At 39.5% G+C, this 135,487-nt stretch overlaps 22 protein-coding genes across 81 annotated transcripts in view; 7 read left to right on the top strand and 15 right to left on the bottom strand.

The window, feature by feature from the left end:
* The window catches only part of LOC135651943 (uncharacterized), a 26,539-nt gene extending 7,743 nt beyond the window's left edge, over window positions 1-18,796 (top strand). For 2 of the 10 annotated variants that reach the window (XM_065172592.1, XM_065172597.1), the window contains 20 exons: window positions 1-88; window positions 181-247; window positions 2,352-2,757; window positions 5,666-5,813; window positions 5,898-6,058; window positions 8,053-8,152; window positions 10,197-10,271; window positions 10,418-10,552; window positions 11,784-11,876; window positions 12,906-13,088; window positions 13,188-13,292; window positions 14,180-14,338; window positions 14,789-14,833; window positions 14,927-15,148; window positions 15,679-15,756; window positions 17,435-17,541; window positions 17,615-17,671; window positions 17,747-17,831; window positions 17,968-18,202; window positions 18,291-18,796. The exon at window positions 1-88 is cut by the window's left edge and continues 131 nt beyond it. In XM_065172592.1, the coding sequence (XP_065028664.1) occupies window positions 1-88; window positions 181-247; window positions 2,352-2,757; window positions 5,666-5,813; window positions 5,898-6,058; window positions 8,053-8,152; window positions 10,197-10,271; window positions 10,418-10,552; window positions 11,784-11,876; window positions 12,906-13,088; window positions 13,188-13,292; window positions 14,180-14,338; window positions 14,789-14,833; window positions 14,927-15,148; window positions 15,679-15,756; window positions 17,435-17,541; window positions 17,615-17,671; window positions 17,747-17,831; window positions 17,968-18,132 (2,479 nt within the window). In that variant the 3' untranslated portion in view covers window positions 18,133-18,202; window positions 18,291-18,796. Of the gene's footprint in view, window positions 89-180; window positions 248-2,351; window positions 2,758-5,665; window positions 5,814-5,897; window positions 6,059-8,052; window positions 8,153-10,196; window positions 10,272-10,417; window positions 10,553-11,783; window positions 11,877-12,905; window positions 13,089-13,187; window positions 13,293-14,179; window positions 14,339-14,788; window positions 14,834-14,926; window positions 15,149-15,598; window positions 16,448-17,434; window positions 17,542-17,614; window positions 17,672-17,746; window positions 17,832-17,967; window positions 18,203-18,290 lie in introns of those variants that run through there. The other 8 variants (XM_065172593.1, XM_065172595.1, XM_065172594.1 and 5 more) reach the window with 8 other exon arrangements.
* Window positions 18,797-19,646: 850 nt separating this feature from the next.
* Window positions 19,647-22,605, bottom strand: LOC135651944 (mitochondrial succinate-fumarate transporter 1-like). The gene is made up of 2 exons (XM_065172602.1): window positions 22,083-22,605; window positions 19,647-20,589 (listed from the first exon to the last, which is right to left on the bottom strand). The coding sequence occupies exons 1-2, from the start codon at window positions 22,512-22,514 to the stop codon at window positions 20,053-20,055; spliced, it is 969 nt and encodes a 322-aa protein (XP_065028674.1). The 5' UTR covers window positions 22,515-22,605; the 3' UTR covers window positions 19,647-20,052.
* A 671-nt stretch (window positions 22,606-23,276) lies between these two features.
* LOC135651143 (protein trichome birefringence-like 28) lies at window positions 23,277-27,237 on the bottom strand. Its single transcript, XM_065170987.1, has 6 exons — window positions 27,117-27,237; window positions 24,896-25,873; window positions 24,613-24,784; window positions 24,336-24,535; window positions 24,108-24,251; window positions 23,277-23,759 (listed from the first exon to the last, which is right to left on the bottom strand). Exons 2-6 carry the CDS (start codon window positions 25,486-25,488, stop codon window positions 23,408-23,410), a joined length of 1,461 nt encoding a protein of 486 aa, XP_065027059.1. The 5' UTR covers window positions 25,489-25,873; window positions 27,117-27,237; the 3' UTR covers window positions 23,277-23,407.
* Window positions 27,136-32,312, bottom strand: LOC103969021 (protein PMR5). 25 transcript variants are annotated; one of them, XR_010501766.1, is made up of 7 exons: window positions 31,806-32,296; window positions 31,560-31,731; window positions 31,300-31,478; window positions 31,069-31,204; window positions 29,784-30,111; window positions 28,778-28,840; window positions 28,254-28,676 (listed from the first exon to the last, which is right to left on the bottom strand). XR_010501766.1 is itself a non-coding variant. In XM_065170990.1 (6 exons), exons 1-5 carry the CDS (start codon window positions 32,126-32,128, stop codon window positions 29,787-29,789), a joined length of 1,158 nt encoding a protein of 385 aa, XP_065027062.1. In that variant the 5' UTR covers window positions 32,129-32,279; the 3' UTR covers window positions 27,136-27,274; window positions 29,754-29,786. The 25 variants fall into 25 exon arrangements, 14 of the variants coding, with proteins under 14 accessions (XP_065027062.1, XP_065027064.1, XP_009380694.2 ...); XR_010501767.1 differs by having other exon boundaries at window positions 28,254-28,630; XR_010501768.1 differs by having other exon boundaries at window positions 28,254-28,617.
* A 1,173-nt stretch (window positions 32,313-33,485) lies between these two features.
* Window positions 33,486-40,599, bottom strand: LOC135651142 (glutamate--cysteine ligase A, chloroplastic-like). 4 transcript variants are annotated; one of them, XM_065170984.1, is made up of 17 exons: window positions 40,528-40,599; window positions 40,017-40,368; window positions 38,747-38,942; window positions 38,413-38,520; window positions 37,745-37,837; window positions 36,702-36,785; window positions 36,447-36,515; window positions 36,301-36,371; window positions 36,147-36,215; window positions 35,899-35,992; window positions 35,664-35,753; window positions 35,493-35,573; window positions 35,250-35,342; window positions 34,920-35,000; window positions 34,760-34,829; window positions 33,922-34,011; window positions 33,486-33,826 (listed from the first exon to the last, which is right to left on the bottom strand). In XM_065170984.1, exons 2-16 carry the CDS (start codon window positions 40,346-40,348, stop codon window positions 33,923-33,925), a joined length of 1,620 nt encoding a protein of 539 aa, XP_065027056.1. In that variant the 5' UTR covers window positions 40,349-40,368; window positions 40,528-40,599; the 3' UTR covers window positions 33,486-33,826; window position 33,922. The 4 variants fall into 4 exon arrangements, with proteins under 4 accessions (XP_065027056.1, XP_065027055.1, XP_065027057.1 ...); XM_065170983.1 differs by having other exon boundaries at window positions 33,486-34,011; XM_065170985.1 differs by having other exon boundaries at window positions 33,486-34,011; window positions 38,747-38,897.
* Window positions 40,600-45,050: 4,451 nt separating this feature from the next.
* Window positions 45,051-49,073, top strand: LOC103969019 (metal tolerance protein 1). Of its 3 annotated transcripts, none has more exons than XM_009382415.3 (2): window positions 45,051-45,204; window positions 47,602-49,073. In XM_009382415.3, exon 2 carries the CDS (start codon window positions 47,602-47,604, stop codon window positions 48,817-48,819), a length of 1,218 nt encoding a protein of 405 aa, XP_009380690.2. In that variant the 5' UTR covers window positions 45,051-45,204; the 3' UTR covers window positions 48,820-49,073. The 3 variants fall into 3 exon arrangements, with proteins under 3 accessions (XP_009380690.2, XP_065026572.1, XP_065026573.1); XM_065170500.1 differs by lacking the exon at window positions 45,051-45,204 and adding an exon at window positions 45,251-45,755; XM_065170501.1 differs by lacking the exon at window positions 45,051-45,204 and adding an exon at window positions 46,522-47,228.
* Window positions 49,074-50,916: 1,843 nt separating this feature from the next.
* LOC135651873 (zinc finger CCCH domain-containing protein 33-like) lies at window positions 50,917-53,097 on the bottom strand. The gene has a single exon (XM_065172437.1). It carries the CDS (start codon window positions 52,954-52,956, stop codon window positions 51,172-51,174), a length of 1,785 nt encoding a protein of 594 aa, XP_065028509.1. The 5' UTR covers window positions 52,957-53,097; the 3' UTR covers window positions 50,917-51,171.
* Window positions 53,098-55,301: 2,204 nt separating this feature from the next.
* On the bottom strand, window positions 55,302-57,983 carry LOC135651287 (trihelix transcription factor GT-3b-like). Of its 2 annotated transcripts, XR_010501822.1 has the most exons (3): window positions 57,640-57,983; window positions 56,953-57,523; window positions 55,302-55,866 (listed from the first exon to the last, which is right to left on the bottom strand). XR_010501822.1 is itself a non-coding variant. In XM_065171285.1 (2 exons), the coding sequence occupies exons 1-2, from the start codon at window positions 57,883-57,885 to the stop codon at window positions 57,029-57,031; spliced, it is 741 nt and encodes a 246-aa protein (XP_065027357.1). In that variant the 5' UTR covers window positions 57,886-57,983; the 3' UTR covers window positions 56,621-57,028. The 2 variants fall into 2 exon arrangements, 1 of the variants encoding a protein (XP_065027357.1); XM_065171285.1 differs by lacking the exon at window positions 55,302-55,866 and having other exon boundaries at window positions 56,621-57,523.
* An 805-nt stretch (window positions 57,984-58,788) lies between these two features.
* Window positions 58,789-65,897, bottom strand: LOC135651728 (PHD finger protein ALFIN-LIKE 2-like). The gene is made up of 5 exons (XM_065172107.1): window positions 65,622-65,897; window positions 65,476-65,508; window positions 65,167-65,389; window positions 59,299-59,419; window positions 58,789-59,232 (listed from the first exon to the last, which is right to left on the bottom strand). Exons 1-5 carry the CDS (start codon window positions 65,719-65,721, stop codon window positions 58,981-58,983), a joined length of 729 nt encoding a protein of 242 aa, XP_065028179.1. The 5' UTR covers window positions 65,722-65,897; the 3' UTR covers window positions 58,789-58,980.
* Window positions 65,898-66,417: 520 nt separating this feature from the next.
* On the bottom strand, window positions 66,418-67,372 carry LOC135651729 (rhodanese-like domain-containing protein 10). The gene is made up of 2 exons (XM_065172108.1): window positions 66,882-67,372; window positions 66,418-66,805 (listed from the first exon to the last, which is right to left on the bottom strand). The coding sequence occupies exons 1-2, from the start codon at window positions 67,319-67,321 to the stop codon at window positions 66,604-66,606; spliced, it is 642 nt and encodes a 213-aa protein (XP_065028180.1). The 5' UTR covers window positions 67,322-67,372; the 3' UTR covers window positions 66,418-66,603.
* Window positions 67,373-67,722: 350 nt separating this feature from the next.
* Window positions 67,723-74,822, bottom strand: LOC103969014 (phosphoinositide phospholipase C 2). 5 transcript variants are annotated; one of them, XM_065172106.1, is made up of 11 exons: window positions 74,374-74,822; window positions 73,932-74,211; window positions 72,527-72,723; window positions 71,596-71,731; window positions 71,304-71,519; window positions 70,371-70,457; window positions 70,072-70,286; window positions 69,759-69,876; window positions 68,612-68,761; window positions 68,437-68,523; window positions 67,723-68,136 (listed from the first exon to the last, which is right to left on the bottom strand). In XM_065172106.1, exons 1-11 carry the CDS (start codon window positions 74,385-74,387, stop codon window positions 67,837-67,839), a joined length of 1,800 nt encoding a protein of 599 aa, XP_065028178.1. In that variant the 5' UTR covers window positions 74,388-74,822; the 3' UTR covers window positions 67,723-67,836. The 5 variants fall into 5 exon arrangements, with proteins under 5 accessions (XP_065028178.1, XP_018674378.2, XP_018674380.2 ...); XM_018818833.2 differs by lacking the exon at window positions 74,374-74,822 and having other exon boundaries at window positions 73,932-74,317; XM_018818835.2 differs by lacking the exons at window positions 73,932-74,211; window positions 74,374-74,822 and adding an exon at window positions 73,105-73,375.
* A 3,643-nt stretch (window positions 74,823-78,465) lies between these two features.
* LOC135651727 (lipid phosphate phosphatase gamma-like) lies at window positions 78,466-79,528 on the top strand. The gene is made up of 2 exons (XM_065172105.1): window positions 78,466-79,119; window positions 79,198-79,528. Exons 1-2 carry the CDS (start codon window positions 78,517-78,519, stop codon window positions 79,402-79,404), a joined length of 810 nt encoding a protein of 269 aa, XP_065028177.1. The 5' UTR covers window positions 78,466-78,516; the 3' UTR covers window positions 79,405-79,528.
* A 424-nt stretch (window positions 79,529-79,952) lies between these two features.
* On the bottom strand, window positions 79,953-87,150 carry LOC135651726 (phosphoinositide phospholipase C 2-like). Of its 4 annotated transcripts, none has more exons than XM_065172103.1 (10): window positions 86,805-87,150; window positions 84,988-85,184; window positions 84,059-84,194; window positions 83,761-83,982; window positions 82,696-82,782; window positions 82,397-82,611; window positions 82,084-82,201; window positions 80,937-81,086; window positions 80,762-80,848; window positions 79,953-80,461 (listed from the first exon to the last, which is right to left on the bottom strand). In XM_065172103.1, the coding sequence occupies exons 1-10, from the start codon at window positions 87,096-87,098 to the stop codon at window positions 80,162-80,164; spliced, it is 1,806 nt and encodes a 601-aa protein (XP_065028175.1). In that variant the 5' UTR covers window positions 87,099-87,150; the 3' UTR covers window positions 79,953-80,161. The 4 variants fall into 4 exon arrangements, with proteins under 4 accessions (XP_065028175.1, XP_065028172.1, XP_065028174.1 ...); XM_065172100.1 differs by having other exon boundaries at window positions 82,696-82,776; window positions 86,805-87,142; XM_065172102.1 differs by lacking the exon at window positions 86,805-87,150 and adding an exon at window positions 85,413-85,864.
* Window positions 87,151-88,414: 1,264 nt separating this feature from the next.
* On the bottom strand, window positions 88,415-94,606 carry LOC135651875 (phosphoinositide phospholipase C 2-like). The gene is made up of 9 exons (XM_065172439.1): window positions 94,136-94,606; window positions 92,274-92,470; window positions 90,780-90,915; window positions 90,456-90,695; window positions 90,104-90,342; window positions 89,763-89,880; window positions 89,237-89,389; window positions 89,041-89,127; window positions 88,415-88,832 (listed from the first exon to the last, which is right to left on the bottom strand). Exons 1-9 carry the CDS (start codon window positions 94,451-94,453, stop codon window positions 88,539-88,541), a joined length of 1,782 nt encoding a protein of 593 aa, XP_065028511.1. The 5' UTR covers window positions 94,454-94,606; the 3' UTR covers window positions 88,415-88,538.
* Window positions 94,607-95,801: 1,195 nt separating this feature from the next.
* LOC135651346 (lipid phosphate phosphatase gamma-like) lies at window positions 95,802-102,815 on the top strand. Of its 6 annotated transcripts, none has more exons than XR_010501841.1 (4): window positions 95,807-96,460; window positions 96,539-96,755; window positions 99,938-100,070; window positions 100,872-101,225. XR_010501841.1 is itself a non-coding variant. In XM_065171396.1 (3 exons), the coding sequence occupies exons 1-3, from the start codon at window positions 95,990-95,992 to the stop codon at window positions 99,959-99,961; spliced, it is 624 nt and encodes a 207-aa protein (XP_065027468.1). In that variant the 5' UTR covers window positions 95,802-95,989; the 3' UTR covers window positions 99,962-100,243. The 6 variants fall into 6 exon arrangements, 4 of the variants coding, with proteins under 4 accessions (XP_065027468.1, XP_065027467.1, XP_065027466.1 ...); XR_010501840.1 differs by having other exon boundaries at window positions 100,773-101,225; XM_065171396.1 differs by lacking the exon at window positions 100,872-101,225 and having other exon boundaries at window positions 95,802-96,460; window positions 96,627-96,755; window positions 99,938-100,243.
* Window positions 102,816-103,287: 472 nt separating this feature from the next.
* LOC135651345 (elongation factor 1-alpha-like) lies at window positions 103,288-106,599 on the bottom strand. Of its 3 annotated transcripts, none has more exons than XM_065171390.1 (3): window positions 106,458-106,599; window positions 104,620-105,086; window positions 103,288-104,339 (listed from the first exon to the last, which is right to left on the bottom strand). In XM_065171390.1, the coding sequence occupies exons 1-3, from the start codon at window positions 106,558-106,560 to the stop codon at window positions 103,458-103,460; spliced, it is 1,452 nt and encodes a 483-aa protein (XP_065027462.1). In that variant the 5' UTR covers window positions 106,561-106,599; the 3' UTR covers window positions 103,288-103,457. The 3 variants fall into 3 exon arrangements, with proteins under 3 accessions (XP_065027462.1, XP_065027464.1, XP_065027463.1); XM_065171392.1 differs by having other exon boundaries at window positions 104,620-105,114; window positions 106,458-106,553; XM_065171391.1 differs by having other exon boundaries at window positions 104,620-105,103; window positions 106,458-106,544.
* A 2,312-nt stretch (window positions 106,600-108,911) lies between these two features.
* Window positions 108,912-110,120, top strand: LOC135651040 (LOB domain-containing protein 1-like). Its single transcript, XM_065170823.1, has 2 exons — window positions 108,912-109,476; window positions 109,555-110,120. Exons 1-2 carry the CDS (start codon window positions 109,066-109,068, stop codon window positions 109,906-109,908), a joined length of 765 nt encoding a protein of 254 aa, XP_065026895.1. The 5' UTR covers window positions 108,912-109,065; the 3' UTR covers window positions 109,909-110,120.
* A 2,133-nt stretch (window positions 110,121-112,253) lies between these two features.
* LOC135650701 (tetraspanin-3-like) lies at window positions 112,254-114,923 on the bottom strand. The gene is made up of 2 exons (XM_065170247.1): window positions 114,207-114,923; window positions 112,254-112,791 (listed from the first exon to the last, which is right to left on the bottom strand). Exons 1-2 carry the CDS (start codon window positions 114,879-114,881, stop codon window positions 112,447-112,449), a joined length of 1,020 nt encoding a protein of 339 aa, XP_065026319.1. The 5' UTR covers window positions 114,882-114,923; the 3' UTR covers window positions 112,254-112,446.
* Window positions 114,924-118,503: 3,580 nt separating this feature from the next.
* LOC135651226 (salt stress-induced hydrophobic peptide ESI3-like) lies at window positions 118,504-119,223 on the top strand. Its single transcript, XM_065171153.1, has 2 exons — window positions 118,504-118,903; window positions 118,988-119,223. Exons 1-2 carry the CDS (start codon window positions 118,823-118,825, stop codon window positions 119,069-119,071), a joined length of 165 nt encoding a protein of 54 aa, XP_065027225.1. The 5' UTR covers window positions 118,504-118,822; the 3' UTR covers window positions 119,072-119,223.
* Window positions 119,224-119,420: 197 nt separating this feature from the next.
* LOC135651225 (uncharacterized) lies at window positions 119,421-123,231 on the bottom strand. 2 transcript variants are annotated; one of them, XM_065171151.1, is made up of 8 exons: window positions 122,937-123,231; window positions 122,038-122,199; window positions 121,692-121,952; window positions 121,525-121,559; window positions 121,354-121,440; window positions 121,080-121,221; window positions 120,394-120,980; window positions 119,421-120,306 (listed from the first exon to the last, which is right to left on the bottom strand). In XM_065171151.1, exons 1-8 carry the CDS (start codon window positions 123,025-123,027, stop codon window positions 119,722-119,724), a joined length of 1,950 nt encoding a protein of 649 aa, XP_065027223.1. In that variant the 5' UTR covers window positions 123,028-123,231; the 3' UTR covers window positions 119,421-119,721. The 2 variants fall into 2 exon arrangements, with proteins under 2 accessions (XP_065027223.1, XP_065027222.1); XM_065171150.1 differs by having other exon boundaries at window positions 121,354-121,443; window positions 122,937-123,230.
* A 333-nt stretch (window positions 123,232-123,564) lies between these two features.
* Window positions 123,565-130,616, top strand: LOC135651751 (mitochondrial hydrolase YKR070W-like). 5 transcript variants are annotated; one of them, XR_010501924.1, is made up of 13 exons: window positions 123,565-123,778; window positions 123,881-123,984; window positions 125,351-125,386; window positions 125,881-125,954; window positions 126,821-126,861; window positions 127,081-127,155; window positions 127,283-127,484; window positions 128,225-128,320; window positions 128,458-128,525; window positions 128,604-128,802; window positions 129,082-129,229; window positions 129,833-129,916; window positions 130,325-130,379. XR_010501924.1 is itself a non-coding variant. In XM_065172150.1 (12 exons), the coding sequence occupies exons 1-12, from the start codon at window positions 123,663-123,665 to the stop codon at window positions 130,379-130,381; spliced, it is 1,152 nt and encodes a 383-aa protein (XP_065028222.1). In that variant the 5' UTR covers window positions 123,568-123,662; the 3' UTR covers window positions 130,382-130,616. The 5 variants fall into 5 exon arrangements, 4 of the variants coding, with proteins under 4 accessions (XP_065028224.1, XP_065028226.1, XP_065028222.1 ...); XM_065172150.1 differs by lacking the exon at window positions 129,082-129,229 and having other exon boundaries at window positions 123,568-123,778; window positions 130,325-130,616; XM_065172151.1 differs by lacking the exon at window positions 129,082-129,229 and having other exon boundaries at window positions 123,569-123,778; window positions 127,084-127,155; window positions 130,325-130,616.
* A 146-nt stretch (window positions 130,617-130,762) lies between these two features.
* LOC135651752 (protein MODIFIER OF SNC1 11-like) lies at window positions 130,763-135,274 on the bottom strand. 2 transcript variants are annotated; one of them, XM_065172155.1, is made up of 5 exons: window positions 135,067-135,274; window positions 132,950-133,454; window positions 131,290-131,370; window positions 131,070-131,198; window positions 130,763-130,970 (listed from the first exon to the last, which is right to left on the bottom strand). In XM_065172155.1, exons 2-5 carry the CDS (start codon window positions 133,270-133,272, stop codon window positions 130,904-130,906), a joined length of 600 nt encoding a protein of 199 aa, XP_065028227.1. In that variant the 5' UTR covers window positions 133,273-133,454; window positions 135,067-135,274; the 3' UTR covers window positions 130,763-130,903. The 2 variants fall into 2 exon arrangements, with proteins under 2 accessions (XP_065028227.1, XP_065028228.1); XM_065172156.1 differs by lacking the exon at window positions 135,067-135,274 and adding an exon at window positions 134,332-135,057.
* Between the last annotated feature and the right edge of the window lie 213 nt (window positions 135,275-135,487).

Raw genomic sequence — 135,487 nt, 5'->3', positions numbered from 1 at the left:
TTTGGTTTGTGAAAGATGGTTTCTGTGTCTGAAGATCATTCGCCAACTGATTATTTCTGGGTATCCTAGTGATACAACAACTGCACAGGTTAACATGCCTCATTTTAAAATATTTTTAGTATGCCATTCTCTTGTTTCGTTCATGATCAAAAGATTTCTGACCTTTTATTCAAATTTAAGGAGGTCCCGCTGGTGAAGGAAGTTTGTCCAGTGCTCTTGAATGCCATTCAATCATTTCTTCCCTATTGTAAGATGCTCCTCTCATTATTGATAGTTATTTTTAATCATGTTTTTTTTATATCTCTTGGATTCTTTTAGCTGTAATATTAGTTTTTGAACGTTTGGCCCTTCTATTCAATCATAGTAACCTTAACTTTGAGCATTTGTCATCATCTTTTAGATTTTCATTTCCTCCCTCACTTTTTTAAAGGTATATTTTTGAAGTTGCTCTCATAATTATTCAGACTACTGGGGTTTCTCTATTGACATAAAGTTTAGGAACTTATTTGTTGTATTTTCATTTTTAGTTTGCTGGTTTAAACATTTTTCTGTTTGGAAGTGTAAATGCTTCCTTAGTGGGTTAGATTCTTGTTGACTGTTCACTATATTAACTTGCTGGTTTAAACAATTTTCAATTTTGTAAACTTCAAATTCTTCCTTGTTGGGTTGGATTTTTGTTGAATTTCAAATTTGCTGGTTTAAAGTTTAAACAATTTTTTTTATTTGGAAATCGTAAATTCTTCCTTGTTGAGTTAGTTTATAGAGTATAGAGTATAGACAATCATCATACTTGAATCTTTTTGTTCAATCACCTTTTATAAAAGAGAGTATGCTTTTGTTAGTATATACACATATTGTAAGATGAATAAATTTTTTGATTAATCCTATTCAGCCACCTCTATCTAAATGCATACTTTTTTCATGGTCTTCTACATCAAGTCAATTTATTGTAGGCTTTAACATCATTGGTTTGGCCTTGAACGTGCATGTATTTGGTCCATTACGGTGTATCGGCATATGATATCTCGTAATGTACCATGGTACTATTCTGTTTTTATTTTGGGGGGGGGGGGGGGGTGGGGAGAGAGAGAGTGCAGGAGATGTACGGTAGATGAGGCACACGGGCAGGGGTGCATGGTTGTCATGTCACCTGTGGGTGGCACATAGGATAGGAGACACTAATGAGGAGTCGCACTACCAAATGCATTGGTCATGGGCATTTAAAAAAAAAAAAAAGGAAAACATCCTTAAATGAAAGCAAGGGATAGGACCGACCACATCCCATGTAAACCTGGATCGGTATTTGGACGGAATTGATTTCCTTGCACAAGAGAGAGAGACAGAGGACAAGGGAAAGAAGTGGCCACGTGTAAAATCTTCTTTAACTCCATCATTTGTAATTTTTATAACTCAAACTTGGAAAAACTTGTGTTCTCTTAAATTGGCTGGCTCATCATTTTTATCAGATTGCTAGTAGTTGGACACTTGAACTCTGAATTTTGTTTGTAGATTTTTTTTGTGTAAAACTATAGAAGTTCATTTGACATTGATTAGCTCACATGACCTAATTATACTTCCAGTCATGGTTCGAAATACTGCTCAGAACCAGTCTGTGGACGAGAACTTTTCATCTGGTCTGGTCCGTTTTGTAGGTTGCCGCCCAGTAATTTGGTTCAAATTTAGGGTTTAGAGCATGATTTGTAATACTGTACCATACCGCTCGGTATGGGCGGTACATACTGGTCTGATAGAGGACCGATACTGGCAGTGCATCAGTACACTCTAGCGTACCATGTTTTGGTTCGCTCGGCTCGGTACGTATCGTACCGACAACTGATCGGTACACCGGTTCGGTATGGTATTCAGAACCTTGGTTTAGAGTTTGTAACACCACCCTCTCTCTGCCACCTGTCATTGCCCAAGTTAACCTGGTACACTTTTTCTTCCTCCTTTCTTCTTCTTCCAGTTACAGTGTGTTGGTAACCGAAATTTTGAACTATGCTTCTTGTAGATCTTTTAAAATCCTTTTCTTCTGTTATGCAACTTAAGAGAGCATAAACAATAGGCCATGACTTGTGCCAAAGCTAATATCACTCAGCATGATGTAAATGAAGCTCAAGCCTAGTTTCTGATTTAGGTGCAACTGTTGAATAGCTTTGGATATTTTTTCCGAGGCAAAGAGCACTACAGTTTTTTTTCAGTTACTTGTATCAGTAGGCCCAAGATGTTTTTCTTTCTTGGATAAGAGTGTTTTTATTAAGCAATTGGTGTTTATAGAACGTGTACCTGAATTACTTAATGGAAGTTGGATACCTTTTATTCTTTATTGCTAATTATATTGCATAATGCAGACTCTTTATTCCAGGAACGACAAGTTAGATTATGGGACTTCACAAAACGAACATGTACAAAATTAATGAAAGCATTAGTTGCAGTGCAATCCAAGCATCCATATTCATTTGGTGACCAAGCCATCCTTCCAGCTATAGTTGATTTTAGCTTGAATAAGATAACAAATGCAGAACCCACAGTTTCATTTTTTGAGCAGTTTCTGATTCAGTGCATGGTTTTGGTTAAGTCTGTATTAGAGTGTAAAGAATACAGGCCGAGCCTCACTGGTCGTGTGATCAATGAAAGTGAGGGCTCCTTGAGTTTGGAGCAAAGGAAGAAAAACATTTCCACAGCTGTTGCTGGCATACTTAAAACCATTTTGCCAAGTGACCATGTCATACTGCTGTGTAATATATTGATAAGAAGGTACTGGGATTTATGGTCTTTATTTTTACCTATATCAAGTTTATGCAGTAAATGATTTACACTATCTATGTTTTTCTTTCATCATCTTTTCACTGATACTTACATGAGTTTCTTTTATCTATTTAATTTAGGCATGACTTCAGCTCAAATGTTTTGTTTTCATCTGTTCATGAGTTAAGACTATTCTTAATTATTTAGTCATTCATTTTGATATTGTTGGTTTATCCAACCTCTTCTTTATAAAAGACATCATATTTTTAATGTTTCTTGGCCTCAGGCTGGAAGATATTTGATTGATGTTCATTTATTGGAACGAGTCAGACGTCTTCTGGATGTCAATCATCAACTCTTTTGATGAGTTTCATCAGAACCTCACAGATGATATTGCATTTTTGAACAATTGTTATGTAATGTTTCCTCCTTGGTTGTAGCTTAACTTGCAACTGTTAGGAAGAAAATTAATTTTGCCAGTTGTATTTATATTTCTGGTTCAAGGTTTCTTTTTTCTCATAAGTTCGTTTACTTCAGTGCCCATAAATTGTGTCTGCACTCCAGAGCATTTTGTGATGAGACCAAGTTTGTCTTTGAAGTTGAAAGTTCCTTCTTGATCTATCTCTCAAATTACAAATATCGAATGAGGTCTGGACTTATGAGTTTGGCCCTTGTTGTGAACATATTTTTTCTCTGCTAATAGGTTATTGAAGTTTGATGAAAGTTGTGCTTTGTGACATTCAACAATCTATAAGATAGGCCCAGGGCTAGGATGCAATGATATGCAGAAGTGCTGATTCTAGTCTTATCTTCAAAGTCGGTCGTTGTGTGATGTGCTGGAAACAGCTCGACCATGTCTGAGTTTGAAATGGAAGAAGGTTGACCCAATTTGAGGTGCCAAGGAGGTGACTTCTTGACGTGATGTCGAGATGCTCCTGAGGTGCCTGCAAGAGAAGATTATGTCTGGTGTTCTTGACTCTGTTCTCTGATGTTTAAGTTAGTGTGGAGTCTGAAGTGGAGTGGTTCAGGGCTTTGAGGAGTGAGGAGAGAGAAAAAGATATGCTATTTGTAGTTAAGGCTCCATAACCCCAAGTGGTTAGGGAAATATTCAGAGAATGTTTTCTGTTAGAATGGTCACAGATGTGGTAGATTAAGCCTAACAATCGATGAGGTGGCAGATTCAGCATAATAAATTTTGTTGTTTTATGCAACGTTGTGGCCCATGTTGGGTCCATGTGTCAAGTTTGGGGAGGAAGATTTTGTCCTTACCTATTATGGTGGTCTAGCAGGCTAGTATAGTATGTACGTGCGGATTGAAAGATGGGCATGCATGGCAGTCTCCAAGAAAAAGAATACAATAGAAAAGAGGAAGAACTATGAACAATGGGATAGGAGGGGGGATTTAGCTAAAAGCAATGAAAATATCTTATGACACTCAACTCAGAGTAGAATTAAAATAAATTCCAGCAATAAGTGTTTAGATGCCAATCTTTTTTAATAAAATCACAATATAATTTATCCTTAAATTGAGCCATGCAGACTAAGAAGTAACTAAGATGTTCAAGAAAGTTAATTTGGGACAAAGTCATACCAAAGATGTAATACACTATCATTAATTTGAATTAAACATTTTGGGCAAGTAGTATAATCTCAAGAAATTAATGGGTTAGTTATTCCATTGAGTTGAATCATGATAAATGGTATTAGTGCTAATCTACTATTAGGTTCAAGGAAGAAAGGGATAATATGGACGGGCTAGAGGGTACATCATAGCGTGGAGTCACTGTAGTGTTCAGCCTCACTTGCATCAAGCTAGGGTCTAATTATAGGTCATGCTATTTCTTGGTGAAGATGTTAAGTCTTTAAGTAAGAAAAATAGTAACACCTTGTTTAGTACCATGTTGGAAGTGTGCTAAGACTTAAATTGACTTATAAAAACTGTGCTTAAGTCTGTTATCCTATCGGGTTGGGTTGTTAGAACATAAAATAAATATCAAAATTTTTCTTTATTCGTTATCGTGTTCGAGTTCAATACTTTTCATGGATAGGACTAAGGGATCTAGAGCTCAGCTTATCTCAAGGTTTAAGAATTCATTAACACTGTGAGACAACCTGTACTAGTGACAGAACAGGTTTGTAAGTGTTTTTTATTATCTCTCAGTAGATATCATAGATGGGTTTTGGGGCTGTAGACGGACTTTTGTGGCTAATTCATATCGGTTGTGGCTACTGAAACTACAGCCATGGGGTTGGGGCAGAAATGTTAGATGGGAAGAGAGACAAAATAAAACTCTTTCTTCGGAGATTCCTTCACTGATTGATCTCTATATTCATGTTCCCAGGAAAGAGTATGTGATAACCAGCAAAGGAAAAGAAAAAGAAAAATTATTTGAGACACACTCTAAAGGTGTCATTTCCTGTAGCACTTGTTTATTTTAGCTTACTCCAAAAAGCCTCATGCCCTGTCGGTCCTTGTATTTAGGAGAATAGTTGGGGAAGAATGTATTCTTACTTATTGATAGCTGTCATATGCCTGAATTCTTGGTGGCAGATATATTAATAGTACAAGATTTTTTGTTGGTCAAAATGTCTGTGTAAAACTAATGATAAGTGTATTGTAGCTGTTTGTAGAGTAGAAGATAGAAGAAAATAGCTTCAAATTAGCAAGTAATCTTGGAAATAGATCTGTTAATTAATGCCATTTCTTTTTTTAATGTTGGATATAGATCTGTTAATTAATACCATCTCTCTCGAACACAGAAAGAAAAGAAGCAAGGGCCACAAAAATATTTTTCTTTATTTAATGCAATTTCTTTGTGACCTCACTGATGCATGCTTGAGCACCTGAATGGTGCCCGATCTTTTAGTTTGCTTTCTATGGTGCTTTCTTGAGGTGTCATTTGTTGATTTTTTCTAGGTACTTCATTTTCTCGGCAAAAGATATGGATGAATGGTATCAGAATCCTGAACAATTTCACCATGATCAAGATATGGTTCAGTGGACAGATAAACTTAGGCCATGTGCTGAAGCATTATATATTGTCCTCTTTGAGAACTATAAACAAGTCAGTTTACTTCTCATCCTGTTTATCGTAGACATATCTGTAAATGATGACTAATCTTTAATAACCTTTGATTTGTGTTCTCAGATCCTGAGTCCTGTAGTTATTTCCATTCTTCGTGACGCGATGAGTAGCTCCCCACCATTAGAAACCGAAATATCTTCTGCAATGCTTCTAAAAGATGCTGCTTATAGTGCTGCTGGGCATGTTTATTATGAGCTCTCTAGTTACCTCGACTTCAGTGATTGGTAATGTTCACATCTGGTACATAAATATTCATATTGTTTATCTGTTTTACTAGTCCAACCAGATATTTTGCAGAGAACATATACATTTCCATGTTTATGAGTTTATTACACTTTATTTTTTGACCAATGTTTGCTAGAGTAGTTTCTGTATATGTGGGATTAGACCTTTCAATTAACCTAAAGCTACCTACTTGTTCTTTTCACCTTTCTTTCCAGTTTGAAATTGTTCGCTCTCCTTTACATAGCTAGGCATTTTTTTAAACAAATGATAAGTGGTGAAGAGTGGATCTGATCCTAGGACCTTGGAATGAATGACAAAGTCTTTATGTAGATGGCACCGCTGTAGCTTAGCTTCTATGTAATATATTACTAGTTCTTAAATTTGTTGCTATATTAAATAATCCATATTATTCTTGAAGTCAAAGTTGCTTCTCCATCTACTATTACCTTTGGTTTTAAATTTTAACAATTCAAGGATAATTGTTGTGCCATTACTTGGTGATTATTCTCAGCTGATGCAGGAAATACTCCTTTAGGATTGGTTGTGATTTGTTAACCGATAGAAATTTGCTTTGAAGTCTGATTTTGATTTGTAAGCTATTGAAATCTGTTGATTACCTGTGAACACAGCATATATTAGCCATTTCATGTGAAGCAGCAAGAAAGGAATAGGCAAGTGTAGCCTAAGAGAGGGAAGAGACTAGAGAGAATAAAGCATGAAGAAGAGGAGAAAATGAAGAAAGAGAACCTGAGAAATAGTACCAGGAACCACATTCATTTTACATTCTGTTGCTTTCCTTTCCTTGAACCCTTTATTGAAGGGATTTCACTAATTCCATACCTTGTTATATTAGAGAACTTAAAAGTGAAAACAATATTTACTAGTTGGCTGGATTACTTATTAAAATAATGCATACTTCTGTTTGATGAGTGATGAAACCACTGAGAAGTTTTCAATATAGCAAGGGGTGAGTATTAGGTTTCTAATATACTGTAGGCCCCTAATATGGCCATGCATATATTGTTTTAATTTTAAACTCAATTAGTATTCAGTAAGTTAATTAAGTTCATTTGAACAACCTGGACCTGATAATATATAGACTCAAGAAAGAAACTGTGGCGCTGACTAAACTCCAATTACAAATTTCTGTCAATGACAAATTGCTTTGGAGAAGCTTCAATTTTAGGTGCATCACATGTTCTGCAGAATAATGTTTGCAATTTCATGCCTGCTCACTATTGCTGTTATCATATCATCTCCATGACTTATTCATCATCATATCCTCTATTGTATGATCTTTGCGAACCTGAGGCGTTCCTCAGTCCTACCATTGGTGACTGGATAAAACTTTCTCAAGATTCTGTTCAATGTCCGTGTGTGCTTTTACATCATGTTGTTAGTCCATCTGTCACAAAATTATTCTTTGTGCATGGAACCTTCTCTTATTATTATTTTTTATGTGTTAACATTCACAGGGTGATTCTTTGCTAATATAGGTTGCTGAATAATTTTTTGCTAACAATGCAAATCTCAAGAACTTTGTTTTCTTGTGGTGCATGCTTGTTCTCAGTGTGCTATATCTACAAATAAGCATAACCAAATTTTACTCATGGTGCAGTTGTTGTTGCAACTTTTCAAAGTTATTGCTGCAATATTTATGTACCATTTTCTTGTCATAGTGCATTATGCTTCCATTTATGGGAAGAGGTGTTCTTTTCCTTTTATCTACCTTGGCCTTGTTGTCCATGTTGTTAGCTGGAAATACCATGCTGACGGTGGCACATGCAAGCTATTGATTATGTTGCTGCATTAATGTTCGTCTCAAATACTTTCAAAATAGTGAGAAGATAACTTCCACCTCCCGCAAAATTAGTATACTTTACAGATTTCTTTGACATCAATATTTCATTGTTCTGCTATCTATAAGGTTACATTCAAACTATATGATGTTTTGCATGGCTTATTATGTTTGTCCTGCATGCTTTATGTACAGGTTTCAAGGATCTCTGGCTATTGAACTTTCCAACAACCATCCAAATATGCGCATTCTTCATCGAAAAATTGCATTCATTCTTGGACAGTGGGCTTCTGAGGTTAAAAGTTATTTCTTATTATTTCTTTTGTAGGATTTTTTTAATTGTTGTACATTAGGTTTGAAATAATATCTCGTCACGGCATCATATGGATCATGTTATCTTTAGTGCTGTGTGTGATTACATTGCGATGCATGACTAGAATTTTTGTTGGAATCTCCTTAGCATGATTAGTTTCTTACTTTCTTAGACTCTTATCTTTATTGATGCTTGTGTCACTGAGAGCAAGGAATGCATTTCTTTAGCTGCATTGTATGTGTTTTGAAATGCAGGCAATCCTACACATGTGAGCTGCTGGGAAGAAAAGGGAGAACAAATAAGAGAGGGGGAAACCATGAATATGGCCTCCGGCTAGCACTAGTGACCTCTACTATCATGCCCTTTTCTTCTCAATGACATATGGGAAGACCGAGGCTTGTACGGTTCCTGACACTTTAAATTGAGGGAAAATTAACTCGTATAAAGGAAGTTTGACTTCATTTAGAATTGGATAGGCATAAGCTAAAAGATTGATCTCTCCATAATATTCAAATCACTATGCCTGATACGTGGTAGTTCAAGGAAACCTTGTTCGAGAGTATATAATTTTGTGCAGTCATTTTAGTTTGTCTTGCGATATAATGCAACACTTGATTTGGTTTTCTGAAACTGTATTTTACTTTTTTAGTGTTAATAGTTCTTGTTGAGTCTTAAGATATTCAACAATTAACATACTATGATTGAATTTATGTTACTTTGGGACTGCAAGTTATTAGGGCATATGTATTGTGAACAGGTACACAGCTGTTTTTGGTTATATACTTAACTTTCTATTTCTTGTTGTTTTAATATGGTCTAATGCACTTCTTTGTTTGAGAGCATTGCAATATTGCTTATTGCCTACTGAGCAAGCTTCTAGATTTTTCTTAACATGTCAAAATGCATTTATATTTTTAGCTGGGTCGAAGTTCCTTGGTGAAAAATACTTTGTCCCAATTTTGCTATAAATAAGTTCAAATGTACCATGTTGGCATCCTTGAGTTCACCCACCAGGACATGTCTGCAGGCTGAGTGTGATATACTGAGTGTTAAGGGATGCCAATTTTGTACATCCTCATTGAGTGACTAGCTTGCACCTCTGGAATTATCTGTATAGACTCAATGGAACTACTTGCTCAATAGCATAGATGAAACACACTGTTGATCATGTGTCTTTAACATGCCAATGTAATCCATAATCAACTTTCAATGCAAGACTAGTTAGGGTATCACAATCTCTCATTTAGACTTGGTTTCCTTGTCAAAGCTTAACATAGGCTACGGACATTCTCTAGTATGTGACATATGGGATGCACTGATGGCTCGCTGCTATGACGCGCCTCTTGCAACATTTCCTACTGGGCCAGCTTATTCCATTCTGTGATACTAGGTCCACCTTAAGCCATAATCATGATACATTCTGGACCTATTAATTTTATAACTTGAATAAAACGGGGCTTTAATGTCACTAGTATGTCCAGTAAGGCTTTACAGCAATCCAGTCATCACGAATCAGTGCATGGGAATGTGGAGTGTACAAAATGACTCCTATACTGAAATGTAAATATCATGCATGGGACAAATGAAACATAGGATTTAGAAAATATTTGTTGCAAATTAGCGCATGCAAAATTTAGATATTTCTTGGACCCCAGCTACAAGGAACACAAAATTACTGTTGCAAATCTTTGTTATTGAAAAATTCTTGAATATTGTGAGAAGTTGGGATGCAATATGGGTCTTGGAGGAGACTATAATATGGAGAGAGAATACAAGGTGTAATACTATTGAAAGTGTGATTAATTAAATTGTTTATTATGAGTGTGAATCCAGATGTTCAGGTTATATCTCAAGATATTTATTGCAATATGGCTTCTTGCTGTTCTTTAGTTGTGGTCTGCAAACTCATGAACATGTTCAATTCTTTGTTGATTTAAAAATTCTTCTCATTAATGCATCTGCAAATATCTTCTATAGCACCAAATTGTTTGCTTTTACCCTTCTAATTATTGTTCTCTCTTAACAGATTAAAGATGACACTAGAAAGCAGGTGTACCATGCTTTAATCAGATTGCTTCAGGACAATGACATTGCTGTTAAAGTATAACACCATCCCTGGAACCTGCCTTTCAGTTAATTGTCCACATTTGAACCATCTAAAAATAAAACTACATTATCTACAATATAACTTGATTCTTTGTAAATGTTTTGCTTCTCACAAAATGTATTACCTGCATTTCTTTTCAGCTTGCTGCCTGTCGGTCTTTATGCTATCTTGTTCAGGACACTAATTTTTCTGAAAATGAATTTTTCGAGCTTCTACCAGCATGTTGGAACTCATGTTTCAAGTTGATGGAAGAAGTTCAAGAGTTTGACTCGAAGGTCTGGTATCTCATTTCCCTCAGTGTTCCTTTATTGTGAGGCCAGCAGATTAAATTAGGACAATTTTCTTGTACCATGGTTTAGTAACATCAGTATAGTTCTTTTAATGCACTACATTTGATAGGTTCAGTTATCATATGCATACAGGAATGTCTTTGACCCTTTCAGTCAGTAAATAGTTGGGACACTTCACTTTTGAACTAAGTTTTTGTTGGTTTATGAAAATAATTCAATATTGCTTGAATATGACTTTTCTATTTCTCCCTTTCTGGGACACCAGGAATCAAGAATGTTGTGATAAGGATCAGCTCTAATGCCACTGAATTTGGAATTCTATTGATAAGAATCATTGGGATTTGTTATGCCTAAATTAAAGTTATGTGCATGAAAAACTGAATAATTTTTTTGATTTCAAATTGAAATCTACAAGCAAAGCTCAAGTGAACTTTCATTTGATACATGCAAGAACAGTTGATCATAAGCAAATGTAGCATAAATTTTCTTTTGTTGGTTACATAATGATTCATCTACTAGTCAATAATTCAATATACAGATTGCTAACAGAGTTGTTTAGACTTGAAGCAACTGTTAAGTTTGAAAAACATTGAAAATGTGTCATGTTTTTTTTTTCAGCCTGAAGAACTTCAGATTGTCTAGTAAGTAGTAAATTCCATACTCTGCAGCATACCAGACTTTTGCGTATAATTTATTTAATAATTTTAAAAGAATAATCAACAAAATAAACAAGATATTGCTTTAAAAACAAAATCAATAGGATACAGATTCTTGCCATGTTGGATGCACTACTTCTAATTAGTGTCTCGTCAGCCACTTTGCTTTTGGGAGATTCAGTAAACCTGGTCTGTTTGTCCATGAATTTATAAGCAATTTTCTGCATGAGAATGGAACTGGAGGTTACAATATGAAGGTTATTGCTTAATGGTTAACTTTTTACAAATTTTATTGATTCTAACCATATGACATTTGGAAAGCTCATGTATATATTAGCAGAAAAGTTGCCAGATTCCATTGAATTGCAGTGTCTTCATTGTGTAACTTGGTGTCCATTTAATGGTGATGACTGTCTGTAGGTTACAATTTTTTGTTACGTTGGGGCTAGCACCACTGGCTGGGAGATTTTTTACCCTTTTCTCTTTCTCTTTTTGCGGGAGTAAATGAGATTTGCTTGAGCTGAGATTCTTACACTTATTATCTCTAACACTTCTTTTAGGTACAAGTGTTGAATTTGATTTCTGTTCTAATTGACCATGTCGGGGACAGAATTTCGCCTTATGCACATCAATTGTCCAATTTTTTCTGCAAGGTATGGTTCTATATAGTTCATTAGTTCTCTAATATCATTTTTCTGTGGCATATAAAACATTTGATTTTCCAAACAACTTGTATATGTGGTGGCAACATGAGAGTTAATATTTTAGATGCCTACTGCCCTAAGAAAGAGTTACTAACTGTGATGCTTGCTATGATTCCAAACATACTGTAGTCTTTAAGCTCAACGAAGATCACCATTATGGATAACTTAAGTAGCAGTGTTGCAGATGAGTGACTATACCATAATATATAGACATTTATGCATGTTTATAAAAGTTAAGACCAATCTCTTTTACCAATTCACATATTGTTAAAACTTAAAACACATATGGTTTGTTCCTGTAGTCCTCTTGCTTTAACTTTTTTAATGTATATTATGTAAGATGGAGTTGTTGACATTTACTGTTTGGAGTTCTTGATACGGAACAACACAGTCTGGTACTAGGACTGGTAAATACTGTGGGTATGCTCCAGTCCAATGAGATTCAATCCTATATAAGTTGAATCTAACCTATAGGAGAATGTGATGTGAACATTTGTAGTAAGAAGTGAATAGTCCTAATTGTGTTTGGATTAGAGATTGTTATATTAACGAGTCAATTTATTCTCCAAGAACTTTTGGCAATTTTTTTGATGGAAAGCTTCAAATTGGTAACTGAGATCATACATTATAACATTTGTTAAGAGATATTTCATACATTGGCCTTTGAATTTATCTTCTCTGTTGACACTTTATGCAGCTTCAAGTATGTGATTTTCTTTAGGTGATGTTGACCACAGGAAAATTACTCCATGACTAAATTGCTACAACATTTTGTTGTTGCATTCATGTTCTCTGTTATCCTTCTTCAGTGCTACAAGTTATTTTGTTTGATCTATGCTTATTGTATTATGAATGTTATTCCATGTTGTGTCAGTTGACCTTTTCTTGATACTACTTATTCTGTACAAATAACTTAGATTTTTCATGATTCTGGTTTTTCTTGAAGGCAAATGATTATGGTTTTAGTGGTACTAACAGATCTGGGAGGAGTCAGCTGGTGAAAGTTTACTGCAAATTCAGCTTCTAGTAGCACTTAGAAATTTTGTCGGTTCTCTTGGTTACCAGTCGTCGATTTGTTATACAATGCTTCTACCTATTCTGAAGAGTGGAATTGATGTTGATAGCCCTGATTCTCTCAATCTTCTAGAGGACAGTGTCTTGGTAAGTTACTTTTTCCTTATTGAAGCTTTGGGGTAGGCATTGCTGTTGCCATTTCCATTGTTGTGGTTTTGACTTTTTGTTGCCGATGAACATTTTCAGCTATTGGAAGCAACACTTTCGAATGCTCCATCAATGATGCCTCAATTGCTAGATTTCTTCCCATATCTGGTGGTTATACTTGAAAGAAGCTTTGACCATTTGCAGGTTAGTTTATTTGTAGACATAACAGCATAAGAATGGTGATCTTTGAGGACTGTTTTACTTAGATATGCTTTTCCGTATCTCTACTTCAACTTGACATTATTGATATCCCAATGTATGTTATCTATCCAGGATCTTGCATTACTTTGCACTCCAACTCATGGACGGTGAACTTTGTACAATTCATTTTTTGTCGATTATATGTACCCTTACAATAATCTTTTTCTCTATAAAACCTTGTGATTTAGTAGATCCATGCATCTGAGCAGTGCCTTTGGTGCTACCTTATGAACTTATATTTGTACATTGGAGATTGTAAGTAGAAGAATTAACATAGGAACTGGAACTGCTTTGGTGGATGGGACCTTAGATCATGGATATCTGCATAAGGGGATTCACTGGAAAGCTAGAATGCATGGGTACACTACTCAAATGGTGATCTTGAGGAGGTTTCGTTGACATACCGACATATATACTAAATTAAATCCTTGATTTGGGAGTAACGCAAAAATATGGGACATTTGCTGACATTTTTCTTTTCTTCGAGGCCATTTATGTATGCTATGTCAGGCTCTTAAAATAATATGGGATTTCTTTTTGAGCATATGTCCTGTTAGATATAGAAATTAGAGTAAAATTCAATTCTTATTCTTGGTATAAACTGGAAAGCTATCTATATATCTTTTTCCATCAGTTAGTTTTTCTGTTTTTCCACACTGATATGGTACAATAAATTCAATTCACTATTGCCATTCATATGTTGCAAAATTTTTGAAGTGTTTTTGATTCCAGGGCAATCTATACAATTGTGGCCCATGGTGGGAAACTTTGTTGCATGTAAAACTTTTTTTTTAATATGATTTGTCTTATCTAATATTATTAAAGTGTAGGTGGCTACTAGTATTATTGAGGACTACATTATCTCTGGTGGCGTAGAGTTTCTCAATAGGCATGCTTCAAGTCTAGCTAAACTACTTGATGGAATTGTTGGGAATGTTAATGAGAAGGGGCTGCTTTCAACTCTTCCAGTCATTGATATCCTGATCCAGGTAGTCTCATATTAGTTTGTTTTAATCTTATTAGTTTCATTTGTTGTGTCAGACATATTCTTCTGCTGTGTGCTGCTGCTACCATTGGTGCATTGTGCTTTAGCCTTATGGGCCATCCATAATGGCTTTGTCCATGTCATGGTTCTCCATTGGACTGAAATTTACAGCCTGGCTTTAGATGGGGATCACCTTCAGTCTCCAAATTCTGGCCGGATAGTGTTTTAGCTGATGCTGGATATTAAGCTTTTTGGCTCATTGAAACCCAGGTTTAGCATGTTATTTCATGACAATTAGATTCTCCACTTGAAATACTATAAGTGGTGCTTTATAGTTTATACCCAATAATACTGTTGTTTGCAGCATCTAATCATCCATATGGTTTTTTTAGCTATTGATTTGAATGCTTAAATGTGGCTAATGAGTTTTAAATCAAGCTCATTTGATCTGTAGTGCTTTCCTATGGAGGCCCCTCCATTGATTGCTGGAGTTCTTCAGGTACATGAATCTCTTAGTGGATTGTCATAGTATGGATTAAGTATTATAGTTGGGACATATATGTACTAGTTATAACTCAATATTATTTTCTAGAAACTCATCCTTATATGTTTGAGCGAAGAAGATGATCATAATCCTTCTAGGACAGCAGTGCGTGCTTCTTCTGCAGCCATTCTTGCCAGGGTCTTGGTGATGAATACCAATTATTTTGCTCAGTTAGCATCTGAATCATCCCTTGCTATGGGCCTTCAACAAGCAGGACTTCCCATCAACCAGAATATACTTCTTTGTTTGACTGATATATGGGTTGATAAGGTTAGAAATGACATGAACTTTTATGTTGCAAAGCTACTGATAATTAAAATTTCTTGTGACCAGAATTCTGACATGTACGATTGCTGTGGCCACCTTACTACTGAACAAATATGCACATCTTCATTATTTTCATCGATGATTGTTTTGTAGTCTGATATATATCTGTATGTTCATATTTTTTCTCGTGCACTGTCGAAAAACTATCTGCTACGGCTTCTGTATTTTGCACGCAGATAGGTTGCTGAATCTGATTGTACATGTTTTGATTCACATATCTGTTGTTTCGCAGACTTTCACATTCTTGGATATGTTTCTCTATTGAGTGCATGTATCAGTAAGGAATTTTTATAGGTCCATTCAATGATTATTGCTATGAGAGAATCTCTTGATGTTTAGGTATATACGATGATGCAAATATATGATACTTTATAGAATCTTCTTGGTGTGCAGGTATAGCACTTGAAATACAAGTAGTTTTGGAGAGACAAACCTCTTTTGGATAATTCTCACAGGAATCTGTTCCTCTGTAGTTTAGAACGGCATCATGGCCACTGAAGTTCTCTTCTGGGGATGAGCTTGTTTATCCTTTGGGATGGTTCAAAGCTCAAGTAACTTCTGGATGATCTCCTAGCTTAAATCTATCCATTCTGCTTTAATAACCATTCTTTTTTCAGTCAGCACTTTGACACCTAATTTGGCATTATCAAATTGCTTTGGAGCGTTGAATTCTTTTTTTTTTTTGCTGTCACAGGCATCTCACTTGGTGTCTTCCTCTTCTGTTTGAGATATTTCTTTTCTACTGAAGTATATGGAATTACCTTCTCAAATACCCACACCATATATTACTAAAATACTTTCAAATATCATCTCTCTCTCTCTCTCTCTCTCTCTCTCTCTCTCTCTCTCTCTCTCTCTCTCTCCAGGAAGTCCCTTGTAAATTTTATTAGCATCTCTAGAATTTTCATGTGGATAGCACGGGAACTTTATTCACTTTGGTGAAATTTTACTGAAGGGAAGGTGTTCCTCTGATTTCCTGGTCTGCCTTGCTAATATTGACAGATTATATACATTTTTGTTGTCATTTAGCAACAGATGTCTGAAGGTAAATAATAAATTGTTTCAAGTTTCCGCTCCGAAACTTCTTTGCAGGACCTTTCGGGATATTGGAGGCATTTTATGCCACCTGTTTGGCAGTTTATTTTTGGATGATTTTACTATGCCTATTTGGTGGTTTCTTTTGAAGGCTAGAAACTCAGATATCAAGATTAAGGACGCTGTAGTTTTTTATCTTATTAAAAGGTAGTCTAGTAGTTTTTTCATGTGAAAATTATTATTCCAAGGAAGAAACTCTATACCTATCTTTTCTTCTTTGTTCTGTAAGTCGTGTTGTGTGTTGTTTGCTGTGCTTTGGTATTTACTTTTTTTTTCTCTTTTTTATCTTCCATAATCCTTTTATTTTCTTTCTGAAATGAGTTCCTGTAGTATTTTGCCACTTTTAAAAGGGTCATTTTTTTGAAGAGGGATTTTTTCATGATTCTTAAGAAAAGGGCTCATGGACAAACACAAGTTTGCTGTATAACACATAAATGGGGTTTGGGCATCAGTGAAATTTGACCTTATATAATTTGCAATGGTGATATCAGTGATGAGCCTAATGTCCCTTACTACAGTCCAAGGTTCTCTACAAATGTCCACACTTTTCATGATCCTCTTACGGTATACAGACACATTGAGAAAGTAAGAAAGGAAACTAGCATGTTGAAGTTGTGCCTTGTTATAGAACATTGGATGGAGATTAGGATATGGGAAGTAGATGAGAAGCCACCTAAATGGAATTCGGCGGCTAGAATCTGTCTCTGCAGAGAGTTGAGGTGGTGCTGTGGGACTTGTTCATTTATAAATTTCAACAGTTGACAGTCTAAAGATTACAGCAACAGAGTGTTTATAAAATTGCTGGTTCACCGAATATTAAATGCTGTGAGCGGTTTTTCTATTTGCTGGTTTTAAGGCATAGTCGAAACTGGCTAAGTATTTATAGGGTTAAGCCAGTTTTACTGGTCTGTCCAGTCTAAATTCCAGAACATTGGAACAAACTATTTCTTTGATTCATCAAATATTGATTATAGCTTAATGAATATTACAAATCACAGTTAATGGTTAATTCCCTCTTTGAATTTGGCTTATTAATATGAAATATTGCATTGTTCAGCGATGTAATTTATTCTTGAAATTGCTACTTCTAAAGGCTTTGGCTTATCTTCTACATGTTTTTTTTTGTTTCAACAGATAGACAACGCCACAGTTATACAGAGAAAGGCCTATGCTTTGGCTCTTTCTGTTATCTTGACTTTGAGAGTGCCACAAGTCATTAATAAACTTGATGACATTCTAAGGTACATATATCTTCACAATTATCTTCATGTTTGCCTTACAGTACAACTTTAGTAGTATTTACCCTTGATGCAGTGTTTGTACAAGTGTTATCCTCGGAGGAACTGAAGAAATAAATGAAGATGACTCCGGGTACTATGTCTTAACCTTTTTCTAATCAATTTTGCAATTTTTGCCTCCCTTCTTTGCTTACTTATTTCCTGGCAGTGGTGACACCACAAGCTCTTCTGCGCTCAACAATGAGGCTATTGGGTACGGTGGTTTCTCAGTCAGAGACTCAAGAATGAGACAAGTGAGAGCTTCAGTTTCTGCTGTTAATGGATTGGTTTAATGTTGATTCCGCAATATTACCTAAAAATAAGTAATCTGAGGAGTATCTAGTAGCATGGTTGGTTACACACTTTAACATAAATATCTTCTTTGCTCAGATTAAAGATTCAGATCCAATCAAACAACTATCCTTGGAAAACATGCTGAAAGAAAACTTAAAAGCATGTGCAGCTCTCCACGGAGATGCAACTTTTAATGCAGCTATTAGCAGGATTCATCCATCAGCATTTGCTCAGTTACAGCAGGCCTTAAAGATGGTTTAGAGAATTTGATATGGATTCTCCATTCTTTCCGTTCTTGTTATCTTGTGTGCCTCCGAAGATTGATTGCATTGTGAGTCATGATGTATGCAGAACCTTTTTTGTTTATAGAAAAGCAGTTCCACCTGCAATTAACTTTGGAGTTACTTTTTTTTTTTCAGGTGCTTTTTCTGGTGCATGTAGCTTGTTGATTTTTTTTCCATCCCAAATTGCATTGCGTCCATCCACCTTTTCAGCATTAAACAGAGTTGATGTGTAACAGTTAAAATCAAAAGTACTGGAAGCTACATGGCGGGTGTATATCTGGAACGATTTCTTAGCACCTTGTCATGTGGCTCGAGAAATCAAATGTCCGTGAGAAGCAGGTAAAATTTTAGCTGTCCTGCTACATGGTGATTATTCATATTTGTATAGTTTGGGCAATGGCTGTGGAAATGGGGTTTTGACGATTTTCCATATCAGTTATGTTTTGAGGACCATTCATCAACAATGAGTTGTACTTGTTGCGATTAGAGTATCAGAAGATATATTGTGGAGCAGTTTTTTCTCCAGCAGTATTAGCATATGACATAGACATGTGGAGGAACTGCTTTGTTGTGTCGGTATGGAATTCTTGTGATGAATATTTTTGTTTTGTACAAATTGTGGAAATGGATCATTTGATCAATTTGTGTAGGTGCGTGCATGAACGAACGCATTGGAGCGTTAAAGTTGTTGCTCCATCCCTATGGGTAATAAACATGGTCGAGGAAATCCCACTCGCATCATAGCCGATGGGTAACAAACATGGTTGCTTTGATGACATCTCAATAGCTATTAGCAGTAGCCATGCCCACTCGAGTACTCTTTATTCTCGGCGTGTTGATGCTGGCTCGGTGCTCGATAACTGAGCCAAGTATTGCTCGCTTGCGTCCCTTCTCAAACACTTATCGACTTTGTCGTCTGAGCTTCGATAGCCAAGATGGGATTTTAGACTCTGGCTGCCTTCAACGACATCTCATTAAGGCCATCTTGTTTATTCCCCTTCCTTGGTAGCTTCTATGGATCATCGAGTGCTTCGACGACATCTTGTCGAGGCTCCAAGCCTAAGCATGGCAAAACTATCGTCACCATCTCGATGATGGTGCATTCTAGCGACCACGAGTCAAACTTTGACCATGACTGCTCTCCCTGGTTGCCTTGTGAGGCCATCCCTACGCTCGATTGCACTCACCTGCATTGAAAATTGTTGACGCTGCCTTGACATCGACGAGCTTGGCAAAGTCAGGAACACGATCCACTATCGAGTTCTGCCCCTTGACGTCGTAGTGCACGACGCCAACTTCATGGAGGTACTGAAGCACCCCTTGATGTCGCGGTGCACTTTCTCAATGCAATACTCCAGTTATCCGTGCAAAGAATTGGGACCAACACTACAAAAGCCACTTGGATATCTAAACATTACATATACTCCCGAAGAAGCCTATACTAGAGACTGAATAATCATGAGCGAGAATGTTACAAGGCAAATCCAAAACTGCAACAAGCATAGAGGCAGGTGTTATTACCAAAGAATAGAAATCAAAGCATACGTTTGAAGTTTTTCTTCAAAAACAAGACATACCTGCACAGAAGGCATGCAGTTTAAATTGGCCTTGCTAGATCAGGATGACCTAGCTTGATCGCAAGACGAACACTCATATTACTGAATCCCAGAATCAGCTCGGAAATCTCAGCATCATAGATGATCGAACCAATTAATATCCTGTGCATCTCAGCCACAACCACAATTAATTATCTTAGCAGCTAGAATACTAGAGAATCACATTCGTCAAATATCTGCTACTTCTAATGCTTTAGACCTTGTTGAAAACTAAAGCACGATTGCCGGATGGATTTTAGAAGATCGCGGGCAAACCCTTTATTACCCATCAAAAGAGATACTTATAGATGAACTCGATGTACGTAGTTTTTTTCATAGAGTCCGGTTACTTGATCAGCAACGGCCCACATTATAGCCTGACCAGGTGGAATCCTCATAAGCCTAGGAAGCAAACCTTTCCAAAGTGCAAACAACCCTTCTTCGGCAAATATTGTTCTGATTGCATGCACCATGCCTTTATATTTCGCATCACCACCTGTTCTGCTTTGAGCCATCAGCCTTGTCTTGACAACATCAAAGGGGCCAGTACAGATGGGCCCTGCAGTCCCTGCAAGAAACCCTGAGATCATAGACTGCCAAGGTTGAAGGACCATGCCATCTCCTTCATGTTTCTTCCAGAGAACGATGTCAAATGCATTTTTTGCCGTGAACATGGCAGCTTGGTTGGTTCCATTACGCATTACAGTCGGTGCAGCACCGGCCCAAAGACCCAAAATTCCCTCTTCACGAATGATCATCCTTGCACAATGTAGGGGACCCTTATACTTTAGAAGCTCCGGTCGCAACCCCTTTTGTTGCTGCAGCCTGATTTTCACTACCTGTATTCATGAGACGGTATAAAACGGTCGCAACCCAGTACTAGCTGACCATAAAAAGAAGATTTCCGAAAATAAATGCAATTCATACAGGTGCCAATGAACACGAAGCATATATATCATGTGTCAAGGTATCATATATAGCCAAATGTCGAATAACCTGGTTAAAGCCAATCTTTTTCTAACTCTAAGAGTTAATTACTCCACCGTTGCATCTGATCTGATCACCACAGACCCAGAGCATAGAACAGATGCTTTTATCAACTTGATGCTTTCAATAATCTTTGTCCCATGCTCGTCCACTAATTCATAATTAAGTAATGATCACTTTCTCAACTAAAACTAGATTAATTTCTCGGCACTAAAACATACTTGTACACCATTTCTAGCATTTCAAAGTAATTGAAATAAAGAAGAGCTCAGCCCGCTTCTGTCCAAACAAAGCCACAGTGGGTCTCTGCAAACAGGGGACTCATGGATCTTCATCGTGCCCAATGGCATTCCCTCGACATGGTACCAAAATGGACTTCAGAGAAATGGAAAAAGAAGGAACAAAGGATCTTTCGAGATAACTGACATCGATCTTTGACACCTGCTATGCTTTGCATAGCCCTTTAGCAACTTCCAAGAAAAATTCAAAGGAGCACACTATGGATTGGTCATTAAGGTTCTCACACCAATCACCTCTAACGCAACGATCTCTGATACGGGAATAACGATGCAAGCAACATGTCCTTACTATGATATACACTTGACACTTACATCCGACGTAATAAAACTCATTTCACCAAGAAGAAAAATGTGATCTTTGAATTCTATGATGGAAGTGTGTGCTGAACTAAGCCGAATGGAGAAGAAATCGACACTTATGCTGATAACTATTGTCTGACAAGATGATAGTTAACTATGAATCTTTAAGTTTTTTCAGGCACAGAAAACTGTTTAGATACATCAGCATCAGGTCATTTGCCACAAAATTCCAACTGCATATGAGACTTCAGTATGTTAAAGCAATGTTCTGAGTAGCACTGCTAATCTCAATTTGGACACCAATTCGAGACCGATCCAAGTTGTATCAATATGTAGTTGATGGGCATGAGATGAACAATAACAATTTCATGGTTCTGAGGTATCTTCAAACTCAAAGAAGGTAAAGTTCTACACTGATCAATAAACGCAATGGATCAACAAAATTATCATTGTATTGAATAGAAAAGAGGATAGAGATTGTGAATGTAACTCGCAAATTAAATGAAAATTTTGACAGTTGTTGTCAAGTGCAACATGAAAATGGATGTGACAAAACAAAGATATGACTTCTTCCAAACCTATCTTGCGCTACTCAAATCATCAATTAAAGGACTTGCAACACCGTTCGCCAATGAACCAAGCAAACTTGGATGGGACATGTCCTCTCACAATCTTCCTAATACAAAGGATCGACATAATCTAGCTGAAATTGCAAGTATGATTAACAAGATGGGTGAGTGGCTCGCCTCAAAGGGGGTAACGATGAGGAGGGCCTCCAGGACGCCGGCGCCAAATCCAGCGGCGATCCTACTGCGGTTGGAGAGGTCTCCAGTTGCGGCGTCCTTGAAGGCGGACTGGAGGAGGGCGTTGGACCCCATGCGGAGGGCGTACTTGAGGGTGAGGTGGGTGGCGAAGGGGGTGAGCCCCTTCCACAGCGCGCGCACCCCCTCCGTCCTCGCCGCCGTCACGCCGCAGTGCACGATCCCCCGGTACGCGCCGGTGCGGTCGAGCTGGAGCCGCGTCTTGATCACGTCGATGGGCTGCAGGCAGCACGCCTCCACGACCCCGCCGAGGGACCCCGCCACCGCCCTGATGTACGGCGGCGACGTCGAATCCTTCCGTCTATCCCTCTCCTCGGCGCCTCCATCGCCGCCGCCTTCGCTCGCGGCCGCGGCCATGGTCGCTTCGGGTGGTGGAAGCGACGAAGCAGAAGAGAGTACGAAACTCGAGAGTGAAGGAGAGGGAGACCCGGAGATGACGCCAAAAGGACCCACTTGTTTACCGCTTTCGAATGGTTATAAATTAGTGCGCCGTGGGCCCGTCGGGAACGAGATCGGATCTGGGCCGTTGGTACGGTCCAGATGACGACGGGTAGCCTTGAGAGGAGGCGACTTTGTTTATTGAGTGAGGATCCGTTCTCCACGTCGCTTTCTCATGTGAACCGTCCGATCAAGATTGGAGGCTCACGATGTTCGGAGAACCATCTCTTTCGACTGCTGCGCACGACGAAGACAGAAATGGACACGTGGTGGATTATTGTGGAATCTTCGTACGAACCGTCGCTCGCACGAAACTTTGTTGGGTAAAATTTTCAAAGAAAACCTTCTATTTTTAGTTTTTTTCCTTATTTAACACCTCACTTTTTATTTATTGTCACGTTGACTGACACCTTCATATATACCTTTGCCCTTGTCATCGTCCGCATGGATCCGATGCAAAGTCTCGTGACTGTTGTCGTTGATGTCGTGGTGAACACTAACGAAGATGTTGGTCGTAGAAGAATCTACTACTTCACCTTGGGTTTACTCCCGGCTCTCGGTGTCATGTCATCGTGTGACTCTTAATGGATCCATGCACCATTATAGCAAAGACGATCCGACAAACAAAAAGACATGATTGGGCATGCAGAGGTGGAGGTGATAGTATATCGAGCGAAGACAGGTGTAAAGCATGCTTTGATACAAGAAAGTCTAGTTGAGACTTACGTTACAGAGAAGAATCTCCACAAAAGAAGGAAAAATTCCAAGAAATTTGTGTGAACGATGGTTGCCGTCGGCTCTCAGTCGTCGCGCTACCGGGAGGAGGTTATCCGGGCGTAGAGGAGCTCGTTCCAGGTGTCCGGCAGGCCCGGCAAGCACCAGTGGATGCAGTCCGCGTAGGTGGCGGCGTCGGCCTGTTGCTCCGCCGTCAGCAGCTTCCCCTGCCGGAGCGTGTGCACGGAGGTGTGCGCGTCCTTGCGGTACTCCGACAGCGCCGTGATCTTCACGAACGACACCGGCACCTTCTTCATCCTCCTGATCACGTTCTCCGCCACCGCGAACAGCCGCCAGTCCGTGCCGACGTCGAGCGGACGGGAGAGGTTCGCCACCGGCTGCGTCTCCAACGCGCACTTGATCCCGTCCGGGTTGCCCCAGTCCGTGCTCCTGCAAATTATCACCAGCATTTAGATGATCGACTGCGTCGTCGTCGTCGTCGAAAACTACCGCCATGGGATTACAAGCGGAGGCGATTCCTCCTCTCACGCCTAATCTTCCTTTGGGCTGTATGTGTGGCTTTTCTAAAGCAAGAAAGGTGAGGATAGTTGGCCTTTAGTCCATGGAACAAAGGAGCTGCTGTTCCGATACCAAATGGTGGTGGGTCTTCGCCATCTACAGATGGTGCTCGTCCAACTCGGAAGCTTCCACTCATGTGACTCAAAACGATGGGTGGATTCCATCACATTGGACGGGCCACAATCCTCGTGGTGACATCGTCCGTGGAGTTCAACTCACCTGATGTGGTTGGGTGACATGCTCATGAAGAACACCATGGAGCGGTTGGGATCCACGTTCTTCTGCACCCACTTCGCCCATGCGTTCAACACACGCCTGTAAGCCGATGCCCGCTCCACCTCCTCGTACTCCGTAGATCCTCGTCTGCTTCCACCATAATCGAGTCCGATTACGACCGGTGCAGTTGAGTCGGACGAACTCAGCGGGTCGAAGATGAAGTCTACTCACAGGACTTTCATGGTTGGGGTGTTCATCCACCAGATGTAGGTGTTGAAGACGAGGTAGTCCACGTTCTTCCAGTGCTTGCCGTGCTTCGCGATCGACTTGGGGTCGATGATGCGGTTAAGGATGCTGTGCATCCTCGGGTCGTCGGAGTTCGACTCCACCAGGAACGGCGCCCAGTAGAACTCCACGGTCGCATTGTACTCCTGAGATCAGCAAACGATATGCTTCGGTTACATCAACGGCGACAGGGGATTTGGATGCGGTCGAGTCGATCGATTACCTCGATCCGGAATACGTTGAGCGAGCCGTTCTTGGTGAGGGTCTTCTTGTTCCATGGCACCGCGGATTGGACGAGGCACACCATCGACTCCCACTGGTTCCGGTTCAGGGAGTCGCCCACGAACATGAGACGCCTCCCTTGCAGCCTCTCCAGCATCACCCTCGCATCGAATCTTCTCATCAAGAAGAAAGAACCACTTAAGAATTGACTGCGGTTGACGTGCTTGATCAAGAAGACAACCAAAACAATGGTGTTGATCGGCGAGGAATAGCGTCATGTATACCTGGGCAAAGAACAATCTTGGGGCTGCCACCGCCACTTCTGGTAGCTGTCCTCGCGCCGGCCGTTCCTCATGCAGGTCACTTGCTCCGTCAAGAACTGGCACTCCTGCTCCTCGTAGATAGGGTAGCTCACGTCGTCGTAGACCCATCGGCCGGTGAACAGGTCGCAACTCTCCGGCACGTCGAGGACTACTCGTGGCTGCCGCTCGGCCTCCTTGGCGGCCTCTTCATGCACAGCTCCTGTAGCCACCGGTGACTCCATCACTCGCACGACGTCTTCCTTGGCAATTCCCGGCGCTGTCGGCTGCTCTTGGACCATGTCACCCTCTGAGGTCTCCGTCCTCCTCTTGGCTTCATGGTCTTCCTTTCTGCTTGCCTCAGCTACGGCGAATTCTTGGTGAGTAATGCCCGAAGGATTAGCTCCGCTGCCAAAATCATACTCAGCGACCGACTGGACGTCCCCGTCGTACACGAAGGTGCAGAAGAGGACCACCGAGACGACCAGGACGAAGGCAGAGTACTTGCCCTTCCTCCGGCGATTGCTGAAGGATGATGTGTGCTTCATGCTGGACGTTCGGGATTCGAGCAGCGCCATCTGATCCCCCTGAAGCCCGGGCTCACATGAAGCAAAGAAGGGAGGAGGAAGGAAGAGGAAAGAGAAGCAAAGATAAGGGAGAAAGTGAAGTGAAGTTTTCTCAACAAGCTTTCTTCTTCATTGGGTGGAGAATGCTGCCATCACAGTTCCTTTATTCATCCCCGCCATGGGATAAGAAGAACGAATCTAAGGATCAATTTGAGGGAGAAGGCGAAAGGAGAAGGGCCAATAATTAGTAACACATAAGCTTGCAAAAGAGGGAGAATTATTAGGTGGGGGTCCAGCTACTACAAGAACCCTAGAATGAACTCCACAATTCTTTTTTTGTTGTTGGTTAGGTAGTATCTTTTGGTAGGGTTTATAATAGATTCTGTGAGCTCTAATCCTGTGAAGACACAAATCTACATCTAATCCATGTTGACAGTAGCACATGTGATTGCATATGTTATGAACTATTTACCCATAAAAACCTAATAAGCATGAACTCAAGAAGAAGTGTAAAACTATAACCTACATACTTCCCTCAAAACATAACAATTTGATCAAAATATTGATTACAATCCATAAGTATCATCTGATATCCAGTAATGGAGTTAAATCTGTAAAAGAGTAGAAATTTAAGGATAACTTTGTGCCCACAACCACAGAATAAATTAACATGTAATGGACCTTTTTATTCTAATCCTATAACTAAATTGCATATATAATAAATTGGTTGCAAGTGTTCTAACCAGAGTATTTGAACAAGTCTGGAGATATAATTTTCCTTGCCTATTGATTAAGATGTTCTGAGGAAGAGTTAGCTAGTTGAGAAGACAGATACCTTGCTGAGTCAACAACCACAAAGAACAAGTCTCAAGTCTAGCATATGCAGTTATTAATCTGTAGCTAAAGTTCATATATGCTTCTAAACTTTGATAAATTACAATATACAAAGTATCCACAGCTTTATATCTTTAAGAAAGTAAAGACAGTGCATCCTAGCAAACATGTAATTATAAGCTCTGGTAGGACAATATTAAATATTGCAAGTTGTTACATTGTTTGCAGTTAATCAGAAACCAAATCTGAAAGGCTGTGGAGAGATCACTTTTTTCTCTTCAAGTGAAGCAATGCCAATAGAGCTCATCTGCCTCCTGTTAATTTGATCATATGTTTTACTATATCAGTGATGACAGGAATCATTGTCTTGACTGCAGTATGTATGAGTTATGTTGATTATTGCTTGTAATGATGAGATATCAAATAGGTAGTTGAATAACCATGTTACAATATGAGCTGAAGTAATGTTTCTCTCTTTCTCTCTATATATAAAAATACAGTGGCAATGTTCTGGATAGAAAAAAAAAATCTGTCATATGCCTGGTGCTGCATACAACAGAGATTTTTAATTGATGAATTTGATTTTATATTTTGTTGGAAAAAAAATACAAAGCAGAAATTTTGAGAGTTCACTGTAGAATAAACTCCCATATTATACATGCTCATGTCACATGATTGTTGATCTTTTCAAAGCAACATCCAGGCAACAGGATAGAACACAGTAATAGGTTCTGTCATTTGTTCACATGCTCACAGGAAAAGTGAGAAAAACACAAAAAAGGAAATTGCTTCCAGGTTGAGTTTACCTCTCACAAGTGCTTCTGGAATCTCAGAAAGGTCATGGTGAGCTTGTGGTAGGTAGCAACCGTACCAGGTTGTTGGTAACATTTGATCATATTCCATTCCACCAGTAGGCTAGACTAGCAAATGGCACTCTCAGGATGCATATGGCTGGTTGGATGTGCTGCAGTAGAACACCAGTCAGAGAGATGGATGTATACTTCAGAACTAAGTGGACACAAGGATATCAGGAATTCATAGTTATTCATCATCATTTAGCCCAGGGAGATGACAACCTTTTCTCTGATAAAATGATGATTTTTCTTTCTTTGGATGAAGTTAGATTTTATGCATACCAAATCAATATTATATGCATTCTCACCTCTGGCAAAATAATTACTGCATTCACATTAAGTTTCTCCCAGTTTAAGATATCCATGTTGATTTTTAAGCATAGTATATTCTCCCTTCAGGTGTCATGAGTATCAAATATTGTTTCCACATTCACATTAATTTGGTATTCTTATTTTTCTATTTCCAAAAAATATAAAATGAGGGGACTATGGTAAGAAGTTCTGCCACTGTCAAATGCAAATAGAACTAGTGCATTAACAAATCATGCATGCATCATTACCAATCTTTTGCCAATACTATTATCAAAAGATTCACAATCCTTTGTTGAGTGGGCCATGATTGACATCATTCAGCAGAATACTGTATAAATTTTCTGAATAAGAATGAAGACATATCTTACCATCGAAAGCATCTATCAAGACCAAGCCTACTACCCTATCCAAAAAAAAGAAAAAGAAGTAAAGTCCAAATCCTACTACCCAACTGGCCCCACCCAATACTCAAGCTTAGTTTATTGGTCTGGGTTCTTTCTGAGTAAAAGCTTGGCTTCATGTGGTTTATGGTAGTACTGGTTCTTCCTTGTTGAGTTTGATGGTGAATGGTTTTCCTTAATTACTGGGTATATTTGGGATAGGTTGAGAAGCTTTAACTATATTATTTCTATGGCATGTAAAACAATGTTTTAGATTGGAATAACTGAGATAAAATATCTTCTGGATCCAAGTAGACTGATTGTGATTTTACACGAAAGACGAGGTTGATCGAATTGTATGGTTTATTTGAATCATCTTCCTCATGCAGCATACCACTGAAAATTAATTCTCCTAGTTAATCTTATTGAAAGTTTGCCATGTTTGTAGGCTCAAAAGCTTGGCTTGGTATCAGGGATGCAAAACATAGAATCCTGTGTCCTGTTGAGGCTTATGTTTGTGTTACAATCAGGACAAGCACACACCACTGTGTTTAATGGCTTGTAGGCTGATATCCATGCAGATCAAGATGGTGATTGATGTGCAGGGAGGATCTGCATGAGTTCAGATTGGTGTTCAAACAGATGAGTCTTTGTCTTCCTGTGTGCTGACAGAACTGCTGAAAGTTTCCTGTCTTGTTTTGCAGATGAGTAGGGAGTTCAGTGATGCTGCATTGACCTCTCATTCTGGATGGAATCTGAAACTGAGAGTGGTTTCTGACATTGTGAACTTATGTTCAGATCAAGCATGATTTTGGAACTACTGATGAAGAAGCAGAAAAGGATTGTGATGATGAGAGGCATATTCTGCTAAACTTTTGTAATGAACATGAGATGAAAATAGCAATTGATGCATGCACCTACATGTGCAATTTTTTGTGTGTTTGCTCCTCAAGTTTATTTGACTCCACAGCCTCTAATTTCTGACTGCATGTGATAAAAAAAATATATTATCTTACAGATAAAATGATGCATATTTCAGATCAGATATTCCCAAATTACAAATGAATCACCCAAGAACCTTCCTCCTATATGTTGATTGCTCTTAACCTACACAATATTTCTTAGGCCGGTGAAAGATGTTGCAGAGGAACACTGGCCAGATTTCATTTTGATGCCTCGTTACTCCGCAATATCGTAAAACCACATCATGCAAATAATGATAGTTCCATCTCAAATATGGACTGTGATTTTAGATAGGGGTTTTGCTATAATCCACCCTTGTCAATTAACTATTGAATCCGCTTGTTGGGAGGCTTAACCTACAAAATTTTCAAGCTTAGGCCATAAAGAATTTGACATTAGAACAACACTTACTCATGACATATAAATCATGTGAAAATTTCTTTGATCTGACTTGTTCTTTAAAACACAAAGAGCTTAAAAGAAAGGAAAAAAACACAAAACCCATACTCACTTTATTACACAACTCGGGGCACTTAATCAGATAATTAGTCGAACCGGTGGATTAAATGGTTGAATCATAAGTTTAATATTTTTTCAAAAATAAAATATAATTATATTCTATCCAAAAAAACTTAATATTATATCATCCTATAGTTTTGTTACTTGTTATTTGCATAAAAGGAATAGTAAAGAGGATGATAAGAAAGCAAACACATTGAGGAATTGAGATAGGAACAAATATATAGATTTTTTTTTCTTTGATTCTTGTAATAGAAGGATTTAAATGATCAGATTAGTGAATTAAATCGGTCAAGGATCTGATTTCTATATGTATTTTGGAATGACAATCGATTTTGAGTTGATAGTACGGAATATAATCCATTAACATCAGCTAATGAGCAAAATAAGATTGCAGATAGGTTAGCAATCATACTGAGAAGAATGAAGAGACGAGGCGCCATACGGATCAGGAGAAGAAGAGGGCAGTGTAGAGGAGCAGGTTCCAGGTGTCGGGGAGGCCGGGGAGGCACCAGTGGCTGCAATCGGCGGAGCGGTCGGGGTTGGCCCGCTGCTCCGGAGTCAAGTCGCCGCTGTAGATGGAAGGGTGGCCGTCCTTTCGGAGTTCCGACAAAGCGGTGATGTCGAGCAAGGCGGCGGGACTCCTCATCGCCTTGATCACGCCCTTGATCACCTGTATCTGCTCCGGGTACGGGGCCGTGTAGTTCCACCCGCCCACCGGCGCCGTCTCGCCGAAGCAGTTCTTCGAGGCCGCGCCGTTCCACTCCGCCGGACTGCGCACCAACGTCGCATGGAAGGGCAGTTGGCAGACACATTTTTAAGTTAGTGATAAGCAATAAGCATAATATAATGATCGATGTAAGCCTAAATTAAGATATTATACGATCAATATAATAATCATCTTATATTTTGTTTAATCTTAAATATATTCGATTACAATAAAATCAAATTAAATAGATACTTGAATAATGATTAATTTGGAAATTAATAAGATATCCATCAAATCCATCTCTACCGTTGGAGCCGAATGGGGTCCATTGACGTGGACTAGGGACCCACCTATACAATGGTGAGCTCGGCAATTATCTCGTGACGCTTGTCGTGACGCCAAAGGGGGTCGGCGGCGCCATCAGGCGTGCGACCTAATCCGACAATTGATGGACAGCTCGAGGTAGCTCCCTCTGTCCTCCTTCCCCTGCTCACGAGGTCTGCTTCAGAAAGCTGACGACGAGAGGCACAACAAGGCCTCTCTCTCTCTCTCTCTCTCTGTCTCTCTCCCCAGTGACATGAGATTCATGGACCTGCGGTTAGTCCGTGAAGACCTCACAGACATCAAGCTCACTTCCTTCCAGGACCATGATTCAACTCCATTCATATCCCCTCTGTTTCATCTCTCTCTCTCTCTCTCTCTATTCAAGAGCAGCAGCAGCAGCTCATTCATGTCCTGAAAGAAGTTCTGCAGGACATGTTCGTTTCGCAATAATGGTAGATCATGTAAACCCAAAAATCAAGGATACAAAGAAGTTTTCCAAAGCACTAAATACTGCAGTTCTAGAACAGGGCAATCCACCATGGATTCTGGTTCTGCAGAAAAGCTCTGATTGCATCTTGTATGGGAATGTTGATAGTGGATTCTTACGTCGGGTGCTATGCCATGAATGTGTGCTCCTCCTACTAACTCGAGCGAGGAATTAAGAGAAAGATAGCAAGGGGAGGAGAGAGAGAGTTACTTGTAGTGGGTGGGAGATATGGACTGGAAGAAGACCTTCGTCTTGGTCCTGTCGACGGTAGCGTCGACCCAGTTTGCCCATGTGCTCATCCCTTTCTGGAACGCCACCAATCGATCCATGTCCTCGTAGAAAGAGCCTGCATCTCCCATGTAATCCCACCTGCAAAGCTTGTCCTTCTTATGCTCGACCAAATCGCAGCAAACAAGCACGAAGATGAGGCAGGAGTTGCACCCTTGAAGAGCTCCCTTGTGAGTCCACCAATGGCCGGAGTTGAAGCACAAGACGTCCGCTCCTCTCCATGCTTCGGCATTCCCTGTTATCTCGTTCAGCATGAGGATTCTTCTCCCTTGCACCACGTCGATGTCCACCAGATAAGGTGCCCGGTAGAAGGAAACCGAGACTCCAGAATCCTGCAGCAACCACAGAGGTTCGTCGTTGGATCGAACAGCTTGAGGGTGACAAGATCTTACGAAGGCGGAAAGCGAACCAACCAGGAACTTGTAGGTGGAGAGAGGCTCTCCTCTGACGAACTGGGTCTGCGACTGCGGCGCCGCGGCGGCGAGCATGCAGATTAAGGACTGCCACTGGTTCCGCCCGAGCGAGTCGCCCACGAACATCACCGTCTTCCCCCTCATTGTCGCCAAGAAACCAACCCCGTCAAACCTGCAGGTCCGCCAGCCATCGTTGATGAACGAGCTCAGAACGTAGAACGCATCGGAGCAGGCAAGCCCACATACCTGGGGAGCTCGCATCCGCTCGGCTGCCATCGGTACCGCTGGTACTCGGTGTCCGGCCGTCCATATAACTGGCAGTTGAACTCGGGATCGATGATGGGGCAGCTCAGCGACTGGTATAGCGGGTAGGAGTCGTCCCTCACCCAGCTCCCGGCGAACAGGTCGCACGCTGTTTGGTCGGTGGGGCGCCGCCTCTGCGCGCCGCCCTGGTGCCGCCGCCGTAGGCCGATGACTATCCCCGAAGCGCCCGCCAAGGCTTGCAGCACAAGGAAACAGAGGAGAAAGCCCGAAAACAGTCCACCTCTGCTAATGCCAGGGGAGGCCATGAGGGAAGCAGACGAAGAAGGTTCCTTTCTTGTTCTGAGACTTTAGCTGATCCACACACACTTTATAATGTGAGGATGAGGCCAAATCCAGTTTGGGGTGAGTGTGACTGTGGATTACTGGATGGTAAACACAGAGCCATCGACAGAGGTCATGTGGATCAGAAGAAGAGGAGGAGGAGGAGGATATGGGAACCCATCAATTTCACAAAAGTGATATTATAAATTCTATTAAAAAATAAAAATAAAATAATAAAAATAAAAATATCATTCGATAAAATATTAATTTAAACATGATCTATAAAATCACTTAATCATTATCCGAAAATTTTTGAAAGTATAACCTTAGTGTAACTGGTGAAGATTTTATTATGGTATGTGGATCTTATCTTTTTGAACTTGTGTTTGATGTCCTTTTTGAGTGGATAAATTTAAATTAGAGAGCTATTAATTTTTTTTTAGCAAAAAAAGGAAAAAAGAAAGAAGAGAACAAAGCTACTAATTTTCAAATAAAAGCAGGGAAAAAGATGGATGATGATGGCAGTGGGTGGGGTAATCAATCCCGTGGAAATGCCGCAACCATGAGCCTACTTTGTACTACACGGATCAGATCAAGAAAGGTGGATGTGGATGAACAAGATGCGAATTCCAGTCTCCTTTGGAGAGAAGTGGGGAAAGAACATGTGCAATGAGTAGAAATGCTCCATGCTTTTCTCATTAGGGCCGCGCCGCACACACGGATTCTTTCTTTTTTGTTCCGTGGCTCTGTGATTGATGATCCTTGGGAATGGATGAGAGGTATAAAGTCTTTTATGATATGAACCATTTTGTTCTTTTCTTGGGAACGAATGAGAGGCATGAAGTTAGTAGCCAAGTGTTGTGGAATGTGAAGAAGATCCATAGAAGAATTCATCTCAGCCGCCCTCGTGATATTATGGTGGCCGAAGGAAGGAAGGAACGAACGAAACACCTTTTGGCATCCGCCTCCATTCACGTGATATCAATATTCCGCCTCCATTCACATGATATCAATAAATTCTCATATTAATATCTAAATATTTTATGATAGGAAAAGAATTAACTCGATATGAACAACTTATATTAATATCTAAATATTTTATGATACCTGTAAAACCACACAGTATTCGCTTCATAAGCTGTCAGCATCTCCACAGGCATCCAACAACAGTAGGAGATTGCACATGGACAGACAAATCATCCTTCTTGACAGGAAAAAGGTATATTTCAATACAAGAAAAGCTGCTCGGTATCTACTCGTCTAATTGTTCTGTTTCAACAAGAACAGTAGTTCCTCTTGGACATTTCGGAGAGCATTTGAGAGATTATGTATGGCTGCATGTAATACAAAGTTGTAAACTTATGAGTAGCCTTGGTTCAATAATAGAATAAATACATCAAAACCGACCAAACCATGACTATAAGATTTCAGCCCTTAATCATCTATAATGATGGTCATCTATATCATGTGATCTCAAGTTTCCTGTGTACATGGAAAATCAGTGTTATTACCTTTGTATCATTGGGTAATCAAATGGAAAGCAGGGAAACTTCATCACAAAAGATGACCACAAAATCAAAGGTTTGTCGGAGTACAATTCTCTCTCCTACAACTGAAGCTCTGCCAAGCCATTTAACCAGGCAATGGCCGATCCTCGACATGTGGATGAAGTATGCACCAACCTGAGTATGACCATGATGGTCTCTGAAATTGTTCCAGGTTGAAATATTGGATCACGGTAGAACGTGAATGCACCTGATATCAAACTTACAGGTACCTCAATACAACAATTCCTGAAAAACTGGACCAACACTGCCTCCCCACTTCCCATTGTACAACTCCAGAAGTTTCTCAGCTGGAGTCACTCCTGTTATACGATTGATCGTGCACAATAAGTGAATAAGAAAATATTCATGAATACCACAGGTGCAGATGCTTAAACAAAACGGTTTGAAACGGTGGCATGTAACACTAACAGCAGTGTGCATTCACACGTGTCTCAACATGCTGAAGCGGTCTCATGGTTGCATGGATTATGACTAGGCCACATCACCCAGCATGAAAATGTCAATAAATTTTCTACATTCATCTTATTATAAACAACAAACAGGCAGTGGCTAGCATCTACGGCTTTTACTTATTGCTGAAATAGGTTATAAAATGAATATAATGCACCATTCCTTGTACTGAAACCAAAGAAATCTTTTTTCCTTCTGTTTTTCTGGAAAACTAATATTTCACAGTTTAAAATTTAAATCACTATGCCATATCTCACATCTTTCTTGCCTTAATTTTATCTAAAAGTAAAAAACATCACTGGCAAGGTCACCTTTCACTACATATGTACAATGGAATTGGATTTTGTCTTTTTATTTGTGGCAACTTGATTTTGCATTGACAGACAATTATTACCTTCAGTAATGTTCAATCATTAGGTAATTTAAAAAATGTTTTTTTTTCAATCATTCTTAGTGGGAACAGATGAAATGATACTTAACATATGTGCATGCAAGGATTCACAAATTGCTTATCCAGTTCAATCTGTATCATATTCTGAATTAGAGTCAATAGAATAATGCATTAATGAGTAATAGACAATTTGCAAAAAATGATACCTGTTTGGACTGTCTCAGTGACTTCTTTTAAGAACCCAGCTTCTTTATATCCTCTTCTCTCCAGTCCATCCTGCAACATCAGAAAGAATGATTGGTAAACTTCATAGCCTCATAATGAGTGTATTTCCATGCATCCAGTACTACTGAATAATGACGTAACTTTAGCTAACTTCAGAACATCTTCAGCAACATGTCTTAACAGGCCACCCCGGAACGGTGTCTTTAATCCAGTCACAGGGACCTGTTCATTTCACGGTTATCATAAAATTCTCTCATAACAATAGACTGTATCATGCATAAGATGATTCCTTGTGCAGAATGTAATAAGAACCTACATTTGGCATACATTGATATTTAGCATCCTGAAAACCATAAAGTCATCTACTAATCAAAAAATTTAGAGACTGGGAGTTAAGTAGAAATTCTAACAATAATTAACTTGCAGCAGACTTCATCTAGTAAATGGTAATATTGTAGGATAATTAAGTACCTTCTTGCGTAGCATCTCTCTTTCTTCTCTTGTCCAATGAGAGATCATTTCTGAAACATTCTGTAAAGAAACCTCATCATACAATAAGCCTACCTGCAAATAAGACAGACAATCAGATCCACTAACAATGAAAAGAAGTAACAAGGTAATCGATAGAATTCATGTTAAGGATCCAGAATAGTCAGCACATCACATATTCAAAAAATATGGACTATCTTAGAAATACATGTAGAATACTGATACCCAAAATGCTGGCAAAGCACATAGCCTCCTCCAAGGACCACCATCAGCACCCCTCATTTCCAGGTACCTTTTTAATCTGACCTGTACAGAAGTGTAAATAACTACTATTTAATATTCGTTCAGGCGAGTTTACACATTCAACCACAATGAAATCACTAATGGCATAGATACCTCAGGGAATATGGTTGTTAGATGATTCTCCCAATCATTCAGAGTTGGAAGCTCCCCAGGAAGTGAAGGAAGTTTTCCTCGCATAAAATCCTGCAGATGTGCATGTAATCATTGGTTCTCAAACAGAAAGTTCAAAACCATAAGCTAGAAAACATTTAATCCTGCATCTGAACTTCAAAAGTTGTCTACTAAAGATATGAAAATCAAATATAAAAGAACAAGTGTGGAAGGAAACCCTGAAGGACATTCCAGTACAATCGATATACGTCTTTTTTCGGTAGACAAAGTACATAGGAACATCAAGAGCATACTCCACATATTGCTCAAATCTGGAAAAAAAATAGACACATACAAGATGGTTACAGTAGTCAAAGTCAAGCACATATTCAATTCAATAAGAAAATCATAATTTAAAAAACATTTTCCAATAACCATGACATTGAGTTATTTTGTCATAGAAGCTAAACGCCAACATTCTCGTACCCAAAAGAATCATCAAATACAAAAGGCAACATTCCCGCACGATTATTGTCAGTGTCAGTCCATATGTGGCTGCAATGCAGAAATAAATGACAATTAATGTCATTGCCAAATAGTAAAAAATATAAAGCAGGAAACAGATGATGTTGAGAGAAACCTTCTCATGCTCAGAAAACCATTTGGCTTTCCTTCAGTGAAAGGCGAATTTGCAAATATTGCTGTTGCAATCTGGTTCAGGAATCAGTCAGTAGCTGAAGAGCCAACTAGCAGAAAAATTTTACATGGCAGAAAATTAGTACCCACAGGCTGCAAAGCAAGACCAGCACGAAATTTCTTAATCATATCTGATTCAGAACTGAAGTCAAGATTAACCTGTAAGTAAAAATTTGTGTCAGTGTCTCACAGTTCTCAATGGTAATCTGGCATGTAATCTCTATTCTAACCTCTGCAAGTACATTTTGGTGTTCAGCACATGAAGAAAGAAAGTTTTATAATGTGGAAGTTTCGATAGACAAGGAAGAGCTGTAGTCTAGTTCAAACAAAAAATTGCAACTTCACCTGAACTGTACAAGTCCGAAACATCATATCAAGTCCAAGAGAACCAACTTTAGGCATGTAGTTCCTCATAATCTCATATCTTCCCTGTGAAAAGCATTATCTTAGAAAGCCTATTAACTTAAAGAACCTAAGAAACTAACTGAAGAATATCCATGAACATGTTTTGAGAAGCATATTATCCCATGCCAAGATTGCTAATTATAAAAAATGGAAACCTGGATATTACAGTCAAATGAGAAGTAGTAACTGTAAGGCTTTCAATCTAGGGAAAATATAAATGCAAAACAACAGAAAAAAAATAAAAGTATATTAGAAGAAAATAAATGAGGACAACAATCATTCATTATAAATATTGGAAGTTTATCGATATGTTAAAAGAGTATGAAATTAGAACCAATATCTCAAATACCAGTCTGGTGCCGGCTTTGACAACCAATGAACCTGGTACAGTACTAATATAGAAGGCAGTATACCAACCTCTACTGCCTGATATCACCAAAAAAAAAAGATTAAATACTGACTAGCATCGAACCTAGACCTATATTTAAAAATTAAAACCTTGATTAAGACAATTATTTACTAACAGTACATGAGTTGATTTCATTATTAAACTTATGATACTATCTTTAAACAAGGTTAATAATATCCAAGATTTACTTATCATACTAAACATATCCCAAAACTTTAATGTTCACATAGAAAATAGAAGGAAACATGAAGCCATAACAGTATTAAATCATAGAAACACAAAAGTGATATTGTACTGGAATGCCAACAGTTTTCCAACATTATCAAATTGTATGGGAATGTTAGCATGGTAACATACAAATTATAAGGAAATGCCAACAGTTTTCCAAAATTATCAATTTGTATAGAGTTTACTGCATACATAGAGCATTAACAAACTAGAGAGTAACCAAAAAACAGTGGCATGGCTAAAATATTAGAGCCTGACTTGAGCAATTGGAACCAAGATGCATACACCTGCTAGCTGGCAGTCTCTTCTAATAAACATTTCACATAAACCAAGAGAAAACAGATACCTTTGGCATTACAGGAATGTCAGTCAACCTCCATTTGGGATGAAAACCAATGCCTAAAAATCCAAGACCCAATTCCTCTGCCACTGCTTTTACCTATTTAACATCAACAAACCAAACTAAGATACAAAAAACACATAAACCATGTGTTGAATTTAATCATAGTTATTCCCATTCTTAAGATGAGCAAACAGAGCTTGTGAGACATGAATGATAAAATTTTGAGGTTTAAATTTAGTTCAACGACACCTGTGCATACTTCAAAAAAATATTTAGTGGATGATACTTTGAGTATGCTATCAACAAGGGTGATGAATCGACACTAGAGCTTGATGTTAATAGATGAGGTTACTTCTAGGAAAATTGCCAGATGCCCTTCAAATTGGATTATTCTGGAATTGGCCCTTCAAATGTCAAAATGAGTTCATGTCCTAAAATAATCATGAATAACCTTTTTCAAGAATATATACGAAAATTGACAGATCAATTCATTGTAGTTCTTTAATTTTAGATGGATATTTGACTCTTTGAACACCTCGAAGAGATACATCTGATAATTTCAACATTTGCAGAAACAAAAATTAAGTTATCTTTTGTTTCTAGCACCTTTATAAAGATATTTATACAAAATAACACTAGATAAGAAGCAAATAATATCATTACATACAAACCTGATAAAGGTGTGAATTAACCTCAGCACAAGTTTGATGCAGTGTTTCAAGTGGTGCACCACTAAGCTCAAATTGACCACCAGGCTCCAATGAAATGCTTTGCTTTCCCTGCACAATAAGCCAAGACCTTCCATTTAACATGTTTAAGAAAATACAAGGTGGAGCACCATATTATACAATAGCCAAATCTTTGCAGTTGAAACAAGGCAAATGACAGGGTACTATAAGAACAATTGTCATTGCTGCAATGAGTCAGATGATTGGATGCAGAGACAACAAGGTTACCGTTGGTAACACGGTCTTTCTTGATGTAAACAAAGAATCATTTTTTTACCTGCTTGAGACCAATAATATAATCACCTTCCATAATTTTATCCCAATCAAATCTCTCTGCTAAACCATTGAGCAAGTCTGCGATCTGTTCATACTTCATTGGGCGTAAACTTCCAACCTCAAAACCAAACTTTTCATGTTCAGTGCCAATTCTGTTACAACAAAAGTGCTCCTCTGTCAACAAAAGTTCCCAGCTACTGAAAATAAAAATAACAATTTCAAAAAAAGAATGTGCTCCTCTGTCAACAAAAGGGATGCAGCAGTCACAACTATATGACCAATATGAACAACATAATACCTTGAACATCAACTATGAACAACACAATCATAAACCAAAGATATTATAGCAAAAGATCAAATTCATAATCAAGAAGCTCTAAAGTTAACAAAAAAAGGAGTTCTTACTCAGAGTGGCTCATCAGAACTTTAAATTTAGCAGCAGACACAGAACTAAAACAAACTAACAAGAATTATAAAGAAATGCTTATTTTCCCCTCTTCTTTATCATTAAATAGGATAACACACGATCAAAATATTTGAGACCCATTAGCAAAAAGAAGCCAGATGGAAGTATCTTTGACCATTCTCATGCACCACATAAAAAACATGCTTCTGGCACTCTGAACAGTGCAATATATAATTCTCTATGCTCCATACCAATGTGCTCCATATACTCAAAACATACAACTATAATGGAAATTCTCAAGTACGACGACAAGTTTTTTGGGTAAATTAATTTTACCCTGCAATTTCCACATAAAAGTTTTAGCTTAGACACTGTGTTTTGGTAAAGTTGTTATACCAAGCAATTTTTTACGGTGAAAAAAAAGAATGGGATTTATAATACTTGATCCTCCATAAACAGTTAGGTTAAGTAAGTTTGACCCAAGCAACAGAACATATAATTAAGAGAGTGTCCAGATCACGTACAGATAATTAAGAATTCATTGGTAGAGTGCATCATAATCAAGTTACAAATCAGTAATAGTTCATTTGTAGAGAGCATCGCATAGAACATATTATAAACACTACGAATCTGGACATAACCCAAGCTTTCAGCACGAGAATTACCAGGTGAAATTTTAATAAGAAAAATTGTGCAAACAGATCATCACAGAAGAAAACCAAAATCTCATTTGCAAATATCCCGACGAGGCTACGCATCTCAAACGCACTATCAGCAGCAGTATGTCTGATCTATAACTGAGAAAAAAGCTAAAAATTAAGCAGGGAAAACCAGAGATTTCAGTAACAGAAGCTGAGGAACATACCTCCACATCTCCTTCGGCTTACAACCAGAATTGAGGTAACCAACAAGGTCCTCTTTCATCAACGGCTCCGTGACAACCACCCCGTCGTCGGTAGGAGGGCTCGCAGCGACAACCATCCTCTTCGCTCTTCTGGACCCGCGGGCGTTCCAACACAACCCTCGCGACTTCCTCGCCCCATTCGGCACAAGAAACCCCAACCCGTCCGAATTTCCCAACGCTCTAAACCTAACCTCTCTCTTCCTCCGCGCACCACTACACTCCGTCACAGAATTCGCACAAGGGATTCCCGGACAAGGAACCCGATTGAGATGCAAATCGGAGATGGTTGCCATAACCTCCAGCCTACAAGTTCCTAAAAACCAAAAAAAGAAGAAGAATATTTACACAAGCGGCGACGTTTGACCTTCGTAAGAAGATCCGAAAGAGAGAATTTTAGAAAAGCATAGCCCTGCTCCGAATCGAACACAACGACCAGAAGGGAAATAGAACTCCAGGAAGACGAAGCAGTCACCTGCGATCCTGATTCAGAGATCGCGAGCGCGTCGGACGACCAGAAGGGAAATGGAACTCCAGAACGACGACGACGACCGGCGTGGCGATTTAAATAGGGCGACGGAGGGGCCCCAGGTGGGCCCCGCGCGCTGGTGACGCGTAGCCAGGGGCTGTTGGAAGGCTAAATGCCCGCACGATCCGCTGCGGCGCTCCCGCTACGGCGTCCCGAGCGAGGGCGAATCGTCAGGCGCCACGTCCTCAATTTGAAATTTCCTCCCCTTTAATTACGTTTTTTTTTTCCTATAAAATGAATTACACAAAAAATAATTGTTTTTATATGACATTCTCCTCAACCCAAACAAAACATTCGCAATAATAATAATAATAATAATACATGACACATTACGTTCATAGAATAATAATTGAATTAACGAAGTGACCTTCATTAAATGAATTATTATTTTATGAATTATCTTCCTTACATTAAGTCATTAAATTGATTTTTTTGTTCTTCGAAAAAGAAATATTCTAATGCGAGAGAATCATTCAAATTCTAATCAAGAGGGAATATCAAGAAAATAAACTCGTACACTTAAATCTCCCTCTCATATAGTATATTATTATTTAGTAATAGGTTTTATAACAATATTTTTCTGCTTTTATTGTAACCCATAAAAGTAAAACTTATTAATTTAGTCATAAATCATTATTCCTTTTAATTTATGTAATATTTTATTAGGCCCTCTAATTTTTTTTTTTTGTAAAATTTTAAAATTATCATCCATTGAAATTCTTATTGTCGTCACTACAATGTCACTTGGCATAATGAATCTATCAACTTCGTTTAACTTAAATCATTGATTAAAATATTAATATATAATTAATAATCTTTTTCTATTCGAGCTCATAATGTCTTAATATTAAGTCGATTTTAATATCAAATATCTTAACATTACTAACTTATAAGTTCCGTTTGATCTAAACTATTAAACAAAATATTTAATTAAAATTATAATAATACACTAATCGTATATTCATAAGTTTATCTTAATTTTATCTATTTTTGATATGGGATTAACGAGAGTATTGCACGAAGCTAAATTATTAACCTAAGTGATAATAATAATAATAATAATAATAATAATAATAATAATAATAAATAGACTTAGATAAAAATAATGACAGATGGCGCCGATATTATAATTTTTTATATAAAAATTATAAACCATTGTTTACGTCTAAACCATGGGCCCCTCCATATTACTTTGCGTCCGTGAGGTGGGCAAAGCACAGAGGCAGTGAATGGTGGGGCCCAACGAAAATCCTATGGACGTGAGCACTTACGTTCTTTTTCTCTTATTTCTTCTCTTTTCCTAGTATTTATTATAATAATAATAATAATAATAATTATTATTATTATTATTATTATTATTATTATTATTATTATTGAAGAATAATTAGAAAAGTTTGTCTCTATCAGTTCATCTTTGAATGGACTACGCCATAGACAAAATCAATGTGTTTTGGTGAGCTTATTTGGAGCAGTCAAAGAAGATGAAGTGGGTGGAAAGCAACCCATACAATAATCATCGAGTGAGGCTCAAACAACTCTGTCGTCTCCCTCAATTGATTGGGGAACACAAAAGGAACAAGACGAGATAGAGATGGCGATTGCCAAGTGCCGTAGCAGGTATTTGGTAATGACATTGATCTTAACATGTCTCGAACAATGCGAGATAAAGAAAAAGAAAGAGGCCATTGTCATTGTCATTGCACCGTAAGGAGGCAGATGATAGATACATGATTGGCACCATAGTTATCGAGTTTTAATTAAGTCCGAGGTTTGAGTTAATTGATTGGACCAGTGGATCAAATGGATAAGTATTTAAATAAATAGCTGTTTTTATAGTAAAAATAGACTTAAAAATATTAAAATAGGTTATGCTTTTGTATAAAATAAATGATTATTGTTATGGAAAAAAATATACATCTTGTCATGGATGGAATTTATAGAATTTAGTGACTAGAAAAATACAAATCTAAATCTTAATAAGTTGGACTAACATAACAAAAAAAAAAAGGCCTTGAGAAAACATTCAATTATTTTCTTAAAAAAATAATACATCTTAAAAAGTGAATATGATAGTATCTATAATGATATTATATTCAATATGAATAAATTATTATTATTTGATCAACTTGGATGGTACTAATTTGATTTAATAACTATGATGAAAAAAATACTTTCTTTTTTCTAAGACAAAAGTTGACTCCAAATGTTTGAAGGTGAGTAGGGAAGTGTGCTTACAAGTGGAGTGGTTTATGTGAGTGGGAGGACAACAAATGAGAATTGAGATTCATAAAGGAGGATGTTTCTTAAAGATTGTTGTTAGTGAGCCTATTTGATGATGTATGAAGATATAAAAAAGAAAGAACATCATGCACATATGATTAGTGTCTGCCATTTTAAGCCATTAAAGCTCCCCCTTTTTTTTTGGGGGGGGGGTTGCATACAAATTTAAAATCAAATCATCCAAGCATAAAGGAGTAGGAGAAGTCCTATCTTTTTATTGAATAATTACTTGAACTATATTAGTGCTAGCGTTAGTATCAATTTTGGCAATCGATTTAAGATATTAAAATTGATCCGACTTATTTTATTTTTCAGATAAGTTTAGTGATCGAATTCATATTCTGACGAGTCATCTAAGTTATATATTAGGGATATATCCGATAAGATTCTTTTTAGAAGATTTCTATTTCATATATATATGCCTATAATTACATCAATAAACCTAGAATTTTCTTCACCAAAGGGGATGTTAATTTAATTGATTTAAATGTCTCTCATAATTCATTCGGGGTTAACTATTATTCTTTGAAAACTCGATCGAGTGATTTATTTACAAAATAGAGGCTTACGCATTAAAAAATACTCTCATTTCGCTCGTTGCTACTGTGAAAATTACTTTTACTTTCTTTTTCCTTGGCCACTAAAATGTTTCAGAAAAAGTTCGAAAGGTTGATATATTAAAGATTCTTCAAAACATAAACTATCATGGGCCTAACGAGCCTCGATCTCATTTGGGCCTGGCCCATTAGGCCCAAATAGTTATCGGGCCTACCTCGATCATATAGATTATGGATGTGGAATGATTTTATAATTTTTGAATCGGGGACTAAAGAATTTTTTTGTAGTTGAAAAGATATGATTGTCTATAAATAATATTCTCTATATTTTTGTAATATCATGCAGATGAAAAATAAATAACAAATCAGAAATAGTTGTTTCAGCGATGTTAAGTTTAGGTAAAGATCACTGCTAAATCAGCTCCTCTACGAGTTGTGTTCTCTGGTTATCAGAACACACGAAGAGAAGATAAGATGCTTGTTTGACCTAACCTACACCATGTCTATCTACATCATGATATCGATCAAAACACGAAGGTGATATTAAAGCAGAAGGTAGCATAAGAAGAAGAAGAAGAAGAAGAAGAAGAAGAAGAAGAAGAAGAAGAAGAAGAGGAGGATTACATTAGTAGTAATGGATTCCCTGAAGGCCATGACGAAAGAGATTGATGTGCATGGAGTGATCTGATTGATGTGCTCCGTTGCTGTTTCCAGCTTTGGCTCCTTCCCGTCACCATGCATCGTCTCCATTATTGACGCATGACAGGTAGAGAGCAAAATGATGGACGCCGTGACGAGGTCGTAGATGGCGACGATTCCTCTTTATGCTTCGTGTCGCCCAAAAAGTTCTTATCTAGCGATCACGTCACTGAAGAGAGAAAAGCTTTTGTTCTGTAATCCAAAACCTCACTTGTTTCTCTTCATGAAGTTAGCCCATCTGCATCGAGAAAAAGCTCATTGTTGCACGGTGAAGAAGCGCAAGGAACTATCAACGAACGAATCAGCGTTGTCATCAGATTGCATGTCATAAAAGGAATCACCGCTCGTGATATGTTGTCCGTGCAACAGTGGTCGTCTCCCTGGTTTTGATGGTTCTTATGCATGCTTGCGAGACTCGTCCATGCCATCGGATCTTTCTTCCAGTAACCTTCAGTTGCAGGTTATTCATGGCGGAGAGAGTGAGCTGGCCGCGCGCGTCCTTTTCCTCCGGGAGAAACCATCTGCAACACCTTCATTCCCGCGGGAGGCAAAAGAAGAGAGGCCACGTCACGCACTTGCCTGGTCGTCGTCCGAGACACGACGGCTTGTTGTGACCGCCTCGGCCCGGTCCGGGTCGGTCAATTCGTGATGATCACGACGGCTTATTCAACCAACGTCACGATGGTCCGTTCGAATGTTCAAAGATGTGATTGGAAAATGGACCGGACTTACGTGGAATATCCAATTGGACCGGACGTACGTGGAATATCCAATTGGACCGGAAGCCGAAGCCAAGTCCGACTCTCCAACGGACCCGGCCCTGGTATTTTTGAACTCGCCAGTCTACCACTAATCTAATTCGAGGATTGTTTGTGGACCCCACTTTGTTTTGTGATGGCAGAAATCGGGGGTTCGAAACAAATCGTGTTCGTTTCCCTGTCGAACTTACTCGTCACCCTATTTGGCCTGCTTAATGTCTTCCGGGGCGACGGCGGTTGCAGCCGATCTCTTCCCCCTCGCTCTGGTGTTCCTTCTCCTATCGCGATCGGAAGCGCCGCCGCGGAGATTTACCCCGTCTCGTCCTTAGGTATAAACGGATTCGCTCATCCTTCGCCTCGGTCACCGTCTTCTGTGCCTTTTCAATGGTCAACGTTTTGGTAGATTTCGCTTCCGTTCGTGTGCAATGTTCTTTGTCGCAGTCGTGAACGATAGGAGTTCCGTCTGGTTCTCTTGGGCTTTCATCCTTCTTCTTTTCCCATTTCATTATGATTTTAATGTTCTTGCTGAATAATCTCTGTTTTCTCTGGGTTCGTTCGTCGTCTTGGATGACAGATATCTGTTCTTCTAAGGCTTTCCTTTTGTGTCTAGGCATGAGTGTGGGTTTGCTTCCATTATTCCAAAAGTGAGTTCCGAAGGAACATGGAAATTGCTTATAGTAGATTGGGTTGACCAGAGTTGCTGCATTGCTGCTAAAAACATTTTGGGTTTTTGATCTCTAGAGAGTATTCAGAAAGGCCTCCTTTGTTGGGTGATTGACTGAGGAGATAAAGATATAAGATGGTCTCTAGAGAGTATTCAGAATGCTCTCCTATCAACAAATGAATGCCCTCTCTTTTGTGGCTCTGTGCAGTAAATATTGTCTGATATACCTTTCATCTAATGCATTTACCTCTTGTGTGGTTCTGTTAGCCATATTTTATCTAATAGTTTACTTGATTTGGAACGTTTATTGTGTCAGTTTGTGTTTGCTTGTGCAAGATCATAGCCTGCCAATAAACTGGTTAAAGATAATATGAAGTTTCCTCTACGAGCTAAGTACTTTGTGCTGTTAGAAAATATATACTTGTGTGGCAGCTCATTATAATACAAGAATAGAATAGCTCAACCTCAGTAAAGAAATAGCCCATACTTAAAGACATTGATCTTACAAATAGCCACTAATTATACATGCTTAAATTTGTAGACTACCAAGTTTTGTTGAGGATTAGCTAACATTACACTTTAAGGTTCCTTGATACTGCAAGAAGCCAAAATCTCATTCTTTTATGAGCAAAAGGAGTAAACAGACACCAATGTGGACCATCATATACTCCTTTTCTTAAGCTCTGGAATCTTCACAAATCTTTCAGAATCTAACCTCAATGACCATGCCATGGTTGTTCTATATGATCAACCCTTATCACATTCCATGCTAATTAATTTATGTTGTATCTACTAAAATTCAGTCAAAGGAAGGTTTTAAGTTCGTTGTCTTCTTTCCAGCATTTGTCCTCGCATGCCACTTGCACTTGAAAAATCCAGCTTTAAGAAAATCCCCAGAGATGAATATTCTCATGAAGACTATTTCTTATTGGCTTGTCAGTAGCATCTGTTGCCAAAGTACAATTATAGTTTTTGGCTGTTTACGGTACTACACCACAAATTTTCTTGAAGAAAATATGACATTTTTTGGAGAAACCTTTAGGTGGGCTGCCAGTCAAAGACACTTCACAGTGGCATTTGTTCTGGTCACTAAAATTAGTCAGAGGAGTGAGTTGAGTGAACAAGTAACAACGTTAAGCTTGGGCATTTAAATGGACCAAAACATAGCTTGAGCATTTAGAAATTACTGTGATGAGTTTTACTTGTCAAAAATACCTAACACCTTTGCTGTGACCCTCAGGTTCTCCTTTCTGTGGAACTACGTACATATCTGTACTTTTGTCTTTATAATGCAATTTAGGAATTCTTTTACCCTGCAAGACAAATCAATCCAGGTTATGGTCATCAATGGAGGGTTTAGTTTGTTTTGAGAACACAGTCATTGCAAATTCCTGATATATAAATTTAGAATATTGAGCAAAGATATGCTTAATATTTTATGACCTTAGCATCAAAGTGAAATTTGGCAGGAGAATCTAGCTTCTTTTCCTGCCAATGCTTAATATTTTATGACATTAGCATCAAAGTGAAGTTTGGCAGGAGAATCTAACTTCTTTTCCTGCCAATGGATCGTGAGAAGGCTGAAATTCTTTAAAAGGAACAATGGATTGCCAACGGAATTGAACTCTCTCGACAGCAAGCTCCATTCTTCCTTTTTCAATTACCTTATGCTGCTTGTAGTTTTCAATGGTGCGTTGGTCATTTTCCTTGTGATAATTTCTTTTTCCCAACATAACTATCTTCTATTGACTTGCTATGTTTTGATACTCAATCTTGGATACTTATTGTAATATTTCCAGCAATTTCTATTGTCATATTCTAATGATGCAATTAATATCTTGAATGGTTGCTGCCTTTCGGTTTGACTACTATCTCAAATCATCTACTTTCTTATGATTCTTCATGTTGTGTTTGCCATGATGAAAACTTTAGTTTTACTTATGCTGTATGGCAAAAATGTTTTCTGCAAAGTACGACATTCTTTGCTAGTGCTAAGAATAATATGCTCATGTTTTCCGATAGAACATTGGATACCTTATAGACATGTCATTTGCAATTTCAGATGGACTCTCAGAACTCTGAAGCGGCTCAACTTATTGAAGTAGATATGGAAGTACCTCCTGGTGTTTCTGGCTTAGGTGGGAACAAGATCTGCGGGGGTGCATCTTGCGATTTCTCCGACATTAGGACCAGTTCAAAAGATGCCAAAGAGAGATCTGCATCTATGAGGAAACTTTTAATGGCCGTAATCCTTTGCTTCATATTCATGAGTGTGGAAGTGGCTGGAGGTATTGCAGCAAATAGTCTTGCAATCTTAACAGATGCTGCTCATCTCCTTTCAGATGTTGCTGCTTTTGCTATCTCCTTATTCTCACTTTGGGCATCTGGATGGGAGGCAACACCACAGCAGTCATATGGGTTTTTCCGGGTGGAGATTCTTGGAGCATTGGTCTCTATTCAATTGATATGGCTCCTGGCTGGAATACTGGTCTATGAAGCTATTGTTAGAATTATACATGACAACGGTGAGGTCCAAGGCAAACTGATGTTTGCTGTTGCAGCATTTGGCTTGTTGGTCAACATTATAATGGCTGTCATGCTGGGTCATGAGCATGGACATGGTGCACACAGCCATGCGCATGGTGGACATAGTCATAGCCACAAGAAGGCTGACCGTGACCACTCTCAGCATGATGATGATCACGGCCATGGTCATGGCATTACTGTCACAACCCATCATCATCATCATGCAAGCGAGGAGAAGATCAAGGATGAGCATGTTCCACTTTTAAGGCATTCTGACCATTCTCTGGTTGAAAACTCTGGAGTTAGGAAGCAGCCGCGCAACATTAATGTCCACAGTGCTTATCTGCATGTTCTTGGAGACTCCATTCAGAGCATAGGAGTCATGGTTGGAGGGGCCATCATATGGTACAAACCTGAGTGGAAGATTATCGATCTGATATGCACACTAATCTTTTCTGTCGTGGTGCTGTTGACTACAATCAAAATGCTGAGAGACATTCTGGAGGTCCTCATGGAGAGCACACCACGAGAGATCAATGCCACCAAGCTCGAGAAAGGGCTCTGTGAGATGGATGGTGTTGTTGCCGTTCACGAGCTTCATATATGGGCAATCACTGTTGGGAAGGTCCTCCTCGCATGCCATGTCACGATTACTCGTGACTCAGATGCTGATCTCGTGCTTGATCAGGTGATAGGATACATCAAGAGGGAGTATAACATCAGTCATGTGACCATCCAGATCGAGAGAGTGTAGGGTTTTTTTTTTTCTGATGTGTCACTGGTTGCAGATCTATAAGATTTATGTTGATTTAATAAGCTCAAGATATCATCTTATTGCTAATGAAGCTTATGTAGTAACTATAGGAAGAAGTTAATGTCTACAATTGATTGCTTTCTTAGGGAGGGAGCTGATCGAGTTGTGTACCATGTTGGTGATACAAAGACGTGCAATTATGGTAACATTTTGAGCTTCATCTGCAATAGACTTGATTTTTCTTGTTCTTTGTACATGGCTGATGTGTTTGAAACCGGAGTGCACTCTGGATCTCATCAAAATACGAAGGCAACGCAAACCAATTTGGATCCTGTGAAACCCCATTAGATGATGTGTTGATTGGTTGATTGACTGCTTGTTTGACATGCTGCCAAAGATGATTTGTTTTTAGTTCCTGGAAACAGTTGGCTGTGTTGTGTCAGACACAAAAACCTGAATAGAAGTGGTTTTGTGGTTCTACATCAGCAACCAGGCTGCTGCAGCTTGAAGGATCTCTCTTGCAGATTCTGTAGGATTAAGCTAGGCAGCTTCTTTGTTTGCTAACAGGACCTTCATGAACTATTTGAAATCAACCACTTGGTGCATCTTCATCTTGTGGTTCTACTTGGAGCAGCATTCTTCTTTTGAGGTCACAGATCAAGGTGCGAGAATTCATAGTTTTGTGAAGATTCATGTTCATGTTTGTTTTCACATGCTCTGTGTTTTCTCACAATCAATTATAAGATGATGCCATATGTGGTAGCTTGCTTTTCATCAAAGTGAGTAGATTTCATCCATTTGAATTGATGTTGTACCTAAATAAATATCTGGAATCGACTACATAGATCTTTTCTCGTTATTCGATTCCCCTACATAGATCTTTTCTTGTGATTTGATTCCACATGGTTTAATGATTTTAGAATTGATATTAGAACAACTTCTTAGAGTGAAACTCAAGCATCCAATGGGTAGGGCTTGCTTTGTAAGTAGGAAATCTTTAGATTGTCAAAACGATAAGTTCTTTTTTCTTTTCCTCTTATTTGGTGTGAAAACAAATAAAAGAAAGGTCGATCTTAAGAAATAAACATTGATCACAAGAATAAGATCTGAGACATTTTGTCTTAATGGAGACTGAATCATCTTATTAAATAATCTTCTTTCCACCAAGTCCAAATCCATATCCTTCAAGCTTTCTTCCTTTTTTTTTTTTTTACTTTTGCTTGCAACATTGCATGTCACTGTGCATCAAACTGTACCCCCATTACACAGACACCAAAAAAATCCAAGGTGAGAGGAAGATAGGCCACCATATGGTCAAAAGCACCCACCACTGGATTAAAGAAAACATAGCTGTTTCTAGAACCTGAATTCCTTTAATGCCACATACCTATTTTTATTCAACCTAGTAGATTATTATTGTATTACAATGTGCCAAAATCATACTAGGAAAGGCTTGCAGTAGGGTTCTCCAAACACAACAATTGCTTATCCAGAATTATCTATCTATTATGACAAAAGATAATCCAAAGCTTTCCATCATGAATTCAGAAGATGGCTTTAAAAGTGTTGCATTAAGTTGATTGCAAAGATTGTTTCAAGAGAAATGGCATTTCTGAAGCATTGCAAGCTCACTCAAACCCCAATTTGGATGTAGGCAACAAGTGTTGCCTACAAAGATGAGAGCTAACAATTGACTAGCTAACCAAATTTAAGCAACAGAAGAAATAATCATCAACAAACAACTTTCTTGTGAAAGAATGAATTCCCAAAAGCCAAACAAAGTACTCCATGTAAAAGGCAATCTTACCAAACTAACAATGAGAGGAGGTGGTGGAAGATACCCACCAAAGCCACTTTAAGGGTAATCAAGTATGGGGACAAAAGTGGTGGTGGGGGACAGCACCATGAAGAAAAAGAGACAATGCACAACTAGTCAGCAAAAGTTGTGGCTACCTTAAAGTATATCTTCTCAGCTTACAATCATGTCTCAAGAGATGTCAAGTGGAAGCTGTTGCTCATTCCAATAATCTCACAAAACTCATCTGGTTCACAGAACAGATGAATGGGGGAAGACAAGATGCAAATTTATGTCAAGTGTTAACACAAAAAGCATTTGATATAACTGAAGAATACAACCCTGACAAGAATAAAAAGCTTATACCTTTGTAAAACCTAATTACCATCTATGTTTATATCCATCTTCTTAGTAATCTATGAATGAAAGAACTTGCACCTTGGGCTTCCCATCTTCTTCATGAGCAAGCCCTCCTAAAAATGATATGAAGTGAACAAATATAATTTTGAGGAAAGAACAGGTCAGATCAAGCAAGTTATCAGCAGCCAGGGCATCCTCTATGCCATTAGCTTCTCCTGTTTGGTTCCTGCAGAGAACATCTCAGGACAGTAGAAGTCACCCTCACCATTAGTTTGGTGCTCGTTTTGCTGCTTGCCCATGTCAATCCGCCCTCCTAATGGAACCGGGCCATCCTTCACAAGAGATTGCACCCAAGACACATCAGACTCATCCAAGTCCAGAGCTGCAGATGCAGTAGATAACGCTCCACTAGTGTTACGTTTGTCGCGGAAGTCAAAAGATGCAGACTTTCTCAGCTTGTTCAGCTCTTCTCCTCGAACACCCCAATCCAATTTACCATCCGGCGAGCCCCAGTCGGACAGTGCCGACTCTGTTGCCACTGCAGCGTTTGTTGTAGCAAAGAGTGTGGATTGGCGACCGGCTGCCGCCCCACGATCACAGAAGCTCTGGCTGCGTTTTGCAAAGGTGGCTGCTCTTGAATTCATGATCGCCTTGGCCATGGAATGGTCAGGCCCCCCCAGTATTGGTGTTACAGCCGTCGGAGGGGAAGAAGGCAGGTTGCCTCCGTACCCTGATAACTGAGGCATGTGGATTCCAGTGGGAGATTGGAACTGAGGCACCGTTTGCTTCATAGAAAGCCCCTGAAATTGAGCTAGCAACGATGGATTCAGAGGTCCCAGTGGGTCGGTAAATTCTGACGACCTTGTGCCTGAAGCAGCAGCGACCAAGCTGTTCTTCCCCCAGTTGGCCCGAGGAGAGGCCGAGATGTTATCGATCAGCTTATGCTGGTACCCTTCCAATCCGAGCATATCGAGGTTAAATTCCATATCCCGAGCACTAAGCGACGCCTTGAGCCTGCTGCTCGCCAGCTGCAACGATGGAGGCGGCGTTGCACTGCCGTGCTGGCTCATCCACGCCGCCGCAGCTGCCGAACTCGACAAAGCCGATGGCGACATAGGCGACCCAGGCTGCTGTTGCTGCTGCATCAGCAGCAAAGCCGTGGCCATATCAAGAGGTGAAAGGCGTGGCGATGACAGACCGAGCGACGGGGTCACCATCCCGGTGACGGACGCTGCCATCGGGTTCACGGTGCGCAGCTCCTCCGGCTTGTGGGCGAAGAAGCAGACGCGACGGTTGCATCCGACCTCGTCCTTGCAGAGGCGGGTGCGGTATTGGGCCGGGTGGAGCCAGCTCTCGAACACGCCGTGGGCATACTCGCAGGCATCGCCGTTGCGGCACGACCCCTTGCGGAATTCGGGGCAAGGGACGCAGCTGTAGAGGAACTTCCTCGGATCGCGGCGGCGGGCGTTCTCGCCGGGGTGGACGAAGGGGCATTCGGTCCAGTCGTGGGAGTAGGCCCGCGAGCAGGGCTTCACCTTGAAGGTGTACATCCGGAACTCGTCCGTGCAGTAGATCCCGTTCTTGATGTCCGGGAGGGTGGAATCCGGCGGGTACTCCTTCTTCTCCCCCTGCTTCGCCTCTCCTCCCTTCCCTGGCGAGGGAACCCTCGGAAAAGACGGAGCCTTGAGGGTCACCTCGAGGGATCTGGCCACGGGGGCGGGGATTTGCCGCGCGATGACGTCGCTGGGGCGGTTGCCGGCGGCGTCGAGGGCGTCGACGTCGGCGGAGGCGGCGAGGAGGAGCTCTACGGCTGTGGGAGAGGAGGTGGCGCCGCCGGAAGCCGCGCAGTGGAGGGCCGTGGCGGCGTCGGAGGAGGAGCAGCGGAGGACTTCGGAAGGGCAGGCGGCGAGGACATACTCGAGGACGGCGGTGCTTCCGTGGAGGGCGGCGACCATGAGCGGGGTCCGCTGCTGGAGGCCCATCCCACGGCCGCCGGAGCGGCGGCAGTACCAGGGAGCGGCGGCGTCGAGGGGATGACCATCGTCCTCCACGGCCCGCCTAAAGGCCGGGAGGTCGTCGGAGGCGGCGAGCTCGAGGAGCAACTCGGCCGCAGCTCGGCGCCTGCGTCTCGGTGACGCCGCCGCTCATCTCCTACAAAGCACCAAAGGTGGGTTTGCGGGCGGCGTGTGGAATGCGCGACGCCGGCAGCAACAAGGACACCCTCCCCCCATGGTTAACCTCCCAGCGGTTTTAAAAGAGTTCCTTCGCGGTTCCTAGTCTAAGGTATGACTGTCTCGGTCAGAGTACACTCTCGTCACAATCTCCCTATTCAACTTATCCACGTGGCACTCATCCAGGTCGTACTTTTCCGTCACGTCGAACGATGTTCGCCACGTAGCGAGTTGGGACTGAACTCGCTGCCGAAGCTGAACGATGACGAACGGTCAAAAGAGGGAGACGCTCCTCATCGCCCCGTTCGTCCCCCCTTCGAACACTTGAAACGACCACAAGCAAACAGATCGACCGACCCACGGTGGTCCAGAGCCTCTCGCCCACCGAAGAGGGCCGGCGACAACTCCCAACGCTCCACGCGTCACACTCCCCAACGCTCCATAATCTTCCTCCGGGATGCAGCACAGAAGCCCCAAGTGGACGAATGCCAGGCCCCACCTTCCACTCCGTCGGAGGGCGAATCGCAGGAGGCCACGTCAGATCCTTGAGCCGAGTATCGGTAGTGGGCTCGAAAAGGAAGACGTTATACTTTTCCGTATCTAATTCTTTTTTGTCATTTATTCATTTATTTACTGACAAAAATGGTCGTAAAATAATCATATGTATTTTTGGTGCTTATAATAGTTAGGATAATATTCTCTCCCATATATATGGAGATTGTCCCCTCATATCTCATTTGGATAGCAATCATTCACCGGAATGAGATGAGCAATTGATTGGGAATCATCTTCCCGATCCGTACGGTACACAGTGCACCGTAAGATTGGGGAGATGAACCATGTGAGATGTGATCGATTGGGCTCACATGAAGGTTTAATTGATTTAGTCCCCATTCCATGAATGAGACAGAAGCACTTGCGGATCTAAATTGGTTTAGATACATTCTCACATGAATTTAGTAGAGTCCGAATTTATATGGGATGAGAGTTTAATATTCTTCCGCGACTTGGGAGACCAGAGATCGAGTTACGAAAATTAGTATCGACGATATATATTATATCCCTTTTAGAGAGAGAAGGAACGAGATGAAAGATAATGTATGACTTGAAAATTAATATAGATGGTATATATTATATCCTTTTTAGAGAGAGATGAAACGAGATGAAAGATAATATATGACTTGAAAAGTTTTCTTAAGTTTTGAGGTCAATGAAAGTTAAACATGATTTTGGATATTTTCGTAAGGATATAACATAGTAGTAGTCATCGATGCTAATATGACTTTTATTCTAACATGTGCTTACATCTTAGTCATATTTATGTTTATAAATACTTAATTATATTTATATCAATGGTGGTCTTTGCACTATAATGATTTATGATTTGATAAGACATTAGCTATGTTTATGGTTTCATTATAAAAATAAATTTAAGCATATGTTGTTCTAAAATGTCTTCTAAGTATTTTATGTGATGTGAAATGCACACATAGTAAAGAAAATATTTGATATTTACATAAATTTCAAAAGCATGTATTGAATGCCTAAAGAATTCATATATTCGATATAAAATGGTAACTTATGAAAAAAATTGTTAGAATATGAGTCACAGTGCTTATTAGGGTATGGTTGCTTATATGATTATTTTTTAATTTTTTAGATTTTGAGGAGTAGTTCATTTTGGATACGAAAAGAAGAATGATTTCGAGTTTTGGACACTATTATATACTCAGAGTATTTTTTGTGTATGTTTTTTCTTTATAATTAACACGATAAATTTGTGTCTAAATCTTATGAATCAAATCCCATTATAAAACTTGTAACTCGATAAATCTCAAATTAGATTCGTAAAAGTTTGACGTTTAGGGTCACTTACAAAAACATATCGTCGAGGTCTCTTCGACGATCAAATTAGTAAATACGCAGAGATAATTTTTCAGACTAAGATAGCCCGATGTCAAATTAAATTTCTTTTCTTCTGGTCTTTTAACACATCCTTGAATGTGTTAATATTTCTTTTCATAGCAGAGCATTCAACAACCGGGAGCTGTAAATTATTCAGTCCAAGTCAATTAGCATCTCATGTATTTGGGTGCCAGAAACTTTGGGCTGAGGAGGACAAACTTTTTCTAGACCTTGAGCTCTTCTTTATGATTAAGAGATCCATCAAGCTGGTCTTAATTATTATTACTAAGCCCAATTCAATCGAAAAGGTTCAAACACATACAGCTACAGACTTGGAAGCATGACACACAAGTCCTATATGCTGCACAGAAAATTGGACACAGTGAGTTGTGCCCTTAAAGATTGTTGTCAGAATGAAGACACTACAGCCATCAAACCCAACATGCATTCTCCCTCCTGCAAAATGCCACTGCTAATTAATAATATTCAGATGAAATGGTCAACAAAACATCCTCATGTCTGCTGCTGAATTCAAAAGTCCATCATTCACTGCTGCTGCTGCTGCTGCTGCTGCTGTAGAAAGCTGTGGCCCTTGAATCCATCAGATAAGAATCTCCTCCATATCTCTCATCATTTACAGTGGGAGTCAGATTAAGACTACAAGGTTTGAAGCAGTAGACAATATACTCCAGATAAAAGTCTGGAATAGATTTGTTGTTGTGGCTACTAAATCATATCATCTTTATTTCAATTTATTTGTTGCAGCAGTCAATGCCACTCCAGTTTTCGATTCCACTGCATTGGTATCTGCATCAACTGCATTCCCATCTCTTAATTCAAATGAAAGCCATAAACATGGAAGGGTAGAACTCACTGAACATGATTTCACGAGGAGAAGAAAAGCTTATGACAATGTTGTTCTCACCAATCAATTATCATCAAGTGGAGCATATTAGCTTTTGATGAGAGTTCATTTCTGATTATTTGTCTATAACTCTTATCATGTCAATCTTCTCTTTTACTTGTGATCTTGTAAGTGTGAATTGCAGGAAATTAAACTCTAATTTCAGCATGAATTTTCATCAGTAACTCGTGAATCATTCTGCTGAAATCCAACTGAAAAGCATATTAGTTTCCCTCAGCATTCAATCAACTACAAACATTTAAAGAACTTCTTTGCCTGAAATCAATCTATTGGGTGGGCATGGATTCAAGACTCCTTCCGATACTGCCCCTAACATAGGATAATACATAGATAATGAGCTTCTCAAGCTTAACCAAAGCTATATAAATCTTTTACTGGTCTTGTTTAAAACAAATATCCCTTCTTTGATTCTTAATTAGAACTGTTCTTAGTGGTTGAGAAAACAGAAACACTTCTCATTCTTTCTTTCTTTCTTTTATGGTAATCTCATATATCTATTTCCGATGCCTCATTTCAAGATGTGGAAACACTTAGCAACTACAAATTCATATCATGCGATGAAGAGTAACTCACAGAGCCTTTCTATGGTTTAGTCTGACCAGTAAATGTGACATACCATGAGGAACTTCAAGAGTTAGGAACAGATCAAGTAACTCTGATCCTTTCATTGGCATTCCTTCTTCTTCTGAGTGCTCTTAAATGATATATACAGAGAGCATCATAACATTTTTGAAATCATTCACAGTGAATGTATAAGAATCTGTGATACTAATAATCATAATTCCAGTTTATTCCAACAGGTAGTAAAAACCATTTTATATGAGTTGAGAACTCTTGAGCTATATTGCCTTCTCAAAGTGGAATGAGGCAGAAGAAGCATCTGCATGCTTCTGTTGCGTTAGCAGATACTACTGGTACCTAATTCTTGATGGGAAGCAAAGCATATGTAAAAGCTAGTCTAAGATCAAAGAGCTAACCTTTCTTTCTCTCTCTCTCTCTCTCTCACTTCTTCCATAGAGCGAAGCTTAGAGCTGTGATTGCTGTTGCTGCAAACTAGCAATCCTTGTGAACGAGCTTGTTGAGAAGGGCGATAAGGAGGGCGTGCCGCCTCTCGGCTCGGGTCTCCTCCCGGACGCGCCGCTCCTCCTCCCGCTCCCTCCACCGCCTCTCCAGGTCCGTCCTCTCCTCCTGCAAGCCGTGCATCAGCCTCCTCCACTGCTCCTCCTTGGCCCTCCGCTCTGCATCCCTCGCCTCAACCGCCTCCGCCCATCGAGCCTCCATCTCCAGCTGCCGCCGCATAAAGTCCCTCACGGCACCTTCCACCTCTTCGTCGGGCCGGTTCTTTCTCTCCACCTTCCGCCTCTTCTTGCTCCCCGCCACCTTCCCTTCCCCCTCTTCCTCCTCCCACTCTTTCGCTTGGACTTGCACCTGTTTCCCCCTCGCCTTCTCGAGGACGAGCAGCCTCTCCATCCTATCGGAGAATATCTTCCTCATTTCTTCGTAGAAAGGGAACTGCCGATTGATCTCTCCCTCCACAGACTCACTTCCCTGCATCAAATCAACATTATACATTTACCTCTCAAAAAAAAAGAGATAGAGATATATATATATATATAGAGAGAGAGAGAGAGAGAGAGAGAGAGAGAGAGAGAGAAATATAGGACCTTGAACCGCGTGACGAGGTTCTTCCACTTGGACTTGCACTGGTCGGGGGTCCGGAAGAAGCCTCTCTGCTGCAGCAAGGAAGAGATGGCTTGCCACAAGGGCTTGTTACGCTTGGTCTCGACGAAGCTCTTGTCGAGCTGGGCGCGGATGGCGAGGAACACCATGGTCTCGTCATGAGTCCACTGGGGGAACCGTTCTGAGGTCTCCTGGGGGGGTTTAACTCGGAGGTAAGGGTGGAGTTCCATGGAAGGAAGAGAGAAGAGAGAAGCGAGAGAGAGAGAGAGAGAGATCGTGGGAACGGAAGGAAGATCTTGATGGGTGATGGGGAGGGATGGTGGCCTCGGGAGGAGGAAGTCGCGTGGTCGCGTCTATGTGTCAACGCGGCAACGGCTGTGCTTTCCCATTGTCTGCTTCTCCGTTCCCACGCGGCCCGAGGGGGGGGGGGGGGGGGGGGGTTGGCTTGCGTTTGGGTGACATCAGGCTTACGAGAGGAAGGAGAGAGCGAGAGGAGGAAACCAGTTGGCTTCCCTGACTTGAGCGCTACGCTTTGGGAGACCTCTCTTCCAATTTGGAGACCTCTCGGCCAGGCTACACGTCCGACGCGGTCGCCGATTGGCCATCCAGGTGGGTTCCGCACGGGCCCCGATGGATCCGGCCATCGGGTCCCACATAAATCTCGTGGGTCTTACGACCTGAGGTCTGTCACGGTGGGCCCCTCACATTTACGAGGTGTCAAACATCGTGCGTCGACCCTCCCTGCGTGGGTAAATGTGACGCGCATTTCCGAGTCATTCAAAATATCGAACCACATATCATGTGCAAAGCCCGACATTGCAACACATCCCCGGTTATGGTGGAAACCAATTCGAAGTGATTGATTACTACGTTACTAATTATTTTTGTCGATTGCTGGTTTAATCAGTTAAATTTCAGTGTGTAAGAAAAAATGCAAGCCCCGTTCTTCATATATCATCATGAAAATAATGACCAAATTTAAGATGCACATAGTAAGAAAAAAGAAGTCAGGCATTCATATGGGTCGAATTAATTTCAACGTGAAAGGAATTCATGCCAAGTAAATTCGATAAATGCTTGCACAATTAACTAACTATAGATGCACAAGAAAGAAGCATGGAGAAGAAGGCACGTCAAACGCAAATCCAGATCTATGTAATAGTTTAAGCTGATAATACGAGTTACAGATGATAATTGACTCTTCCAATGTTATAATTCGGATTCAGATGAAACGCACTTTGATAGGACCTAACACTACTTAGTAACTACAGTTAACATAAGGAGGAACGTAGTCGGCTTTGCATTTGAGGAATGGGAACAAATTCTTACTGCCTTCCTTTCTTTGAACTGCAACCGGGGCACTTGTACTGCTTTATACTCTCAGCTTTTGCAGGAGTTATCTTCACACACTTCCCGTGAAACCACCTTTCACATACATCACACGCAATCCAAAACTCATCTGCGCTGTAACTTCCTCCGCAAGTTCCACAAAGGGTTTCGCTGTGCTCGTCGTCATCTTCACCATACTCCTCGTCGGCTGTCTTTGAGTTGCTTTTTATCTGTCCTTCGCTTGATCGCTGCGGAGGAACATGTAGTTATTGCTCACCAAATTAGGCACAACTCAAAGATTCAATGATCATCACCTTGGTTGAGAGTTTAGATTTGCTTGCACTGTCCATGCCAGACTTTTCTTTCGATCGCCTCCTGTCCGAGACCACTTCAAAGACGGTTGGAAGTTCATTGATCATGCTAAACAAGCGTTTCCTGTCGGTATGAAGGAGAATAACATATTATACCTTCGGTAGCCTTGTGTTTAAGAAACACTGACAAAAGTAGTCAACTGGGACTATAGAATTTTCATCCTAGTACTTGATGCATATAGTTCCAGTTAAGACTTTGCTTCAGCTTATACTATGTTTACCACAATTCTTCTAGTTATAAAGTATAACTTTTAACCACTGCTGACTTAGTAATCTAGAACAAACATGTTGAGTGTTGACCTTTGAAACAAGATACATCATGCATAAAAATATTGACAAATTTGGCTAAAGTCTTATGTACTAGAAACTTTTCATTTTCAATTGGTTTTCTTACTAACATCCTACGAGCTCAGGGCATTGGTGAAAAATATCATTATGAAAACTGCAAATCCAGAGGAAAAGTTCACGACATGCTGATCTCCAAACAAAGGTTGCACAGTTCACTTATTTAGGCTTCGACATTGCATACTCCACATGCTACCTAGTCTTCACCTGGCACTGACTAACGTCTCCATGCTTCACACATGAGTGCAGTAGGCTTAGTGTTATCATATTGCAGAACAACTTCTATTCAGATTAAGTGCCAGACTGAAAGCTCTGGATGTAGAGACAGTCATGTGCATCAGTTAGCAAATTCTCTCTATATCAAGATGGAGCACATGATAGAAACAACAGCAACCAAATTACTCAATCAAAAAGCATATTAGCAGACAGCTTATTATATAACTTTACCGTTGCATACAGCCAATTAACTCAGTCTTGGATTGCTAAGTGAGTTTGGCTATAACATAGAAGGTCTGACCATTTAGGTTCTACAAAGACTACAAAAAAAAGAATACCAAGATAAAAATAGCTATTCAATATAAAAATCAAATTAGCACTCCCATTATGCAATATAAAAATAGCTAATATTCCACGTTCCAAACACTCTGACTTCACATTCTTGCATGGTAACCAGCATACAAAGAAATCAAACAGACAAAAGAAACGAGCATCATTCTTTCTTTCCTTGAATAAACTAATATGATATCCAGAAATTCAGAGATAGTCTGACTTCCCTAGTAAAAAAACGAGTAGGAACAGTACATATTATTTATTGCATTCTGAGCGACACTGACCTCAGTGTTATTTCAGTCACTTCTATTTCGTAGAGACATCCAATCAAAGGTTAAATCTAAATGATTCAGGCTATGCATGTGCATATGATGTATCTATTTTACGACAATAAAGAATGATCCAGTGCCTGGTATATCAGTAATGAGAAAACAAAAATTTTTATATCATATAAGTTATTATTAAGTGGGGTTAATTTTTAACTAAAAAATACACAATAAAGCAATGAAATAATGCATGGATCTCAACTTATAACGTACAAGGTGAAAAACAAGGACAGGTAGGACGAAACTGCGGTTGCAGAATTTCACTGGGACCTGAAACAAAGATGCATCAGAGATTGACTTCCAACACAAGCAGCAGCTACAACACTTCCCCAAACCCATGATTTTCACACATTTTCATCCAGCTAATTGCATGAGCAAAACTAATACCATCATACTTCTGCAGTAGTTTGTGTATAACTACTCAAAATCAGTGCATCATTCAAAATCAAGTCTGCACAGGTATAATGTGGTCTTCCCTTTCATCCAAGAGCATCACTTTATACATGAAAACCCCATCCGACAGCACTCCTTCACTTCAAACACCTCCCATAATTTACATAAACGACTACAGACATCAGGTAGAAATGTATTAATCAATTGCTAACACAGAAGTCCTTTCAAAATCTAGCGTGGAGAGTAAAGCTCTCAAAATTCCATGTTTGCAATTCTATGCTATTTATTGTGCTCGAATAGAGTTGCCGGCAAGTGGTCTATACCTTATGAGAGCATATTGGGCATGATCTAAGTATCTAACAAAGAATCAATATGAGACCTCAGTCCATTAGGTAGGGCATTGATGGGCTTTAATCATGAACTTTAGATCAGCACAATCTAGGAATGGTTTTAGTGGCTCAAGCAAGTAGATAGGTGCAGTTAAAAAAAATCCAACATATTGATCCAGACCAGGATCAATTTACCTTCACTTTACCACCAAGTATGCTCACGGAAAAACAAGTTCCACATAATTCAGGACTGTAGACCCTTTTATGCCATCTAAATCATATAGCAGCTTCTAGTAGTCTCTATGCTCTTTCATGCATGGAACATGTTCAGGTATCTTGCACAAATTAATTAGGAAATCAGGTTGCATATAAAAAATCAAATTGCCCCCCATGGTCAAAGAATAGGCAGGGCAAGGGTTATGCGAGAGTCAAATCCTTAAGCTCAACTAAAAAAATTTTTATCCTCAAAATAATAGACCAAATTTTAAGGCTTTTGTATGTTATGCAGGTTCCCATCAACCTTTTTAGTCACAAAACCAAATAACTATTGGCATTTAAATATCTTGTTGTGTATCTATACCCGTCAAATCTTACGAGCGAACTCCATCTTTATCATCTTTTTGAAACCATAAGCCTGCAAACAACAAGAAAGAATCTAGCAGACAAGAAAATGAAAAAGTCTAATATCACCTGTGACAAATTTTCAATTTGTTTTTCCAACATGTCTGCATGTTTCCTTATGAAAAAAAAAACATATGGCATCAGCAACCAGACGTGTAATGCACAAATAGGACTTTCTTCTTATCAACTGATAGATTGTAGTGCATCATGTATCTTTTACCTGTTAACTTTAATAATGCCTTGGACCCCTAAGTTAACATACAATTAAAAGGAAAGATAAATGAATTCATGCTCAATGATCAAAGGTTCTGACCTGAATGCCTTTTTGGGGCTGCTTAATGGTTTCTAAAGCAATTATTCACATATGGGCATGACTATTGAAAGAGTGACTTGTATCACTAAAGAAAAAGAGAGGATGGGATAGATGAGGTGTTATTTGTAAAATGACTAAAAATAGAAATAACAAAATTGCTTTTATTTTAAAGCTGGTAAAAATACTAAAATAGTTTTACTTTTTATGATACAAGCATCTTTGATTACTTCAAGTAACATTGCTTATTGATTACTTTTTAGACAAGCAGTGTCAAGAAAAATTTATTAGAAACACTAAAAGATGTATTTGATAATTGATTATTTGATTACTTCTTGTTTGACAAGTAATTTTTCCCTCAACGGTGTTGTTGGCAAGAAAAAGAATCCATGCATATAACCCCAAATAGTTGGGACCTTATGACATTCGAACTTCTTTGACTTCTGTAATCTACCAAATTGATCAATAAGTCTATATCGAAAGTAGGTGTTGTGAATTTCTGGATCCAATTAAAGCACAATTCAATCGGAACAACAAAATGTTTGAGTGAGTTACCTGAATTCTTTCTTTGCCAATCAGGATTGACCTATTCGTACCATGATCAAATCAGCCTGCCAACAATCTGGCAATGCAGCCAAGGAATTGACTAAATAAGATAAGGAATGGCTGATCTGAGCAACAAATGTTTGATCAATCCTATTCCAAGTTCGATGATATTATTATCCTATCCTATAGTACAGATTCAACTTTATCACCTCCATAAGCTTTTCTTTTCACATGACAGCTAATTGTGAAGATAACTAGCTAAATTTTACAATTCAATTTTAACTCTCCATGCCAAAATACTTACTCCCTTGTATATATAGCGCCATGAAGGGTCACATTAAAATTTTCCTATGTCCATTAAGTGGCAAATCATTTCTGCACTTCATATTTCACGTATGTATTTAAAAAGACATGATCAGGCATACACCAGTGTAGGCATAACAGTGTATCTGAAATAGTTTCATAAGGCCTATATCCAATTGAAGTGCTAAGTTCCAACAAATTTGATAGGGCCAAATATCAAATTCTACAGACTAATAAACTCCAAATGTTCTCCATAATATGGTACATTCTTAGTCCTCAATATAGAAAATTTTAAAAGATAAATGATCGGAATTGTTAAATGATTCCTAAATAACATTTTGTTAGCAAAATGGCAGCTAAACTGTAAGTTACAATCTCACATATCCACAATAATCTAAAGGAGCTAATTATATGAACCCACTAGATCAACCAAGTCTCTGAATATTCATATCCTCACAAATGATTGTGCATTAAGTATTATCAAACAGGTAGTCATCAAAGTGTGGAAGCCAATACCATTTACGTTGCAGCAACATGTATAAAAAGTTGTGAAATAATTCAAAATATGAGCACATAAGATAATATTATCTAGCTTCATAGCACATTTTAATTGGAGCCGCATTTCAAGATGTTATACTCCACTATGGTTACCATTCCTCACCAATAAAAAGAAAAAAGATGAGAAGAATAAAGAGCACAATCTTCTTAAACCACCCAGCAACATCACCACTGGAGCTAGGAAAATAAGAAAAAGTTGTACTATGAAAAACACACCCTAACATAAATAAAGCAATTTTGGGGGAGAATACTAGCTAGTTGTATCCTCCAATGTATTATTACACAAAAATAAGTAAAGGATAGGTTGGTTTGACATTAGACAACCACCAACTGCTTACAACAAATGCTATTAAACAATAAAAATCATCAACCGATATAAGAGGCTTTACCATGACATGGTTAGTCCTCTTGGCCATGTTAGGAGCCTTGTCATAACTAACACATTCACTTTATTAAAGTACTCATCCAGATAAGCCTATTGATGTCATTTTTTTAGATTCAACAAAGCCTTCAAACTCGGTCTCAGCAGTTTAAATAATTTACAATAAGGAAATTCATCTTGAAAGATAGCAGAGAGCAGACACTACGAGTCAAAGCAACCCACTAAATGTACTTTATAAGATTAAAAATTATCAAATAATTCAATCACACACAAGCACACAGGGATATATTCTTCACTTGAGCTACATACTAGCCCCAAACACTACAAACCGCTATAGTGACCCTACGGCCTACTATTTTAACAACAACAGGTATCAAAAGAAGTGAATAAACCTATCAATTTCAGCATATTCAGAGTATTGGTTAGAACAAAAACATTATAAAATTTTACGTGATGATGTGTTTGGACAAAAATTTGCTAGACTACCACGTTCTCCGCATGCTGTGTTATTGGGACGAAAGGGACTGCTATGAGACACAATGTGGGCTCTCAGTTACCGGGGGGGAAAAATCTTCTCGCCCATGCATGTGTTCAGACAATGGATACTTTTAAAGCATATCATGAGCTATTAGTAAGGTAAAAACAGGATTCTTTTCAAATACTTGTTTCCCATTGGCCTATGCCATGTATCAATAATGTGTCTGTTTGCCAGACACCAAGGCCTCGGCAAGAATGTATATTCTCCCATCCGATTTAAGTAGGTTTGCGTTCCCATTTCCAAATGAGATAATGGGCAACAGAAGTTTTTCTTTAAATGGAGATTATTCTTTTAGACAAGCATCAGAAATCTCAATCTCTCAGTCATTTCCCAACTTACATATCCATCATCATGTCTAATAACATTAAACTATAATCGCAGTATTTTATGGTCAAATATTAATTATCAGTCTGTCCTGTAACCTTAATCATAAAACCATGGAAACAAGCCAGCATATCTACCAAGCATTTACAGTTATGAACTGTAAAGGCACCAGATTCTGGAGCTACCCATTCCTACCTCCTACTCGACCGCACAATTTATGCATAGAACATATAGAAATAAGAGACAGTAAGAATTCCAGAGACTGCTCCTTTGAATCGAACCCATACCTCTCGTTCCGGTTGAGGCGCGCCCCAAGATAGAAAGCAACAGACAAGAGCCAGGAGTCGCTATGGACGGCGATGAGCGAGAGCCAGTCGCGGCGGTTCATCCCATCCCTCGCGAAATTAATCCCAAGCGCTGGCTCCGGCAGCTCCGGCGGCACCTCCTCCGCCGGGAGGTTCACCTCCCACGAGTCGTTGGGGTGGCCGTACAGGCACAGGTTCTCCTTCTCTGCACCACCGACAAATCGGATCAAGAATACACCCGGAAACACCAAACAAGCTGGATCTGCGAGGCGAAGGCTGCGAGAAACCCACCCGGATCGCACTGGGCGTAGAACTCGTCGACATCTGGGACCAACAAGCGCCGTCAAAGAGGTCAGCCAAAGAAGAACAACGACAATAGCAACATCATCACAAGAGAGAGAGATAGAGAGCGCGAGGCAAAAGGAAGGGAAGGGAACCATGGGTGAGGGCGCGGACGATGCCGGCGCGGCGGCTGCTATAGTCCTTAAAGATCTCTTCCACGGTGCGGGGGGCGGAGGAGATGGAGCCGACTTCCATGACGCGGCGGGTCTCAGATCAGGGGGCGTTCGGATCCGGCACTATGAGTCGCCGGAGGAGGAGGGAGCGCATGCAGAGAGCAAGCGAAGTGGTAGTGTTCTCGTGATCGATGCGAGGAAGACGGCTCCCATCTATCTAGAAGCCGAGGAAGAGAGAGAGAGAGAGAAGCAATAAAGGTCGAATTTGGTTTGCCCTTTTGGGCTTTTCGAAATAATTAATGTATTTTTCCTCTGTCTCTTTTGCTTTTTTTTTTTCTTCCGAAATTAGGGTATTTTTCATTTATCTAAAATGGGAATACGTGGCGACCAAATCGGACCGGTTGTCAATTGGATTCAATCCCGGTGTCAGGTCCGTCGGATCGGGCTTCAAGTAAACGAAACCACATCTTGTCACGCGCAAAACACGTGACATATAATTAGAAAATAAAATAGCTTTTTTCTTTTTATTTTTATACTTATGGTTTGAGTTGGACGATTTGATTGGTTATTTATAATCATGCTTATTGTATATTCATATACCAAATTTTTATTAAAATCTTTTTTAATTATTCTCTATCTTTTCTGTACCACTCATAATAGTAATTATTTCTTGTTATTTTAATATTCATATGTCCATTCAATTTTTTTTATTATTAGTCCCTTTAATCTAAAGGGTATAATATAATCATATAAAATTCATTTCTAGAAAGATATATACTATCTGTTAATCACCAGAATACTATACCATAGTTTTCAAGGATAAGCGTAAACAGTTAGTGTTTCTCAAGAAATGGCTCTTTGATGAGCACCAACTCATTCATCAATGGAGCGTTCAGAAGCCACATGATTCCAAAACAAGTACAAGTCACCTCCCAGTGGAGAAGTGAGCATGAACTCGGCTGCCTCAGTTCTCCTTGCCGATCACCTTCAGCAACAGAAGCAACTGCAGGAAGAGATACGACGCTCCCCCGACAGTGGCGTACTGCAGCTTAGATGTTCCCTGCACTTCGGAGAAATCACCGTCGCCGGACCTGTTGAATCCTCCGGCCAGCCACCCCAAGTTCTTGTACCCTCCATTGTGCAGTGCCCTCACCGCAATCATCGACCTCGAGTCAAGAAAGAAAGGTATCAGCACAGATGAGAGCGGAGCTTTGACACAGAGGCTGTGGAGCTTTCGTTTACCTGAGTCCTTCACCGCAGGCCACGAGGAGCTTGTCCTCCTTGTCGGGCACCAGCTCTTCCACCTGAGGGAGGAACTGCTCGTTGATGGTGGTGAGATGCTGACCCGTCCACAGCCCGATGTAGCCGAAGTGCACCCACTTCTTCAGCAGCGTGACGGGGGTGGGGTCGGTGTCCGCCACGAAGAAGGGGACATGAAGCGACCCCCCGACGCGGGCCTTCTCGTACTCCCACGCCGGCCTGACGTCCAGGAGGCGGAAGTCTTCGGTCCGCAGAGCGGCCGCGGCGTCCTTGGGCGGGATGGCGCGGACGACACCGGAGCGGATGAGCTCCAGCTGGCCGCCGGAGGGGTATGCCCGGCCTTGCGCTGGTGGTGGAGTGCTCGCCATGAAGGTTGCGCGTCGCAGCTTGGCGGTGGCGACGTGCGCGGCACCGGCGGCCATGGCTGCTGCTGCTGCTGTGTTCTTCTTTCTCCTCCTCTTGCTATGGATAGACTTATCTAATGGTCTCTCGTGTTGTGTTTGGTTGTCGACTTGGACGTATGCGACCACGTCATAATAGCTTAAAATATCGACATATTTGTATATATATATCTAATATTAAGCGATTTAGGTTCTATATGTGCGGCTGCATAACACAAACAATAAAGACTAAATACAACAAAAGCACAATATGAGTATATGATTTCATTGTATGATAAAATCAAATCAAAGAATATGTAAAGACATTTTTTCTTTTGTGCAACCACAAAACATGAACATTGGAAGATAATTTGGATTTGTTATTTTTACAGAAACAGCAATATGACCTTACAGAGCAAAGTCAATATGTAGTTGCAAGAACAGAAAGAACAAGAGGATGTATTAATCCAAAGTTTTATGTTGTTTTACAGCAACGAGACATGCTTCAGCTTTATATATGGAAATCACACGATTTATCATAAAATTGGATACAGACTTCAATGGAAAATGAAATCAAAGCGCATTAGCAGCTTCACAGATTTTAGGGCCTGACCCTTGACGTCGCACAGACTAACAGAGCGGATCCCAGTCCTTAATTCCCACACCGGCAAACAAGTCTGGCCAGCAAAGTCATCCTGGTCCGACACATCGTGCTCGAAAACTTCGATGCGAAGCAAAGCAAGTTCTGGAACAGTCAACTTGAACTCGAACTCTTCATCCCAAACGGGCGTCCAACAATCCTCGATTATTTTTGTTTGCTTCATTGTTGTATCAACTGGCACTCCAGCTATGCCCACCTGTTTCATCCATAACATGCCTCAAGTTCATAACTGACATGAAGATACATTGATATTCTATCTTCTACTTGCAAGTGCAAAAGCAAACTGTCTGAATTAGGCTATAAGAAATATGCTTTCCATGAACACGGCACAACTAATGCTTAATGATCGAATCAATTCATCAATAGCGCAAAGGTTAATGATGAAATCTAGTAGCATGAAAATAACCATATCATATGTATTCTTCCTTGAAAGGATTGATCTTACCCATACTACTGATATATTGGCACAAAAATCATGTTATTTCCTTAATCTTACCCTTGCATAAAAATCTGGTGGTGAAAATGTATCAAAATGTGATTTATGGTAATCAAAGCGCCACCCGTCCCCGGTGTATACCGTCACCTGATGTTAAATGGCATCATGTTAATATGAACGTCACAAAGGTAAAATAACTGTTGAGATATAAAAGCAGAATATGGTCAAAATTCACCTTCAATGTTTTCATCGGTAGCAATGTAGCTTTAGGATCATAGAGTTGATCTGGATTATCATTCAACAGTATATCTGGCTTCTTCACATATCCGCACCCTCCATTTGCTTTGAACATACCATGCACCAACCAGAGTGATTTCCCATATCCCTGTGGTGCAATATTCATATCCATGATGAAATAAAAATTGAATAAATTCTTCTATCAGCTATTAGTTTGTGATATATTGCAGGAATTCAACGTCAACTATTAGTTTGTGATATAATTTGGGCAAGCCAGTGGCGAATTTTATTGGAACAAACTCGTACACCAAAGCAATCTGGCAAAACAACCTAGTTTTAGATTAGCAAAATACTCTATATGCTAGTATAACCAACCTACAAAAAATATATATAATAGCCTTGAATAAACTTCACAAACATATATGATCATCCTACTTCATGTTCCAAGAAATGTGTAGACGATGGATAAAAGCAGGTGAATCTTCGAGACTTCGAATTACAGCTAAAGCCAACAGAAAATTATTTGTCTACGAAGGCCCAGCTATATAAATAAGGATTGAATGGATTAGAGTGCTCAATAATGTGCATGATAGATAATTTGTAACCCCAAGGAAGTTAAATGGATAGAATCTATAACCAACTTGCAGGTGCCCCTTCCACAGCATTAAGTCTGACAGAGATCACAGATTTCACATCAAAAGGGTCTGAAGAAAGAAGAGCGGTAGATATGTATGCTAAAAGGTCATCGGAAAGCCAACTGTATGATGAACAGAATACAGAACACAAGATTGGGGCAAATATTTCCAGAAAATGATTCTGCACATATAACTTAGCATATTTTTGGGACAATCTCTGCAAGTAAAATACGATTCAAAGAATACAATAAATGCAATTATAACATGCGGGAACACTAAAAGAAATAAGGGATGTCTTGCAGAACTACTGTATCTAAAAGAGCCATTAAAATTTCTCAATAATGCTAAGCACTGCAGGATAAGTATAAGGTTTGCATTCTGATATAGTAAATTACAATCAGCTCCAGCTCTGACATTCTTTATCTAACAGCTACTATGTAAGCGTCCCAGAATGAACCTACCTGTAGGGGTAAATTATGATCCTAAGTACAATAGAAGCAAAGCAAGTACCTGCATGTTTAGTGCAACCATCTGTGCTCCATGCATCCAACCAAGCAATGGTTTGTAATTAGAAGAAGTAACACGTGTGCCCTTTGGGAATATCCTTAACAAGTTTCTTTGAGTGAACCTGGAAACATAATCAATCAGCTTCCTAGTCTTACCTCTTTTACGTTAAGCCCATAAACACAAAATCAATCCAATGCGAAACAACACAAGAAACTCATCAGAGAGGAGAGATTCAATTGCAGAATCAAACATGACGACACAAATAAGCAGTAAGAAACATATGAAATACACCAAGAAAGACCTGCTTCTAAAATACCTAATAAGTTCAGTTCCATGGGATGATGCAGCTTTCTCAAGTGCTAGTTCACTTAGGCTAAGACGTGTAACTTTATGAGGATCAATCTTCAGTGCCTCGGTTAAGTCACCCTGCATTTTCTTTGCTGCGATCGCTATTAGACGCTTGTATTCAATTGGTGGTTTTCCATTGCCCTCCTCAGGATCTTCTTCTTGATAATGTTCATTTAGTTCATGCTGAATTTGTCAGCGAATAAGATGCATAATTGAATTTCACATCGCAGAAACTACCAAGAAGGAAACAAAGAAATTGGTACTGACATCATTAGTTATGGCTTCATGGTCCGAAACTTCTTCACTCCATTCTTCTTCATCTACTTTTTGCCCTTCATGCTCTTTTTCCTTGATCTTGATATTAAGGTAAAGAAATTAGTTAAAGACCACAGGATTAAGTTAGCAACATGTAATATAAGAACACTTTCAGAGGAGGGGTTAGAATTAGCGGATATGATGATAAATGAAGAAATAATATAATTCATTTATAGGAAACTAAGTAGGTAAGGGGAAATCTAGGAAGATCGGTAATACAATATATAAAAATTTGGACACACGTAAGTTCAAATATAGAAACAAAGTAGGTATATTTGTAGATAAGAATGTCAAGGATGATATTGTAAAGATGAAAAAAATTGAGCATAAAATTAAATTTTGTTTTAGGAGAAGAGATTCTAAATGTCAGAATTACTTCTGCCTTTTCAGTTGGATTACATGACCAAACCAAGAGAGAATTTTAGAAAAATTTTCTACATCTAATGTACTCGTAATTTCACAATTGTTTATCCTCACATCTAAAATAGAATTGAATATTCAATTACTCTCAAGAGCAGATATAACTAAAGTTATTTTTTTCTCACTAGAAAGATACAGTTACTCATAGAGATTGTAAAATTATATCTAACAAAAGTTTGACTAATCAATACAGATTAATGGTTTCAAAAACAGAATTTAGGAGATATCAATTAAACAAAGACAAAGATAGTTTTACTAAAACTAGATGATAGAATTCTAAAGGTAATGTACAAAGCTATGAAAGAGAATCATCTAAAATCTATTGATAGATAATACAATGAGACAATGTGATACAACTGTGGAATTTCTATTGCAAATAGAGATAAAGGAAGACTTAAGAAAACTTTACTAGAAACAATAAAAAAAAATTGAATATTCTTCGTTTAACTAGAGACATTGCCTTACAAAAAGCTTGGTGATGGGATAAAACAGCCGATCACAAATAGTTGGGACTTTGTGGCTTGTTGTCGGTGATGTCATCGTTGTCTTGGATTCAAGGTACTCTTTTGGTGGTTTAGTGGAAATCATAATCCTCATCTTTAATTCTTCCGGTGAAGGAAATACTTCTAGAGATTCCAACGTTGGAGTATACAGTATGTTTCCAAAAGTTTTAGTTAACATCTAGAAGCGAAATACAATGATCAGGTCGTATAATTTAGAAGTAAAGCATGCAGTGTTGAGAGAAATAATATTCTACCTTAGCTGCTTTAGCTTGAAGATTTGGAGTTAAATGATCTTCAAGAGTAATTATGACTGGGTATGGAGATGCTTCAAAGGCATGTTCCTTAATGGATCTCAAGCATTTAATAAGTTTGACAGGAGAAGTCAGTGTCCTACAGTAATAAATAAGTAGAAAGTTTTACAAGTACAATTCTTGAAAAACATCCATAAATCACCAAGATCATATTATTTATGCCTCCAGACAACAAGTATAACAGATGATGAACTGATGAATGCTGCAGATATAAAAATTCTTGAATCAGCTATAAGTACCATTGAAAAGCAAAATTTGTAAGCTAAATTTCAAGAAATATATAAATTTTTTCATTGCAAGATCGCTTGAGGGTTTTTTTTTTCCTTTTATTCTCTCCGATTCTCACTTGACATATATGAGGAAATCTATACCCCGGCCTTGGGCCACTCAGGAGAGTTTATCTCTTGCATATACATACATATGTACATAAGAAAAAGTCAGCATATATCTATCACTCTATATCAGGTCTTCTTTTTTCTTTGAGCCGATGCCTAGGATGTAGTTCTGTTGACATGATCAAAGGGTAGATATTTCACAAGTTTCTCACATCAGAAAGGTTATGTAATGATGTAGGCCTATATCTAATGCTTCCATCTAGGAAACTGGCACAAATGTCAACAGTAACAGAGAAAAAAAGAGGAGAATGTTCTCTCTTGTGGATGCTTCATGATAGCATACCAACACATACAACTACTTGTCTAGCTTTTTCAGTAATAGCCAAACTTACTTCATGTGATTATATTACTTAAACCTTGCAAAGTCTTATGATTGTTTCACTCATGCAATACAAAAATTGTTTATTACAATTATACACTCAACATCCCATGAGCCAATGTCATATTACAGGTTGACGATACAGGTGCAGTTCAAGTACCTCCCATGAAGAACATTCACATTATTGTTTGTTTCATTCGGCCACAGATCCAATTCGATTACTCTCACCCCACTCCGCAAAGCCTTTATGATTGGAACATCACTGCAATCGCTACTGAGTTGGTTACCTGTTAAATATGAGTTATGGCCCGTATATATGAAATAATGGGAGAGCGGGGCAGTCATGTCCTGGTAGACCTGAAAGAAAAATGAATCACATTATCAGACTACCTATCAATCTACAAATCTCAGAGGAAACTGGTCTTAAAAGCAACTAAGAATTGACATCTGATCTCATAAAGCTTGTCATTGAAGAAGTTGTATAAAAAAAAGCTCTCACGAGCAAATAAACAAGCATTTGGTGTGCAACATTTTGCCACTGATTTAGCCGAAAATCAATCACAAGCTAAACTCAACAATCATAACCTTCGATGTAGGCATAGAATGCAGCTTGCAACAGAATATTTAATCATGTATACTGAAGCAGACTTTTCCTTCTTCTGACATTATTAGCGATGTAAAAGTTCGATTCATGACGAAGACCTCTAAATCAAGCGTAAATTAGAAGAAACTAATGACCCGTTAGATTGTCCTGATTCATTTCAGGAATTTTAGCTTCTTGAACGAACCAAGTGGCCGATTGGCGGCCTCGACCGCACGCCTGCCTTCCGCATTCAAACATTCCAATGCCCGGTCCATCGCTCCGGAAAACCCTGTCCAGCCCTGAGGGCTCCCTCACCATGGGGAGCAGGGCCATCCCGGCGTGGCAAGGGAGGAGGCAGCGGTGCCCGCGTTCGCCACGGAAGGAGGCGATCACAACAGGCCTCCTTCCGTGGGTGGCCCTGCTACCTTGGAATATATATATATATATATATATATCCTTATATATCCTTCTTTAAGTACAAAACGGCATATGTATTGTTATAAGTGTACATATGTTATTATGTTGCGTAATGGATCATCAATGATTAGAAAATAATCAAAAGAGAGTTGGAATCAAAAGAGAGTTGGAATCTTAAAGCATGAACTGACCAATTCCATGAAGCATTAATTTCATTAAAATTTCAGAATCTTTACACTAACAATTAACAAACACAACATTTCGGGATAAATATATAAAATTAACTGAAGTGTTCTTTTTATTAAAGATTAAAATACTTAGAAAATAAAATTAAAATAAAATGTTGTATACTTAGAAAAAATAAAAACTTAGATGCTATTTCGGAAAAAAAATAAATTTTTTTTATGAAAAATCATATATATATATATATATATAGTATTCCGCTAAATTTCGTGTTCATCATCACAAAGCACATATTTCATCATCATCGTCATAAAAAAGAAAGTATCTATCTGTAGAAGGATGGAGACCACAGCAGAGAATATAAAGAACACACATCACATACCCCGGGAGAAGAGGGGTGAGCGGCGTTGTCGTCGGAGAAGAGGTAGTGGTAGAATTCGTCAACGGAAAGCCCTTTCTTCTGCAACTCTTTGAGGTACTTGGACTCCTTGATGGCATCGTTGACGCCGGCTCGAGCTTCCCCCTGTACCTCCTTCATGAACCGCCGGAGCTCCTGCTCCCGCATCACCCCTCCCTCCGAGTACTGCCCGAACACCTCTTGTATCGCCTCCGGCGTCTGGCCCGACGCCGCTCGGTACTGGCGCCGGAAGAAGAAGCACACTCTGTAAGTGGTCATGTTATCTTTGTTTGCTGATAGGTTGGCAATATGTCGTATGAAGGGAAAGGGAAAGACATATATATATAGGTAGATAGATAGATTTACATATGCATAGAGAGAAAGAGAGCGAGAGAAAGAGAGAGAGAGATGGGCCTTCCCACTCAACTTTCTACTACACATTGGCTTGCATGCAAGCTTGAGGATGATGCAGCTTCCTCAGAGATGATGCCTTTCTCTCCCTTGGCAACCAGGTCTTGTCATATCTTTGCCACTTTCATTCATGGGGACCCATGAGATATACGTTCCTTTGCACTTGCTCTCTGCAAGTGTCCCCAAAAGATGCACCGCTCGAGGCATGCATTAGGGCATGCAAGGCGTTCTGCAAACAATGCTCTCTTTCCTACATTCTCTGTTCTCTCGACATCATGCTTCTCCCAGTTGGCAAAGCTGTGACAAGGTGCCTAGGTTTCATGCGAAGCAAGCTGAAAGGGCATAACTCATATATCCTTGTGCTAGGGTTTGCTTGATCCGCAGAGAAGAACCTGCGACCTTTGCTTCTTGTATCGATCACATCTCTTCAAACCCGAAGCAAATATGCATCGAGTGTTTCTCTTCGCATGGGAATGAATCGGCGCATGCTTGAGAGAGGGGATGTTAATGGTTCGAATGGGATCTACCTGGGTCAACGTTTTTGCTTTTGCATTGGACTAATTAGTACAAAGGTGTAGAGTAGGGTTGGGAGGTCCCAAAAGACATTATGCAAAAGGAATAACACGTACTTGGACGGACCATTGGACTACTTTGACGTCGATCTTATCGCTTTGGATAGTTCTCTTCAATGAAGGGCTATTTCGCGTACAGTAGGACACACACTTTGCAATCTCGTAGACTGCATGGAATGCATGAAAGTGAGGCGAATATTACGGTGGAAATGGACGTACGTGATGTTGAAGACGACGAGCACTAAGGGCGTAGGACAAGTAAGGGGGCAACAACATGTTCTAATAACTTTCCTCTTGTATTTTTCTGCTGGACAGGCATCGGGAATTCTGTGCCGTGATTAGTGCAAACTTTGCTAGTTGTTAGAACATGAATGAATAGATTCTGTCTCACACATCCATTTAGTAGAGGATTGGAAAATGGAGGGTAAAAAGTTGACAGAGATGGTGGAGACTGAAATGCCACATTTTAGTCTTTATAATTGGTGTTAATATAGATAGCAAATCAACACTCTTTGTAACCCTCGCCCGAGACAAATTATGAAACATGAAATGTTACCTTTTACTTCTTTGTATCGACCAATCAATATCGTATCCTTTTGTCCTCACACATAGTATCATTAGTGCAACTACATATCTAGCCAAGAAAAAACTGCATGTTTCATGCTCATATATGAGAGAAATATATTATACAGTTCTTGACATACATATGAAAACTACTTAGTTGGCTTCATACATCATAACCGCTAATTACCTGCTTCGTATAAAAATGTTATTTAATGTACTAACTTGGATTCCTGTAGCTTATTTTTTCCCTCTTTTCAGTGTCATTTACAGTGTGCCAGTGAATTTTCCCTCTTTTACTTTCTTTTCCCATGACGTAAGTGTGCCAGATTCTGATTAAAGAGAAAATGACATGAGAGAAAAAGGTCGTTTTCTCGATCGGATCAACTGACGTTCACACAAAAGATTACAATTCAAAATATTTTTGACAAAGCATAATGTGGCTAAGCAAGCTTAATCTATACACACGTCACATTGTGATCGACCTGATTCCTGAGAGTTCCTATTGTCAAGTAGAAACTAAACCATGACAAAAACATATGATGAATTAATTCATCTTTTAGACAATCAATCAAACACCTAATAACACGAGAAAATATTTTCCAAGATAACTAAAAGAGACAAATTTGTTTATCTAACAGCGTGTCCAAAATTTATTAGGGTCCGAAAAGCACCCAAGGATCGTCCAGCGAAAAGGAAGGTACTCGAGATATGAGGGGAGGGTTGAGCTCTTTAGAAAAGAGGTAGTGATGAAAGTCATATATGAATACGGGTTTGAAGTGCTTATGATGGAAAAGCTGTTAGATTTTATAATTCTTTATAATTGGATAAAATATATAATAGAACTAATTCGATTATATGCTAATATAGAAGAAGTCCATATTATAATAGGATTCGTTAAGGAATACCCTTGATCAATAAACTTTTATAATAATTTATCTTAGACCCTTTACTCTCACCTATAAATATACAAGATCACGGGCTGGATGGGGTATGCTATGCATCTCATAGACAACACAATTGAGAGATTACAGTTTCTCTTTTAACTTCCCTGAACCATTAATAATTGGTTATGTGAAAGAATAGGAAGAAATGAAAAGGAGAGTCTAGTTCTCTTTGCAGATTGATAGTAATTTTGGATCTAAAAGACAGTGTAATTACAAATCATATAAAGATCTTTTTAAGATAGTATCAAAAGATACACATCGTAAAATCAGATATAATATTATAGTAACAAAAGTTGAAGATCGAGGGCATTCTCTTGACCCGCTCAACGTCAACGGTCATGTTCGTCCCGCCATCAGAGCGGGCATCAAAGGCGGCCCTCACGTCCGCCTGGCGGTTGCGCCTCACTCCACCTCGTGAAGCAGAGGCAGCACTTGTAGCTCTCCATGTCACCAACCTGACTTGGGCTTTCTTCGGGGGTTTGGAGAAGAATATTGTGGTCGGGAACGGAGAGAAAGAGAGACTAGGTAGCGTCGGGAATTGGCCGCGTGTTAACCGTCCGAACGACCGCCCTACCCGCATCGTGGGCGTCTCCGTCGGAGGAATAATGATATGGATATGCAATACTGCTTTGTTTAATTATTCCTCACATGTGATTTCCTATCTGCTCTAGGGCAGGGAACACATAACTCGGTCCAATAAATATGGCCACATGTCCACGTGGCTTATCTAAGAGACGAAGGCCAGATCCAGTGGAGAAAAACTGTGTTCCTTGCCTCCATCTAGATAGGAGAGCTCCGACCTTCGGTTTCGGCGACTAAGATGGGTTGGGGCTAGTCGCAGACAGCTACGTTAAAAACCACCGGAGGGATCGCGACGGCGACGCTACCGACAAAAGGCATTCGTCAGGATCAAAGTGAACGTGGACGGTGATCGAGGCGCACACGTTATGGCGTAACGGGAAACTTGTTGCGGCTAACAGAACTCCATGTAGCATGAAGCGCGGCGGGGCCCAGAGTAATATAAAATCATACGGTATTATACGATGAATACAATAAAATTATTATTAAAGGAGTGTGCGGATATTACTGTGTATTACATGTAACTATACAGGTGGCATGATATTTAAAGCACAGATTCTAACAGCGATTGCTCGTTCCGATTATTTATCGGTTAACTTACCCGTCTAGGTTAAGGCAGCTCCACGGACACTTACATCCGAGGCGTGTTTAGGTACACTTTTGAATTAGGATTAATGCATATTTTAATTATAAATTAATATTTAATAACTTTTTAAATTATATTTGACCTGAATATTATATTAAAAAAATCAAATACCGATATTATCTCATGATAGCATTAAATTATTAAAATATACTATAATATCATCAAATTTTACAAGATTACAAGAATGATTTAGTGAGAATTCAAGATGATTTCTAATTTATAAAGTAAAATTTTATTTACTTACTTTTAAATTATATTTATTTATATTATTATATTTATTCTTTATTATATGTTTCAGTCATATAAAATTTTTTATAAGATTATATGCATACATTCATTTATTATTTATTTATTTACTAATTAATTTAAATAAAAATATTTATTATTTTTAAATAATTATTAAAACATTAGAAAAGTAAATTTATCAGAACTTTTGAAATATAAATTTGCCAAATAATACTTACATTTAATACATATTAAAATATAATTTTTATTTATTATTTATGAAATACTTTAAATATTTTATAATGGTACAGTCACTCAAATATTTTCCTTTAATTATATATTAAAATATAAATACGTTTCTAACGCAACGTTAGTCCATCCTCAACTTGCTTATTCTTACTTCGGTGACTTCGTTATTTTTGATATGACACATTTATCATTTCAAATATCAACAATTTTCTATGTATACCCTCCGGTGGACTTCCAACATGTCGATCATATCAATCATGATGGTCTGTCATTACAATCTGACGCTTGCGGGCTTTTTGAAACTTGACTTCCTGTAACTGGCGGTGAGTAGATCCAAGAAGACGAACGAGCAAGTTGATGGCGAACTTGATATTTTTTTTATGAGAATTATTCGACGCATCCACGATCAAAAGGTCGAACACCTTCCTTCCTTCGTTCCGCCCTCGGCCGCCGCTTGCCGCCCGCCGCCCGCGGATCCAGTACCTCGCTCTCGTACCGTCGCCACTGGGGAAATGGAGGACGCACCGGCCGCGGCGCTGAAGGCGGTTACATTGACCCACGTCCGGTACCCGCGGGGCGACTCCCTGGGCCACTTCCTGGCGTGGGTGTCCCTGATCCCGGTCTTCATCAGCTTTGGTGGGTTCATCTCCCACTTCATCTTCCGGCGGGAGCTGCAGGGCCTCTGCTTCGCCCTCGGCCTCATTATCTCCCAGGTCATCAACGAGCTCATCAAATCCTCCATCCACCAGTCCCGCCCCTCGTCGATGTGCGCCGTCCTCGAGGTCTGCGACTCCCACGGTTGGCCCTCCAGCCACTCGCAGTTCATGTTCTTCTTTTCGACCTACTTTTCCCTCCTCTGCCTCATCAACGGCGTCGGCGTCTCCTCCCCTAGCTCTAGACGCATCATCTCCCTCCTCCCGTGGGCTTCCGCCTTCCTCACCCTCTACTCGCGCGTCTACCTCGGCTACCACACCGTCCCCCAGGTGGCACCCGCATCTCTCGGATCAGCCAAGGATTCAATCTTTTGTGTGATAAGGGGAATGATTTGATTTATCGGTCAGGTGCTCGCGGGATCGACGCTGGGGCTGCTGCTCGGGGCCGGGTGGTACTGGATCGTGAACACGATGCTGGTGGACTTCTTTCCGGCAGTGGAGGAGAGCGCGATCGGGAGATTCCTGTACATCAAGGACTCGACGCACATCCCGAACGTGCTCAAGTTCGAGTACGACAATGCAAGGGCTGCCAGGAAGAAACCAGCCAAGGATTGAACGAACCCCTGTACATTGCTGGATTCTTTGTTCCTAATCTTTTAATTATCTTTGGTAGTCATTTAGATACTTTCTTGTTCTTACTCTTGAAAGTGTTTAGACTTATATCATTGGGTTGTGACAATGACTCTTCGTTCTCCAACCAAAAGGATTAAAACAGAATTACTAAAAGTTACAAGGGTATACCTATAATGTAATTAAAGAAACCCTAATCTCGATAGGATGATCCCCTATCGATACTCAATTACCCTTGTAAGGTTGTTTGTCACTCCCAATGATCAATTATGTTAGATTTGAAACTTCGAGATTTATAAGTCTGATATCCAATAGTGGAGTACTCATACAAAACATCCTTTGTATCTTAAGAATAAGGAAACTCTTGCCTACATCTCTAGCATATGCTTGAGAATAGTTTTTATATCTCTCCAAGGCAGAACACAAACAATAAAGACTATATACAACAAAAGCACAATATGAGTATATGATTTCATTGCATGATAAAATCAAATCAAAGAATATGTAAAGATATTTACTTTTGTGCAACCACAAAACATGAACATTGGAAGATAATTTGGATTTGTTATTTTTACAGAAACAGCAATATGACCTTACAGAGCAAAGTCAATATGTAGTTGCAAGAACAGAAAGAACAAGAGGATGTATTAATCCAAAGTTTTATGTTGTTTTATAGCGGCGAGACATGCTTCAGCTTTATATATGGAGATCACACGATTTATCATAAAATTGGATACAGACTTCAATGGAAAATGAAATCAAAGCGCATTAGCAGCTTCACAGATTTTAGGGTCCGACCCTTGCGGTCGCAAAGACTAACAGAGCGGATCCCGGTCCTTAATTCCCACACTGGCAGACAAGTCTGGCCAGCAAAGTCATCCTGGTCCGACACATCGTGCTCGAAAACTTCGATGCAAAGCAAAGCAAGTTCTGGAACAGTCAACTTGAACTCAAAGTCTGCATCCCAAACCGGCGTCCAACAATCCTTGATTGTTTGTGTTTTCTCCATTGTTGTATCAACTGGGACTCCAGCTATGCCCACCTGTTTCATCCATAACATGCCTCAAGTTCATAACTGACATGAAGATACATTGATATTCTATCTTCTACTTGCAAGTGCAAAAGCAAACTGTCTGAATTAGGCTATAAGAAATATGCTTTCCATGAACATGACACAACTAATGCTTAAGGATTGAATCAATTCATCAATAGCGTGAAGGTTAATGATGAAATCTAGTAGCATGAAAATAACCACATCATATGTATTCTTCCTTGAAAGGATTGAACTTACCCATACTACTGATACATTGGCACAAAAATCATGTTATTTCCTTAATCTTACCCTTGCATAAAAATCTGGTGGTGAACATGTATCGAAATGTGATTTATGGTAATCAAAGCGCCACCCGTCCCCGGTGTATACCGTCACCTGATATTAAATAGCATCATGTTAATATGAATGTCACAAAGGTAAAATAACTGTTGAGATATAAAAGCAGAATATGGTCAAAATTCACCTTCAATGTTTTCATCGGTAGCAATGTAGCTTTAGGATCAAAGAGTTGATCTGGATTATCATTCAACAGTATATCTGGCTTCTTCACATATCCGCACCCTCCATTCGCTTTGAACATACCATGCAACAACCAGAGTGGTTGCCCATATCCCTGTGGTGAAATATTCATATCCATGATGGAATAAAAATTGAATAAATTCTTCTATCAGCTATTAGTTTGTGATATATTGCGGGTATTCAACGTCAACTATTAGTTTGTGATATAATTTGGACAAGCCAGTGGAGAATTTTATTGGAACAAACTCGTACACAAAAGCAATCTGGCAAAACAACCTAGTTTTAGACTAACAAAATACTCTATATGCCAGTATAACCAACCTACAAAAAATATATATAATAGCCTTGAATAAACTTCACAAACATATACAATCATCCTACTTCATGTTCCAAGAAATGTGTAGATGATGGATGAAAGCAGAAGAATCTTCAAGACTTCTAATTACAGCTAAAGCCAACAGAAAATTAGTTATCTTTGAAGGCCTAGCTACATAAATAAGGATTGAATGGATTAGAGTGCTCTGTAATGTGCATGATAGATAATTTGTAACCCCAAGAAAGTTAAATGGATAGAATCTATAACCAACTTGCAGGTGCCCCTTCCACAGCATTAAGTCTGACAGAGATCACAGACTTCACATCAAAAGAGTCTGAAGAATGAAAAGCGGTAGATATGTTTGCTAAAAAGTCAACGGAAAGCCAACTGTACGATGAACAGAACACAGAACATGAGATTATGGCAAATATTTCCGGAAAATGATTCAGCACATCTAACTTTGCATATTTCTGGGACAATCTCTACAAGAAAAATAAGATTCAAAGAAAACCATAAATGCAATTATAACATAAGGGAACGCTAAAAGAAATAAGGGATGTCTTGCAGAACTACTGTATCTAAAAGAACCATTAAAATTTCTCAATAATGCTAAATACTGCAGGATAAGTATAAGGTTTCCATCCTGATATAGTAAATTAGAATCAGCTCCAGCTCTGACATTCTTTATCTAGCATCTACTATGTAAGCGTCCCAGAATGAACCTACCTGTAGGGGTAAATTATGATCCTAAGTACAATAGAAGCAAAACAAATACCTGCATGTTTAGTGCAACCATCTGTGCTCCATGCATCCAACCAAGCAACGGTTTGTAATTAGAAGAAGTAATACGTGTGCCCTTTGGGAATATCCTTAACAAGTTTCTTTGAGTGAACCTGGAAACATCATCAATCAGCTTCCTAGTCTTACCTCTTTTACGTTAGGCCCATAAACACAAAATCAATCCAATGAGAAACAACGAAAGACATTCATCAGAGAGGAGAGATTCAATTGCAGAATCAAACATGATGACACAAATAAGCAGTAAGAAACATATGAAATAAACCAAGAAAGACCTGCTTCTACAATACCTAATAAGTTCAGTTCCATGGGATGATGCAGCTTTCTCAAGTGCTTGTTCACTTAGGCTAAGACGTGTAACTTTATGAGGATCAATCTTCAGTGCCTCGGTTAAGTCACCCTGCAATTTCTTTGCTGCGATTGCTATTAGACGCTTGTATTCGATTGGTGGTTTTCCATTGCCCTCCTCAGGATCTTCTTCTTGATAATGTTCATTTAGTTCATGCTGAATTTGTCAGTGAATAAGATGCATATTTGAATTTCACACTGCAGAAACTACCAAGAAGGAAACAAAGAAATTGGTACTGACATCATTAGTTATGGCTTCATGATCCGAAGCTTCTTCACTCGATGCTTCTTCATCTGCTTTTTGCCCTTCATGCTCTTTTTCCTTGATCTTGGTATTAAGGTAAAGAAATTAGTTCAAGACCACAGGATTAAGCTAGCAATATGTAATATAAGAACACTTTCAGAGGAGGGGTTAGCATTAACGGATATGATGATAAATGAAGAAATAATATAATTTGTTTATAGGAAACTAAGTAGGTAAGGGGAAATCTACGAAGACGGGTAATAAAATATATAAAAATTAGTACACACATAAGGTCAAATATAGAAACAAAGTAGGTATATTTGTAGATAAGGATGTCAAGGTTGATATTGTAAAGATGAAAAAAATTGGGCATAAAATTAAATTTTGTTTTAGGAGAAGAGATTCTAAATGTTAAAATTACTTCTGCCTTTTCAGTTGGATTACATGACCAAACCAAGAGAGAATTTTAGAAAAATTTAGATGGAGTATTTAAGGTATATCTTTTATTCAAAAACTTATCATCAGAGGCAACTGAAATATGGTTATATAGGGAGAATTTTGAAAGGTTTGATGAGGGTTTGGAAATGGAGAGAGAAGAATGGGGTTGTTTTAGGTGGTTGTGGGGTTTTGGAAATAAACTCGTAATTTCACAATTGTTTATCCTCACCTCTAAAATAGAATTGAATATTCAATTACTCTCAAGAGCAGATATAACTATAGTTATTTTTTTCTCACTAGAAAGATACAATTGCTCATAGATATTGTAAAATTATATCTAACAAAAGTTTGACTAATCAATGGTTTCAAAAACATGATTTAGGAGATATCAATTAAACAAAGACAAAGATAGTTTTACTAAAACTAGATGATAGAATTCTAAAGATAATGTACAAAGCTATGAAAGAGAATCATCTAAAATCTACTGATAGATAATATAATGAGACAATGCGAGACAACTAGAATTGCTATTGCAAATACAGATAAAGGAACACTTAAGAAAACTTTACTAGAAACAATAAAAAAAATTGAATATTCTTAGTTTAACTAGAGACATTGCCTTACAAAAAACTTGGTGATGGGATAAAACAGCCGACCACAAATAGTTGGGACTTTGTGGCTTGTTGTCGTTGCCAGTGATGTCATCTTTGTCTTGGATTCAGGGTACTCTTTTGGTGGTTTAGTGGAAATCATAATCCTCATCTTTAACTCTTCCGGTGAAGGAAATACTTCTGGAGATTCCAACATTGGAGTATACAGTATTTTTCCAAAAGTTTCAGTTAACATCTAGAAGCGAAATACAATGATCAGGTCATATAATTTAGAAGTACAGCATGCAGTGTTGAGAGAAATAATATTCTACCTTAGCTGCTTTTGCTTGAAGATTTGGAGTTAAATGATCTTCAAGAGTAATTATGACTGGGTATGGAGATGATTTAAAGGCATATTCCTTAATGGATCTCAAGCATTTAATAAATTTGACGGGATGAGTCAGTGTCCTACAGTTATAAGTAAAAAGTTTTACAAGTACAATTCTTGAAAAACATCCATAAATCACCAAGATCATATTATTTATGCCTCTAGACAACAAGTATAACAGATGATGAACTGATGAATGCTGCAGATATAAAAATTCTTGAATCAGCTATAAGGTGCCTTTGAAAAGCAAAATTTGTAAGCTAAATTTCAAGAAATATATAAAATTTTTCATTGCAAGATCACTTGAGAGTTTTTTTTTTCCTTTTATTGTCTCCGGTTCTCACTTGACATATATGCGGAAATCTAGACCCCGGCCTTGGGCCACTCAGGAGAGTTTATCCCTTGCATATATATACATATCTACATAAGAAAAAGTCTGCATATATCTATCACTCTATATCCAGGTCTTCTGTTTTCATTGAGCAGATGCCTCGGATGTAGTTCTGTTGACATGATCAAAGGGTAGATATTTCACAAGTTTCTCACATCAGAAAGGTTATGTAATGATGTAGGCCTAGATCTAATGCTTCCATCTAGGAAACTGGCACAAATGTCAACAGTAGCAGAGAAAAAAAGAGGAGAATGTTCTCTCTTGTGGATGCTTCATGATAGCATACCAACACATACCACTACTTGTCTAGCTTTTTCAGTAATAGCGAAACTTACTTCATGTGATTATATTACTTAAACCTTGCAAAGTTTTATGATTGTTTCACTCATGCAAGACACAAATTTTTTAATACAATTATACACTCAACATCGCATGAGCCAATGTCATATTGCAGTTTGACTATAAAGGTGCAGTTCAAGTACCTCCCATGAAGAACCTTCACATTATTGTTTCTTTTATTCGGCCACAGATCCAATTCGATTACTCTCACCCCTCTTCGCAAAGCCTTTATGATTGGAACATCACTGCTATCGCTACAGAGTTGGTTACCTGTTAAATACGAATTATGGCCCGTATATATGAAATAATGGGAGAGCGGGGCAGTCATGTCCTGGTAGACCTGAAAGAAAAATGAATCACATTATCAGACTACCTATCAATCTACAAATCTCAGAGGAATCTGGTCTTAAAAGCAACTAAGAATTGACATCTGATCTCATAAAGCTTGTCGTTGAAGAAGTTGTATATAAAAAAGCTCTCACGAGCAAATAAACAAGCATTTGGTGTGCAACATTTTGCCACTGATTTAGCCGAACATCAATCATAAGCTAAACTCTACAATCATAACCTTCGATGTAGGCATACAATGCAGCTTGCAACAGACGATTTAATCATGTGTACTGATGCAGATTATTCCTTCTTCTGACATTTTTAGCGATGTAAAAGTTCGTTCCATGACAAAGACTTCTAAATCAAGCGTAAATTAGAACAAACTAATGACGCGTTCGATTGTCCTGATTCTTTTCAGGAATTTTAGCTTCTTGAACGAACCAAGTGGCCGATTGGCGGCCTCGACCGCACGCCTGCCTTCCGCATTCAAACATTGCATTGCGTGGTCCATCGCTCCGGAAAACCCTGTCCAGCCCTGAGGGCTCCCTCACCCGCAGAAGAAGCGGGAACTGACGAGCTTGGGGAATGGGGAGCAGGGCCACCCCGGTGTGGCAAGGGAGGAGGCAGCGGTGGCCGCGTTCGCCACGGAACGAGGCGATCACAACAGGCCTCCTTCCGTGGGTGGCCCTGCTCCCTTGGAATATATATATATATATATATATATATATATATATCCTTCTTAAAGAACAAAATGACATATTTATTCTTATAAGTGTGCATATATTTTTATGTTGCGTAATGGATCATCAATGATTAGAAAATAATCAAAAGAGAGTTGGAATCTTAAAGCATGAACTGACCAATTCCATGAAGCATTAATTTCAATTAAAATTTCAGAATCCTTACACTAACAATTAACAAACACAACATTTCGGGATAAATATATAAAATTAACTGAAGTGTTCTTTTTATTAAAGATTAAAATACTTAGAAAATAAAATTAAAGGCATGACGTGCCTATCAACTGATCTTTCCAAAAGGCACAATAGCTGTTCTCGCCATCCTAGTTTGCTAATCTATGAGCTGAGTCATTGACTCATACCGGAAGTTGATGCAAATTAATCTTTAATTTTCATATATTTTTTAAGTATTTTTCTTAGGTTTTTAATCTAAAAAATATTCTTTTTTTTTCTCCTTAATTATCACTTTTGTCTTGTTAACATTGCTCATTTTTTTCTCGTCTATCACTTTTATCATTTTTCTTATTAGGTGAAGAAGGATGGACGATACCAATGATAAAAAGATAACGAGGTCAATAAGTAAAAATTAAAAAAAGTTAGAAAATGTATGAGGAGGAAGGATATTTTTAAGATTATAGAAATTAAGTTACGAAGAAAAAATAAAAACATAGATGCTATTTGGGAAAAAAAACTAAAAAAATATATGAAAAATCATATATATATATATATATATATATATATATATATATATATATATATATAAAGTATTCCGCTAAATTTCGTGTTCATCGTCACAAAATACATATTTCATCATCATCGTCATAAAAAAGAAAGTATCTGTAGAAGGAAGGAGACCATAGCAGAGAGAATAAAGAACACACATCACATACCCCGGGAGAAGAGGGGTGAGCGGCGTTGTCGTCGGAGAAGAGGTAGCGGTAGAATTCGTCAACGGAAAGCCCTTTCTTCTGCAACTCTTTGAGGTACTTGGACTCCTTGATGGCATCGTTGACGCCGGCTCCAGATTCCCCCTGCACCTCCTTCATGAAGCGCCGGAGCTCCTGCTCCCGCATCACCCCTCCCTCCGAGTACTGCCCGAACACCTCTTGTATCGCCTCCGGCGCCTCGCCCGACGCCGCTCGGTAATGGCGCCGGAAGAAGAAGCACACTCTGTAAGTGGTCATCTTTGTTTGCTGATAGGTTGGCAATATGTCGTATGAAGGGAAAGACACACACACACACACACACACACACACATATATATATATATATATATATATATATATAGGTAGATAGATAGATTTACATATACAGAGAGAGAGAGAGAGAGAGAGAGAGAGAGAGAGAGAGAGAGGTGGGCCTTCCCACTCAACTTTCTACTGCATTGGCTTGCATGCAAGCTTTAGGATGATGCAGCTTCCTCAGAGATGATGCCTTTCTCTTCCTTGGCAACCACGTCTTGTCATATCTTTGCCACTTTGGTTCATGGGGACCCATGCGATATACGTTCTCTTGCACTTACTCTCTGCAAGTGTCCCCAAAAGTTGCACTGCTTGAGGCATGCATTAGGGCATGCAATGCGTTCTGCAAACAATGCTCTCTTTCCTACAATCTCTGTACTCTCGACATCATGCTTCTCCCAGTTGGCAAAGCTGTGACAAGATGCCTAGGTTTCATGCGAAGCAAGCTGAAAGGGAATAACTCATATATCCTTGTGCTAGGGTTTGCTTGATCCGCAGAGAAGAACCTGCGACCTTTGCTTCTTGTATCGATCACATCTCTTCAACCCCGAAACAAATATGCATCAAGTGTTTCTCTTCGCATTGGAATGAATCGGTGCATGCTTGAGAGAGGGGATGTTTATGGTTCGAATGGGATCTACCTGGGTCAACGTTTTCGCTTGTGCATTGGACTAATTAGTACAAAGGTGTAGAGTAGGGTTGGGAGGTCCCAAAAGAAATAACTCGTACTTGGACCATTGGACTACTTTGAGGTCGATCTTATCGCTTTGGATAGTTCTCTTCAATAAAGGGCTATTTCGCGTACAGTAGGCCACACACTTAGCAATCTTGTAGACTGCATGGAATGCACGAAAGTGAGGCGAATATTACGGTGGAAATGGACGAACGTGATGTTGAAGACGAGGAGCACTATGGGCGTAGGACAAGTAAGGGGGCAACAACATGTTCTAATAACTTTCCTCTTGTATTTTTCTGCTGGACAGGCATCGGGAATTCTGTGCCGTGATTAGTGCAAACTTTGCTAGTTGTTAGAACATGAATGAATAGATTCTGTCTCACACATCAAGAAATATGTGATGATTTATTTATTTATTTTTGACAAGGTCAATGTTTTAGTAGAGGATTGGAAAATGTGGAGAATGAAATTCCACATTCACTAATTACCAATGACAGTTTAAATATGATCGAGTCAAACCTCGGATGACTTGACAAGAACTTCGATAAGGCATCGCAAACATCACATTACGCAGACTAGTAAATTCAACTCAAGCCGGAAAAAAATGATTATGATAAGACATTATATTACAACACAACATCCACAACCTTGACAGATTTAACAAGTATTGAAAGAACACAGGCGCAATATACAATCCAACAATAATATTATGCAAATTCAAATCGCATGAGCAGTTTTACGGATTTAAACTTCATTCCTTTGCGGTCCAAAAGTGGCACAGCTCGGATCCCTGGTTTCAACTCTGATACGGGTAAGCAATTCTGTCCAGCAAAGTCATCCTTCTCGGACATATCATATTCATGTACTTCGATCCGCAGCACAGCCAGTTCAGGCACAGTCAAGGGGAAAACAAACTCTTCATCCCACACAGGAATCCAGTTATCCTCTATTGCCTTTGTTTTCTTCATCGTGGTATCGGCTGGAACTCCGGCTATTCCCACCTGTCGAAGGATAACCATTTGCTTATTGCTTTTCATATTTAAACATCCCAACAATTAAGTATGCAACTAAGATCAATGAAGTCAAACAATTGAAGTATAAATATACAGGATACAAGGAAGTGATTGGTACATCACCACAATGAAAGCTAAGAAAAACATGGTGGTATGCATGAACATGGAGTCAAAGCAGAGATTATTGTATCATTACCCTGGTATAGAAATCTGGAGGGGAGTATGGATCAAAATGAGTCTTTTTGAAGTCCATACTCCAACCATCTCCCATGTATACTTTGACCTGTAGAAAATAAAATAACACAATAAACAACCTGAAATCCAGTAAAAGTGAAAACAGAAGCATAGAAAGAAATCCAGAAGTGGTTCCACCAACAAAAAGTGATTCACACCTTCAAGGTTTTCTTTACAGGTAATATTGCTTTAGGATCAAAAACCTCATTATTTGAACCAGTACTCAGCAGGAAATCAGGCTTCTTTACATATCCACATCCTCCATTGGCTTTATAGAATCCATGCATCAACCATAGTGATCTTCCATATCCCTATCAAAAGAAACATAAAATTATGACAGGTACAGAAAATATTAGAACACAAAAAACTCACCATAGGTTGTACGGTGGCATCAAAGGCATGCTTGGTACATTATTGGTCAGTTACATATATACATTTGCTAAGTTGGGAAATAAATACCTAACTTGTTCCTGCACTCAGGAATCTTTTTCCAAGTCTCAGAAAGAAGATGGTGAATTTTGCATCACATGAGTCTTTAATCAAATTCAGAGGTGTTTGTTCAGTTACTCCAGAAAACAAATCATAAATTCCTAACTTCTCAAAATTGTGACTTAAAAATAAGAATCTAGATTAATAATAAAACTAGAAAAGTCAATGAGTATACCAAAAATGTCCCAAGCTCACCTGCATATTAAAGGCAACCATCTGAGCGCCATGAATCCAGCCAACAAATGGATTGTAGTTAGAAGAAGTAAAACGTGTACCCTTTGGGTATATCCGAAGTAGATTTCTCTGAGTAAACCTACAAAGAAAAAAACACATCAACAAACTGCAAGCAATTTTTATGAGAAGGAAAGATGACATCAAGCTCAGGAAACATGTGTAATTCACATGGAAACGAAAATATTTTTAGATTTTCTTTTGTCTTGATGTATGATAGCTAGTCCTTTATCAACAATAAAAAAAAAAGGATCTACTAGGTTATCCAAACAAACTTTTTGAAATAGAAACATGAAAAAACATGCCTTATCAAGTCTGCACCATAAGATGCTGTTGCCTTTGCAAGTTCTTGTTCACTCAAACTGAGACGCCTTACTTTTTCTTGATCAACTTTTAATGCTTCAGTTATATGACCCTTGGGCTTTCCAGCTCGAATAGTGATAATGCGTTTATATTCAACTGGTGAACTTTGTCGGACTTTCTGGTCATCATTGTCATCATCATCATCATCACTACCACCACCATCATCCACAACATCTTCATCCTGATTGGTTTCAGTTTGACCATTTTGATTATGATGGAGGATTATATTTCAAAGAAATTGGGATTTTCTAGCCATATGGTGAAAAAGGAATCACGTTACTAGAAATCGAGTACCTTATCAGCACATTCAAGCTCGGTTTGAAGATCAGGAACCTCCATTCCCCATGCTTCATTTGATTCCTGCACCTTTTTGGTGTCACCATCGTTTTCCTTGACATTCTTAGCTTCAAGATACTCTTTTGGTGGTTTGGTGGAAATAATAATTCTTTTCTTTAAAGCTTCGGGTGATAGGAACTCTTTGGGAGACTCTGAGTCAGGGTAATATAGCATGTCTCCAAATGTTTCGATGACCATCTAAATAAAAAAGATTCACTTTACAGCTGCAACTTTATCTAAGAAAATCATTAGTAATTTCCACTATGCAAAAAAAGAAATTACCTCAGCTACTTTAGCCTGAAGATCAGGAGTAAGATGGTCCTCCAAAGTTATGATAACAGGATATGGGGATGTAGAGAAGGCATACTCCTTGATGGACCTTAAGCATTTAATAAGTTCTACAGGAGAAGTTAAAGTCCTGCAAAGCTAAAATAATACAATCAGAAAGAAATAATGAAATAATTATAATGCATTATTAAGCTCAACTTGGTTGATCTCTGGTAACCAAAATGCAGAATTCAGTGTTTTATTTTCATTAAGGTCCATGTGCAGCAACAAGCAGACATCATCATGTTCAAATAAGTTATCGATAATGATGGGGAAACACACAAGAATCATTCTAAACATGTCTTGCTGTTCATCATAGGTCCACTTTGATTAAACTTATATGCACAAAGAAATTAACTAAAAATTTCATTCCACTAGTAATCCAAGAAAAACTATGATCCACAGCCCAATATTTAAGTGGGTGGTGCTTGATGACAATAATGATCCTGCTCCCTAAAACATTATAATTGGCACTACTTGCATTCCGAAACTATCCTTCCATCGATGTCGATATTGGTTTTCTTGTTATATATGTCATGGTCAGACAAAAACCATCTCCGCTGAAAGCTTTATGTGGCAAATATCTCTAAACAAATTGCTTTAATAAATTTCCAAATTATGGTGCATTCTAAATAAAACAATCTTACTTAAATGGATCCTTTGCAAATGCCAATTGACAAGGAAGGTAGTCCTAAGATTATGTAGAGCACTAATTGAAATATACTTGATAGTTATCAATAACTTTTGAGGTGCCTATATATATCCATAGATTTCTTTAAAGGCCTTCACCTTATGATGATTTCATTTCCAACTATTATCACTAAAATCTTCCAGGCAATACATTATTAGTTTCATTTGGAAATGTCTCTTGTAATCAGATATTGTTGCCTGTTAATAGGCCGACATCTGTTACTGAGCGACATACAAATAAAATGCATGGACCGAATTCGGCCTAGAAAGAGTTTCAAAATTTTGTTGTTTTGTTTGCTGAACCAGGTTCAATAGTTATCTAAATTCTTTAGATCTTTCTCTAAAGTGACTCTGAAACAATCTCTTACATTTCAACTCAAAAAGCGAAAGTTAAAATTGACAAATCGCCTAAGTGCAGCAAGGGGAGTGATAACAGAGACTTGATATAGTAAGGTAGTGTTGGATAAAGTAGCTAACCACGTATCAGGTAACTTTGTTTAGAGATACAAACAGATACCAGAGAATCAGGTTCTACTTAAGTATGCAATTAATATTGTTACCAAATTAAGTAGTTTTTACACTGTCTTTAATCCAAAACACCTAGCTAACATGGACCTTTATAACTTTAGTTCATGCTCTAGTTTCTCTAGATATACCTGTAACTCTAGTGTCAAAACAGGACAAGACAATAAGAGTTTGAATGATAGATTAAGAACCTATTTAGTCAAAATTATGAGATTGAGGGCATTGTTTCATTACCTCCCATGAAGAATATCAATGTTATCTTTGGTAGCATTTGGCCACATATCTAGCTCAATTACTCTCACACCATTCTGGAGTGCTTTTATAATTGGGACATCACTGCAATCACTGCTGAGCTGGTTTCCAGTCAAATATGAATTATGCCCTGTGTAGATGTAATAATGGGACAATGGAGCAGTCATATCTTGGTGAACCTGTTTATATAAAAAATTATGTAATATTAGTTCACAGTTAAAGTATGCAGTATCAGTTTTCAAGAGTTCAAAAATTAAATGGAAAAAAGTATGTTTCCAAGTATACAACACATGGAAATTGCTTTTTGTACTAAATAAACATCTGATGTTATACTATGAACAAGACATCCAGTATCTTTTATAAAGTAAGCCTCAAAGCAAAGGCAGAACAGTGGGAAACAAGAACAATTTTGGTTAACAAAACTACTTGCACTCCTCATGTTGCAAAAAAGAAAAGTGGGATCACATCAATTTTGTCAGCGTCTCTGAGGAAATGGGAAAACAGACAAAATATGACTACTAACATAAGCAACTGGGACATAGGCCATAATTCAGATGATATAAAACACTTCCAAACATACATCATAATGGAGAAGGTTGCTTGATTCTAGTAAATAATCTAATTTTTGACATGACACAGAACACAAAAGTATGGTTGGAAACAAGAAAGATTAATGTTACGATTTGCAGTTTAAGCTCATGCAATAGAAAATAGATTTATCCAGCAATCTCAAACAAAAAAAAATGGAAAATTAACAGAAAACAGTTCCTGAAACAAGTGGGAAAAAAAGGATAAATATTCATAGGTAATGCCTAGGTACCATAATATTCCTCCCAACAGAAGATTTTTCAACTTACCCAACAAGCAAGAGATGCAGCATTACTAGCTCAAAGTCTAAGTGAAAAAAAGTCAATAATTAGTTGGGTGGGCATTTGATATGTATCAGACACTTGGATAATTGGTGTTAATATAGAGAGCAAATCAACACTCTTTATAACCCTTGCCCCAGACAAATTATGAGAACAAGAAATGTTACACATTAAAATTTGAACCAATCAATTAGCAAAACTATGCTACCTTTTAGTTCTTTGTATCAACCAGCCAATATCATATCCTTTTTCCTCACACATAGTATCATTAGTGCAACTACATATCTAGCCAAGAAAAAATTGCATGTTTCATGCTCATATATGAGAGAAATATATTATACAGTTCTTGACATACAGGTGAAAACTACTTAATTGTCCTCATCATGTGAACATCATAACTGCTAATTACCTGCCTCGTACAAATAAAAAGAACTAACTTGGATCCCTCTAGCTTTTTTTTTTCCTCTTTTCAGTGTCATATACAGTATGCCAGTGAATGTTGCCATATTGATTATGCAAGACAGTCAGGATTTTTCTTTTCCCATGACGTAAGTGTGCCAGATTCTGATAAAAGAGAAAATGACATGAGAGAAAAGGTCGTTTTCTCGATCGGATCAACTGACATTCACACAAAATATTACAATTCAAAATATTTTTGCCAAAGCATAATGTGGCTAAGCAAGCTTAATCTATACACATATGCCACATTGTGATCGACCTGATTCCTGAAACAAAGCAGTCATCCATATGTATATACATACCTACTGAGAGTTCCTATTGTCAAGTAGAAACAAAACCATGACAAAAGCAGATGATGAATTAATCGTCTTTTAGACAATCAATCAAACACCTAATAACACGAGAAAATATTTTTCAAGATAACTAAAAGAGACAAATTTGTTTATCTAACAGCGTGTCCAAAATTTACTAGGGTCCGGAAAGAACCCAAGGATCGCGAAGAATAAAGGAAGGTACCTGAGATCTGAGGGGAGGGTTGAGCTCCTCAGAAAAGAGGTAGTGATGAAAGTCATCTACGGTGAATACGGGTTTGAAGTGCTTGCGATGGAAAAGCTGCCGATGGCGGAGCTCGAGGGCCTGCTCCATGACCCGCTCAACGTCGGCGACGGCGGCGTCTCCCTGCGCCTCCGCCAGGAACCGGCGGAACTGGTCGGCGGTCATGTGCGTCCCGCCCTCGGAGTGGGCGTCAAAGGCGGCCCTCACGTCCGCCGGCGGTTGCGCCTCGCTCCACCGGAACTTCCTCGTGAAGCAAAAGCAGCATTTGTAGCTCCCCATCTCACCGACCTGACTGGGCTTTCTTCGGGGGTTTGGAGAAGAATATTGTGGTCGGGAACGGAGAGGAAAAGAGACTAAGTAGCGTCGGGAAATGGCAGCGTGTTAACCGTCGGAACGGCCGCCCTACCCGCGTGGTGGGCGTCTCCGTCGGAGTAATAATGATATGGATATTTACTGCTTTGTTTAATTATTTCCCCACATGTGATTTCCTATCGGCTCCAAGGCAGGGAACACATAACTCGGTACAACAAACATGGCCACATGTCCACGTGGCTATCTAAGAGACGAAGGCCCGACCGAGTGGAGGAAAACCGTGTTCCCTGTCTCTGTCTAGATAGGATAGCTCCGACCTTTCGTTTCGGGGACTGAGATGGGTTGCGGCTAGTCGCAGACAGCTGCGTTAGAACGCACCGGAGGGATCGCGACGGCGAGCCGCCGACAGAGGCATACGTCGTGATCAAAGTGAACGTGGACGGTGATCGAGCCGCACACGGCATGCCGTGATGGGAAAATTGTCGTGGCAAACAGTACTCCACGTAGCATGAAGCGGCGGGACACGGCGAGTGATGGCCACATCATAACGACCAATCGTATTCCGGCACGATATTTAAAGCACCGATTCTAACAGCGACTGCTCGTTTCCGATCATTAATCGATTAACGTACCGTCTAAGTTAAGGTAGCCCAATGGAAACTTCCATCCAAGGCGTGTTTAGGAACACATTTGAATTAGGATTAATGCATATTTTTAAATAGAAATTAATATTTAATAACTTTTAAATTATATTTGACTGAATATTATATTATAAATAATCAAATACCGATATTATCTCATGATAGCATTAAAATTTTAAAATATATTTACTAATTAATTTAAATAAAAATATTTATTTATCTTTAAATAAATATTAAAACACTAGAAATGTAAATTTATCAGAACTTTTGAAATATAATTTTACCAAATAATACTTACATTAATACATATTAAAAATATAATTTGTAATTATTATTTATGAAATACTATAAATATTTTATAATGGTACAGTCACTCAAATATTTTTCTTTAATTATATATTAAAATATAAATACGTTTCAAACGCAACGTTAGTCCATCCTCAACTTGCTTATTCTTACTTCGGTGACTACATTATTTTTGATATGACACATTTGTCATTTCAAATATCGACATTTTTCTATATATACCCTCCGGTTGAGTTCCAACATGTGGATCATATCAATCATGATGGTCTGTAATTACAATCAGACGCTTGCGGACTTTTTGAAATTTGACTATGGGCGGTGAGTAGATCCAAGATGACAAGAACGAGCAAGATGATGGCGAACTTGATAATTTTGATGACATTTGGTAACGTACGCGTTGAACCCGGAGACCATCCACGATCCTTACAAGCACGCCACACGCATCCACGATCAAAAGGTCGAACACCTTCCTTCCTTCGTTCCGCCCTCGGCCGCCGCTTGCCGCCCGCCGCCCGCGGATCCAGTACCTCGCTCTCGTACCGTCGCCACTGGGGAAATGGAGGACGCACCGGCCGCGGCGCTGAAGGCGGTTACATTGACCCACGTCCGGTACCCGCGGGGCGACTCCCTGGGCCACTTCCTGGCGTGGGTGTCCCTGATCCCGGTCTTCATCAGCTTTGGTGGGTTCATCTCCCACTTCATCTTCCGGCGGGAGCTGCAGGGCCTCTGCTTCGCCCTCGGCCTCATTATCTCCCAGGTCATCAACGAGCTCATCAAATCCTCCATCCACCAGTCCCGCCCCTCGTCGATGTGCGCCGTCCTCGAGGTCTGCGACTCCCACGGTTGGCCCTCCAGCCACTCGCAGTTCATGTTCTTCTTTTCGACCTACTTTTCCCTCCTCTGCCTCATCAACGGCGTCGGCGTCTCCTCCCCCAGCTCTAGACGCATCATCGCCCTCCTCCCGTGGCCTTCCGCCTTCCTCACCCTCTACTCGCGCGTCTACCTCGGCTACCACACCGTCCCCCAGGTGGCACCCGCATCTCTCGGATCAGCCCAGGATTTAATCTTTTGTGTGATAAGGGGAATGATTTGATTTATCGGTCAGGTGCTCGCGGGATCGACTCTGGGGCTGCTGCTCGGGGCCGGGTGGTACTGGATCGTGAACACGATGCTGGTGGACTTCTTTCCGGCAGTGGAGGAGAGCGCGATCGGGAGATTCCTGCACATCAAGGACTCGACGCACATCCCGAACGTGCTCAAGTTCGAGTACGACAATGCAAGGGCTGCCAGGAAGAAACCAGCCAAGGATTGAACGAACCCCTGTACATTGCTGGATTCTTTGTTCCTAATCTTTTAATTCTCTTGGTAGTCATTTATATACTTTGCTGTTTCTTGTTCTTACTCTTGAAAGTTTTTAGGGCTTATATCATTGGGTTGTGACAATGACTCTTTCGTTCTACAATCAAATATTCATTCCTTTTTGCACAATACTCAATCTTGTTGATTTTAGGTAATGGAAATATTGATTGTTTTTCATAACAACAACAACAACATAAGTCCCAACTATTTGGGATCAGCTATATGAATTTTTTGTTGCCATTATGATCTGTAAAATATCATCTATTTAGTTAAGTTCAGAATATTTAAATCTTTATTTATAGTTTTTATTAAAATCTTTTTAGGTTTTCTTCTACCTCTTCTCGTACCATCAATATTAAGTATTGCACATCTTCTGATTATCGCCATCGGTTGCTCTTCATAAGACCGTCTTATTTCAGTTGACCCTCCACTATATCTTATTTAGTTAAGTTTAGTGTACTTAAATCTTTATTTATAGTTTTTATTAAAGAATTTTTAGTTTTCTTCTACCTCTTCTCGTACCACCAATATTAATTATTTCACTCATTTTGTCTACCACCATCGGTTGCTTTTCATAAGACGGTCTTATTTCTGTTGATCCTCCACCACATCTTCTTTGATCTAGCAAGTTTCAAGTGTCCACAGCTTATTGTTCTCTTCTCGGTTCACTCATTCACCTGGTAATTTTCTTTTGGTAAAAAAACCTGGTATTTTTCAATTATGGCAAACCTTGGACCTGATCTTCTGCAATCTAAAAATCTGATGATCAATTGATCATCGCCTCTGAACATACAAACATTTTTAATGTTTATGTGAACTATCATGTGCAAAATATACGTCTTTTCTTCCTATTGAATGCTTAACACTTCTAATTCTTGACAAAAAGATTGTTGTTTAGCTTAGGTTGATCTTATACTCATATACAGAGTTATAAGTTGATATTGTTGGAAGTAGCCCATGTTCCATAGTAGATGTAAAATAGAAATGTAAAATATTTATATGTACATGTATCTGATGAAGTATGAACAATAAGATAGACTGACACGTGGAGTCCTTTGAATTTATACTCAGACATTTTAGTTTATATAGAGTTGACATTTGTGTATCCATAGTCAGCTTTTGATATGCATAGTTGTTGAAGATCTTATGCTTAGAGTATCGATCACTAACAGTGAGATGGTGAAGAAAAAAATTATCAGAAGATACAGCATGTAGATCTCTTGCATAGTCTAAGGGGACTAAATTATTGAGAATTAAATAGAACTTTGGCAATAATGGTTCCAACAAGCCAGAATTTAGAAACCTGTATTTTTCCTTTTTTTTGACATACAATGATGATTGGACCCAATAGGCCCACTAGATCAAATAGCCCTGATATATAACGGGTTCTTGTCCAAAATGCTTAAACCTGTTTCATTATTAGTGAGCCCATGTAACCTTATATGCCATTATAATATCTCTCCTGCTTACAACTATGGGACTAATTGGAGCAGCACAATCTACCATATTCAAAAGGTTGATATCCTCAGTGATGCCTGACATATATCCTGAAATCATTTCCTATTAAGCAATTTGCGAGATCCATGGCAAAATGATGGCTCCAAGTCATGACTTGTATTATTTGGATTCCACAGATCATGTGAAATTGAAGAACAAGAACAACAACAATTATGACCAAACCAGTCTTCAGTTTATGCTGTTCCTTAGATTTTATTTTTAAACTTGGAGATTTCTTTGTTAATTAATGTTAGTCATCTAAACTTCATTGACCTTGTGATCGTTGTCAACTTCTCTCTTTCTTTTCCTGTTTTTCCGTTTCTAGTAGTTCAATATGCTTCATTTTGAGTCCTCACTCTTCGTTACATGTCTATGATGTGGTTGTTCAATATGCTCCATTTTGAGTCTTCAGTAAGTTTCATTGATTTGGGTGAACTTTTGGAGGAAAAGGATTTCAGGGGGAGAAAACGTGGGGCATGTGAACAAGGTTAGAGTCAGGTAGTATAGTTGTGTAGTAAAAGGACAGTTAGAGAGGAATTTGGTAGGCAATAACTTGACTTTTCAGTCTAACAAGGAATTGGAGATGTGGAGCTCAATTTATAATTGATGCTACAAGTAAATTTAAAATAGAGCTTAGAAGAAATGCTTTATCTACAATAGAACTGCATTTTCAAAGTTTTAAAAGAGAGCTTCTGAAGGGAATTAACACATGAATTAAAGTACTTGCATATACGTGAAATGATATCTCAGTTTCTCTTCCAAGGCCTTCGACCAAAGTTAGATTGTTTCTTTTCAAAGAAATACATTCATTGATAACGTAGTCTAAAATGGTAGACTGAATCGTTAGCATATGTAGATCTTAATACTGAAGGCATCTCAGAGAGTTGATCTCGGTTTGGTAGTTGCTGCATGTGCTTTGATGAAATTAATTTGTTTAAACCAACTAGATGCTTTTAAAAATATTTGGCTATTGTACTCTTGGCCTTTTCACTTTTCCTTAAATAATATACCAGTTTCTTTTTAACATCATGTAAATTGAGTTACCTCTGTGAAAGTGCATCCTCGATGCTGCATATATATATGTAAAGATCTGTAAGGCCATATCTTGTGAAATTTTCATGTGGCTAATGTTCATCGGCTGTGTTGAACAACTCGTTTGCAAAGACTCGATTAGTGATTATTCTGACTGTTTTTACTTGTATGTAACCTTCTTGTCAATGATTGATGAATATAAAAGTGATGACGATGAGTCCAAGTAATTGAATCCTTCCAAGTATTTAGGTCGCTATTCATTTATGGTGATGTTCATCATTGACTCCAGTAATCAAAACATCAGCTTGTGAATAGAAATTTTGATATAGTAATGACTCAAAACTAAATCATGTGGCAAGATGGTTACAAAAGCAATCAGCAGATGCTTTCTAGTGACAAAAATGTGTAGGAATTTACTTCAGCGATGAGAAAGTCTTGTGATGTGTGATTCTTAATATATAGATTAGCTGTAGGAAAAAGGACATCATGCTTGTTTTACGGACCAATATTTGTTAGAGCATAGGTATGGCAGTTGTGTCTTCCACCCATCTTACATATTTGAAGAAGTCTGGTCAGTAGATGTATCAGTTTAAATTGATTCACCTGGTCGGTGCAGGTTTATCTGTTGGAAAACGATTGAGATCAAACATGGCGTACAATATCCTGATTCCAGTATGAAGCCAGGCATACATGAACCTGCTGTCTCCAGAGGCATGTATAAAAGATCTTGAAAGATGATCTTGCTCCTGGTACTATTCTCCTGCTATCTGTTGCTTGTTAAGTCATTAAGATGAGACAATCATATTTTCGTAGGTTTATTCCGACATTGTTTTCCACTTGATGATAACTGCATTTGCACTCGATTATCATGAATATTTGTAATTTCAAATACTGTATAAATCTTTATCTTCAAAGTTCTTCACTACTGCATCAGTTGAGCATCTCCACCTTGGTCCTCCAAGAGAACACCAAACACACAGTAGTTCATGCCCAACATTCTTTCCTGAAATTGGGATTTACTAAAATTACATCAACTTATACATGAAACTACTTAGCTCATTAATGTGCATATATATATTACCCAATGTTGAATATACTTAATCCTACTGTACTTTGCATTCTTCAGCATGAAACCAGCATTTGTGGTCATGGACATATGGTTGTTTTGATTCTCATATTTCTATGGCTTATGCACCTCATCTAAATGAACAATTGAACTGATGATAAACATGGGAGAGCTGTAAGAGCTCATACCCGTCCACAAAAAATGAACTCAAAATAGGTATAAAGAAAGTTTATGATGGATGTGCTGGACATTGGATCCTCTTTTGTCCATCTGATGCATCTCTGCTGTGCCAAATTCTTCGACTCCCATTCCCATGCATGTCTACAATTTTTTTGTTTTGTTTTTTGGCACCATTACGTGATGCTGATTTCTGATTATTTTTCAGACATGCATACTACCCTAACTACTGAGGTTTGGCACAAAATTTGATGAAAGGGATTGGCATGGATATATTGACTTGAAATTTCTGACCTCTTTCTTCCAGATCTTGTTTTCAGTGGGGTAAAACTACCTGATCAGTATCAGGTCATACTGGGGAAGAGTGAGTCACGTGCTACAGAGTGACACTTCACGTGCACAGATGCAAATAGATGCATTCAATGTGATGGGGGAAGTGCTGATGGGGAGTGCAGTGGTAGGACCTACATGAGTTCCATGTGAACCCATACGCGCACCATGTGCCACATTATTAGTAGTAGGTCATGTAATCCATCTTATTAATATTGCTATAATACATTATGATTTTTCACATCATGTATAAAATAATAGTCATCATACAAATAATACTCTCTCTAGCAATCATTATACATCCAACAAGCTATAATGTTCCAGTTATTTAGGGTTAAGTTTTGTGGTATTGATGGGACTTCTTGCATATAACCTTATGATCCATTCATTATGCATTTTTGGATGATAATTGGACGGATTTTGGAAACCCTGGCAACATTCTCCGTTTTATGATTTCTCAATAGCGTTTTCTTTTTCATCTAATATATACATTTTTTTTTTCAAGGCATTAGAGAAAATTTTGAAAAAGAGGTATTTCTTTTTTTTAAAAAAAAAGTTAATTTTTTAAATAAAAATCGTTTTATAATAATTTATCTATGTATTAAAATGTTATATTCATATACATTTATATATTTATATATTTGAGTGATGTGTGTTGATGTAACGGTTTATGAAACGGGTTTGAAACCGCTACAATTACCGTTATTTTGAGGCGGGGAACGATCACATGATCGCATGCACAGACCTCCGCGGCCTACGCCAATATATCCGTTCCTCATGTCCTGTTACCCAAACAAGGCAAAGGCGAGGAGGAGGCAAGCAAGATGATGAGGACGGCGGCCGCCATGGTGTCGTCGAGCCCCGGCCGGGAGAAGCTCCCGGCCCCGGGCCTGGCCCGGAGCCGCGGCCGCCACGCCGGTCGCTCCAGCCCAATGTTCAGCTCCCGCAGCAAGAGCGTGGGCCGCTCGTCCGAGGCAGCGCAAGCGGCCCTGGCGGCGGCGGGGGAGGAAGGAGAGCCATCTTCACCGAAGGTGACTTGTATCGGCCAGGTTCGAATCCGGAACAAGAAACCGGCGCAGCCCGAAACGCCTCGGCCGAAGGACCCGAAACCGCCCTGCCAGTGCTTCCACAAGGCCTTGCTCTGCAGTCTTTTCCCGGCTCGGAAGAAGCCCAAGGGCGGCGGAGGGCGGTCGCTGTGGCGGAGGTGGGTGCCCCTGGGCGGCCGATCTGGCGGGTACCAACGGCGGGAACCGGATTCGCCAAGAGCGCCGCCGCTGGAGTTCATCGTAATAAAAACAGACGAGGGGGACGAGGAGGCGGAGGCGGAGGAGCACGAGGAAGCGACGAGGGTGTTCGTGGCCTCGGCGCCGCCGAAGAACGCGCTCCTGCTGATGAGGTGCCGATCGGCGCCGCACAACAGCGCGACCTCGCTCGCCACCAGCACGCGGTGCGCCGTCTCCTCGCTTCCGGAGCACCAACTGCCCCCTCCGCCGGCGTCTGCACGCGGAGACGAGGCGGAGAGCGGCCATACCGAACTGAGGAAGAAGAAGAACAACAAAAGTAACGAGAGGTGGCGCGACCTGGCGGCAGCTGCGGCGGAGTTGTCGGAGGTGGACGAGGAAGAAGAGGAGGATGAGGAGGAAGAGGAGGCGGCAACGGGGTCGGAATCGCAGCGGCCACTGGTATTGACGCGAAGCAGGTCGGAGCCGGCATGGAGGAGGAGGAGGGCGGCGTAGACGTCAGCGAGCACCACCGGGAGCTCATTTGTCGCTTTGCGTTTCTTTACTGTTGTTCTCCGTTCCCATTTCTATTTCTTTTCTTCTGCTGTCTCTCGCTGGAATCCGATGTATGAAGCTGCTGTCAATATAGACTCTGTAAAGAGAACCAATGTAAGCCATGACTTACTTTCTTCCTTCCTCGAGATCTCTGTGTTCGTGACAGTTGAAGAAGATACAGACAAGAGAGAGAGAGAGAGAGAAGGGGGATGCTGTCACTGACACTGACAAGAAGCAGCAGAAGTGGCAGGTGTTGGGAGGGAATCTAATGGCGGCCATGGGGAAAGCAGATTAATGCGAGTTCTTACTACTCGACACGCGCACGGGCATAAGCCGAAGGGCAGTATGGGTTGGTTCCAAGACCAGAGAGGTTGTCGGGCCGAACTGGACTCGATTCATCATTGAACTCATCGATCGAGTCTAAATCAAGAAATGTTGATCCATTTGGTTCAGAAAAGCATATGATTGCTGAATCGAAATATGCTATCTGGTCTTATCACCCAATCCTACAATATTAGCAGAAAGCAGCATCAAACAACATGTTACATTCTGATAGATACCACTTGTTGATGATAAGCTTTGAGATCGAATCAAAGATCAACGATTTTGGTGATGAAGTTCTGCAAGATAATAAATATATGATAACAAGGAAAACATATGTCCCAAAACAATAAGCCTCGAAATCAGCATAAATGACAAAAAGGTTCCTAAATCAAACACACTTGCAAACAACAAATTGGGAAGTCATAGTACACTCTTACACTCTGATAGAAAAGGGTCGTGAAAACTCATTTCTTCTTGGCAGCAGCCTTGGTGATCTTAGCACCTGTGGGATCCTTCTTCTCGACGCTCTTGATGACACCGACGGCCACTGTTTGCCGCATGTCCCTCACGGCAAAACGACCAAGCGGTGGGTATGCAGCGAAGGTCTCCACAACCATGGGCTTGGAGGGAATCATCTTGACAAAACCAGCATCGCCATTCTTCAAGAACTTGGGCTCCTTCTCGAGTTCCTTTCCTGACCTCCTGTCAATCTTGGTGAGGATCTCGGCGAATTTGACAGCAATATGGGAGGTGTGGCAGTCCAGAACAGGGGCATAGCCATTGCCGATCTGACCAGGGTGATTCATGATAATGACCTGAGAAGTGAAGCTGGCAGCCTCCTTCGCAGGATCATCCTTGGAATTGGATGCAACAAAACCTCTCTTGAGATCCTTGACGGCAACATTCTTGACGTTGAAACCGACATTGTCACCAGGCAAGGCTTCCTGGAGGGCTTCGTGGTGCATCTCAACCGACTTAACCTCAGTCGTCAGCCCAGTGGGACCAAAGGAAACAACCATACCAGGTTTGAGGATACCAGTCTCAACTCGTCCAACTGGCACGGTGCCGATGCCTCCAATCTTGTACACATCCTGGAGAGGGAGACGAAGAGGTTTGTCCGAGGGCCTCTTTGGCTCCTGAATCATGTCGAGGGCCTCGAGAAGGGTCGGGCCCTTGTACCAGTCCAGGTTGGTAGACCTCTCAATCATGTTGTCACCCTCAAACCCTGAGATGGGAACAAAGGGTATCTTCTCTGGGTTGTAGCCTACCTTCTTGAGGTAAGAAGAAACTTCCTTCACAATTTCATCATACCTAGCCTTTGAATATTTGGGGGTTGTTGCATCCATCTGTAATGTGGCATTACGGAAACTCAAAATTGTCAAATAACAGAAGTTTGCAAAATAATCCAGTTTAGAGAGAAAGATAAGCAGAGCTTTTAGACAAAAAGGTTTTCATCAAAGTGCTGGAAAAGGAACATAAATTCAAATGTAAGAATTAAGAAGAGACGGCGTATCAGAGAACAATGGAGATACAACTGATACAATTTAAACTAGACAAGTAATTCCAAATATGATTAACAAGAGAAAGATGAGAAATATGTTTCACCGAGTGGCCAAAGATGTTTACCTTGTTACAACAGCAAATCATCTGTTTGACTCCAAGAGTAAAAGCAAGCAATGCATGCTCACGAGTCTGACCGTCCTTGGAGATACCAGCTTCAAAACCACCAGTGGTAGAGTCGATGATAAGAACAGCACAGTCAGCCTGGGATGTTCCAGTAATCATATTCTTGATGAAGTCACGGTGTCCAGGAGCATCAATGACCGTGCAATAATACTTGGTGGTCTCAAATTTCCAAAGAGCAATATCAATGGTAATTCCTCTTTCACGCTCCGCCTTAAGCTTGTCAAGAACCCAAGCATACTTGAATGACCTCTTGTTCATTTCTGCAGCCTCCTTTTCAAACCTCTCGATCACACGCTTGTCAATGCCACCCAACTTGTAGATAAGATGGCCAGTGGTGGTCGACTTCCCAGAGTCGACATGACCAATGACAACAATGCTTATGTGTACCTTTTCCTTACCCATGGTGCCTGAATGGAAGAAAACACTATAAAAGTTCTAAAGAAGTATTAGATAGGAAAAAAACGAGCATCTAGAAGATATAAGCACATTCAAGAAAAACACAAACTAGGTGCTTGTTGAGGAAAAAACACAAACAATAAGTGCGAAGAAAACATGTAGTATTTGGTCCAAATCCTAAAGGAAGGTGACTCGTCATCTTAAAGACTGACTTGAATAAGGCAAATCATGAAAACTACAGAATTTAATTGATTGATGCATCCAAAAAAAAGGGAAATGAAGGATATGAGAAAGAAGACAGTAAACAATGAAGAATGCATAAGTTACCATCGCAAATCATGACCAAACCAAGAGCCCAGATGATAAAAGTAAATGTCAAAATTACCATAGCAGTACAACATGGAAATATAATAAGCACACCAGAGACCATGACTTCTATTGGTCTAGTTCTTCAATCCATACATTAGAAAAAAAAATGAACAGACAAATTTTCAAGATAGCATAGACAACTTTTCGAGAAGTGTTACTTAAAGATGGCTACCAGAAATATGAGGAGCTTATGTACCCTAAATTTTACATAAACTTCAAGGATGTCCATTCCAGGACAAACAAAGAAATAGAAAAAAATTACTTTTAAATTTATGTCACAAAATGATTTGAACTTAATATGAAAAAGACAAAAAATGGATAAAATTCAGATTGTTTACTTTCAATGGCACAACGGATGTATAATTCCCAGCATTTCACATGTTTCATTCCATTGCACATGTGAGATTAGGACAAAATACCAACTCCTAAACCAGTCACAAAACAATCAAGCAAAGTATACAATGGACGCATTGCTGCCAACATGTCAGGGAGAAGGATATCCTGAGTCAACCAGGAAGCAACTCAGAACATGAAATCCACTCGATCGAGTATCACTATATGCCTCCAGGACAAAGCTACTAAGAAATACTCAGTTTAAGTTACTCGTAGCTGAAAGCAGAGGCAAATAATCCCGATACCAACTTATATGATTAAAAGTATGAGAACGTTATAAAGTATAATAAAAGCGATAAAAAAAGACTATTTTTTTCCTCGTAATGTATTTAAAGAACATTAAGACCGTCCATCACCAACAGCAACAATAGCGCCATGATAGAGGCAGTCGAAACGGGCGACTCAATAGACGGGATCTCATAACACTTGCAAAAAAGTGAAAATTGCAACTTTAAGATCAATAACCAAATTATACATCCCAGAATCTGGAAATGGAAGAAACAAAGCCTCTGATCGTTGAGCAACTGATCATAACACAGTTAGCTTAGTCCAAGACCTAACATCAAGAACACAAAGAGTGCAGTTACTAAGGATCATAAGAAAGAGACGATAAAACTCACCGGACAATGCTCTCGAGAAGATAAGATTGGAGCACCGAGAGCAAAGAAACAACAGACGAGCGACCGGCGCAGGAGGACGGAGGCAGGATGCCATCCAGCCCATCTTATACAGCGATCTCCCAAGCCAAGACTAGGGTTTCTATCCTCGCCGTCGGATTGAAGCATCTGACGGTGATCGTTTGCGGTACTTACTGAGCCGAAGATTTAGATCGAACGGACTTTGTCCTACCACGTGTCTTTGTGTTTACGTGGAGCAAACGCTGCAACCCTTTCCCTGAGTAAGAAATAATAATAATAATAATAATAATACATATAATAGTATAAATAAACAAAACAAAATAATAATGATATTAGCTGAACAACAACACTATTGATTGAGTAAAGAAAAACCATCAAATTAAAAATCTTATGATTTTAAATGAATCGGTCTGAATTTAATTAGTCAGCTATTACATATAATATTTGATAATTTAAAAAGGATAAATTATTAGATTATAATGGACAAGAGATCAATTTGGGCTTTGGATGCCAACACCATGTAATTTATGCTTAGTATTGCTCGAAGCAACCAAACCCAACCCAACCCAACCCAACCCATTCAATCATTGTTTTCTTAGCCTCAGTTTAAGTTATTCATTTTTTTCAAAAAAAAAAAAAAAGAAGAAGATATTTTTCTTACATGTATATTTTGTTCACGTGGATTCGAACATGAGATATATTATTTATATAATAATTCATCAATAAAAGCTTCCAACTTATAAGAGTCATGGAACATTGACACACGTAGAAACGCTCTTACGAAGGTATAGCACATGAGACCTAATTAAGATTGATCTTAAATATAAGATTAATACACCGATTCCTTGTAACTACCACTAACATATGTTCATCTTATAAGAATCTAAGAAAGTCTATGAGTCGTATGTTTTCCTCACTACCATGTCAATGAAGTCCACGGTAGTATGATGATTAGCCGAGTTGGCTTTAACCGAGAGAGGTGCCGTCCAACCACTCCCAGTTGACACTCCGGTCCCTCTCTTCATCCAACGACAGCGAGAGCTAGACGGAGAAGAAGAAGAGATAAAGAGGTGGGAAAAGGGAAAAAGTTGTGTCATCATCACATCACACCAACCTGTCTGCATCAGAGAGAGAGAGAGAGAGAGAGAGAGAGAGAGAGAGAGTTGCTGGAAATCGAAGAAAACGCAGCAGAAGAAGATGATGGAGAAAAGCTTTACATGGCTGCTCCCCCTTGGCAGCATATGCATCCCAACCATCTCCGAGTCCAAAGCTAGTGGGGAACTGCTCAGATCCAAGCAAAAGATGGATGCCGTGTGGGGCTGTGTGCATGCAGATAGCATGGTTTTTGGATTTGATGTGCACTACACCGAAACAGTAAGCTATATTTTCCTTGATGTCCTCATGAAAAAGAAGAAGAAGACCACCTCATTCCGCCATTAATTATCATTCTCTTTGACCGAACAGTAAGGAATCGTCAACATAATAAATAGGAACTCCATCATTAACTCAGCTCTACAATGCTTTTCCCTGGTCAAGAGGCACTGCTGATGTAGAAGGCCCCTAATTTGACGACTGGATTAGCATGCATCTCTCATTCCAATACTTAATGACATATCCTTATGATTCATCTCCAGTTCATCATTGGATTCAAGTTGGTTGGCAGCATATCTCTAACCTTTTTCTCCACAAGGAAGATGAGATGGTGAATTGTGGTGTGGTGACTTCCATTGAATTCTCTTGACTCTTCGTTTCGGTCACAGGACTGCATTTTGCCTAACCGTCACATATTCAATGCATCGCAGAATATATGAGACTTCCCATCTCCAATCTCCGCTCTCCCCGACTCCCATCACATATCTTCCTCCGCAGTCTACGGTAAAGGTCTACGTAAGTCTTGTGTGTGGTAAGGAACCATACACAGACTTGAGAGCTCTACGTGCATGCAGCTCATGGATGAAGTCAGTCTCCTCACTGGAGAAGCAGGAACCCAAAATCTTTGGACGAGTTTCTAGATAGATAGATAGATAGATAGATGGATGGATGAATGCTTGATGCAGTAAATCATTTGATCTCTCACATGCATGGAAAGACTGGACATAGAATTCCTCCTTAAATTGAGGATTCTGAGGACAAGGAGGAGTGATCTCTGACGCACTTGTTCTAAGGTGAGTATAAGGTGGTCAATTCTGCTCGGTGATGACAGGGGTGGGTGCTGCCATGTGCACAAAGCTCTCATCTAACTGATGCTGACAACCACAACACCTGCCATCCTTCCTTCATGTTAGATTTAGTGTCAATCACAACCTGAGGAAAATATCATCATATGTAGATACGTGTACTGCTGCTTGTGGACAAGTATCAAATTTGTATGGATAAGATTGTCTCTCCTATTTTTCTCACTCTGTTGGGAGCAATACCAGCAGACAAGATAAGAAGCTTTAGATCTTGTTTGGCAATTATTGTACTGCAAAGACTAGCTGGTATTAAATTCAGATTATGGTTTCAGATTCAATCCGAAGGTTTCGTTTTTTTCTTCTGTCTCTGTTCACTCTGTGCCAGCTGAGACTCCACAGCAGCCCAGACTTCAACGATGCTGACCTCCATGGCGTCATGCTCTTCCGCCCTCGCTCTCTATATGTATTCCCCGGGACTCGAAGCAAGCCACCACCATCTCGACTCATTCCCTCCTCCCTCTTCCAAAGCCATGAAGTCCAGTGACCCCACCACCACCATCACTTCTAGCTTCCAACACTCCTCCTCCTCCTCCTCCTCCAACTCCTCCTCCCCTACATCTTCCCCCATCTCGTCGTCTCCTCCATCCCTTCCCCCGACGACCCCTCTGCCACCGGTCATTCACAGCCCCTGTGCCGCCTGCAAGATCCTCCGCCGCCGCTGCGCCGGGAAATGCGTCCTGGCGCCCTACTTCCCGCCCACCGAGCCGCTCAAGTTCACCACCGCGCATCGCGTGTTCGGTGCTAGCAACATCATCAAGCTGCTGCAGGTGAGCAATCCGCATCAACTACAAGATCTTCGACTCATCCCACCGCAAGATAACGTTAATGATCGCATGCGCTTGCAGGATCTCCCGGAGAGCCAGAGGGCGGACGCCGTGAGCAGCATGGTGTACGAGGCGAACGCCCGGATCCGGGATCCCGTCTACGGGTGTGCAGGTGCCATCTTCCAGCTTCAGAAGCAGGTGAACGAGCTCCAAGCGCAACTGGCGCAGGCGCAGGCGGAGCTCCTCAACCTGCAAGCCCAGCACAAGAACCTCATCGCCTTGATCTGCGTGGAAGTGGCTCAGAATCAGCAGGACCGCGCGCCTCGCTCCACCGACGCCCTCGCCGCCGGCAATTACCTGCTTCAGAATGATGCATACTTCCTCGATGAGATCAACCAGGAGGGCTCAGTTTGGGACGAACCCCTCTGGATATGACTCGAGATTGGACGAACACCTCAGTAGCAAATAATTCCTTAGTAATTAATCCCGTAGGAGATCGACAAAGTCGAGAGACATGAATGATGAGGAGGGAGAACCCATTCGTTGTTGTATCCCCTTGACACTACCAACAAGATCAGAGTTGCTTACTTACTTCATGTAGTCCTTTCAATTTCTACCATGTAATAATTCATGTCAATTTCCGTGAATTATGAGTTCCCCATCAACACGAGAATTTGATGTCGACAAGCTCGGAAGAGTCCTTCGTTTTCCCACTAACTTTAAATGACACAGGCAAAGAAAGTTCAAAGCTCGTAGACTTTCTTCATCACGCACCCATCTAGTGAGAACAAGGAGTTGGGTGCAAGTTCAATCCATCTTAGCTGTACAAAACTCCATGCAGATCTCCATTGACGAACCTTGCAACTAACACACACGCGCTTTAATGGTGTTTCTCAACAAAACAAATAACCTCTAGTGGGGAAGAGCAGGAAACGGTGGTACCTGAAACATTAGTCAACGTGTCAACATTGGTGAGTTAGGAGAGTAGGTTGACTACGGTATCCAATGTGCCAGCCGAGAGGCTGCGGTCAGCAAGTAGCCAAATGGAGATCGATACCGGAGGTTGACTGAAGATGAACCTCCAAGACAAAGAAGCCTCGGAACACAATACAAAAATCCTGCGAGAGTAGGCAAAGTCGCCACTGTATTGTCCGTAATTGCTCATTGTAGATTTGACCCCCGAAAGGTCCCACTGCTCACATAGTCAAAGCATCCATTGAAAAACCTACAAGGAGAAAAAAAGGAGTGCTTCAAAATCTAGTCTCATGTCTGCCTACTTCCTCCTTTGTTCCTCTGTGGATGTACCACTTGCGGGGGGTTCAATGGGAGTCGGTGAGAACACAATTTCCGGTAGCCTAGCGGAGAAGGTGGGGAGAGGAGTGACGACCAACTTCTAGTAATTGGCAGGTGGTCTTTAAGAGTTTTGAATTATAAGTAGATGTCCGGCCTTTTTGAGCGAAGTATTGATATATTGATCTCGTTAAATTTGAATCATCGATTCAAAATAGATTAATAACAATATAATGATGGTGATGTAATATATTTTTGAATCCAATTATGATGACTTCTTCTTCTTCTTCTTCTTTTTTTCTATTCTTATTATTTATTATTTTTCTATTATTTATGATGAGATGATGACATATGTAACATAAATCATTAGCTTAGAATGCTTAATCTCATGTCAATGATAGTACATTCATTTTTCCCATGTATGGTAAATTAATAGATAGTTTAAGTTTATGATTGGCATGTGGAAGGTTGTGTGTCATGATCATCTAGAGGCACAATGCACCACTTGGAATGGTGTCAATCCAGGGATAAACATCCATTTTATGGTACACATCATGTCACTTCATGTGAGTTCCGATGACTTCTAATGTCTCCACAGTGTGTATGAGCAATCAATGGAAATCTTCACAAACTTGTGAAGAAGTTTAGCATGGCAAACTTTGGGATACCAAATGGAAACTGGTCTCACAAAGGTCTCATCAGTCTCTGTCCAGGATTTGATGCTTGATCTCACGTCATGGAGCAGCTGTGACCTTTGGGGACATGGCAGATCCCTTTCTCACTCTGGAAGGAGCTTTCAGATGACTTGGTTTCTCACTTGCATCATGGAAACAAACATCAGACTTAGCAGAAGGCTGTTCTTCTTCTTCAGGTCTGAAGAACCACCATTCAACAACCTATAAAATGGTATCAGTCAGCTAAATTCGCGTGAGAAGGTGACTTGGATTGGAATCACATGACTCGCTTCAGATATCGAATGACTGCTACTATGCTACTCGACAGATATCATGAAGCATTTTATGGGATAGCAACGACTGAGTTCAGAGCATTTTATTGCTTCCATTTGCTCAGAACAGCCCTGTCTGTGAAAGGCCAGTCCCTTAAGAATCCACCTCGGGGCCCATTTGACAAGTACTGGATGTGAAGCATTTTATGGGATAGCAACGACTGAGTTCAGAGCATTTTATTGCTTCCATTTGCTCAGAACAGCCCTGTCTGTGAAAGGCCAGTCCCTTAAGAATCCACCTCGGGGCCCATTTGACAAGTACTGGATGTGTTCTGACACAATAATTAAGTCTAAGATTATGTATGATCTAGTTTGGATGTGTGTTTGATCCTCCCTATTTCCTACAATGTTACATATCTTAAGCACTAGACTGGTCATGCTGTTTGCAAGAACTTGTCATTCAAACTGCATCAGAAGAATCCAAAGTATGAGAGATGACATCTACTGTGATCTGAATGAACATACCTCAAAGAACAACTAGGTCTCACCTTTAGTCTTCTTGATTCATTCCCTTCACTCAAATTTCACTAAGATCGAATAGAAACATATTGTTCAGTGAACTGTCTTGTACTCGGAGAGGAGTAATTCGAATAACCTCTAAATGTACAAATGCAAGCAGATCCTTGTAAACCTGATGCTTCCATTGTAGAGGAAAGCAAGTAAACCCAACACCTGCTCTAAAACTGGAACCTGATTGGCCTAGCTTTGGTCATCCTGGTCGCTCCAAAGGCCTCGTTGTTGTCGACCCTTCTGGCATTCCTGTATGCAGCGCATCCGACGACATAGACGATGACAAGGGCGATGAGCATGATGACGTTGATCACTGAGACCTTCCTCCAGCTGTGCCTGAGGCTGGCCAGAACCCCGGCCTTGCACGAGTTGCACTGATAGCACAGCTGCTGCTGGTCGTTGCTCCACTGGATGCAGTCGGGGTCATCCACCGCCAACCCTGCCACCGGGTTCCAGAACGTCTCATTCACGTAGGTGTAGCCGCATGAGGTGGGCGGCTTGCAGCATCCAGACTACATCATCAATGCATCAAAGAAGTTGAGCCAATTATGCTTCACTTCATGTTCAGGTTCTAAGAATTTGTTTTTGCTATTAACTAAAAGCAAGGCCTATATTCACAATCATGCAAACAATTAGCAAAAACGAAGCTAATTCAGTAACAATTGACGAGAAGGGGCTTCCTAAGTTTCGAGATTAGCTCCATAAAACAATCCAGAGCGATGTACTCATGTTTCAGTAAGAATCAATGGATCAAAGAAGCTGAGCAAATCAAGGTTAGGTTTCCTGCTTTTTTTCAAAAGCTTTAGTCATTCCACGGATCAACATGATTCGCTTCATGTTTGGTTATAAGGATTTCTTCACCATTTACCATAAGCAAGGTCTATTCACAATCATGCAAAGAATTAGCAAAAGCAAAGCTATTTCAGTAAGAATCCACGAGGTTAGCTCTGCAAAACAATCTGGAACACTACACTCTTACCTTAATTGCTATGGTTATTATGGTGCTGAATTGGCACAGAACAAAGGTTGATGATGAGATAATCCAAGTGGAGTGATACAACAGCAGGACATGAAAAAGATCAAAGACGGCGAAACAGCCGGTGATGGTTGATGCCAGATATGTTGTTTTATGTCAAATCTACAGTAATACCGTTTGCAACTTGAACTGAACCGAGCCTTCTTCATGACAAATCCTGGATCAGGTAAAGAAGAAGAACCACAAAGAATCATAAACCCTCGGACAAGAGGTCTGAGTGCAGGATATGCAGGGAGGATTCGAGACCAAGTATGGCCTCCCACTCCATGGAACATGTGGTGCCGGGATTATTATGCTGTTGCAGGAGACAAAAGTCCTCCATGTGTCTCTTGGCTATTGGCACAAAGCTTGGGTCCCACAAGCAGTAGCATAGAAAAAGATCTCGGTCCTCAATCATGCAGCCATGGCGGTCACTTTTGTTAGTCGATAAATGAAGAAAAGACACCCCCTTCTTAATCGTTAGAACAAAGGAGAAAGAAAGAACTCATGTTTGCAGAACAGAGATATCATGATATCAATATGTAGAACAGAGAAAGCAGATTTCTCTTGGACAACAACTAATTTAGAAGCATTTGATGAGCATAAACAATAAACAACAGAAGAACCTTATTTTTGGCCTACTAATTACCGGTTGTTCTTACTCCAAAAGCATAAGCTTTCATCCATCAAAAGAGAGTTGTTTATAGGTACTAAGAATCAAGCAAGGAAATAGAAATCATAGCATAAAGAGAAGGAGCTTTTGGCTTAAAGTTGTCACCGTTAATGTTTTCTGCTGCTGAGAATTCAAATTTGTTTGGCCCAAAGACGCCATTTTTTTGCAGTCCCCTGTTCACAGACTGTTGCCCAAAAAGCAAACAGAGAAGGGCAAGGAAGGGGAACGCAAGCGGTTACCTCGATGGGGGATAGTTGCCTCTGGTAGAACATATCGGCGGACTCGGGCACCAGCACGCCGGTGGTGGGGTCGCGGACGTAGTGCGCCATGCCGGCGCAGGCGTGGCCCTCGCGCAGGCACGAGCTGATCTTGCCCCAGTAGCCGGGGTTGGCGACGCGGTCCCGGAGCCAGCCGGAGTAGTCGACGAGCTGGTACTCGAGGAAGGCGCGGTTGAGGACGACCTGGCCGCGGCCGCGGTCGGTGACGGCGAAGGCGAAGATGATGAAGCCGAGGAGGGCGGCCACGACGACGAACATGGCGAAGAGGTAGGCGCGGAGGAGCCAGGAGAGGCGGTAGCAGGCGCCGGCGAAGCCCATGAGGGAGATGACCATGATGGTGATGCCGATGATGATGAGCGGCCACTGCAGGAAGCGGAGGCAGTCGGTGGAGTTGGCCCGGGCGCTCAGCCATATACCGCCGCCCAGCACGGGGATCGATATCAGGAACGTTACAAAGTTGACGGCCCCTATCAGGCTTGTGCTCCCTCGAATCATCTCTCCTCCTCTCCTCTCGTGCAAAGGTGGTCTTTTTACCTTCCTCCTCTCGGTGTTCTGCTTCCATCGAAGTGGTGATGCAAAGATAAATATGAGTAGGGGAGGAGAGTAGCCATCAATGAAGTCATCATCATGTGGCATTCATGTGGGTTTGGGACTTACAGGTAGAGGGAGTTTGTGCCATGCCACACTGCCTCCTTTCTGCTCAGAGAAAGAAGAGTTGACCGAGTCCCAGCATGGAAGAAGATTCTTGATATTGTTTTGTAAACAAAACTTGAGCTCCACAATCTCTGTGTTTTTTTTTTTTTTTTTTTCCTTTCAATTAAATTTTTTTAGTTTCATTAAACTGCATATAAATATTAATCATTAAAATATTTTTATTTTTATAAAATAATAAATATGATATTTGAACTAGTCCTTTTGATAATCTATCATATCATTTGCTCGGAGAAAAAATCGTTGACGTCTTAGTTAGTTAGTTCGATATGATCCGGATCCATATGAGTTGGACTGTCAAAGGTGTCTTTAAGGTGAGAATGTTCAACTTCCGATATGTCACCTATATGAAAATCGAGGTCGAAAAAGGTTTTTCGATTTAATCTTTTTGATGCTTAAGTTAGTAACCTAAGATATCAGAGTGTATGTACGTTCAAGTTTCTTATTTTTTCTTATATGTTAAAGATAATTTTTTATACATAATTATAAAAGGTACGAAGGAAGTTTGTGATTATCTTTATCGACATAAACGACGAGAATGAAGTCTATAATAAATACGGTTGTCCTCTTCCCTCTTTGGATGATGACGTGTTGAATGATTAGTCGGCAATGTATCTCTTATCACTAGTCAAACTAATTAGTATTATAAAAAAAATATACTATAATATTATTAAAAAATAGTATATATATAATAGTTATATTTGTATTATAAATTATGTATTTGATATTGATAATCCATTCGACATGGTATTGATTTACCGTAAATTATTAGTTAGTATCAACTACGTTTAATTTGCATCATAATTTTCTTAATCTTTTTTTTTTATATTTTATAAATTAAATATTTAGCTCTAAAGGAAAAGAGAAGAATAATTATAGTCATGTCATGGGTCATCATCATTCTCAATAATTGATTGGTCACTTTACAATGGTCCATATGCAATCTCTATTTCTTGTTCTTCCCATTCAATAAAGAGCAAAGTAGAAGGATCCAATGAAAGAAAAAGCTACCAAACTTTGCATGAATCTTCTCCTCTGGCCACATGAAAATGACCGAAAATATACATAACATCTCAAAAAGCAAAAAGAAAAAATATATAGTTATATTTATCCTCACAAAAGTTAAAAAAAAAAAAAGAGAAAGAGATTAAAGTATAATAAACATAATATCGGGGAGAAAAAGATCTTTGATAATAAATGAAAATTTCAGATCAATAATAGATCATAATTTAGAAAAATCGATTTCAGATTTATATGATTCGACCCTCGTTATTTATGCTCGTAAAGAAAAATCAAATTACTCGTCCTGAGACAAAACTATAAATTATCTTTAAGTTAAGAGTCGACATATACATCATCTCACATTTATATTATTTTTTATTATCTTCATGGATCCAAAAATATTTATTAGTGGGAGTATACTTTAGAACTGTGCACAGATATCACAGGAATATTTCTGATGTGAGTTGGCAAATCTCACAGCCGCTACAGCCACACATCACAAGCGAATCACGCAGTGAATTCTGATACCATTCTGCTTCAATCCTTTGCGTGGTTCTACGAAAAGAAGCAAACTACTTTCCATAAAGCATGAGGCATTTGAATGGCTTTTCATTCTGCTGCATGACTTCGAGAGAGAGAGAGAGAGAGGAGGAGGATAGAGATGAATCCTTCTCTCCTTGGCTGGTTTTTACGACTGTGACTTCACACCCACAGCACATTGGTGTTAAGCATGTCACAGACGGACCGAAAGTACACTTTCATCTCATGATTAGATTTGCAGAGTGGCCTTAAGATGCTCTTTTCTGTGTGTCTACTCATCAAGGAGAGTTGTTTGCCTTTTGGCCAGAATTTGTGATGGAGAAACAGTCATGCATCTTTGATTCGATTGGATGAGAAATTAGTATGAGTGAAGTTATCTCAATGGAGTTGACGAACACAGCAAGCAATTTGACTCACAACTTTGAATATTTTGCTAACCTTCCATGTCCTATTCAAAAAGTCGATCCAATGAGAGGAAAAGGGCAGTCTGTGGTAGCTTCGTGAGTAAGCAAGCACCTCAAGTGACCAATTGCTTGTTCCTCTGTGCCATCTCTTTTCTAAATTTGACTTGATGGATCGATGATATGGATAACTATATTTGATCAATACTCAAAATTAGAGAAAATTGATTTGGTTTATAAGATTAAATAAAAATATTAGTATATCATATAGTCGATACCTCGGAATCATGCCCAAACCTAACATAATATAGTCGATACCTTGATACCATATTGTCATGAACTTAGTTGATTTTGCCTAAGCCATACGTTACCCTTACATTTTCGTCCGCAAAGGTCAGTCTCCAAAATTTCTTATAATTCCCTAAAATTTTTTTATAATTCCTTAAGGACCTGTAAAAAAAAAAAATGATTAAAGGAAGCATTTAACTTTACAAGCAGATTTCGCAAGCTCTAAATGATTGTACGATAAAAGATCTAAGGTAGTTCGTTGTGGTCAAAAATCTTTGTAAGTGCCCACATGACTAATATGGAACAAGATAGTGAACTAATCTTAAACAATATTTTAAAGGCTCATCTAGTCATGTGCCACCTAGTTAACTTCAAGGTATTGTATTATTTGACACTTCGCATCACTTTATAAAACTAAAAATAAAAAAAGACTATCTAGATGATTTTTTATTTTTAATTTTACTTTTGTACGATGTGCACACAACTTATGTTTACATGACTAAAACAATCACAAAAGTCATTCAAAATGAGACTATTAAACCTACTACAAGCTCTTTTATATATTAGAAAAAATATAATAAAATTAAAAGATATTGATATATATATATATAAACATTACATTGAGCATCCTTTCTATATATTTGTCCATAACAATACGACACTTAAGCTTATAAGGTTGAATAAATATTATTGCATGCCAGATTTGAGAGAGACATGCCACTTTCTCTATAACTAAATATCTATCACGAGAATAATAGTATTACGAGTTAAGTACGGGGAAGGGATACCACTTTTCCATGATCCACATCTACCACACGAGTGTAACAGTGTTGTGAGCTTATTATAAAATAGTTTTTTAGGTATATTTTAGTATATATATCTTTTTCTAAAACATAAGTCAAATCCATTGGATCCATAATGATTTAAGCATAAGTAGGCAGAGCGTCCCAACATAGTTTTATAGGGGTTCGTCATGTTCAAAATCAAGTAAGGTTGATATTGACTGAATTCAACTCTTGATAATTAAAAAGGATTTCAATTGACTTTGAATCAATATGTAACCCAAGACAATAAAAAATTAATTATAAAATTAAAAGATTTATGTAATCTCATCCAATAGTGAATTAAATACATAAATGATATAACTCTCGTATTCCAACATATCATCTTATGATATACATAGATCATATTATTATTATTTATTAATTATTTTTAAAGTACCTTTCTCACCCTATAATAGCCTGACAAGCTTACTATAAAAGCATATATGTAGATAAATTAGCGTCATTCGATCATAATCTGTTGACTTCCACACAATAACTAATGCCACCTGATATCATATAACAATTAATGGAATCAAGAAACAATATGATTCTCTTCTGCTAAACAAACCTCTTTTGATGCACGTCTCACGAACACACGGCAAGTCCAAAACAACTACTCTCATCTTGGATTTCTGCTACAGTAACGCTCAGAAGAGGTACGTGGCGTTGGCGGTGGAACACGCGGCACACATCAGACTGTTACAGCCCGCCACGTTTTAACATGCTTGTTCCCCCCTCTTCCACACCTTCCGGTTCGGAGTCACTCGTGAGAAGACCATCGTGAAGCTCCACTGGTTTCAGAGAGAGAGAGATGGGGTCAGAGACGTTCTTGGAAGTCATCTTGGCCATCTTGTTACCACCTGTGGGAGTCTTCCTGCGATATGGCTGTGGTGTAAGCTCTCTCTCTCTCTCTCTCTCTCTCTCTCTCTCTCTCTCTCTGTGATCAGAATCGGACATTTATGGGGTGATCTCGCAGGTGGAGTTCTGGATCGACCTGCTGTTGACGATACTGGGTTACATACCAGGAATAATTTACGCCATATATGTGTTGGTAGGATAGTGATGCATGTAGATGGAATGTAGATGGAGGAGGGATCATTACATAGTAGTAGTGGCAGCAAGAAGACGACATGAAGATGTTTCGTGGATAAACGATGATCTACTCTCACTTTTTTTTATAATAAAGCTTGTTTTTTCTTTTGTTTTTCGCAAGTGGTATTGAATTCCCATTCGCATTTTCCTGTTGTTGTTGTTGTGCCTGCAAATTAGCAACCTAACACCTCATTAAACCATTGCATGTGTTGATGCCGATTAGACCATCAGAAGCAGCAGTGGTATTGGTACACCAATTCAATGAATCATGATCTCAATTATCCTATCGATCACCATCTTGAGTGACTCCCAAGTCAAGAATCGAAGTGCCAAAATTTGAATCAACCTTATAATCGATTCCAGCTATAATAACTTATTGTTTCACTTTGGGTCCTTCAAGATTGATTGAAATGTAGTCATGCAAGTACAGCTCTTTCTCTGTTAATTTTGCTGACTTGAGAATGAAGCTTCGGTTCTGATTAGGGACAAACGATTACAGATTTCAGACATTGCTCAATGTCCAAAACAAAACCTTCTCGTCCTAAGTTGAGTAGAGAACTAACTTTAGTGTCATTTCTTTCCCCAGTGCTGTGCCCATATTTTGTCCTTGAAAGTTGTTCATTCTGCAGGAGACATATTTTCCTTTTCAATGTTGATGGTAGGGGGATCACATTGATAATTGTTCTGGTTCTCTGTTGCCTGTGTTTCTGAGTGTTTCCAAAGGACTCCGGAACTTCCATCAATCAGGATCATAGCTTCACCTTCCACTGGGATATTGGCCGTATGCTTTGGATGCGGATCACCATCTCGCTCTTTTGTACTTGGTTTTGGCAGTAGATCGCATTCAGCTTTGTTGACAACCGATGCATCAAAAACCTTTAATGGGCTATGGAAATCCTTGACGATGGGACTTGATTCCTTTTGTGCTTCTGATGTATCAGTCAAGCCACCCGATACAACAAGCTTCGGTAGTCGTTTAAGTGATGGGGACTCTGCAAGTGGACTCCGAGATAAAGCTGTTGATCGTGGAGAATCAGAATCGATGGCCATGTCCTGGTTTGCAGGTGACACATGTTGAATCTTTTTGGGTTTCGTTTTGTTCCCTGAATCAGACTTGTTGGGTACTCCAGTGGTGGTTTTGGGGAAACTGGGCTGCTGCCGAGGCTCTGAAACTGTTTTGACATCGCAGGCAAGAGATTTCTTCTGCATATCCAAATTAAAATCAATGTTAGAACAGGTAAAAGTTGCAAAAGACAATGGAGGTGGCTAGGATAAGAAATGTGGACGTACTGCATCGAAGTAGCCAATTTTTGGAGTTGGCATTTTGAGTCCTGAAGGTTTGTAGCATTTTGCCCCAGAGCTATCGTTAGGGCAACTTTTTGGATGAACTTTGGTAACAAGTAGTCCGTTTGATTGTCCAATATCTTCAGAACTGAGATTTGATTGGAGACCTGGAGGATGAACTTCTTCGTTGTCAGCACCAGGTTCAATGCCATCAATCAATGGTTTAACAGCAGAGAAAGTCGATGAAGATGATCCTGAAGTGACACTGTCGAAGGAGCTACTCGGAGAAGCAATTGAAGATAACTTGACAGAAGAATTTGGAGATACTGCACTGTTACTTGTATTTCTGCTAATTTTAGATCCACTCGTCCTCATGGATGCTTTATTGGTGATTGATCCAGATAGAGATCGATTGATAGCTCTGGAAGTACTTCTCGATCTTGTCGTCTCGGAAGGAGACTTACGTGCTGTGTCTCTCGAATTGTCAACCAGTTTCGGAGTAGGTTTTGGTGAACGGGAGGACTTTATAGTGTCACAAGAACCTCCTTTTATTTTCTTAGAAACTACAGCAGATTTCTGAGTTGCTGCATTGCCTGCCAAACCCACAATTGGATGAGAATTGATTACCAAAGCATACAGTAAAAGTAATTGCATTGCTCAAAGATGCAAGAGGATCCCTAATGAAATTGTACCTGGGATATCTTTTTTACTACTAGTTTTTATCTGGTTGTTTCCAGAAACAAGATTTGTCTTTGTTGGCATTGCTGGAAGAGTTCCTCTGGACAAAACCCTCGGTGGCTTTAACATCTTTGAATTAGTAACTCCATCAGCACCCTTCATAAAAGTATGAAATGTGAGCTCGACTAGAAAAATGTTTCGATTTGTTTGTATAATTAGATGGCCATAATTATTTGAAGTAAGGAAAATCTTAGAGCCTAAGGAAACTAGTATATAGCACGCGCATACCACATTTGTAACAACAGTGGCTGCTCTGGTGGCACTCTCACGAAGATGGTTGCTAACACCATGTCGCTCTGATGCCACAGGAGTGCACTTCTGATGACATGAGAGTTGTTAAGAACTCAAGTACATCAGCAATATGAACCAGTGAGATGAATACGAATAACGAAAACGTACCTTATTATGGGAAGATGGTTCGAGTTTCATTGATGCTGCAAAGCAGTATGATTGACTCATTTAGAAGAATTGCAAGCCACACAAACAGAAGCAAAATTATGGCAAAAAATCTACCACCAAGTGTTTCGAATATCTAAGAACATTCTTATATCCAAGGGAGAGTTCACCTCGCCTCGCTGGGTTGTTTTTCTTGATGGGCTGTGCCACATTCAAAGCTTTCTCTCCGGTACCAAAGGTCATCTGAATGGAAGCTCGAACATTTTCGAACAAATCTACCTCAAGATTCTCCAGTGCCCAGCTATCATTATCTAAAGTTGATGTTGATTCTGTTGATTTCCTTGCATCTTCCATAATTATAGGAAGTGAACATGCTTGAGTCTTCTTAAATGTGCTGTTCACGATGGCCAGTTCCTCATGATTCAGAACTCCTGTGGACAACAGATAAGATTCATCAAGCTTATAAAGTTCAGTTCAAAGATATGGAATGTTTGGTTGGTATCACAAACGCCATACCTTCGCTCGTAAAAAAGGCACTATCCCAGGCTAAACTTTTCCGCAAGTTGCATTTGCCAGTCTTTGTTTTATTATACTCTGGGGACTCTGAAAGATCGAGGGCTTGTTCTATTTGCTTGTTTATTTTCACTTGATTCCCGCTTTCCTCCGAACCAACAATCACTGATTGAAAACAGTAACTCTCAACATGATTTTCAGAAAGACCTCTAAGATTAAAGAACTAGAGCAAATATGTAAGAACGATGAGCACTGACAAATAACAAGCTCTAGATCATGCAACTATGATTGTAACACGGCTCTCAACAAAAAAAGAAAAAAATGATCAAAGTCCACATCGATGCAGAGACAATCATAGCATCATAAACAGGTTGCTGAAGAGCGTGCAGGAAGATGGTAATCACTATGTCGAACATAACAAACACAATCATAGGAGTTGGAAGTTAAGCATAAAAGACCATCCCAAACTTGTAATTGGATATATGTAATTCTCATGGATTGTGATTCTGACTGACAAGCATTGTCAACAATTACCATAATGTTCATCTCAGCTTTATCTGGTATGACTAAGGATATAAGCCAAAGATGAAGAGGTTTCCTTGTCGAATATGTATCAAGAAACATGCATCAATCAAAGAAACATATTCACAAACACAAGACACGCAAGACATGGTAGCTTTGTCATTGTTCTAGTGATCAATATTTAACCTTGTGCATTATAAATCGATTCTTTATGAGTCTACAGACATCAAAGTTCCACAATCGACCTATCTGTCCATGTGGGGCAGATCAAACCCAAGCACATCAAATCAAACGGATCAAAGACACAAGAACCATCGACCACATCAAGATTTGTCAGGATATCGTCAAAAAGGAAAGAAAGAAAGAAACGCGATGAGCACCTGGCGAGATCTGACCGATGAAGCCGTCGCAAGGGGAGGACGTGAGCAGATCATCCTCCGACGCGACGTCGATCAGAGAGAGCCTCTCCATGCTTCCTCCAAGACCCGATCGCCTCGCGAGCACCCCCAAATCGACTCGAAGAAGCAAGGAAGCGAACGAGAGAAGTGGAGATCGGAGTTCGGAGGCAAGGCAGAAAAGGCCGACTCGGGAAATGAAATGATTTCATTTGGAATAATATAATTTGATTTGTATATACACACTCCTCTTTTTTCAGCAAATGCAGTTGCCCTTTCTCTGTTGTCTTTGGTCGTGGTCGCGAAAAGAAGAGTGAAGTTATCAGATCCCACAACGTTACACAGGGAAATAAACGAGAGCGGGCAATTTGAATTTGGGGGATCGGAAAGGATCACCGCTTGTAGTTCTGCTATTGGAAATGGATCCAAACTTGGAATTGGGTCGGTACGATAGAACCATAAGCTTATTGGATCCAAAATAGAGATCCAAATTAAAGAACCCGGTTCAAACTCGAATTCCGGTTCATCAAACTCGAATCAGAGTGTTCTCTCTCTCTCTCGTTAAAGGACGAAAACACAGCGGCAAGCGCGACCTCAAAAAGCAAGAAGAAAAATAAATAAATAAATAAATAGAATAAAAAGCGAAGAGAAAGAAGGGTAACAGAATAAGGCTTGGTTTGTTGGGGACGGGAAACAGAATTGGAGGAGGGCATGAGGTTCCGTTCCGTCTTCTTTGGGGCGGCGTCGAGGGCAAAGCTCGGAACTCCGGCGCAGCAGCAGCGGTTTCGGCGCACCTACTCGCATCTCCGGCGGCCGGACTCTGAGAGGTCTCTTTCTTCGCGCGTGCTGCTTCTCCCTGCCTATCGATTCACTCTTCATTCCATTTGCCCACGATTCTGTTTCGCTGTCCTTCTTTTGGGGGTTCGCAGGCCTTGCTTTGGGATCGCGTTCGACATCGACGGCGTGATTCTTCGCGGACGCACCCCCATCGGAGGGTCTCCGCAGGCCCTCCGGAGGCTTTACGACGCCGACGGTATAGCTATTCGTTTTCTCGTTTCTTGAAATCTGGTGTTCCTGTTGAGATCTTCTTGCGTGGTCATGCCGTTTCTTTTTCTTGAAAGAAGTCGATCGTGGGGGATTTGGTGAAGGGTTACAGTGTTCTCGAAAGAAATAGGCAGCACATCCCTCCTTAAGTAATTTTGCGATGACAACATTAGAACAAGATTGATATACAAAGTATCAGAAATTTATCATAAATAATATCATTCTTGAAGCAGGGTTGCAATGGGCAATTTACTATGAACAAAATGTAGGCATCTCGATCAAGGAACTTTCGATTGAAGTTCCTCCAACATCGATACCATCTTGGAGATGGTCATCGCTCTTGAGCAGGCTGCTGATGCTTTGAACAAAGGAGTCACGAACATTTGGCTATCTTCCTGTACAGATCTTGCATAGTCATTCGATTGTATGACCAACTTTTGCCACGTTTGCTTAATTATTCAGGGCATTCACCTACATATGAATCTAGAATAGTCGGCGTGCTGTTTTTCCAGTTCTGTCAAGATTTCTCACTGCTTGGTCTTTTTTGGATTTTATCCTGAAGCCATTCCACATTGTTGATTCACATGATTTCATAATCATTTAATAGAACTTCTTATGCAAACTTTGGTATGATTTTCTTGCCATGTGCTTGTTCCTAAGAACATTCATGGAACGCGTTTAGTATGCTTTAATAGCAGAAATGCTTTTGAACATTGCACATTTATCCAACACGATTTTCCTGTCTGTGTCCGTGCCTTGCTGTTTTTTTCAATGATGTTGACTACAAGGCTTGACACTTTTTTGCAGTTGTGAAATGCGTTCTTTAATTTTCCTACAGGATACATGCAATGCTTTTGAAAATTCATACAGTGCTTGATTGCTTATTTAAAATATTCTTTTTGGATGCCTTAGTTGGAATATTTTGGTTATTTTCCAAAATAGGCATGAGTCAAAATGATTTTGGTTATTTTTCATGGCCAGCTAGATGATCCTTTATGCTTTGGTTGATTCTTTTCTACCATTTAGTTGGAATATTTGTACACATCTATTCCACATGTGGCATTTTTCTTCTGGTCATTCTTGAATATTTCATCTTCAGTTATTCCATGCTGATCATGAGCTGTAATTTTCTGAATTATTCATATTCAGAAGTATGCAGCTGAGTAACATAGAATGATATTAAGCATACAATCACAGTTACTTATATTATACAATAAATGCTCCTTTTGCTCAAGTTTATAACATCTAATAAGGAAGTAATTCTAGAAAGATTTGTGGACACTATGTTGTCTCGTGTGACCTTCTATGGTTATTGCTATTACAATTGTAAATTATCATTATTTTCTTCTTTGCAGGTTCGTTGAAGGTTCCATTTCTGTTCTTGACAAATGGTGAGCTTACTCTTTGGTTTCTTTGAAGTTCATTATATTTTATTTCAACTTATGATAAAACTGCAACTCAAAATGACATGATTTTTTATTCAATGAAGTCTTCCTACCCCTTTCTGCAATTAATTTTTAAGGTTAGCCACCTTAAGTATTTGTGAATCTTATACTGTCAACTAACCTTACATGACTGTTTTTTTAGTGAGTTTTGAGGACGTGTATGTTCATTGCATTCCTTTATAACATATATATCTATGTCTATATATATATATATATATATATATATATATATATATATACATACATACATACATACATATATATGTGTGTGTGTGTGTGTGTGCATATACATATATATATATATATATATATATATATATATATATATATGTATATATTCAAATTGATTGATTCATTGCAATGTGAAGTGGAGTCTTTATAAGTGATGTTGAGAGAAGCTTACCTAAAGCTTGATTCTTGATATCATTGTAAATGTATAGGAGGGGGTGTCCCAGAAACCAAACGAGCTCTGGAGTTGAGTGAGCTTTTGAAAGTTCAGATTTCAGCTCTACAGGTAATATATAAATATTATCTGTTTATTTACTTGTCTATATTCAAATATGAGTGATTTGGCGAAGCTCCTACCCTACCAGTTAAGGATCACATAAAGCCATTTTATTAACTACATCCCAATTATGAATTGAAACAATTGTATGGAAAAGCTACCGAATGACATCCATGTTATCCTCTCTTGTTTCACAGACATCAGGAAGCTGCTGCTAGTAGTATTGAAAATCATATTTCAAATAACAAACAAAGATTTGAGTTTGAACTTTGAGTTTTGAAAATCTTTTCCTTGACAAGCCTGATGATAAATTGGATGACTTTTTGATATCCAGAACAAACTTGTTCTAGTGCTCCTAAAATATGTATTCTTCTTTTGATATTTCTTTATACATTTAACATGTTAGTGTGGGGTTTGAAAAATGTATGTTACAATGCTGAAATTTGATAGTCTTCTGTTTGCTGTTGAACAGGTTTTTATGTTCCTCAGTTTCATGCATCATCTGCATAATTATCTGCAACGACAACTGTCTAGGATCCATAACTTCTACTGATTTAACATGCACGACTGCCTGCTAAGTTAAGAAACATGATAGAAGCTCTTTTTTTCTGGTTGCTTGTTTGAATATTGAACAAAAGATAATTATCTGACGTAAATATGTATAGCATTATCAGATATTGCAGCACTAAGGTCATAATATATTCAATTTCTTCCACCATGTTAGTGTATACTTGCTGGAGCAGATAACTAAGGAGTCCTGTAATAGATAATATAAATTATTGCATGTCATGCTGTAATTGATTTATTTAATTCTGCTCTTCTCATTAGCTTATAACCTCTCAAGGTATTTGCTTATTTATGTGACTATGATGCAGGTTGTGCAGGGTCATTCTCCTTTCCGACGGTTGGTCAGCAGGTACTGAAATGAAGATCACAAAATTTTCAAAATATTTGGGTGTTCATTAAAAAAATTCATTATTTTTTGGGATATGTGTAATTTTTATTAAAATTTCTTCCCATTCATGAATTTTCTTAGGAGAATATATTATAGGAATTTGTGATAACTCTTCATAAGTCAATTTGTAATTTTTGTTAAGGACAACATTATTGCATGGTTGTTGCTACTTATAATCAGCAGATTCGAGAATGAGCTTATCGTTGCCATTGGAAAAGGGGAACCTGCTGCAGTGATGTTGGAGTATGGATTCAAGTAAGAATGAAGCATTATTATTAATTTTGAATATTCTTATCTACAACAATCAGATATTCCAAAATAGACTGCATTAGTATTGGATGTTGTATACTAGTTTCCTGGCAATATCTTACTTTATGTGCAGAAAAGTTCTTTCTATTGATGATTATGCATCATACTTCAATGACATCGATCCCCTCTCTCAGTACAAGAGTTGGGGTCTCAAGCACTCGTATGAGAGAAACTATAATTCCAAGGGTTTGCAACCAAAATATGATGTGTATTCAGAGAGAGTAAAAGGTGCATTTGTTGTTAGTGACCCTGTTGATTGGGGAAGGGACATTCAGGTACTTATTTTCTCCCATTGCTTCTAGAGTATGTAAGTTGTTTTCTTATATGAAAGTATGTGCAAATATATCGACATATCATAGTCCATTCTTTACATGCCTTTTTGACTATCAAGCACCTATTGATACAAGTATTGCACTTGCACAGATCTCATGGTAACATATAAAATTCAGATGATGAGACACAACACTTATGCAGACATTATGATATCCTGATGCTTCTCTTCAGTCAGAATAAGACCATATAGATATTGGATTATAACAGAAGTGAATTGTGAATCAACAGTGATTCTGGTTCTCGTGTGTTGATCTCTTTGGTTATGTGAAATTAAGTTCTTGTGTTTTAATCTCGCTGCTTCATAATAAGTGCCTCTCTGTTCCTTATTTATTAGATCGTTGCTGATTTATTTCGTTGAATCGAGTCTTCTTGCAATTTATGTTTTTCCTTGTTCATTTGGATGTACCTAGCATTATGAACCATTTTCGTTAACTTTTCAAGTATGTATATGAAATTACACTACTATATACTCGAAACTGCCTATCAACTTACGTCGAGAAAATGTTACATTAACTGGTTTTCTCACAAGCTTCAAATGATACATATCAATTTACGCTGAGAAAATACTACAGTAACTGTTTTTCTCGCAAGCTTCAAATGATAGTTGATGATGTCTAGGTTTGAGTTGGCGATTTGACTTTCACAAACTACAAATTTTGATATGGAACATGCATGGATGCAGGTGCTTTGTGATATTTTAAGATGTGGCGGTCTTCCTGGAAAGGAAAATGGACATCAACCACCTTTATTTTTTGCAGCAGATGATCTTGAATACCAGGCAAGATAAAATTTAGATTAGAATCTTTTTTTTGAACAAGTTCTGGCTGCTGATAAATATTCGATTTTATATGTGTAATATTCTGTAATTTCTCTGGAGAACTTGAGGGAAATTGACCTCATGCTAATCTTATGTAGGCTGTATTTCCTTCTGAGCGCCTTGGGATGGGTGCTTTCAGGATAGGACTGGAAAGCATATATAACAGGTACTAGATATCACTGCTTACCCACCTCAATGGTCATGAAATTGTGCGAAACCCTCATATGCTTAACTGAAAATGCAGTATCCACAGCAGTCCTCTGGAGTATACTTCTTTTGGGAAACCAAATCCATTTGTTTTCAAGAATGCCGAGTCCATCCTGACCAAACTGGTGACACATGTGTGCCAGGTTAAGGAGACTATGATGGGCGAGAAATGTGCATTCAATACCATTTATATGATTGGTGATAATCCTAAGGTTGACATTAATGGTGCCAAGAAGGTATGTCAAAATGGACCCAGAATTCTTCCATAAATTGTGCTAGCATAAAAAAGAATCAGATTTATATACACAATCCTAGTATGTTTGTGAATAAAAATTCTACCATATTTAAGACCTGAACTCCTAAGCATGGAACACCCGTGGTGGTCATGATCAAGGATTGAAATTTCGTACAGTACCGAAATTTTAAGATTTATTTAGTACGGTACGGTATACCGAACGGTATATATATATATATATACCTCTATGTGGAGTAACGTCGCCTCGACGATGTTGCAGATTAAAAAAAAAATTTGCAAGCGACGTCACCTGAGAAGAGAAGAAAAAAACAAAATCTTCACCTCTCTGCCCCGCGACATCGATGCCTCTTCTCTCGCGTGCGGATGAGAAGTCGCCGATAGACGAGGAGGAGAGCGGCGATCTCCAGGTTCTCCCTTTTATTCCTATTTCTTTCTTCCCCTTCTCCCTCTTCTTTCTTCTCCCTCGGTCACCATCGATGATAACGTCTCAATGGACAGTATCGCTCAGTAGCGGATGGTCCGTGTACCAGTCGGTTGACAAACCGGTATGTACCACCCGGTACGGATGGTATCGGTCATGATATCCCATGTTGGCTGTAATGTACTGAAATGATCAGCAAGTCTCCATTCTGCTGCTCATGCTTTGTAGATCAATAACCAGCATGTGATTCAGTCTGCTGCTGTTTCCACCATTGTCTTCACAATTCATGCTATTAACTACATAATCAGTTGGTTTCCACTTCCATGCATCCTATTCCACCACCAAAAAGGACCTTTGTCTACCTTATAAGGTCCCTCGAGGTATCTGGTTGTCACATACAAGTTAACAAAGCCCCAGAATAATGGTGACTTGAGAAAAACCAGGGTGAGATCCTTTCTAACCTGTTTAAGGCTGCTGCTGCTACAATATTTATAACTTCCTGACAAGCTTACTGAATGTTGCAAAGAATGTTTTGAATTTTTTTAACACATCCACTGACAAGTCCTGGTTTATTATTATATTGTTGCAGGTGGGACATCCATGGTTTTCTATTCTCACAAGGACTGGGGTATTCCGGGGTAAAGACAACCATGAACAGTATCCAGCAGACCTGGTAGGTGCAATTATTCTCAAAATTATGTATCTTTTATATTTAATCAGACTCGACCAATGTACCCTCACACACTCAGGTGGTATAGTTATGATCACATGCAGGTAGAGTGCAGATCAGTAAGTTACATGAAGTTCAGTATACCACTGTATAGTGCTAAATAATATATCAGGATTTTAATTTATCATCCTGATACTAACAATTTGAGCACTGTATAGTGCAGATCTTAAATTTTATATATGCTTTTAAGAATAGATTTGTTGAGAATACACATTTTAATTAGGTGATAGATACTGTCATGAGTATTGGTTTGGAATAGAAGGCTTGCTGCTATATGCATAATGATCTCTTTTTAGGCAAACATAAATCCAATATGCCATAACTCGAACTGAATGACCTTTTTTTTCTCAGGTTGTGGATACCGTTGGAGACGCTATTGATTTCATTCTGAAAAAGGAGTGCACATGAGGTGGACTTTCTAATATTTTGGTGGATCTCCTCTTGAAGAAGTATGAAAATGTCAAGTTTCAATCTTCACGAGCATTTGGCTGCACCGATGCAGAGATATCTCAGATATGTTTTTGAATTTGATGTTGCAAAGATACCTCACGAACACTTTACCTGAAGTGAACTGTTGCTTTGATTTTACTAAATTGCCATACTAAATTGCCAAAAGATGCATAATGAGCTTTTTTTTCTCTGAGTTCACCAGAAAATTTATTTGACACTAAAATTTGTTAATTTTCTTATCATGTGTTGGATTCGTCCCACACCGTTGAATGCTGCAAGCTCATACGAGAACCACCAAAGCTCAGGGAGACGGGGAGAGAGAATTTTGGAGATCCTAAATGAAAAAGATTTGGAGTTCCTAAATCATTAAAAACCTCCATCATGTGTGATCTACATAGTTTCAGTAAACAGAATAACAAAAAAAAAAAAATCAAGCTTAAGGGAAATGCGCAACTGTTCTCTTTGCATCGAGAATGAAACTCAGCTACAGAGACCTACCATGTCAGAGTTCACTTGCCCGATAACATTAGGTGAGCCTTGTGAAAACCTGAACAACAAATGAAAGATAATCAGCTCACTTGATTAGATCTTATATCTAGAAGCACCATTTAAGAATAACAAAACCAAATGAAAGATAATCAATCACCTGATTGCTCTTGCCTTCCTTTTCTCATCTTCTGAACTATCATCCATCTTGGAGTTTGTTGCAAATCTTTCCAACCGTGCCTTCTTCTTTGCGGCCTCATCAGCTACAGTGTCATTCTTAAGCCCAAACCTAAAATATCGCAGAACAAGAGGCCTTCAAACTTCCCTCACAAAGTTCACAATCTCAGAGTGGAAAAAAAATGTCAGCCAAAAGTAAGCACCTCTCTGCCCGGGCTTTTCTCTTTTGCTCCTCTAGAAGTCCAACATTCTTTGGTCCACTTAATGTTGACCCAGTTCCAAACCTAACAATGAGATTTGCAGTAAATGTAAAGGGAAATTATGATTCCCAACTAATTTTTTTAAAAAATAAAACAGAATCTGAAAACAAAAAAATTGGGTTAAATAATTGGAAACAAGGTACTGAAACAGAACTGAAAAACAATGACCACAACGTACTCCCAACTCATAGCCCACCTGAGACAGCAGTATTTTATCACAATATGAAAAAGCCGAATTGGAATGCATTCGCCACAAATTTGGATTGTGCCTCAACCACTAGAAAAAGAATCCTTCTATGTTGTAATAGCAAATATTATAACACCAATACAATTTTAATTCACAGCAAACAGTCAATAACACATAAATACAGAAGGCTTTATGTATGGGTTCACTCTTGTTTCAGTGAACCCATCCCATGCTAAGATATAGGCCTACATATCTTTTATATGTAGTAGGTTTGCGGTGGCCGTCATGGAAATAATCCATTCCAAATAAATGGCTGTACCCATACATAACAGTTCAGGGCGCTTAAATTAGAACCTACAGATATCATTCTCATAGAGACTTCCATGACTTCAGATGCCTATTTAGTTTGCTAAAATGGCACCACCAAGGTCAACTAAAACTGAAGGTAGTTCACTTCCAGTGTATTTAAATACGTTAAGTAGAAAGGAGGGGAGGAAGCCTCCCTTCACAAGAGCTGCTTTTCTCATGCTCCAGTGGCGATTCTCAAGAAAATAGCACAAAAATCTAAGAGTGTAATTAATACACCAATTTTATTATTTAGCTTAAACCAAAACAAAAAAGATATAGGGAAAAACAAAATTAAATAATTAAACTCTCCAGTGAACCACTACACAATTTAGTTTAAGCTTTTAAGCAAGAAACTAAACAAGTTTACAATTAACTAAAGATCATATAAAATTGTTTCATAACTGTACCATCATGCTCTTGTTCTTATTTTTAAAAATGGCTCTAATATGCCAAAGCTGCATAGACTTTACATTATGATATAGAACAACTTGGAATCTTAGACCAGAATTAAACATAAACTTCAAAATCATTCTATATAATTCTTTATCTCCTCATTTAACCCAAATCAATATATGGTGCCAGATCTGGACATTTTACATCCGATGAATACTAGCCTCTGCAAATAGCATCTCATACTAAAACTAGGTTCTAAAGACAATCATCTTACTGACATAATCACACATGAGAGTTTTGGCAATATCAAATTATTTCTTAAAGAGGCGATTATCATGAGCCAGCACACAAACATATTATAATTTTTTGTTCCTAAGGACTAGAACTGACAAGTTTCTATGAGATAGAACTACCAGATGAACCATTCAAGACATTCCTTATACTATCAGGGAGAATATCTCATCCACCAGTATGATCGTAATCTCCTACGAGCTATTTCCATGTTCAGTCTTCGTAAATTGGCATGCAACTTAATATCCTAGTCACCACGATTCTCCTGGTGCCCCCGATTAAATCTCTCTCCTCCCCCCCCCCCTAAACCCAAGATAAGTTTCGCTCAAACGAACTTGAGGATAAATTTCTCGGAAAATAGAATTCAAAATTCAAACTTCTTACCTCTCTGCTCGTGAATTTCGTTTCTCCTCTTCGGAAAGCATTACCGCCGTCCCGAATCGCTCGGCTCGCCGAAGCTTCTTCTGCAGATCAGTGACGGGGCCGTTCTGCATGGCACTCGTCAAGACCGAGTTGGATCCCACGGCCGCAGCGTTCCCATGGATTGCGGGATCCAATCGGGCAGAGCTCGCGTCGGGCGAGGGAATAGGGTTTTCAAGGCATGCCGCCGGAGGAGCGGGTTTGTCGGCGGCCGCTGCCGGAGGTGGAGGTGTCTCTAGGGCTTTCTTTCCGGGCTCGGCGGAAGCATGGGGGTTTTGGGACGCCATGAGGATTTGGGGGTCGGTGAGAGGGAGGCACAGGCGAGGTGGTAGGGCCGAGCGGTAAGTGGCGTCAGTTCGTTGTTGGAAACCAATAAAAGGTGCGGTACCACCGACTCCAAGCCACCGATCAAACCGGTTCAGTTACTCGTCTCAAACTCGCAGTGCCGCTTGGGACGACAGGCAAAGGTCTTTGTCACGTAACATATAAAAACCCGAGCCGTTACCACGAATTAGGATATGCACTCAATGGATTTAGGATCATCATGGTAAAAAATAATTTATGAAATCATTCAGAAATATATACATTGGTTATAATAAAATCTTCTAATATCTTTAATGTTACACTCGAATCTTAACGAGGAAACAAAAAGGAAAGAATTGTGTTCCAATGGACATGGATCTTATATTCATTAATGATAATAAATAAAAACAAAGATGTCAGTCATATCATTACTATTGCCATGACTAGAACCATTACCAAAAACATTACTATTACCATTCTCATTACCACAACCAATACCAATATCATTACTAATACTATTACTTACCAATACTATTATACCAATACCACTATTATTAAATTTATCAATACAAATTTCAATAACATTACTATTGTCAACACAGGAAACTAAGCATTGTCACCACATACTTGCTTATTATGCGTAGATGTAAGGCAATAATCTACAAAAAATATTTTCCTTATACTGACTAAAAGAATAACCTATTGGAACAACACGTGCAATTGTTCTTCATAGTAAACACCTTTAAGCGGCCACCGTTATGCTATAATTCTAATTTAACCCGGTCTAAATATTAATCTTTTCTAGTGGCCGAAGAAACATTAAACGCATGAGCCCGGTGGTTCAACAAATTCATACGAAGAAATGACGAAGGAAATAACAATAGGGATCTAATTGCTCCCTGTTGCTAAATTTGATCCATAATCCCCTCGTTTCTTGCATGAAAAGTGCCCGAAAAGATCAAGGAAAAACATAGCAACAAACAAGATCGCAATAGAATTCCAAATGAACAAACGGAAGAGAAGAGAGGGATAAAGGATCTCACCGAAACTTTGGAGCGAAGAGTCGGAGCACTCAGCACCAGACCAAGAAACGGTGAAATCTCCGCGTATTCATAAGTTTCTCCTTGTAATGGAGATCACGACCTCCAATCCGATCGATCAACAGATCTATATTTTCGATCGATCGCGAGAGGAATCCAAAGGAACGAACGGAAGAGAGGGAGAAGGGTCTCACCGAAAACTCGAGACCATATCAAGAAACGGCGAGATCTCACCCTATTCATAAGTTTCTGCTTCTTGTAATGGAAATCACGACGTCTAATCCGATCGATCAACAAGTTATAGTTTCAATAGATCGAAAGAGGAACCCACAGGAGCAAACGGAAGAGACATGAGAGCGAGGAGGGTCTCACCGAATCTTTGGAGCGAAGTGTGGGAGCACTCGACACCAGATCAAGAAACGGTGAGATGTCAACCTTTTCATAAGTTTCGCCTTCTTGTAACGGAGATCACGACATCCAATTCGATCGGTTAACAGGTTATAATTTCAATAGATCGATAGAGGAATCCGAAGGAACAAACGGAAGAAGGTCTCACTGAAACTTTGGTGCGAAGAACCGGAGCACTCGAGACCATATCAAGTAACGGCGAGATCTTCCCCGGTTCATAAGTATCTCCTTGAGATCACGACGTCCAATCCGATCGATCAAGTTTCAATCGATCGCAAGAGGAACCCAAAGTAACAAACCAAGGAGAGAAGAGAGGGAGGAGGGTCTCACCGAAGCTTTTTGGATCGAAGAACCAGAGAACGCGACGCCAGATCAAGAAAGTTTCTCCTTCTTGTAACGGAGATCACGAAGTCCAATCCGATCGATGAATAGGTTATAGTGTCAATCGACCGAAAGAGGAATCACTATAGTCTCCATCGATCGCAAGAGGAATCGAGAGGAACGAACGGAAGAGAGAAGAGTGGGAGAAGCTTTGGACCGAGGGAACGAAGCATTCGACTAACGGACTATGACACGGCTATTTATGCGTAGTTCCTTCTTGAAACGGACGTGATAGGCGACCCATTTCGTCACGTGGCATCTTCTCAACCCGTTGATTAGTCGAACAGTGGGACCGTCGTTCTTCGATGAGATGACGTCAGGGTATTAGTAGTACTCGCCTCCAACAACCATCACAGGGATCGGCTGCAAC

The sequence above is a fragment of the Musa acuminata genome, chromosome BXJ3-10 (genome assembly GCF_036884655.1).
Source record: "Musa acuminata AAA Group cultivar baxijiao chromosome BXJ3-10, Cavendish_Baxijiao_AAA, whole genome shotgun sequence".
NCBI classification, from domain to species: domain Eukaryota; kingdom Viridiplantae; phylum Streptophyta; class Magnoliopsida; order Zingiberales; family Musaceae; genus Musa; species Musa acuminata.
Note: the sequence above shows the minus strand (reverse complement) of the source record. Positions and strands in the feature narration are given on the sequence as shown.

Coding starts and splice junctions, on each gene's coding strand:
- LOC135651287 (XM_065171285.1), bottom strand. CDS start 57,885: ATGGAACTCCACCCTTACCTCCGAGTTAAACCCCCCCAGGAGACCTCA. Junction 57,524..57,639: donor ACCTCGTCACGCGGTTCAAG/GTCCTATATTTC, acceptor GATTTGATGCAG/GGAAGTGAGTCTGTGGAGGG.
- LOC135651944 (XM_065172602.1), bottom strand. CDS start 22,514: ATGGCCGCGGCCGCGAGCGAAGGCGGCGGCGATGGAGGCGCCGAGGAG. Junction 20,590..22,082: donor TCATCGTTACCCCCTTTGAG/GCGAGCCACTCA, acceptor TCATGAATACAG/GTAGTGAAAATCAGGCTGCA.
- LOC135651143 (XM_065170987.1), bottom strand. CDS start 25,488: ATGGCGCTGCTCGAATCCCGAACGTCCAGCATGAAGCACACATCATCC. Junction 24,252..24,335: donor ACCCCAACCATGAAAGTCCT/GTGAGTAGACTT, acceptor TGGTGGAAGCAG/ACGAGGATCTACGGAGTACG. Junction 23,760..24,107: donor ATGTCACCCAACCACATCAG/GTGAGTTGAACT, acceptor GATAATTTGCAG/GAGCACGGACTGGGGCAACC.
- LOC135651727 (XM_065172105.1), top strand. CDS start 78,517: ATGAGAATTATTCGACGCATCCACGATCAAAAGGTCGAACACCTTCCT. Junction 79,120..79,197: donor GCTACCACACCGTCCCCCAG/GTGGCACCCGCA, acceptor TTTATCGGTCAG/GTGCTCGCGGGATCGACGCT.
- LOC103969014 (XM_065172106.1), bottom strand. Junction 70,458..71,303: donor ATCCCATCACCAAGCTTTTT/GTAAGGCAATGT, acceptor CTTAATATCAAG/ATCAAGGAAAAAGAGCATGA. Junction 68,137..68,436: donor CACCAGATTTTTATGCAAGG/GTAAGATTAAGG, acceptor TGGATGAAACAG/GTGGGCATAGCTGGAGTGCC.
- LOC135651142 (XM_065170983.1), bottom strand. CDS start 40,348: ATGGCAACCATCTCCGATTTGCATCTCAATCGGGTTCCTTGTCCGGGA. Junction 36,372..36,446: donor CTGGTCTTGCTTTGCAGCCT/GTGGGTACTAAT, acceptor TTCCTGAACCAG/ATTGCAACAGCAATATTTGC. Junction 36,216..36,300: donor GGTTTTCTGAGCATGAGAAG/GTTTCTCTCAAC, acceptor TCTGCATTGCAG/CCACATATGGACTGACACTG.
- LOC135651728 (XM_065172107.1), bottom strand. CDS start 65,721: ATGGAAGTCGGCTCCATCTCCTCCGCCCCCCGCACCGTGGAAGAGATC. Junction 65,509..65,621: donor CGTCCGCGCCCTCACCCATG/GTTCCCTTCCCT, acceptor TGTTGGTCCCAG/ATGTCGACGAGTTCTACGCC. Junction 59,233..59,298: donor AATCTAAACTCTCAACCAAG/GTGATGATCATT, acceptor GTTCCTCCGCAG/CGATCAAGCGAAGGACAGAT.
- LOC135651345 (XM_065171390.1), bottom strand. CDS start 106,560: ATGGGCTGGATGGCATCCTGCCTCCGTCCTCCTGCGCCGGTCGCTCGT. Junction 105,087..106,457: donor CTTCTCGAGAGCATTGTCCG/GTGAGTTTTATC, acceptor TCTTCCATTCAG/GCACCATGGGTAAGGAAAAG. Junction 104,340..104,619: donor TGATTTGCTGTTGTAACAAG/GTAAACATCTTT, acceptor GCCACATTACAG/ATGGATGCAACAACCCCCAA.
- LOC103969021 (XM_018818838.2), bottom strand. CDS start 32,128: ATGGCCTCCCCTGGCATTAGCAGAGGTGGACTGTTTTCGGGCTTTCTC. Junction 31,479..31,559: donor TCTCCACCTACAAGTTCCTG/GTTGGTTCGCTT, acceptor TGGTTGCTGCAG/GATTCTGGAGTCTCGGTTTC. Junction 30,112..31,068: donor ATATCTCCCACCCACTACAA/GTAACTCTCTCT, acceptor GTTGGTGCGCAG/TCCGGCGGAGTGGAACGGCG.
- LOC135651040 (XM_065170823.1), top strand. CDS start 109,066: ATGCTGACCTCCATGGCGTCATGCTCTTCCGCCCTCGCTCTCTATATG. Junction 109,477..109,554: donor ACATCATCAAGCTGCTGCAG/GTGAGCAATCCG, acceptor ATGCGCTTGCAG/GATCTCCCGGAGAGCCAGAG.
- LOC135650701 (XM_065170247.1), bottom strand. CDS start 114,881: ATGCCACATGATGATGACTTCATTGATGGCTACTCTCCTCCCCTACTC. Junction 112,792..114,206: donor GGCAACTATCCCCCATCGAG/GTAACCGCTTGC, acceptor TTGATGATGTAG/TCTGGATGCTGCAAGCCGCC.
- LOC135651752 (XM_065172155.1), bottom strand. CDS start 133,272: ATGGCGTCCCAAAACCCCCATGCTTCCGCCGAGCCCGGAAAGAAAGCC. Junction 131,371..132,949: donor CGAAATTCACGAGCAGAGAG/GTAAGAAGTTTG, acceptor TCTCATTGTTAG/GTTTGGAACTGGGTCAACAT. Junction 131,199..131,289: donor AGAAAAGCCCGGGCAGAGAG/GTGCTTACTTTT, acceptor GCGATATTTTAG/GTTTGGGCTTAAGAATGACA.
- LOC135651225 (XM_065171150.1), bottom strand. CDS start 123,027: ATGGAGAGGCTCTCTCTGATCGACGTCGCGTCGGAGGATGATCTGCTC. Junction 121,560..121,691: donor AAACAACCCAGCGAGGCGAG/GTGAACTCTCCC, acceptor ACTGCTTTGCAG/CATCAATGAAACTCGAACCA. Junction 121,444..121,524: donor AACCATCTTCCCATAATAAG/GTACGTTTTCGT, acceptor TCATGTCATCAG/AAGTGCACTCCTGTGGCATC.
- LOC135651751 (XM_065172150.1), top strand. CDS start 123,663: ATGAGGTTCCGTTCCGTCTTCTTTGGGGCGGCGTCGAGGGCAAAGCTC. Junction 127,485..128,224: donor ATTGGGGAAGGGACATTCAG/GTACTTATTTTC, acceptor GCATGGATGCAG/GTGCTTTGTGATATTTTAAG. Junction 128,803..129,832: donor ACATTAATGGTGCCAAGAAG/GTATGTCAAAAT, acceptor ATATTGTTGCAG/GTGGGACATCCATGGTTTTC.
- LOC135651726 (XM_065172103.1), bottom strand. CDS start 87,098: ATGACCACTTACAGAGTGTGCTTCTTCTTCCGGCGCCATTACCGAGCG. Junction 83,983..84,058: donor TTCAAGCAAAAGCAGCTAAG/GTAGAATATTAT, acceptor TTTCGCTTCTAG/ATGTTAACTGAAACTTTTGG. Junction 80,462..80,761: donor CACCAGATTTTTATGCAAGG/GTAAGATTAAGG, acceptor TGGATGAAACAG/GTGGGCATAGCTGGAGTCCC.
- LOC135651226 (XM_065171153.1), top strand. CDS start 118,823: ATGGGGTCAGAGACGTTCTTGGAAGTCATCTTGGCCATCTTGTTACCA. Junction 118,904..118,987: donor TCCTGCGATATGGCTGTGGT/GTAAGCTCTCTC, acceptor GTGATCTCGCAG/GTGGAGTTCTGGATCGACCT.
- LOC135651729 (XM_065172108.1), bottom strand. CDS start 67,321: ATGGCCGCCGGTGCCGCGCACGTCGCCACCGCCAAGCTGCGACGCGCA. Junction 66,806..66,881: donor GCCTGCGGTGAAGGACTCAG/GTAAACGAAAGC, acceptor TCTTGACTCGAG/GTCGATGATTGCGGTGAGGG.
- LOC135651875 (XM_065172439.1), bottom strand. CDS start 94,453: ATGGGGAGCTACAAATGCTGCTTTTGCTTCACGAGGAAGTTCCGGTGG. Junction 90,696..90,779: donor TTCAGGCTAAAGTAGCTGAG/GTAATTTCTTTT, acceptor TTTTTTATTTAG/ATGGTCATCGAAACATTTGG. Junction 89,390..89,762: donor TGGTTGCCTTTAATATGCAG/GTGAGCTTGGGA, acceptor TTCTTTTGATAG/GGATATGGAAGATCACTATG.
- LOC135651873 (XM_065172437.1), bottom strand. CDS start 52,956: ATGGGCCTCCAGCAGCGGACCCCGCTCATGGTCGCCGCCCTCCACGGA.
- LOC103969019 (XM_065170500.1), top strand. CDS start 45,720: ATGCCCTCTCTTTTGTGGCTCTGTGCAGTAAATATT. Junction 45,756..47,601: donor GGCTCTGTGCAGTAAATATT/GTCTGATATACC, acceptor TTGCAATTTCAG/ATGGACTCTCAGAACTCTGA.